Source organism: Phoca vitulina, unplaced genomic scaffold, assembly GCF_004348235.1.
Source record: "Phoca vitulina isolate PV1807 unplaced genomic scaffold, GSC_HSeal_1.0 scaffold18, whole genome shotgun sequence".
NCBI classification, from domain to species: domain Eukaryota; kingdom Metazoa; phylum Chordata; class Mammalia; order Carnivora; family Phocidae; genus Phoca; species Phoca vitulina.
In genome coordinates this window covers 1292454-1435910 of record NW_022589721.1, presented here as the reverse complement: position 1 = coordinate 1435910, position 143457 = coordinate 1292454, and the positions used below count along the sequence as shown (strand labels likewise).

The following is a 143457-nucleotide window of genomic DNA, read 5'->3' as shown; positions in this document are numbered from 1 at the left end:
GTGCCGGGAGAATCCCAAGGGAGAACTGTCCATGCCTAAATCCAAGAAAGGGCCATCTCGTGGCGCCCCGCCCTCTGCTGTATTTCTCCAGACCTTGGGCAGTCTCTAGCTTCCCCTAATTTTGGCCAGGAAAGACCTTCCAATAAACACTGGTTACCTTCATAGAGTTTCCTCGAACATGATGGGGATTCAAAGGAAGAAGAGTGCACAGCATTTCAAGGACACTTTCCCCTTGGATTTAATGCCCAAACCCTAGGATTAAGTGTGGCTTCTCTAGGACTCTGGTCACAAGGCTGAAGATAAAAAACACAAAATCCTAGGATATTACAGTCAAAAGGCTTTTAACTGCTGGTCTTTCAGATTCCAGCCCCCTCCCTGCCTCTTGACGTGGCTGCTTCACCAAGTTATTGAATGTCTCTCAGCCTCAGTTTCCTCAGCTGTCAAATGGGAACAACGCTGCTTGGTGGTGACAGGGTCAGGTGCTCAGGACGAATCTCCAACTTTCACAGACTCTCATGAGTCCTTTAGGCAACATCGTTGTTTGTCAGGAAATTCTTCCTACAGTTCTAAATCGTCCCCAGGCTCAAGGCTATATTTCTGCTTCTCAGTCAGTCCCAGGGAAGGTTGGCTGGTTACCCTTTTGTTAATCCACATCATTTCCCTGGCAGCGGGGAGGCCACTGCCAGGTTCGTCAGCCTGACCTTCCTAACACAGGGCCTCAGATATGGCTTCAAGGTCTTCCCCAAAGCCGTGGATTAGGGAGGTGGGGGTGGACAGACCAGGGAGTTGTGAAGCCCAGATTTGGAGATTTTCCCTAAATTTGTGAAAGGAGTTACTAGCAAAACAGGAGGAAGGGAATGTTTACTGAAAACTGTCCCCACGCTGAGGTGACTTATGTGAAAACCGTCACAGGGGCAGGAATCCTCACCTCCATTTTGCCGGTAAGAAAGAGGACCGTAGGCCAGGTCCCCAGTCTGTCCTTAGCTGGGCCCTCCGCCACTTCTGAGGGCCCGCGGTGCAGGAGCCGGCGCCACCTCCACTGAGGCCCCCACCGGGCATGTGGAGTCCATGGGAAATGCCTGCAGTTCCCACTGGCTCCTGTTCTCCTGCCGGTGGGGCTCAGGGTGGCCATCACTGGCTTGGAAGGCCAGATGGCTCTTGGGAAGCAAACAGAAGCCTCACCCTCCCTTCCTGTTGGAAACTTTGGCCTCCGCTACAGAGTAGATGCCTGGGAAACACATTTCAGCTCCAGCCTCAGGGAGTCCAACTGCTCCTGGAGATCTGCCAAAGCCGTTCTCAGGGTTTGTTGGAGTTGGGAAGTCTGAAGGCCAGGAGGCCCCACTCTGAGTGTGGGCCTGACCTGGACGCGCCCAGTGGTGACTTCTGCATCCGTGCTTCTCATCCCTGCCTGCCCAGTGAAAGAATGGCTAATGCCTGGGCTCCACCCCAGACCCGGGAAGTCAAATTTCAGGGAGGGGGCCCGTGCATCAACATTTTTGTTTTCTAAAGCACCCCCAGGTAATTCTACCGTGCTGCTGGGGTTGAGAAACCCTGAGGGAGATCAGTACAAATACCTAATGATCAAAGGACAGAGAAGGAAAGTATTTGAAATCGGAACAAAAGAGGATTTGCATTAGACACCAACTAATAAAAGCCATCCAAGGCAGGGAGGCTCCAGCAGCTGTGACCGAGCAGGACTACGGGAATTCTTGGAAGGAATCCATCTGTCTGGGAACCGGCATGACGCAGTGCCCTGGGGCAGAGGGCGGAACCCTGTGGCTCCAGGTCCCTCTGGGCCACTGTGCCTGCTTCTGAGATCTACATCTGTCTGCTAGGCCAAGCTGCTGATGCTCTTGTGAGCCTCAGCTCTTCCGGTCCAGCTGGATTGCTTGCCATTCCCAGAACTCACCCCACTCTTTCCCGCCTCTAGGTTTTGGTTCCAGGCATTTGTTTCTGTCTGGAATGTCCTTTCTCCATCTGTTCAAGTCATTCCTCTTCAAGGTCCCTACCTTAATGCCAGCTCCACTAGGAAGCCTTGTTACCCCTGGGTCCCCCCAATTCTGCTCAAGGTGTGCCCACAGTTGCTTCCCTGGCCAGCTTGTATCTGCAGGGTGAGGACCAATAGACTCTTCTGTGCCTCTTCCTCCCCCACCTGTCATTGGGGATGGGGAGCACCTTGCATAGAAGTCTTTCTTGAATGCTACAGAATTTGTCCCAGTTCCAGGACAGGGTGGACAGTCACCCAGAGAAATTCTCTCTGCTCATGCGGTTTCCTGAAGCTCTCTGGTCCCTCTGTTCTATTTCCTGAGAGCACAGGGCCTTGTGGTTAGCCAGCAGGGACAGGAAAGCGCCGGGCCCAGGCCCTGACCCAGCACGTGGTGGCTACAGCACCAGGGTAGGTGCCCCTGGAGAGGGGCGGGGTACAAGGAGGGACACCGGGAATGCACACGTCCAGGCCCTGGAAGCTGGTGCGGTCTCTTCCCAGACACACCGAAAGTCTCAAAGGGAGGGGGAAGAGCGCCGCGACCTCGGGCGCCACCGAGGCCAGTGCTGGTGTCTCTCCCGATAGCTGGGCGTGTGGGCGTGTGCGACACGCGGCGGGGGAGCCTCCCGCGGCCCTCACCCCCCCACCCCGGCGGGGGCCCCGCGAGGCACAGCAAGACCGCGGAAGGGGGGCGGGTAGGCCCCAGGCGCGGCGCGCCGGCTGCCGGGGGGGCGGGGACTGGTCCCCTCTCCGGTCGCCTACCGCCGACCCCGCGCTTCAGGTGACCCCGGCAGCTGCCAGCCGGCCCCAGCGCCCCCTCCGCGGCCGCCGCCTTGGGGTTTTCCGGCTCCGCGCGCCCGGGCCTCTCCCCTCCCCCAACCCCCCCCCCGCCCCCCCCCCGCCGGCGCGCCGCCCCTCCCCCCGGGCCGCGCGGCGGGCTTTCTGATGAGTCAGCGGGAGCCCGGGAGCCTCCGGCCGCCCCGGGCATCTGCTCCGGTGACGCACTGTGACTCACGGGCGCCCGGGCCGCCGCAGCCGCCGAGCGCGCCGCACAGCCCCCCCGCCGCGGCCGGGCGGCCCCCGGGCCCTGCCCCGCGCCCCGCGCCTCCCTTCCCCCAGCGCTCCCGCCCCCTCTCCCCTTGGCCCCGCTCCAAGCTGACATCAGACGCTGGACGCCCGGCCACCCTCTGAGTCAACAGTTTCCGAAGCGGAGCCCGCTGCCAGGGGAGGAGAAAGCGCTGCCTCCGGGGGGAGGCGGAGGGGGGCCGGCCCCGGTCTGGCAGCCGCGGGAGGGCGGAGGTGGGTGGGGACGGGCGAAGCTTTTTACAAGAAGTCACGGGGGGTAGGGGCGAAAGAGGGTGAAAACCACCCTGCGGTGCTGCCGCGGCGGGGAGGAAACCTGCCGCCCCAGGGCCACGTGCTGAAGCCGGCGCTGGGTGGGTGGCTGGCCCCGCCCCGGAGTGGCTCGGGGAAGGGGGGGGCTTGCTGGGAAAGGCTGCAGGCCAACTTCCCGGGGGAGGAAGAGAACCCCGGGTGGACACCCTCGGCCCCGGGGCACCAGGGAACAAGGGTGTCTGGAGTAGGAGGTCCAGTTCCCTTCGATGGGAGCAGCTCTGGCCGAGCCGGAAGAAATGTACCGGCCTAACCTAACTTCCTCCCCTGACCCTGGTGGGATGGGGTGGAGGCTGGAGACTTCCCCCCCACCTCACAGCCTTCAAAGAGGATGCATGTCCCAGGGTTTCCAGAACCTCAGTAAATAGAGGGTGGGTGGCGGTTTAGTGAAGGGGGTGGTGGTAGGAAGATGGAAGGAAGCTGCATAAAAAGAGGAAAGAATTTTAAGAACATGTGAAGAACAGCACTGGACTCCTTGCGCAGGTGAGTTTCTTACTGCCTGAGAATTTAGGCCGAAGCCTCCTGAAGACAGAAGATGGGCTACTTGCAGGCAGTAATGAGACACATGGTGAAGGAGTCTGGGCTTCTTCCTCCGGGTAACAAGGCTGGAGGGGCTCAGGGCACTATGGTCCTCCACTGAGGCCGTGTTCAGGAACACTTTGAGAGGCTGCATCCTGTGGTTCTAGGATGCTCAAGGAGGGTAAAAGCACCCTTTAAAAAGCACCCACCTGCAGTGGCCTAAGAGGCACCCGGAAGCTGCTTTAACCCGGATAGGTTTCCCCCGCCCCTGGCGGACAGGAAGGAAGACAGAGGAGCCAGGAGGACAGAAAGGCAGCCGAGCTCCACAGGCGCTTGGGTTTCTTCCACTCTCTCTCCATCCCACCTCACCCCACCATCCTGGGACCTGTGTGGTGGTCCTTCCAGGAAGCTGGTGGGCAGCATCAGCGGGAGTTATCCTGGGAGCTAAGGCCAGGTGCCGGAGGGGGGCTGTGGCTGCCAGGATGAGCAAGACACAACTGTCCTTGGTGGGCCTCCAGCTGGATTTCATTCTCGGGCTCTTTCCGGGATTTAACTCGCTGTTCTTTCCAAAGCCACAGCTCAACAAGTGATGCCAACCCGGGGAGGGGGGGTGTCCGTGTCTCATCTTGCAGGCAGAAGTAGCACAACAGCTGGGTGAACAAAACCCGCCCGGATCTGTCCAGAGCTGTTTGTCAGCACAGCCTCGACAGGGACCCTGAGAGCTGCTTCTTGCCCCATATGACCCTCGTTCCAACTCACATAGAGCAGGAGCTCTGGGCCCCCTTCTCCTTGGGCAGCCTTTTCCCGAGTGTGCGGGTGGGCGGCTCATTTCTGCCAATCCAGTCCAACTCAAAATAGCACTGAACCAGACTTCTGGGAAAGCTCTGTGCTACAGGCCTCTGCAGAAAAGAGTTAAAAATGACAGCTCTGGGGAAATCAAGGGGTGTAATTTGCTGAGATGGGTCAAGATGCCGAGGCCTGTGACATCAGAGGGCAGAAATAGTGGCCAGGGATTGGTATGGAAAGTGTTAGTGGTGGAAGGTCCTGGGCCCTGTGTGGTTGCCCCTTGGGGAAGCTGGTGGGCTGGACCAGTGGAGATTATCTTGGGAGCTAAGGCCAGGTGCAGGAGGGGGGCGGTGACCGGATATTTAAGCCACAAACGCTGCCACACCCAACTTCCACTTTTTTTTTTTTTTTCCCCCCCCCCCCCGCAGGCTGAGAACTCCCTTGGTAGGGGTTACCTCCTCCAGCATTTCACATTCTGATTTCTCATGGTTCTGGTTTGGGCCCAGTTCAGTTGCCATCTTCTCTGGGAAGCTCCTTTCTTCTGCCCCATCCATGGTCTGAGTGCACCTGGCTCATGCATCCAGGTAACTCTTACTTTGCTTTGTTTGGCCTCAGAGGTTTTGCTGAATTCAACTTCCCGCTCCACCCAGACAGAGGCCCACTGGGAGGCCCAGAGTTTCATCTTTACCGTTCCCCCTTGATGGAATTCCTGAGGAAATGAATTAGCTGTCAACTTTGCCCTCCTCTGCCCAATGCTTGGCCTCATAGGCTTCCTTTGTGTCTCACTGGGCTTCCTTCTTGCTGTGTCTGCTTCCATGAGAGCCTCATCTCGGGTTTTGACCCAGCCTGCTCTTTGCTTGATGGTTTAGCCCAGCCTCTGGGCCCCTGGTTCATCATCCTCATTGATTCCAGCAGCCATTCAGCAGAAGTCTTTGCTCCTTCCCTTAGCAATTGGAACGAGGGCAGAGGGTCAATGGAATTTAAGTGCAACTCACTAAAGCTAGCCCATTGTGTGTACATCCATACTCAAGAATACAGATGGACTTCATTAAAGCTAACACGTCATGTGTAAATACATTCATACAAAAAATATTAGGGGCTATTTCCCCCTTCACGCTTTTTTTTTTTTCCCCTTGAGGGGCTAAGTCTCTTCACAAAACTTTTTCAAAGACCATTAAATGTAAGATTCCTCATATGCATTTAGAGGGCTTACTTTTTTTTTTTTTTTTGCAACTTTTGGGGAAAAGATACATTGAAAGTGAGGTATAAAATCAAGAGATGAATTAGCAGAGATTAGACTATTTTCAGGGATCATGTAACAAAATTCTATATTACTGCAGATGCCAGAAAATTTGGCATGAAACTGAGCTAAATTCGGAATATCTGCCTCCAAAAGTTTGGCATAACTCCTCAAAACATCTGGCACCCCCGGGTAGCATTTATCACTCCACTGAGAATCGAACCTCCTCTAAGCCATCCTTGGCCACGTAATAGAGCAGAGAGCCCAGGACACTGTTAGAAAATCTTGGCCTCTACCTCTGGCTTTGCCATGGCTCTGCTATCTTGGGCCACCTGCTGATCTGCCTGAGCCTTGGTTTTACTTACCTGTAAAATAGAGATCATTCCATCCACATTTTAGGGCCCTTGTGAGGACCAGAAGAAGTAAGAGACACTCAGTAAGGGCTACTCAAGAAAGAGTAGCTTCAAGTGTTTCAGACTTTCTAACTGTAGAGGTAAAAACTTCCTGATATAATTTTCTTCCTCTGTATAATTTTCTCCATTTGGGATTCTTTAGGTCCAGGTTCTGTCCAGGGTCAAGAAGGTCAACTTGAGAGAGAAATGAGCTCTTTTTCAGAATCCACTGGAGAAAAGACCAACGTTTCTAGGAGAAGTAAAGAATGTAATAGCAGTACAATCTACCAACCAATCATGGGTTAAGGGTCTGAGAGAAACCTGATCATGAACCAGTCTGAGGCCTATCAGTGACAAAAATGACCTTTGCCCAGACACTAGGCATGTCTGAGCCGCTGAACAAGGTTTTAATCCAGGAGGTGTTGAAAGAGCCTAATAAATACTTATTCCATTGAGTTAAATCCAAGAGTTTGAAGAAAAATGCGAAGTTTGTTTTCTGTGCCCCTCTACCATGTGAGATGTGACTGAGGGAAAATGGTAAGCCAGACCCTCTAATAGACGCGCTGATGGATGATGGGCCCCAGAGTCCCGTGCTGGGCCCTAGACTATTGTTCCTGTGCACAGAAGTGGGAAATGCTCCCAGGAAGGACAGATTAACTGGCTGCGCTGAACACCCTTCGGAAAGGGAGCAAGAACTGTCCTTTGCACCTCGGCCATTTCTGCCCCAGCTGACACCAATCCAGGGAATATATATATATTCATGTCCTAGGAATGCATAACCAAGCACCACAGAAATTTATTTGCTCAGAGTTCTGGAGGCTAGAGATCCGAAATCAAGGTGTCAGCAGGGTCATCCTCCCTCTGAGACTCTGGGTAGAAGCCTTCCTTGTCGCTTCCTAGCTTCAGGTGGTATTCCTTGGCATGCAGCTGCATCATTCCAATCTCTGCCTCTGTGAGCACATGATGTTCTCCCTGTGTGTCTGTGTCTTCACATGGCATTCTCCTCTTAATGAAGACATCCATCATATTGGACAAAGGCCCACCCTAATTACCTCCTCTTAACTTGGTTATACCTGCAAAGACTGTTTCCAAATAAGGTCACAGGTACGGGGGGTTAGGACTCCACAGTATCTTTTTAGGGAAAATAATTCAACCCATAACATAAGGTAAGAGTGATATCTTTGCTATCAGGGTGCAGCACAGGCCGAGGGGGTGGTCAACCCAGGGGCATTCTACTCTACGCTGGCGAGGGGGCAAATTGGAACAGCAAGTCGGCAGTCTCTTTATCAGAAGCCTTAAAAACATTCATATCCTTTAATCCAGTGGTCCACTTCTAGGAATCCAGCTATTGAAGTCAGCAAAAATGTTGATAAAGCTTTATGCATAGAGATAGCCAACGCAATATTGTTTATAATACTTAATTATCAGGAACAACTTCAACACCTAACACTTAGGGATGGTTATTAAGATAAGTTACATCCACACGAGGGGGATATTATATAGCCTTAGAAATGATATATTCAGAAAAGAAATAGTAATATGGGGGAAGTGAAATAACATGATATATTCAGTATGTTGTCAGCTTTATAAAAATTATACAGAGAAGAAAAACAACATAATGTTAATCCCTTACGGAGGGATTATGAGTGACTGTTATTGTTTTATTATGGCATTATATAAGTTGTCTGCAATAGCTTTATTTATTTATTTATTTAAGAGAGAAAGAGAGAGAGTGAGCCCAAGCAGGAGGCAGAGGGAGAAGCAGGCTTCCCGCCAAGCAGGGAGCCCGATGTGGGGCTCGATCCCAGGACCCTGAGATCATGACCTGAGCTGAACGCAGATGCTTAACCGACTGAGCCACCCAGGTGCCCCTCTGCAATAGCTCTATAACCAAGGAGAAAAAAATCATGTTATTTAAAAAATAGATATATAAATAGTTTCCTGGAATATACATTCCAGGAAAGTTCTGGCTGGGAGAAGAGCAGCAGCTGCTGGGTGTCCGGCTGATTTCTACGCTTATAAGCCACAGCCATAACCCCTCTGGAATTTTTCAGCATGTAGTTGGGTGGCTACTTGCATCAGAATCACCCATGATGCTTATTTAAAAATGCAGAATTCTAGGGGCGCCTGGGTGGCTCAGTCGTTAAGCGTCTGCCTTTGGCTCAGGTGGTGATCCCAGGGTCCTGGGATCAAGCCCCGCATCGGGCTCCCTGCTCGGTGGGAAGCCTGCTTCTCCCTCTCCCACTCCCCCTGCTTGTGTTCCTACTCTCGCTGTCTCGCTCTCCGTCAAATAAATAAATAAATAAATCTTAAAAAAAATAAATGCACAATTCTAGGCCCCACCCAGACCTACTAAATCAGGATGTCTGGGCGCAGGGCCCAGGAATTGGCATTCTCACAGGCTCTGCACATTTGAGCTGAATCCCACCCCCCTCCCGCCCCCCACCACTGCCTTAGAGGCCGTGGACAACCTGCTCATCAGTAATCCAATGTGGTTTGTGACACCAGTCAGTTATGCCCTCTCGGCCTACTGCACTTTGAAGAATCAAGACAAATGAACAGAGGAGTTATTTACTTATTTATTTATTTTTAGAGTCCGCTCTTGGTTGTCCCTAAGACGAGAAGCTGTAAAACACGATATTCAAAAGAATAGAAAAATTCACATTTTTATTTTATTTTGGAATCCAGTAGCAGCAGATTGTGTTTCTTAAATTATGCTAGGCTAATAATTAAAATGAATTAACATTCTCAGACTCTGCCCTAATTTGGAATTAGGAAGGGTGTAGTGCAGGAGGACGGCAACCCACAATGAAAGGTTTGCCCCATTAAAAAGCGGTTAATTTGTGTGCAGTTAGTTGAGAATCGTAATTACAGGCCTGATTGCTTTTAACTCACAACCTTGAGGCTTCCTTTATTGCTGGTTTACTGGAGCGGTATTGGAGGACGGTAGAAAGTTCTCCACTTTAAGGTGTGTCTTGGCTTGGGGCAGGGGTTGGCCAAGAGGGCCCTTCGACCCTGCGGTGCTGTGACTTGTCAAGAGCAGGGGAGTCGTAGCATGCTCGGCGAGGGCCCCACAGCTGAGCCACTAGCCTTCTCATCAGGTGAAATTCCACACCTCAAAGAGGCAATAATTCAAGGTATTAGTCCACACTTGTTGCTTCCGGAGTTGGTCATCACCTCTTAAGAGAAAAGGTGAGCCATCTCAGGAATGAACTATCTGCCTACAGCTGGGAGCAATCGGAAAAAAGAACGAAGAACAGCAACTGCGAGAAACTCTACATCAAACCTCCTGGCAGGGGTCCTGTTGCCTTTCTGCGCCTTCACTCACATGGCTTCAGGATGCCCTCCTCACACTGCCCTCCACTCGGCGCCCCTGTTGGTGGGGGGAGGTGCAAAAGGAGATAGACTGCGGAGGGGCCGAGGGCCGGGCCCCGAAATAACACCTTCCACCTGCGCTTGGTCATGATCACCGGCACCCAGGATCTCCCGGCAGCGGAGCAGGGCACCTGGCTGGGTAGGGCTGTCCCTGAGGGGTCAGCAGCCGGGAGCCGGGCTCCGAGGGGTGCAGGGCCGGAGGGCAGGCCTGCTCCTCCTCCCTGCGCGCCCCGCTTTCCTGCAGCACGCGGAAGAGGCAGAGGCAGGAGGCCGAAAGGGTTAGGACCCATCAAGGAGAAGAAAAAATGTAAAAGGAAGCCCTGTATCTTTCACACAACATGTAATTAACTCCCCGCAGAAGATGCCATGGATTCATAATGGGAGCCGACAGCGGGGGAGGAAGGCTCTGACAAGCATGAGATTTCTTGTGGGGTTTTTTAATTTAATTTTTTAAAGGAACATGAACAGTTGCCATTATAATCTGGACCTGCAGTGATGGTGTCTCCCCAGCAGCAAACCAGATGATGCCGTATCTCACTCCTATCCAGGCAGGACCAACGGGCTTTCTCCTCCACCCCTGCGGCTGGCTGTTTCTTGTCCCTGGCTCCCCAGGGTGGGCCTGTCAGCAGCCCCTGCTCTGTCAGCCTGCCCCAGCGTGAGGGCAGCAGTCCTTGGAGTCACCCTGGCCTCTAGCCAGGGGCTCCCAGGGTCGTGCTTCTGGCAAAGCCCAGGCCTCCTCCCGAGTGTTCTGCCCTCAGTAAGGTGGTGGCTGCACTGTGGGAGGAAGGGAGGCCCAGCTGGAGAGGAAAGGTGGGGAGCTCCGGGGTGGGGCGGGGTGGCTGCAGGGGGGCAGGGCCTGGCAGTAGGCCAGAACAAACCGGGACCAATCCTCTCCGGGGCACAAAGGGCTCTCTGGGAGGGACACGCCCAGCCCCTACGAAATCCGAAATCCGGCAGGGAGGCCCATTCCCAGACAGGCCTGGGTGTGGCCTGCAGGCTGAACCCTGCTGGGCCCTGTGGACTTCTGGTGACCCATCTGGGTGACTTTAGTCCTCATTATGATCTGGTCTGCAAATGAAGATGGAGAGAGGCCTGGGCAGGCCGCTTAACGTCACAGAACACGGGGCAGTTGCCTCTTCTCCCTCTGGGAAAGGGCCTTCCTAGGTCGGCATCCCCCCACCCCACCACTTTTTCTCATACAGATACACTCCTATGCACTCACTCATACACTCATACACTGGAGAGGTCTCCAGTCATAGTTAAACTAGTCAGCTATGCTGTGCAGATCTTTGCCCCCATCCCCAAGCCATTGTCACAGAGGAATTAGCCTAGGTCCAAAGAAATCAGAAGAAATCAGGCTAGGAAATGTGCAACAAGAACCACTGTACTGGCCGCAGGCATAATTATCACTTTTCTTCAGAACTCAGAGTCTCTCCCTGCCACTAAGTACCTTCTCATTATGACCCTGCTATGCATGAAAAAAGAAAAGAAATGAAAAGAAGGAGGGAAGGGAGGAAGGAAGGAAGGGAGGGAGGAAGGAAACTTTGGGGTAAGCAAAATAGCATGGAAGACATATTGAAAGGTCCGTGCTGCTGTATGTTTTAGCTGAGCTTGAGATTTACCTGGGTGGCTGTGCCATGCCATGGAAAGGCATGGGTCAGGAAGTCACTTATAGCCTCCACGGGCCTTGTGGGTTTGAAAACTGCAAGTGTTCAAGTACGATTTCTAAGGTCTCTTCGGTAAAGCCCCAAGGCCATGAGGCCCCCCACCGGACCTCCTGCCCACACAGGGCCTGAGGGGGCTGTGCAGACGTCTGGCAGGCGTGTTCCCTCCCCAGCCACAGCCGAGCTGGATGGTAATGGAGGAGAGCGCCATCTGTGACTGGAGGCCCTTTCTCTGTCCTGTATGCCCTGTGCGGTCTACTATGAAGAAGACATTTATTGAACATAGATTTCTTTGGCACCGTCTATGTGCTGGTAAATAAAACAGATGAAATTACCTGTTCCCAGGAGTTTCCACTTGACAGAGAAGCATTGGAACTTGCCCTCTGTATTCATTCTCTAGGGCTGCTGTACCACAAACTGGGGGGCTTCAACAACAGAAGTGTATTTTCCCACAGTTCTGGAAGCTAGAAATCTGAGATCAAGGTCTCGGCAGGGTGGTTCCTCCTGGCGGTTCGCTGGCTGTCTTTGGCCTTCCTTGGCTTACAGATGCAGCCCTCCATCTCTGCCTCCACCTTCACATGGCGTTCTCCCTGTGTGCATGTTTCTGGGTCCAAATTCCCCCCTTTTCATAAGGACGTCAGTCATATTGGATTAGAGCGCACCCTATTGATCTCATTAACTTGATTATCTCTGAAAAGATTCCAATTCCAAAAAAGGTCACATTCTGAGGTATGGAGGGTTAGGATTCTAACATACCTTTGGGGGGGGGGGGTGGCCACAGTTCAGTTTATAACATCCTCTATAGAAAAGCATAGGAAAGCATGGAGGAGAGTCCTCTGTCCTTGAGGTGCCTGAAGTCTCCTGCATCCTCAAGGTCTCATGTGAAGACATCTGATTGGTGGAGCCTGTCTCCACTGCAAGGGAGGCTGGGAGATCAAGTTTCTGCCTTCTACCTGGGGGAGGCATGGCCCTCTACTGTGGGATTTTCCCCAAACACAGGTAGAGCATTCCAAGGATTCATGCAAAGGTGGCCACAAAGCACAACAGAAATCTACCACGAAGGTGCTCTCAGGTTTTCTCCAAGGGGACACAGAACCGAGAATGAAGACCACAGCTTTCCTTTCGTATGCCTTCCCTTCAGTGCCTAGCATTGCGTGCGCACCGCTCACCCTGTTGATGACTATGGAGGACACCTGGCAAATCTCGATAATGGCCAGTAATATTTAGTAAACATTCACTACGTGCCAGGCATTTTTCTAAGCTCTTTATATGCATTGCCTCATTTAATCCTTACGACAGCTTTATGAGATAGGGATCATGATTAGCCCCCTTTCGCAGATGAGGAAACTGAGGCATAGAGAGGTTAAGTGATCTAACCCAGAAGGTGGGAAAGCCGGAATTTGAACCCAGCAATTTCAGCCTGAGACCGAGAGCTTAACCGCAGTGCTTCCTAATAGGGGGCAGGAGATGAGAGGTAGGAGAAATGCCTCCCCAGCCAGCGCTCCGGGAAGGCAGGTGCGTGCCGTGAACTTGACAGAACTACCCCTGAGTGGCATGTATATTGTCTCTCACATGCTCTGAGTCAGGATGGGTGTGATGTTGGTGTGAGGCACACTGACAAAGTCCTCGGGAATCCTAGGAGGGAGGCATGGGAAGAGGCGGGAGGGGGGAGGAGGAGGGAACGTGCAGCTGGAGGCCTGAGGGTTCAACCCGGGAGGCTCTGCCTGGTGCGGCTGAGGAAGGCCTGCGTCACAGGCCTGGCTTCTGAGCTTCTGGACTCAGCGGGGCTGGGCAGCTGGAAGCCGGGTTCCCCTGCCAGCATAGGGAGGGACCAAGCTGGTCCCCTGCCAGGGTGCTGCCCAGAGAGGGCCAGCATATTTCCAAGAATTCTTCCCCAGTGACCTAGAGCTGGACCTCGGAGGGGCCCAGTGGCTGCCAGGTCAGGCCCTCCAAGCTGAGGTGCGTTGGAACACCTCGCACGTGGCAAATGTGGCTCACGTAGCTGCCACGTGCCCAGAGGCTGAGACCAGAGAGCTCTGTGCCTGTCCTGGAGGAGCCCTAGCCACTCCTTACTGCTGTGATCGCGAACATCGGGACATTGCTATTTCGATGACCTTTTTGCAGAAGGAGGCAAAAATAGAAGGGATACATTCTTATATCCCCAAGCATGCCCAACGGGAGACTCCCCTGTGGCCCTGGCCAATTGGATTGGGCCTCGGATCTCACATACTCCAAGTCCAGAGCACAGTTTCAAGAATGTGCGCGTACCAGGAGTGTTTGCCATTCACCAGTGAGCACCCCTTCGAGAAAGCTGGGACCCACCTGGTAGCTTCCCTTTCCAAACGGAAACAGGGTACACAGTGGCTGGGCTTTTCTTAAAAAGAACTGAAGAGGGGCACCTGGTTGGCACAGTGGGTTAACATCCGACTTTTGGTCTTAGCTCAGGTCGTGGTCTCAGGGTTGTGAGATTGAGCCCCGCCTTAGGGGTTCTGCGCTCAGTGTGGAGTCTGCTTGGGTTTCTCTCTCTCTCTCCCTCTGCCCACACCCCCCACCCTTACTCTCCCTCTCTCAAATAAATAAATAAATCTAAAAAAAAAGAGAACAGAAGAAAGGTAAAAGAATATTTTCCTTTAAAAGCATTGATATTAAGGTAAGAATAATGTGGTTTCTTATACACTAGTAGGGCATTTCCAAAACACATACGGGTAACAAAAATAAGAAGAAAAGCAAGGGAAAAGAAATTATCTACTGGAGGTTTTTATTACAATAAATGACTACAAAATATGTAGTTAATAAAAAGTTCAGTTTAAGAAATGTTTGCAAACATCAGTAGAGTTCCAGAGTTTTAAAACCAGATTAATATTTGTAATAACATGAAAAACACTAATGCCTTGCACGTACCCTACTGTCCAGTTGTCTCCCCACAGATAAGATGCAGAGAAGGACATTCTTAGAATTTAAAGAATGAGGTGGGGCCAGGGTTACAAGATAAAATACAAGATGGCCTATTAAACTGGAAAGCCAGATAAAACAACAAATATTTTGTTAGGAGAAGTATGTTCCAAATATCGCATGGTACATATCTATACTACAATAATTATTCGTTGTTTCTCTGAAATTCAAATTTAACTATTCATTGTGTATTTTTATTTGCTCCATCTGGCAACCTCGGGTAGACCTCATAGGGGAAGCGAGATGGGGGAGTTGTGGGAGAGAGGCTGGTAGGACTCTGCCAGGTCACGGGGACTCCAGAGCGGCCAGGCCTCTAGCTCCAGGGCGGCCACAGAGGGGCCCTGGGAAAAAGCTCTGGGCCTCTTCTCGGAGCTCTGCGTCCCTGGAGGGAAGAGGCAGGGCCCAACAGCTGCAGAAGGAAGCCTTGAAGTCAACCTGAAAACTCTTCCAGCTTCTCTGGGTAGCTGCCAGTGGAGGAGAAGACAGACTCAGGGTGGCAACATGGGGAATGTATAAGTGCAGCAGGCTGGCTTGAGGGGTCACCCTGACTCCCAGGGGTATGGACACACGGCCCCACGCCTCAGCTGACCCTGTAAATTGCCTAGCCTGCCCTGACCTCCCCTTCAGGTCTGGCTGTGTCAGCCCCACCTCACACTGAATTCCCCCACATTCTCCGGGGCTGAGATCACTGAATATCCCCAGGCCTTTCCTGCAAGGTTGGAGTGCAAATCCGGGGCATTAGCCGGGTGAGTTATTTGTGTACTGCCCAAAGGTACCCTGGGAAGGGGAAGTGTGGGCGCCTGTGCCCAGGAGCCCCGGAGAAACCACTGGGTGAGAGTCCCATAGTCTCTTCCGGGGGCCAGTGGAGCTCGCCGGCCTGAGAGCCGCAACCGCCCCCCCCCCCAGCCCCCCCTGCTAGGCTAGCTGTGATGAAGTGTGGGCCCTCCTCAGGGTCTTCCTCCCAGGGCTGTGTGGGAGCTGCTCTGGTGTCCTTTCCCAGTGAACAGGGCGGGAGAGGGAGGGAGAAGGGGCAGGCCTGCCCTGGGAAGTTTCAGTTTGTATGTTGGACCAGAACATTCACTGGAGGGCCGAGAAAGGAAGGAAAGACAGCCTATGAGCAGAATATCTCTCTGATAATCTTGTGAGGTGCTTTTAATCCCATTGTTACAGAAGACGAAACAGGCCCAGAGAGGTTATGGAACTTTCCTTAGGTCACACAATGAATAAGTGGTGGGGTCAGAAATCCTACCCAGGCCACTCTGGCTCTAAAATTTGGGCCCATTCTATTCCACTTTGCTGCCCAGGAAAATTCTAGCTCAGGAGGAAATATCTACCAGCAACTCTGTTACTCTGCTCTTGTCAGCTTCCTGCCTTCCCTGTGACCCCCAACACTTGGCTGTGATTGAAATTTGCACTAGAAAATAATGCTAAATGGAAACAGCTGTGCTTCTGTGCGTGCACACCAGGAGCTCCCTCTCCTGGGCTCTCAGCCCTCCTCCCCCAGAGCCCAGTGGGTGCTCAGGGCTAGGCTGTGGTGGTTTTAGCACAGACCAGAATTGTCCCCAGTCCCTGCCCTTGCACACCTTACCTAATAATCCCTGAGATGGAAAACCACGTTCCCTGGTGATCAAAGTAAATCTAGCCTGTGTGGTTGGTTGAGTTCGGTCAAACTGTGGGACATAGGCCCCCATGATGTCCTCGCCACCCCCAAGGGATGCTAGGTGCTGTCCCTGCCACCTCAGCTCTTCTCAGATCTCTCCCCACACAGGAGGTCAAGCCTTCCTTGTCTTCCCCTTAGGGCTTTGGGTGTTTCTCGTGTTCTCTGACATCCTGCCACCTTGCATCGCTATCCCTCCCACTCAACACCTCACAGCAGTAAGATGGCAGAGACTTTCAGTTCCGAGTGTGGTGAGGAGAGAGTGGGGGAGGCTTGAGGAGGGTGAGCTGGGATTCTCCCAATCATGAACCTCACTCGTGCATTCATTTATTTGCCCCTGCATGTACGTTGGCTGGGTGGGGAAACACGGCAGGAGTTGGAGTCTGGGCGTGAAAAAACCAGCCAGGGCCCACACAGCCCAGCTTTTGCTCACGGTCTGCTCAAAGAGGCTCACCATCCGTCAACGAAAAGTCATGAAAATGGGCTTCCAAGCTCTCTCTATGCCTCCTCCCCTGAGGTTCAACTCTTCTTTCACATTTGTAGCTCCTCCAAGTTTCTAGAAACATCCAGCCTACACCATGTCTTCTCTTGGTTGCAGTGTTGATTTTGGAGCCAGACTGCCTGAGTTCTAATTCTGGCTCCGAAACTTCTCAGACTTGGGCACATTACTTAATCCCTCTCAGCTTCAGATCCCTTGTTTCTGACGTGGTTGACTGCTGAGGCTTGTTGTGAGGATTATTATGTTAACAGTTGTCAAAGACTGGAAGTCGCCTTGGCCCATGGCCGACACCACGTAAGAGTTAGTAGCTATCATTATTGTTACTATTATGAATATTCTCTCTCCCTTTCCCTTTCGTCCCACACCCCTAGTCTGATCTTTATCAACCCACTGTCCTCCTGAGGCCTTGGCAGGCTGGCTGAGCACGAGCCCTCCTCAGAGGTTTGGGGCGGGGGGGGGGGGGGGGTGGGAGAGCTGCAGACGTTCACAGGGCAATGAACCTGCACCAGATGTTTGAGAAGGTGTGGGGACCCTGCAGATGATCCTGAGGTGGAAAGAAGCACCGGCCTCCACTACGCTGGAATGGACGAGGGGCCTGGTGCTTGCACGGGAGGTGTGTCTCCTGGCCGTGAGAGAGAACTTCTACTTTAGGTCCAGTCTAGTTTAGAGGAAAACTCATCAGGCAGAAGCCTGCTGAGTGTGACCAGATGAAGGGGGCAATCAAGCCACTCATGCAACTGGACTTGCATGGGTTGACTGGTGGCTTCCCGAAAGGTATGTCCAAGTCCTAATCCCCCAAACCTGTGAACACGACCTTATTTTGAAAAAGGGTCTTTGAGGTTGTAATTAGGAATCCTGAGATGAGAGCATCTTGGATTACCCGGGGGTGTACTAAGTCCAATGACAAACGTCCTTTGAGCAGAAGAGAAGGATTCATAGACACAGACGAGAAGACCGTGTAGAGGCGGGGATAGAGATTGGAGGGATGCAGCTGCAAGCCAAAGAAAGCCTGGAGCCACCAGAAGCTGGGAGAGGCCGGGAAGGAAAACTCTGGAGAGGGTGCAGCCCTACTGACACCCTGACTTTGAATTTCTGTGAGAGAATACATTTCTGTTGTTTTAAGCCACCCTGTTTTCGGTAATTTGTTACTACAGCTCTAGGACACTAATACAGAGGCCAACAGCAAAACACCTCCAGAAGGGAAAAGATAAGAGGCCATGGTCTGAAGTGGGAAAGACAGAGAGAAGTGAAACTCAAAAGATCAATGAAGGACTTTCATCAAGGTGGTTCAGGTTGTACACTGCACAACAGTGGGGGTGCCATTTACAGCATGGTTGTAGTTTGAATATTTATTGCTCTCTTGTTCTTGCAAAGGTCAGTGAGATGTCTTGAGGAAGGGGTACCTTTTTCTAAAACACACAAAGGCGAGAAAATCTAGAAGGCTCTATATATCTGCACCATCCAATACAGTAGCCAGTAGTTACACGTGGTTCTTGGGCACTTAGAATGTGGCTTGTGCAACTGAGGAGCTGAATTTTAAAATCTATTTAATTTTAATCAATGTGAATTTAACTGGCCACATGTCGCTGACAGCTACCACGTTGGACACACAGCTCTAGGACAGGAAACTGGAAACTCAGCACTGCTTGATGCAGAATTTGGTCACCAAAAACATGGCTGCTATCTACTGGTAGTGTTCAGAGGTCCCTCCACAATCGCATTCCTTGTTGAGTAGGGGTGAGGGTGTCAAACGGGGACCAAGGTGCTGGTGGAGGGGATGGAAGGCATCAAGGCGTGCTGGAGAGCATGAGAAATGCCCAACCCTGGATGCGTGCAAGGACCGAGCAGCAGCAGGAGGGAGAGAGAAAGGGTTGCCTGAGGAGGTAAGAGTCTCCTCTCCAATTTGCTGATTCCCCGTATCCCTTAGTAACCATTTATGAATCTGTCAGTCCTGAAGTAAGCTAAGTTCTTGAACCCATTTTTGTTTTCAACCCTCAATTTAGGATAATGGACTTTTAAAGAAAGTTTTTATTTACTTAAGTCATCTCTACACCCAGTGTGGGCCTCGAACTTACAACCCCGAGATCAAGAGTCACATGCTCTTCTGACTGAGCCAAGCAGGGGCCCGGGGGACTGATGAACTTTTTTTTTTTTTTTTTTAAAGATTTTATTTATTTATTTGACAGAGAGAGAGAGAGACAGTGAGAGAGAGAACACAAGCAGGGGGAGTGGGAGAGGGAGAAGCAGGCTTCCCGTGGAGCAGGGAGCCCGATGCGGGGCTCGATCCCAGGACCCTGGGATCATGACCTGAGCCGAAGGCAGACGCTTAACGACTGAGCCACCCAGGCGCCCCCTGATGAACTTTTATATGGGGATAATCGTAGAGATGGACAAGGGGACGCCAGGTTAGGGGTTCCTGGGCCTCAGGGTCATTCCTTTTTTGAAAGCAGGCTCTTTGGAAGCAGGTCTGTTTTAGCTCCCAGTTAAGTCTGCTGTGGGAAGGTTGGGAGCCCAATCCTGTCCACGCCACCTGGTCGTTACCCAAGTGCGGTAGGATGTGGTGTCAAAACTTGTGTTTTAACTGCCGCAGAGAAGGACCTTTACCCAGCTGTGGCTTCATCCCTAGGAGGGATGTGAAGACTTCTCAGAGGTGGGAAGAGAGGTCTAATATGTCCCTTGGTGATCATCACATTTTGCCTGCATGCATGTCAGTAAGCAAAGAGGATGGACTTACCAGACTTTTAGGGCTCAGTCTCAGCCAGACAGTGGGGACCTGGCTATTCTGGCAGCCTCGGCATTGCCTGGGAGCTTGTTAAAAAGGCAGACTCTCAGTCCCGGCCCCAGACCTGTGGAATCAAGATTTGGTTGTAAGGATCCCCAAGTGATTGGAGGGCACAGCAAAGCTAGAGAAGCATTGAGCTAGAACAAGGCCCATTTCCTGGCCTTGATTTAATGGACTTGTCTTAAATTAGCTCAGAGCTGAACTGACCTTGTTGTTTCAGAATTTTGTTGGCTTCACCACCCTGGAGAAACTTCCTCTGAAACATAAATCTACCAAAATGGCTTCCAAGCTTGATTATCCCAAATGGACTCCCTTCTAAAGCAGATGTTCTGAAAGCTGAGGGTCAAATGTGTTCCATGTCCCTGATCTTTGGGTGGGTGACCCTTGGAGAGGGGTAGAGAGCGAGAACATCCTCTCGGGGCCAGCTCCAAAGCTTGGCTCTGCCTCTGTGGCCACTTTTCCGGCCTCACCTGGGAGGACCTGTGCTCTGCCCCATGGAGACCGGTTGTGCCAACTCCACCCTCACCTGTGGCTTCCCCACACCAAAGCCTGGAGAAGAGGTGATCCCTCTCAGGATTTTTGAAGAGAGCCAGCAGCCCATGGCTGATATCAAAAAAAGCATATGAGGGGTGCCTGGGTGGCTCAGTCGGTTAGGCGTCTGCCTTCGGCTCAGGTCATGATCCTGGGGTCCTGGGATCAAGCCCGGAGTTGGGCTCCCTGCTCAACGGGGAGTCTGCTTCCCCCCCTCCCCATGCCCCTCCGCAAGGCTTGTGCTCTCTTTCTTTCTCAAATAAATGAATAAAATCTTAAAAAAGAAAAAGCATATGAGCCTACTCTCAATAGACTTAAAGAGACATAACATCACACAATTAGAATGGTATTAGTGAGCCTACAACATCCATACAGTAAGAGATGCAGCTGTTTAAAATGATGATTTTCTTAAGATATTGTTAATTTAACAAAAGGTACAGTGCAAATTAGAATTATAGTGTCTTCTCATTTTAAAAATAAAGCTATATTTATACGCATAGGAAAATGATATCTGGAAGGATATATTCCAAATCTCCCATTTCAGTGCTCTTTAGCTGAAAGCCACTGGGAATGCATGTGCAGTTGGGTTTATCTGCTTGTTGCAATGAGGGAGAATGCACAGCATGGGCAACACTTTGGTATCTCAGTACGAGGATGCAAAGAGCGAATTAGTACCAGGCTTGCACTTGTGGTTGGTACTTTGGGGAGATGGTTCAAGCAAGCAGGGCTTTGAGAAGAGACGTAGTTTTATGATTAGATATCTTAATAATTCTTGTCAATGGAGCGATAGGAATGAAGAAAGAAATGGAACTAGGCTATAATTGGTAAAAATAAAAACAACAGTCATCCATTAGCCAGGATGGGGGATGTTTGGTTATTTTTGTGGTTTGTACAATGCTCTTGTTTTTGTCTCCTTCAGACATGATTGCAGAATGGTCTTGTTTTTGTCTTGACCTTCACAATCCAGTAGCTTGGCTGATGTTCTGTGAAGCTGGTCAGGCTTGGCAGGAGCAGACCGAGACTCGGCTGTGAGTGCCAGGCAAGCTCCCGGCTGGCAGGGGCTTTGCTCTCTCTCCATGGGGGCACCTCCAGGAGTTGGAATCAAGGGTGATTTTCACTTTCTACTTCATATTCTGGAAAAAAAAGATTTCTATTACAACAATCAGGTACTATATTAGTTTTAAGAAAAAGAGCTATTTCCTTTCTGGGAAAAACAAATCACCTATATAAGAAAATGCTTAACTGGATGAACCGTAGGCCAGTGCATTTGGTGGGCAGCGCACACAGCCCAGCATGCTGAGCCCCCCACCTCCTGGGGAACAAGAGTCCGAAACAGCTGTCCCCAGGGTGTGCCAGGGTGAGCGTTTAGATTGGATAGAAACTGGTGTTGCTCAAGACCTCAGTCCAGGGTCCAGACGGTGAGAAGCATGGCTGGCTGTCAACAATGGGCGGTGGCCACCTGGACACCTTGGACCCCTGCTTGGTGGGGCTCCCAAGGCCAGAGACTGTGGCATGGCCCGGAGCTCTGGCTGTCGGCTTGGCCTGCCATTAGAATCACCTGGGCGGCTTTGACACCCACCCCACCCCCCTCCCGTGCCACGTTCAGCAACCTGGACCAATCAAATCAGGATCCCTGGGGGTGGGGCCCAGGTACCAGCATTTCTTGGCTCCTCAGGTGATTCCTCCAACTTTCCCCTGCTGGGCCTTAACCCTGCTCTGGCCCGTGTTCATTCTCCTTCTGTGATCTCTACCCTCTTCTTTCCATTCCCATCACCTCTAGTCCGGGTCAGGCCCTCACTTCTCCCCGCTGAATCATCTCTGTCCTCCACACTGCCTGACTGATCCTTGTAAATAAAAATCCAGGTCAGTGGTTCTCCGCCCCGGCAGCATATTAGAATCACCAGAGGAGATTGAAAAAGGGCCCCACCCTCTGAGTTTCTGATTCCATTGGTCTGGGGTGGAGTCCAGGCACTGGTTTTTGGTTTTTTTTAGTTTCCCAGGGGATGCTACTGGGCAGCCAGGGCTGAGAACTGTAGCTTCCCATGCTTTTATTCCCTAGCCCAGCAAGGGCGAAATAAAGAGCTAACCTTATAAACTGAGGCACAGGAGTCCTTGAGGGCTCCTCTAGGGGAGTGTGTCACAAAGGGAAAGGGACCTCCTCCCCCATTTTGCTAGGAAAAAACCACATAGCTCTGTTCCTGTGCAGGCAGCCAGGTGGTGTGCTAGGGGAGGAATTCAGCAGCTCCAGGGGTAGTAGGGTGATGACAGGGGAGGCGTGAGGAGGGGGAAGATGGGAACTATGTTCTAGGTGATGTCCTGAAACACTCGAAGGAAACTGCTGAGGGCTGGCTCTCTAACGGCGTGCGGCTCTATGAACACTTCGTTGCAAAGAGCTCTGAGCCCAGGAGGCTGGCAGTGGATGTCGTGGGGCCCTGCCCAGACCCGCCTTCAGAACCCAGGCACCCCACCCCCTGTCTCTCCCCAGGAAGTGCCCCCAGTTGAAGCGAGCTGTCACGTTCAAGCCTGTGCCCCCTCCTGGAGCGCAGCCTGAATCCAATGACTGACAGGTGGATGAGGGGTGCAAAGAGCCGGCCCCTTGCCTTATTTAGGACCTCCCAGCTTCAGAGCTTTCTGTGCGATGGGCTCAGGTGTCTGTTGCAAATGCATCCCAGCTCAGCTTCTGCCTCTACCCAACCTTGCTTCCTTTACTCCCCTGTAGGCATTACTCTACCCTTCTCCCCCGTGGGCCACCCCACATACAAACCGCTCCCTCAGAGTCTCTGTTTCCAGGGCACCTGACCATGAGAAAGCCTCTTAATATATGTGTGAGTGAAGAATGAACAGGGTCCGTGGGGTGTGAAGAGGGAATTGCGTCACAGCTGCTTTTGGGGCCTCATGGAACATCCTTAGTTTCAAGGACATGCAAACTGCAAATCTGATTGTGTAACTCCCCTCTTAAAATTCCTCAGTGACTCCCTACTGCCTATGGGGTCACGTCCGAGCTCCTCGCTCAGGTGAGAGAGCTCTTCTGTAGTCTGGCCGGACCACCACTGCAGGGTCCCCTTCCTCTCCCTTGCTCTCCAGGCAACCCAAACTGTCAGCTGTTTTCCAAACCGCCAAGCTGTCTCCCACCCCTGCCTCCATGCAAGCTGCTCACTGTTTCTGGAAACCCTTTCTCCACCTGGGTCATTTGCATTCCCTCGGCATTGAAATCATCTGTCTCCTTGCTCCCCTTCTGGCCTGAATATTCTGTGAGGCTCAGGCCAGGACTTAGTTGTCTGCCTCTCCGGGGTCCAGCGCTATAATACCATGGCCGTGGCTGATTCCTTCCTTCCTTCATTTTTGTTTATTGTGGTAAAACACACATAACATAAAATTTACCATCGTAACCATTTTAAAGGGTACAATTCAGTGACATTTGGTATATTCACAATGTTGTACAAACATCACTACTAACTCCAGAACATTTTCATCCCTCCCAAAGGGAACCTCCCCCGCCATCCCTACGTAGTCAGTCGTCATTACCCTCTCCTCCCAGCTGCTGGAAACCATTGTTCTATGGATTTGCCTATTCTGGATATTTCACGTACACGGAATCATACAACGTGTGGCCCTTCTTTTTTTTTTTTTTAAAGATTTATTTATTTATTTATTTGAGAGCAAGAGAATGGGGGGAGGGGCAGAGTGAGAGAATCCCAAGCAGACTCCTGGCTGAGTGCAGAGCCCAAGTTGGGGCTCGATCTCAAGACCCTGAGATCATGACCTGCACCGAAACCAACCTGTGTTGGACGCTCAACCAACTGAGCCACCCAGGCGCTCCTGAGTCTGGCTTCTTTAGCCTCTAATGTTCAGCCATGTGTTAGCATGTATCAGTACTTCATCCCTTTTTGTGACTGAGTAATATTCCATTGTATGGATAGGTCACATTTTGTTTCTCTATTCATCACTGGATGGACATTTGGGTTGTTGCTACCTTTTGGCTCTTGTGAATAGTGTTATGAACATCTGTGCGTAAGTTTTTGTTTGAACACCTGCATTCAATTCTCTAGGACGTGTGCCTACGAGTGGAATTGCTAGGTTATACCGTAACTCTATGTTTAACTTTTTGAGGAACTGCTAGACTGTTCTTGGCAGTGGCCGCCCCAGTTTGCATCCCATCAGCAATGTACGAGGGCTCCAGTTTCTCCACACCCTTGCCAACACTTGTTAGTTTCCATGTTTTAATTGGAGCCATCCCAGTGGGTGTGAAGTGTATCTCCTTGTGGTTTTGATTTGCTGGTGCGTATTTTCGAGCCCCCTCCTGTGCGCCAGACACCGTGCTAGGCTCTGGGGGCACGCCAGAGAGCAAACCAGACACGGGTTCTGCTTTGGTAAAGTTCCATCCTAGTGGGGAGACGACACAGGACAATGCCGTCAGGAGACGGAGCTCCACGAGGCGGCGGGGCCATCACTATCACTTGGTTGCAGCTCAGGAAGGAGCTCTTTGGGCTTCCTCTACCCCTGTCCAGCTGGCAGGATGGAGCAGAGGCTGCGGCCAGAGGAGAGAGACAGAAGGTGAGTGCACAAGCGTCTGTGTGTGTATTGGGGGGGGTGCTAAGGTGAACTGGGGGGCACTAGCCCTGCCTCGAAGGGCAGAGGCTGCTTAGCACTGGGGTTTGGTTTTTTTTTTTTTACTGCCAAGTGGTAATGTAGACCTGGGCCTGGCCTCGTGCAAGATGCAGATGAGGTTTTTTTACACAAAAGCTTCCAATTTGTACCTGATGGCACAGTCATTTTTGAAAGCATTGTCTGGGGGCAGGTTTGGGTGAACTGTCTACCAGTATGTGATTTGGACACGGACATGTTTCTCAAATGCGGAGCATCATTCACAGGGTCAGAAGGTCTGGGGGTGGACCTGGGACTCTGCCTTCTTCACAAGCCTCCTCTCTGCGGCCCCCCCCACCCCCCCAGGGTGGTCTGATGCGCAGTGGAGTCTGAGAGCCACAGAACCGGAGTCGCGAGGGAGGCAGCTTCCCACGTAGGGGCGGGCCAGGTGGGCAGGATCCCGTTCCCTGTTTGCACCAGCCTGAGTGTCCGTGGCCTGGCCCCAGCTTCTCAGGGCCCACGGTGTCCAGAGCACATACTTGTGTGTGCCAGCAGCAGGGGGAGGCGGAGAGGGGCCCTGCAGGGAGAGGACGTCCCTGCTCCCTCCCAGCCTCCCTCTGGCTCTCCACAGCCCCACATGGTCCAATGCCAGTCCCGGTGGCTTTTAGCCTAGTGGGCAGTGTGACCGCCAGCCTGATGCCTGTTGCTTTCCGGGGAACTTTGTCTGGATGGGAACTCTTTGTGGGGAGACGGCCCAAATAGAGATGTCAAGTTCTGGGAGAAGGCGGGTGCCGGCCTCCGGACTGGCTGGGCGCTGACGGGTGGGTGTGAAGCAATGTGTTTGTAGGCCTCTTGCTTAATTGTCACAAGCGCAGTTAAAATTGGCAGTTCTCGGGCTGGGTTGTCTGCTCTGAAAATCCACGGGCTCCTCTTTAGCAGCTGGGAACGGCCTGGCCTCTGTAGGTGTTTATTCTGAAGCCACTAGAACGCTTTACAGGGTTCACCTGGTGACTCGGATGTTCTGTGGGATTAGTGTTCCAGCCCAATATTTACAGGTCCCTGTAGTTCAAGAACTCTGGAAAGTATCCTTCCCTCTCCATGTCCCCTGTCAGCTCTCTAGGACAGGGTACACGGGAGGAGCAAATATGTTTGTTGGTAGAGCAACATGAAAGACAATATCAATCTGGGGTTTGTCTCTCCAGGGATAATTATCAGAGGGATCCATTCCGTTCACCCCACCAGCCTGCGAAGGCTCATTTCCATATTACAGCTGAAGAAGAAACTTTGATTTCCCCAACAGAAAATAACAAGAAACAGGGGCGCCTGGGTGGCTCAGTCGTTAAGCGTCTACCTTCGGCTCGGGTCATGGTCCCAGGGTCCTGGGATCTAGCGTCGCGTCGGGCTCCCTGCTCGGTGGGAAGCCTGCTTCTCCCTCTCCCATTCCTTCTGCTTGTGTTCCCTCTCTTGCTGTGTCTCTCTGTCAAATAAATAAAATCTTTAAAAGAAAAAAAAAATAACAAGAAACAAATTAATGAGACATGTTTCTATGTACATTTCTATCCCTAAAGGGTCTGCTTTGAGTCTTCTGCCTAGATTACTCTCAGCAAATATTTTTAGTTGTTAAGAACCATAATCAACATAAAATATAGCTGCTCTAAGGCTGTATAGTGGTTTTAATATCCGTAATAAAATAGCAAACTTAGTGGAGACTACGAGCTGTAACAAGAGCTAACATTTGCTGAGCACTTTCTATGGGCCAGGCTCAGAACTAAGTGCTTTACTTGGGTTATTTCATTTAGTCTTTACAAGTCCGTGAGATTTAATCCTCAAAACCATTCAACCGGGGAAGTCATACCACCATTTTACAGATGGGGAACGTGAATCTTAGAGGCTGAATGTGCTAGATGCTTTACATGGTTTATATTATGTGATCCTCAGGTCAATCCTGTATGATTCCCCTCCCAACAGCCCTATAGGAAGGCATTATTGCCTTTTTAGGGTTGAAGGAACTGAAGTGTCAGTGTTCATAAAGGGGAAAAACCTGGGAAACACCTATATGTCCATCCGTAGAAACTGTGAGAGATAACAAATGAATACCTTTGTTTTAGTTTTGGGGTGATTTGTCATTCAGGAAAAAGTCTAATACAAGCTGGGAGGGAGGGTGGGGACTAATTTCCAGCAGGCATCCTGACGGTCCCTGGAGACCGTCCTTATAGAAGAAAGAGCAGAACAAGGATCCCTGTTGCCTCCTCACCCTTGACCTAGGAATCCAAGAGTATTTGTCCTTCATACTCGTTGCCTCCCAGCCTGTCTCAAGGACAGCTGTCCATCATGCCAGCATCCATTCTTGACTTCTTCCCTTCTCTGATTACCCTCATTTCCTTTCAGAGAAACTGAGTCCTCTTATTTCCTCTCTGTCCCCACCCTGCTGCCCAGTCAGCCCCAGGGGATCCTGGCCCATTGTGTTATGTGGGCCTGGATTCAGAGAGTTTTCCCACTCATCAGTTGTACCCACAGGGCACTTGGGTCCAAAAATGTCTCTACCCCCTTCTTCTTGGAACTGGCCCCTGCCATAGGTCTGACCAAGAATTAGAACGGAAACTCCCATCTTCTTACAGATCCCCCACTCCTTGCTCTCTGTCGACTGGCCAGTCAGAGCCCTTGTCTGGAAGTTTCCAACTTGGGAGCACAGAGAGAGGGCAGTTTGTTTCTCTTTGGGGGCTGAATGGAGCTCTGGAGCTGCCAGAAGCCAGGTTCCCCTTTATGGGTGGAGGAAATCAAGCTGCAGTAGATGAAAATCAGTCTAGCCTACAGGAAAACAAGAACTAAAGACTGAGAAGGGGAGTCCCGAGGCACGCTTGTTCCTGTCACCTGTCTTCCAAGCCCCACCTGCATCCTGCTTCTGTGGGATCAGGGGACATGCGCTCACACAAACCTTTCTCTTCCTGTTCAATCTCAAGAGGCAGGAAAGGGTAGGGGTGAGGAACAACGTCTGTGAGTTTTAATCCTGGCTTGCCATGTTGTGTGATCTTGAGCAGGTTCCTCAGTGACTTTGTGTAAAATGGGGAGAAGAATAGAACTGTTGAGAGGGATAGCAGTTAAGGTATAGAGGACTTAGATAAAGCTTGATGCACGGTAAATGCTATGCAACATTACCTATTATTACTTGTACTTGAGTTGAATTTTCTGTCACTTCAGCTGGAAGAGTCTTGATCAACACAAAACCTTCCCTTACTTGCCTCTGGGTTAAAATGTTCCCAAGCACCCATATGTCTCAGGAGCAGGAAATTACCAAGCCACTCAGGTGTGCCAGGAAATGCCAGTCAGAAGTGTTTTCTCCCTGCCGTGCTGGGCCCCGGCACCCACCATCTGTGGCTGAACTGTCCTGTTCCCACACCTGGAAAGGGTAGAGTCAACACGGTCCTTCTCCCTGCCCTCTGGCCTACTCGGGCTGTTTACAGACTTCTGCCCTCTGATTTGGAAACCAGACCCCCTGCTTCCGGGGAGTTCACCTGGGCTGCAGCCCAGCCCTGCCTGGGTCTCTGTGCCTACAGGAAACCGGATGTGAAGCTGGCTTACGGAGGAGCAAGCAGAAAATACAATCTCTCAGGATGTTTGTTCCAGTTCCTTTCTAACTCTGTCAGCTTATTTAGTTACTTAGCCTCTATTAAGTATTTGTGTTCACCACCATCCAGGGAACTGAATTAGAGGGATGAGGGGACTTCTGGGAAGACAAAAAATGAAGGGAAACTCAAGCCGGTAGGGATTTGCTGGGAACCTGCCGTGTGCACATCACTGCATGGGAGACTTGGACCCACAGAGGCCCTAGTAGAGGGTAAAGGCAGTGACTAACAACTCCCTGCAGGATGACCTCCCTCTGCTCCCAGCCTCCCCTCTGCTGCCACCTCTGACCTCCAGCAGGGCTGGGGGTACTCTGCTGGGCGTGGGGCATGCTGGGAGGCAAGGTGGGGGAGCAAGCAAAACTGAGGGGTGAACGCCGAGGCCGAAGTAGCAATCTCAGGAGAAGTGCTGGACAGTTGGCGCTCAAATCCAAATTGTGGCCCGGGAGCTCCGGGTCAGTTCCAGGAGTCAATCGGATTTGAAAGAGCACAATGGGGCCTGAGCTTCTGGTGCGTGGCAGAGAGATGGTATGAGGGCTAATGGGCTAACGTAGGAGCCAGCCTGGGAGAGCAGGAGCCTGAGGGAACCCAGCAGAAAAGGCTGTCCGGGCAGCCTGGCCTCTCCTTGAAATATTCTGGAATGCCTAAAATACAGAGGGGGGACTCTGCTCTCTAGGGACAGTAGCCCTTGGGACTACAGTGTCAGAGTCAATCTTTCTAAACCCTCTTAGCCAGTGGGTAAAGAGAGGGACTCATGTTCTGCTTTGCTGTTTCAACGATGCCCAGGGAGGGGTAGGGCAGTCTACAGGGGTCTGAATGTTCTTGGGGGCTGCCGGGCAGGGCAGGGGCTAGGGTGAGGTTTGGCATTTAGCAGATCCCTAAATTTGGCTCATAACCAAATGGAGGGGAACAGCATTCCTTATTTCTCAAGGAGGCTGAGGTGAGTGAAGTCCACTTCACTTCGCTGGTCTTCAATTAAATATTTGGGTGGGGCCAGTCCCTAAGCTCCCATGTTTAAGGCACTGTGCGAGGCATCATACTTTCCTTTGGAAGAGCCTTGCGTGCATCCTGGATCATCTCATCTCTCAGTTCAGTTCTGTAAGGCAGGGATTTAATTCTACTTTGACAGTCTATGGGTCTATGTGATCATTTATTCAAAACAGGCCCACTACGTGCTAGGCACTGTGCTAGGTGCTGGGAACAGGACCAAGTCCCTGCTCCCATGGTGCTCGCTCACTGGGCAGAGATGCGATTAGCAGGGGACAAATACCCAAAGGAGGTCAGTTCATGTAGTATTAAGTGCTCTGAAGAAAGGGGATGATGTACTAGGGGGTGGGGTGAGTAGTGGTTGATGGCACCCATGTCTCCCGGATCTCTACCTGTCTTTCTGGTTAAGTAAGGAGGAGGCTAGGATACCCGGGCCTCTGCTAAGTGGAACTTTCAGGCGAGTCAAAGTGTGAACTGGGCCAGGAGATGCGAGAACCCACTTGTACCGCTCAGCCAAGGTGGTGACAGGTTATTATTTATCACAATAAATCCCCAAAGCATGAAGCGCTTGGCTGGTTCTGGAGGCTGGCAGGTGTCACAAGGGCTTGTGCTACAAAAAGCACTTATTGTGGGTCGATTTGAGGTCATAACACCTTCTGAATATATTTGGGTAACTTTTTAAAAAACATGTTTTATTTTTTAAAGGGCAAGATACACACAGAATGCTAGATTTGAAAGATATAAAGATGGTATATATTACAAAGTCAGTCTTCCTCCAACCCTGACCCACGCCTGCCCTCGCCTTTCCTTCAGGCCACCATGCTGTCCAGGCTCACGTAAACTTGAGGGGTCTGCGTGGCTCCCATGAGGGCCCATGGGCTTCTTACACATTTGTGTTTGGATTGATATTCATCAAACTTTACAACACTTGTCCTTCTTCTCTGCTAAAAACTATGCCTGCTACCTGAAGAGAAAGCCCAGGGGAGAATCCCAGAGTCTACTCGAGGCTTTTAGTGGGAGGAATAGAAGCAGGTCCTGTCTCAGTGGGGGCAGATCCTGGAATAACTAAGAGCGTGAGTTTGGAGTCAGCAGACTTGGGCACAAATCTTGACTCTACCTCTTTCCACTCACTTGGGTGAGTGAAGGAATCTCCCCAAGCCCAGTCTCCTCCTTTGTAAGCTGGGAATAATCGTTACTCCTCTGAGGCCACGAGGATTACATGAGCCACTGCAGGTAGGGCTTGGCCCTGTCCTTGGCACAGAGCTGAGCTGCTGTAATCATCATGGAGGGGGTTCCAGGCGCCCCTTGAGTCTACATTTGTGTGCAAATGTACTTGGGTCAAAGGCATTCTCATTAGGGTGTGGAAGTCACAGAGGGTCATCTGCAGCCTGTGTGTGTAGGTGTGTTGGGGCTGGAGGTTGAAGGCCAGCGCTACTGGTGTTCCTTTGGTAGGTCCCAGGTTCTAACCCTAGTTTTGCCACCTACTCTCTGATTTTGAGCATGTCCTTCAGCACCTCTGGGCCCCAGTCTCCTCATCTATTAGATGACAGGGTCGGTCTTAGTCATCTCCAGGCGCGTCCTGCTCTCATACACCAGGATTCCTTACTCAGGAGGGTGAGCTGGGGATGTGCCCTCATGCTCTGGCCTTCAGGCTCCAAGCTGAGGCCGCTCCTGCCCACCCGCCTGAGGAATGGAGGGCTCTGAGCCCCTGCTCCATGTTCTCTTTTCTCCTGTGTTTTCTGTAACCCTTCTCACCCCGGACTGAGTTCCCGGGACCAGGTCTGCCTGCCCTAGGCCTCTGCTTCGTCTGATCGGCCAAACTCGGACTCCCACGGGATGGGGACAGACACGCCCAGCTGACATCTCTGGGCCAAGGGGACCACAGTCACGGTGGCAGATCCCTGCCGTCCCTGTCCCCTGGAGCTGGGCTCCAGGCCGCCGGCGTCAGGAGCAGAGAGGGTTGCTATGAAAATAAAGGGGGTGCAGCAGGCAGCTGTGTGGCGCTGGCCCGGAAGAGGAGCACCGTGGCGGACCCCCTATTTCAGCCCGCCTGACAGGAAGCCGCGGGAGAAAAAGCGCTTGATAGCGACCGCTCCCGCAGGTTAAGATTCGCTGGGGGTCTGGGGACGTGCTCTGTGAGCGCAACGGGCTGAAGGGTCGTCCCGGACTTCCCACGGACAAGCGAGAGTTCCCAACGCCAGGCGCCACTCCGCGGTGTCCGACCTGCCGCGGTCAGTCTGTGCTCCCGCCCTGTTTCCTCAGGTAGACCGGAAGCCGGAAGCCGGAAGCCGCCGGGGCCAGGAAGCCAAAGGGACGCCGCGCTCGCCCCGCAGCCCCACTGCCTCACTCCTAGTCTTGGGGCCTGCGGTAAAACACTGTGTACAGTGTTAGTTGTCAGGGACAACGGGGAGGAGGAGAAGCCGTAGCGTGCCCCACGGCTGTGCAGAAGGCTGAGCGGCTTCAGAGGCCGGGGCCCGTCTCTGCCCCCACTCTGTCCCCGGGTGACCTGACCATGCTGACCATATGTCCTCCCAGGCCACTGTAGCCCAGGCCCCAAACCCTGAGGAAGACGCAGTGGAGCCTCTCCTACAGGCCTTCTGCACCCCCTCTTCCTCCGGACCCCATCACGAAGCCGCTGAAATCTGAGGGACCCTGTGTGACGGACGGAAAGCCCTGGACGTCTAGATGTCTTCAGAGCTTCTACTTAAGTCTTATTGTTTTGGGACTGTTGTCCGTCTGTTCGTTTTCTTCTGGAAAAGCAAGGCTCCCCTGGAAAGGCCCCTCAAAGCTGGCTGTGCAGAGTCAGGGGCCGGGGCGCTCTTGGGAGACCGGCTTCTTTGCCCTTCGGGGCTCCCTCCCCTTTTCTCCTCAGGGCCGGGAGCCCAGCTGGCCCCACCAGCCAGGTGCAGGAGTGAGTTAGGGAAGGACGTGGGCCTTCAGTAAAGGACCTCAGCCGCCTCCTTATCCGCCTGACGGACTCATGTACCTAGGGCCCTCCTCTACCTTTTCCAGGGGTAGGATCTTTTTATAACATCCTGGTAGTCTGAATATTGGCCCCTCGAAGACAACGATGTCCAGATCTTTGGAACCTGGGAATATGTAATCTTACAAGGTGAAGCCGATTTTGCAGATCTGATTCAGTCAGGGATTTTGAGATGGGAAGGTTTTCCTGGATTACCTGGCAGGCCCAATGTAATCACAAAGGTTCTTATAAGGGGGAGGCAGGAGGTCAGAGAGGACAGAAGATGCTATGCTCTTGGCTTTGAAAACGGAAGAACAGGCCGAGAGCCAAGGAATGCAGATGACCTCTGGAAGCTGGCAAAGTCGAGGAAATAGATTCTCCCCTAGAGCTACGAGGAGGAATGCAGCCGTGTCGATTCTAGACCTCTGACTTCCAGAACTGTAAAAGAGTAAAGGTATGCTGTTTAGAGCCACTAAACTTGTAATTTGTTACAACAGCAACTGCGAGCGAATACAAACATGAGCAAATTCCACGGCCCCTCCTGTGATTGGTTTTTAGCATGTATCGATGAACCGAACACGTAAGGACAAAAGGCCACCTCGAATTCAGTAATGCACTAATAGTATGTTAACTACACAGCAGCTGCAAACATTCGAGAAGCAATATAACTCACACCCAGCAAGGCGATGGATTCATTCATTCACTCATTCATTCATTCATTCATTCATCCTGAACATGACCTCTGACCCAGACTGTGGGGGTTCAGATCTCAGCCTCAGCATCCTCACCTGTAAATGGGAATAATTACAACACCTGCCTTATATTGTTGGGAGGATTAAATAACTCAGTATCATTTGGGAAACATGCTTGGCATATTGTAAGTGCTGTGAAAGTAATGACTGTGATTTTATTAAAACACAGGATAGCTGTGAGAGACATGTTATTTATTCTTCCAATAGATAATGCACGAGTGATTTTTCATCCTGCTTTACTTCACTGTACTTTTGTTTTTTAATATGTCCCGAGAATGCATACCTCGCAGAGAAGAAAATACAAAAGCTCCCCTCAAATCAGTACAAACACAACTGATTCTCTTTCTGATGGGTTCTCAGCCTGATCGTGAAGCCCGGTCTTTAGACCTTCATTTCTACCATCAGTCAGACTTGGAAGACAAACCCCACTCCAGTCCAACTTGTCTTATTAGGGACGCTCCAAACCAGACTGGGGTCTCCCAAGCTCTGGGTAACAGAAACTATAGATGCCAGCACAATGGCCATTTCCCTCTTTGTTCAAGCATGAGGCAGCAATATGCCCAACCCTGGGGGAGGTGGGGGGGCATGAATCCTGCCTGGGTTAAGCCTGTTACGGTAATCCCATTTATCTTTGCCAATGGACTTGGGTCTGTGACTAGCTCTAGACAATCGGATGTCAGTAGAAGTCTGATGGTGGATTTCTAGGGAAGTTCTTCTTCCCTGAAAAAAGAAAATGTTTAGTATATGGTTCAGCCGGGAAGACAGACACCACTCTAGGTATTTCAGCAGGAGGGACTTTAATACATGGAATTAAGTGGTTACACGACTGCTGAAAAGGCTGGAGGAGAAAAAGTAAAGACAAACCAGCCCAAGCTGTCAGGCCGGCTGCTGGCAGAGACTGTGGAGATGGCAATAATGATCACAGGTCTCTGCAGACCACAGCAGGTGATTTTCAGGCACATTTCTAGAGGCCACTACAAATTCTCATGTTCACTCTTCTCTTCCTCCTTTCAAATCTTGCACAGGCACCTCTAATGACTACATTCGAACCCAGATCCCTGCTAGTGAAGGATTCTGGGATCTGTAATTTTCAGGCTCTCAGCCTCCATGGCAGAGGGGATGCCTAGGAGGTAGGGAATGGTGAAGATGCTCTGGGACAAAGAGAGGAACTTTCTCTTCCTTCTTTTTCACTTTTCTTTAAAATCAGGACACGGAACGGATATAGCTCGATCTAACTCATCTTGTGACTAGAAGGTGAAGGATTAATTCACTCATTCATGCATTCACTTGTTCAACAGACACATGTAGGGGATCATCCTAGGTAGAAGCTCTGGCCTTTCACTCTCATTGGTCATTTGACTGCCACACTGCTGTACGAATGAGAACAACACAACAGCAAGTGGACTTTTTCGAACACTTTTTTTTTCTGGATAATTTACTAAGCGTTTGATATACATCATCTTATTTCATCCTCATCCGTACCAAGTGATCATACACATCCACATTCCACCCTGGGAGCATACTAGGAACACTAAGAGGACGTGTACTGTGTATTCATTTTGTTCTAGGCACTGTTGTGAACTCTCTATACATTTCTAACTCATTTAATTCTTCCCACAACCCTGGACGTGGGTCCTGTTCTCATCACCCTCCTCATGTGTTGAGACTAAGGCAGAGGTGTTAAACTGCTGGCCCAAGCTGACCAGCTTGCCAGTGGTTGGGCGGAGACTGAAATCCAGGCAAAATGTGTATATTCAGTCACTATGTGCTAGTATCAAAGGCAGGGGCTGCCTTTTCCAGGAGGGGGGCACTGCGGGCCAAACTGGGTTGGAGTTATTTTACTGCATATCCCTCTGTATGGCTTGACTTTTTCATAGAGGTTCCTAAAGATAAGTTAAGGCATTTCCCAGCAGTGGAGGGTTTAACTGCCAAGTTCCTATTTATCCTTCAAAACCCAGCTCATTTAGGAAGACTTCCTTGATCCTTCTCCCAGATCTTTGTTCTTCTCTTTATCTCTGTGTCTACACCTCCTACCTGGTGTATACTTGGTTCCCAGGACATGTTTGCTAAATAACATCCTCTAAAAGCCACCTCTGTATCTCACGGCTTCCTGTCTCTCCTGTCTGGCATTGACAATGTTTCTTAGAAGGCCACCATCTCAGTGTTATTCCTTGGCTGAAAAGCCTCCACAGATCCCTCTTTCCTAACCCCATCAGGTCTGAATTCGGCCTGAGTTTTTAGGTTGTCCTCAGGTGGGCCTCACTCCACCTCATTAAGCTTGCTCACAGTGCTTCGAATCCTACCCACCCATCGATACTCAGCCTTCAGGAGGCTACACATGATCACTCCAAGCCTCAGCAAGAGCTTTCTCCTCTGGCTCCTGTCCACAGGGTCTGTACCACCATGATTAGCATGTGATCTGTCTGGGATTGCCTGTCACTATCCCCTGCACAAGAAATGAGCAGGCAACATGGTGGCTGTCTTTTTTCCCTCCTGTCCCCCTTCTCCTTCGGACAGCATGATAAACTCAGCTAGCCTCTAGGAGTGTGACAACAAAGATGGGCAATCATATGGGTAGTCACCATTTACAGATCATCACTGGTGGGTCAGCTTCTGGATTTCCTTCCTTCCCCTAACAGCCCTTACTTGTTGGCACCTGTATTTTTGGCTGCTTCATGAGGAGTTTGAGTCTCCCTGCTCTATCCCATGGCAGTTAATGGTCCCTTTTCTATTTCATATCTATTGTCTTTTTGGCCTGCCCCCCTTTACCTTCCCTCGGGAAAGAGCCTATGCTGACCTCCAGGCCTGAGCATCTGACTGCTGATTGGGAAGCCTGATGGGCCCCAAAGTGAACTCCCTAACCCACCCCCTGCCAGCCTGTTTCTCCTCTGATTCACCCTGTCATGATAGGGAGACAGCACTTCCATCCCCCCCAGAAACCTGGAAATAAGCCTTAACCCCTCCCTCTCTTACTCCTCATGCTCTGTCTCTTCTTCCAAACTCGGATTCTGGAAATTTCCACCTAGCTACTCCTCTACTTGGCTACTAACTACTCTGATATCTCCCAAACTGTATTTATCACTACAATAAGCATCTTTTCTCTTGAAACTGGCTTAAAAGACCAACTTTCCGACTTTCAGTGGCATGATGAGCAGGCTCACTTGTGACGCAGCCTTCCCTTTCCCCTCCAGCTGGCCACTGCATCTTGTTGATTTTTCCTTGCCCTCCTTGTGGGAGGCGGGTTATATTGAAAGCAGTATAGACTTTGGTTTTTCAAACTTGGGCTCAGTCACTAGCTCACTGTGCAACTTCAAACTAGTTACTTAATCTCTTTGAGATTCTGTTTCTTATCTGTGAAATGGAGATAAAATACACAAAATTTTAGTGTATGAAAAAGTTGGTATTTGAAACCAAATGAGAAAAATGGACAGTTCACTTGATGCTCTTAGGACAACTAGATAGCCATTTGACTAAATAAACTTTTATTCCTACCTCATTCCAAGCATCACATAAATTACAAATGAATCAAAGTTTAAATGTGAATTATGAAACTATTAAAGTATTAGAAGAAACTCTGCATGAGCATTGTTATTATTTTGAAGTGATCAATAAATATGTTTCCCTGAAGAGTTAAATTCCTAAGCAATAAAGAAAAAAAGACACACACATGGGAGGGGGGAGCAACAAATTGGGAAAAATATCAGTAATATATTTGACAGTCAAAGGTGCTAATTTTTACATGAGAAGGGCTTGTAGAATTTGATAAAAAAGAATACTGCTATATAGAAAAGTGGATAAAAATATGCATGGATAATTTGCAAAAGAAAAAAACAAATGCCCAATAAACAAATGAAAAGACAGTCAGCCTGACTGACAGTCAAAGGAATACAGATTAGAAGAACAATGAAAAAAAAAAAAAAGAACAATGAAATATCACAGTGACAAGGATTTTAGGAAGTTATTGATATCCAGTCTTGGTAAGAACACAGGTCTTTTCATAAGCCATTGTTGGGACTGCAAATCAGTACATTCTTTTTGGAGCAGAATTAGGCAATATCTATTATACCAAAAATATCCATACCTTTTGACTGTTACTAGAAATATATCTTGCATATTTTCTTGCTCATATAATCAAATACCTTTGTTCTAGGATGCTTATTAAGGCATAATTTGTAACAGGAAAAATTGGAAATAATACAAATATTCACTGAGGCATAAGTAGATAAATTAGGGAAAAATCCACTGGACTATATTATGCAGCTAAAGGTCAGTTATTAGGGGATTGAAGGACAAGGATGGGAACAGGCTTTGTACTGAATGCTTTTTAAATATTTTTTTATTTTTAACCATGAGCCTGCATTTTCTATTAAAATTTAAATGAAAAGTGCTTCTGGGCTCTCTCCTCCCCTGTATCCCCACCACCATTGCCCTAGATCCCTATCAATTCTTGCCTAAACTATGAAAAGAGCCCCCCTGGCTGTTTGCTCTGCTTCTGTGCGTTCAGGCCCCTTTAAGTGGACCTGGTTGGGGGGGGTTGTTCCTGCAGGTTCTCTCTGTGATGGAGAGCCTGTGGAAGTCCACACTAACTCCAAAATTGTTTCTGCTCACTTCATATTCGCCAGCTCTGCCATTCCTTGCCTTGGGCTTTGCCCTTCCTTCCAACCTCTACTCCCCTTCCAGCTTCCCCTTTGGGCCTCCGCTCCTGGTCAACCCACTCCCATCAGCCCTTTGGACTGAGGACCCAGTTTGGAAGCTGGGTGGTTGACACCTCTGGCTGTTGAGACCATTCACCCCCTGTACTTACATTAGCTCTGGCATTCCCTTCCTGCCCGCCCACCAGGGGAGGAAGCCCGGTCACCAGACTCCCCAATGCTGTTCACATCTCCACATCACCACCGTGTGCTGTTCATCAAACACAGCTCCCACCCTGGCTCTCCATGTCCCCCCACATCTAAGAATGGAGTCCACACTGTTGAACCGCACATGCGAGGCTCATCTCAGGTCCTCACCTGGCCTCCGGCCGCTGGCTGTCATGTACCCTGCATGCCAACCCTGCAGGACTAAATTCTCCCAAACTCTGGAGTGCTTTCCTCCTCCCTCTTTGCTCTCCCCCCGGAATGCCTTTCTTCCTCTACCAGGCTTCATCTGTGTTTCCAGGACTTCTGTACATGAATGTATGTATATGACTCGTAAGGATTTACCTGCATATTTATGTGCTCACTTAGGGGAGCAACTACATATGGGATAAGTATATTCACCTTCAATTCTAGCTATGTTTGTAATGGTCTCTCTTGCTTTTTAAGCACCCCGAGGGCAGGAACTGTGCATTAGCTAGGACCCTCAGTTTACACAATCACAAGGACTAGAAACGCAATTCAAACTCACTTAGGGACCTACTAGGGTCCCTCCCTAAGTCTCCTCCCTAAGTCTCCTCCCTAAGTCTCATTCACGATTCATTCCAACTCTTTTCTTTGTAATTCCGGGCCCTCCTCTTCTCTGCGCAGCGTGTCTGTTGTTTAGCCTGCCCAGCCAGCTGTTTGCCTGCCTTGCTTTTCTGCCGAATGGCCCCTCCTCTTTTCCTTTAAGGAACTAGTCCCTTCCACCTGAGCTGCCAATCACAGGCCACGCCTCCTGGGGGGTGGGTTCCTAGCCCAAGGTAAGCCAACCAGTTCTCTCTGAAAATTCGAGTCCGGGTCCCCAGGGAGAGAGCCAAGCTGCCACCTCCAGAGTGCCCACCCTGCTCCCCAGAGTGTCTGGTCCTATCCTTCCTGAGTGCAGCCATTCCTTCTTGTTTGTGAACTTCCTTCAGGATGTGGTTCTGGATCCCCCAACCAGATGTGGCCCATTCCTGCCTTCTAGCATTTTCTTCAGACGTTCTTTTAGTATACGTCGCTTTCCGACTTGCCTATCGACTTGCCTATCGTTATTTGACATTTCGTCTCCATTGATTCAACCTTTATTCACACACTGATTATAAGTGCCCAATAAATTCGTCTGTTAGCCCAAGTTAGAATTATATTTTATTGTTTGGAACCCAAACCCCCTGAGCTGATAAAGCCACCCTACACCCAACGAGCGGGGAGGCGGTCTGGTGCTGCCCCAGGTGTGGCCACGCACCGCTCCTCCCTCCCAGCAAAGCTGGGTTACGGAGAGCCGGTACTGGGGCCCTGCACCGCTCAGCCCCGCCCCTGCTTGTTGTCTTGCCCCTCAGCTCCAGTGTGAGCCGTGGAGTGCAGGCACCATGGCGTTTCCTCACAGCACGGGGTGGGGGGGTGGGGGGGGGGACTGGCCCCATGCCTTGCAATCCATTAATATGGGTGGAACAGTTTCCTTCAGCCTGACTCTGTTTCTCGAGGTGGGCTACCATGACCTTTCCACCCAGAGAATCCTCTACTTTTGTTGGGTAGGACAGAGGGACAGATAGCTGACTGGGATCATTCCTGCCCAGAAGCCAACGCTGAATTCCTGTTGCCTGGCAAGGTCCACATCCCCAGCTGGCCCGTGGAGGGCCTCCCAAGCTGTATTCGTTTTCTGGGGGCCGCCACAACGAAGTACCACAAACTGGGTGGTTTAAACAACTGGAATTTATTCTCCCGGTTAGAGACTAGAAGTCTGAGATCAAGGTGTGGACAGGGTGGTTCGTTCTAGGAGCTCTGAGGGAGAATCTGTTCCATGCCTTTTATTTTCTTTCTTTAAAAGATTTTATTTATTTATTTGAGAGAGATTGAGCACCTGCAACCTGCTCCAGAGCAGGGTGAGGGGCAGAGCGGGAGGAAGGGAGAATCTGGAGCAGAGTCTACACTGAGTGCAGAGCCTACGACTGGGAGATGGTGACCCGAGAGGAAACCAAGAGTCCGATGCTCAACTGACCGAGCCACCCAGGCGCCTGGTGTTCCCTGCCTTTTCACCTAGCTTCTGGTGGTTTGCTGGCAACCGTTGGTGTTCCTTGGCTTGCAGACACAATACAATCATTCCAATCTCTACCTTCGTCTTCACATGTTATTTTTTCTGGGTGCAGGTCTCTCCCCACAGCGCCCCAGCATGCTGTTACGTTCCCCTAATCCATAGCTGTTAGCACACCTGGCATTTAAGCTCCGAGGCCTATGCTCTTCCCATGGCTGACTTCCTCCCACACTCCTCCCTATGCTTCGTGCTAAAACCCAGCCAGGCCCAAGGTTCAAACCAGATGCCACCTCCTCTTTCCTCAGAGAAGCTTTCCTGATTCCCCACCCAGGTGTGACCACTTCGTGCTCCAAACTTCTTGTTTTATTGTTGTTGTCCAGATGCTTCTTCTGGTATTTGCCATAGTCTCTCCATGTATTGTTACTTGCCTATTTATCTTTATTCATTCATTCAACATTTTACTCAATATTAGTCAACATTTCTTATGCTCTTTGTACCAGGCACCCTGCCAGGCCCTGGGCAATATACAGAGATCAAATGAAACACTTACCCTGGAGAAGTTCCTACATAGAGCAAGAGTCATGAGCAGTAGTTACACTGGAATGAGGTATGGACAATAAGGGAACTCTGTTTTGTTTTGTTTTGTTTTAAAGATTTTATTTATTTGCTAGAGAAAGACACAGAGAGGGAACACAAGCAGGGGGACTGGGAGAGGGAGAAGCAGGCTTCCCGCTGAGCAGGGAGCCCGATGCGGGGCTCGATCCCAGGACCCTGGGATCACGACCTGAGCCGAAGGCAGACGCTTAACGACTGAGCCACCCAGGCGCCCCTGAGGGAATTCTGTTTTTGAGTCCGTTGATTAATTGCATCTTGGGGTGCAGTGAGTCTTTCACTTCCTGGGGACGTTAGAGACTGTTTGGTCTTGACACACGTATGGAGTCAAGCAGCCCCGGTCCTGACCCCAGTTTTGGCGCTGAGTTTCCTGTGAGTAGGTGTGCCAGTTTCAATTCCTTTGTCTTCAGGATGGGTGCTCATAGGGCCAACCGCACGCGGCTGCTCTCAGCACTCAAGGAGCAGTGATACAAAACGTGTAGCAGAGTGTGGTACTTAGTAAGTCCTCAAGAAACGTGAATTCTTTGTGCCGCTTCATCCTGCAGGTTGGATGCCTTCGGAGGTGGGGGCAGAGAGGGAAGAAGAGCCTCTCCGCAGCAGGAATAGCATGTGCCGAGACATCAGGGCAGGGGGCAGTGCAGCCTCCTTGGGGGGGGGGGGGGGGCGCGGAGTACAGAGGAGAAGATGGGAAGAGGGCAAGGGAAGGTAGAGAGCCTGGTCTTGGTGCGGAGGTGGAGTGTTTCTCACTCTGTATCCTTCCCTGAGCAAGCTCATAATCCTAATCCCTCAATCAGTGTTTTTTTTTGTTTCGTTTTGTTTTTTTAAAGATTTTATTTATTTATTTGACGGAGAGAGAGATAGCGAGAGCAGGAACACAAGCAAGGGGAGTGGGAGAGGGAGAAGCAGGCTTCCTGCTGAGCAGGGAGCCCGATGCAGGCTTGATGCGGGGCTCGATCCCGGGATCATGACCTGAGCCGAAGGCAGATGCTTAACGACTGAGCCACCCAGGCGCCCCTCAATCAGTGTTTATTAAAGTGAGTTCAATGGTGGGATTCAGTTTCCTCCAGGGACATACTCTTATGCTGGGAAATATGAACCAGCAAAAAAAAAAAAAAAATCTTCAACAAACTTAAGCCAGAGAGATGTGGTACAGGGCATCTCAGGGCTCGTGAGGCCCTAAAACCTTCCAGAAGTGGGCAAGGCTTCAGCCCGTCATCTGGGCCCCCTGGTGGCCTAGACCCTCCTCCTGCCCTCAGGCCCCTATCTTCCTCTCCTGCTCTCGGGGCACGCAAGCAGCTATGCCCAGGATTAGGGCTGCTTTAGGGGCCACCTGTGCTACTGTACCTCTGCTGGCCTTCAGAGCAGCTCTGGCTGGCTCAGCCGAGGACACGCGGTGGCCCGTGCCATCTCCCTGCACTGTCCCAGGGAGGAGAGGCTTCGGGAACTGCCTCTGATATCCTGGGAATCGGTCTCCCGCGTTTCCAGTTCTGCCCTCTTTTCCTTTCTCTCAGGCTTCTTAATTCCATTTGACCAAGACAGGGGAGTCAGAAAGTCCCCAGGACTTGTGGCGAGCAGGGGGTATCGCCCGAGTCATGCGCTGCCCAACACCTGGCCCACCCACCTGTCTCACCCTGGCAAACCCAAACCCAGGCTGCTTTCCAACCACACCCCTTCCAACAGGACAGACTCGACTTGCCAAGGTCACAGGACTTGCCAAAGGTCAGAGAACACATTCCCTGTCAGGCAGGAAGGCACTGAGATCATGCTGCTGGGGCCTTGCTCTTTTTTTTTTTTTCAATTTTTTATTGAAATTCAGTTAGCCAACATACAGTACGTCATTAAGGGGCCCTGCTCTTGGTGGCCCGATGATGACGGCTAGAGAGGGTTGTTTCGAAACTGACAGTTCTCCAATTCAATCTTGATTTCAAAAAAGACTTTTTTCCCCACCATGATTTGAACTTGCCAGATAGCATTTCTTGATTTTTCATTCGGAAAGGCACACAGCACTTTTGTGCAACATAATAATCATAACCCACACTTTCGTAAACACTTGCATATCGGCATTTTTCTAAGTGCTCTATGCCCTTAAAGGACAGCTCTGTCCCTGACCGGGCTAAGCCGGGTGGCCTGCTCTGTCACCAATTATGGTTTAGCAATGCCAGATGGTCCAACTCTCATTCAGGAATGAGGCAGAAAAAAAAGTGCTGGTCTTAGAGATTGAAGAGCTGGATTCAAGTCCCCCTGGGCCAGTTAATTAGCTCAGTGACCTCGGGCAAATCGCTTAGCTTCTCAGAGCTTCAGTTCCATCCACTGTGAAGTGGACTTGATCATTCCTTCAGGCTCACCTCCTGGTGCAGGTGTGAAGACCAAATGGGATAACGCGTGGGAAAACTCTGTAGACGCCTGGAGCTGTGCAAATGGAGCTTTGTCATAAATAGCAAGAACTCTCACTGGTCTCCCTGGCTGAGGAGGGGAGTGTGCCTCTCACAGGAGTGTGGACTGGGGGAATAAGGAAGCCAGGGCCGTCCCAGCCAGGGTGCATCCCAAATGGGTGGGCTTTTGTGTGTTGGGTAGAGAAAGCTGGGTTTTGAAGTCAGATCTGAATTCCCATCACACCTCTATCCCTTAGCAGTGACAACTCTAGAGTGATCTAACTGTTGAGTCCCTTAATGTCCCAGCAGCTCGGTTTGTCACCTGTAGCGTGGGCCTAAGGATACCTTGTGGGGCAGTGGGCAGCGGGCTGCACATGGTAGGGGCTTGAGAAATGTTAGTTTTCTCCTCCTTCCCCTTTAGTGGTAGGTCGGGTCCACAGTGGTTCCCAACATGTATCTTAGAGCTGCCTGGGGGGACTTTTAATAAATTCTGCCCACTGAGGCGCCTGGGTGGCTCAGTCGGTTGAGTGTCTGCCTTTGGCTCAGGTCATGATCCCGGACTCCTGGGATCGAGCCCTGCATCGGGCTCCCTGCTCAGCAGGAAGTCTGCTTCTCCCTCTGTCCCTCACACCACTCGTGCGCTCTCTCTCAAAATAATAAATAAAATCTTAAAAACAAAATAAATTCTGCCCAGGACCCCTCCCAGACCAATGAACGCAGAATGTCTGCGGGTAGGGCCCAAGCTGCAGGTGTTTTCAAAATTCCCCAGGTGATTGCTGAGGGCAGTCAGCTTGGGGAGAGGCCTAGGGCTGCAGGGTAGAATGCATCTGCGCCACAGCTGGGTCTGGCACCCGGGCTGGCCTCCTCCCTCCCTCCCATTTCCTCACCGTGCTTCCCTTGAATGCAGCCCGCATCAGAGCTGAGCAGGGCAAGAGTAAGTAAGCCCACCGTCGAGGCCACACGCACAGTTTCTCCCACCCAGCCTGGTGGTGGCCAAAGAATGGTCCCCTTAGCGATGGGGTTCCTGTCTCGGTCACCTCTGCTTTCCTCTCCTCCCCTCCCCACCTGCACCCACACCCTCTCTTCTGTCATTCATGGCACATCTATCCAGGCACAGGCCCCAGGACAGGCATCAGGAGTTTCAGACCCAGGTGAGAGACCAGGATCCCCGCCACAAAGGCACTCACCTCCACGCCAGTGCAGGCGGCGTGGGGAGGGGTGGGGGGGGCACGAGCAAGTGCCCTGCAGTCAGGCAGAACTGGCTCCAGGTCTGGATCTACTGCGTAGCTTTGTCCACATAATTGAACCTGAGCTATTCCATCTACGAATGGGGTTAATCATACTCCCAGTTTGTTGTGAAAGTCAAAGTCAATGATGGGAGTAAAGCATGTGCGTATAGTAGGTCCTCAGTTATAAGAAAGGCCAGTCAGTGGTGACCGAAGCCTGAGCAAAGCTCTGTGGGCTCCCTCCTTCCTCTCACTTGATCTCATCTCATTGCCACCGCATCTCTTCCTCCTCCTTCCTTTTTCTCTCCTGGGAGTCTCTCCTCTCTTTCCTTTAACCAGGTGGGAAAGGACCGCTGCCTCTATCCTGTAGCCCTTGGCCATGCAATTGACAAACCTTTACTGAATAGCTGTTCTATCCCTGCTTTCAATTTTAAAAGCACGTGACTAGAATGTATTACCCTCAACTAAGTTTCCCATGTGCACCTGCGGGCACGTGCTTGCGTGCTGGGCGTCTCCCCTCTCCCAGGGCTGCTGCCGGTGAGACATCATAGTTTCCTTTCCTGCGGGCCAAGCAGCCGCTGGGCAGACCGAGTTGGAGACTCTTCTGACCCTTTTGGCTGCTGGTCCCCTTGTGGGTGGTGTCAGACTGAGAGTTTCCTTGAGTGAAGGAGTCAGATAGGCCTGGTACTGGCTCCCATCTGAGGGCCCCCCACCAGCCCCTTCTTCCTGACCACAGGGGAGCTGGTCCTCAGGGCTGAAGGTTGGGGCCTGCTTCCAATGACTCTATGGAGTATAGACTGTTCCTTGGAGTGCTCCCAAGTGGGCCTCACTCTGTGTCACTCCCATAGCTGCTGTCCCCTCACTAGCCACCTGACCGCTCCCTCCTGGCCTCACTGAAACCACCCACACCCCACGTGCCTAACTAAAGGCCTACTTCCATGCCTACTTCTTCCCTCTCCCCACCCGAGGCTCAGATTTCTGTGGAAGAGAAAAGTGGCACCACTGCCCGCCAGGAAACCACAAGGGGAGCCTTACCTGCAGCCCCCCGGCTCCCCATAACTATCCAGAATGGGCAGAAGCTGATCTCTGTACAGGGATTCAAACTCAAAGGCTGGGCTGACAATTGTACTGTAGTAACTTTGTATAGTGACAGAGGGTAACTGCACCTATGGAGGTGAGCATTTCGTAAAGCATAAAAATACTGAATCGCGGTGTTGTACACCTGAGAATAATATAGTGTATGTCAATTATAATTCAATTTAAAAATTGTCATGCACAAGAAGTCCCCCATAGCTGGCAGCTCGCTCCTGAACTGCTGACTGGTCAGACAGAGTTTTGCTCGTGGAACATTTAAACTGCTAATTCTTCCATAAAATATACCATTACCTTATTTACTCCCTTGTTAAATTGGAGAACTGCAAAAGCAAATACAGTAACTCTGGGAAGTGACAATGTGCAGGCCTCAGGACTTAGCTTATCAGTGGGAGGCTCCCAGACAAATCCATCTCTGAATGATAAAGCAGATCAGTTTCCAGAAACTTCTAAGACCTGCTGTGCTGCATGAAGAGGCACAAAGAGAAAGGGGTCCAGCTCACAGTTCTGATTTAGCCTCTTGGCAAGTGGGCCCTGAGTTGTTCGATCATAAAAAACATACCTTTTTAGTAAGAACATAATGGAGTCTTTTTGTTAATAGCTAAAGTCAGAGCTCTTTCTTTTTAAAACACGTTTTGAAAATAATCATCTTGGAGTAAAACCAAAGAGTTGTGAGGAAGTCCATGTGTCAGATTTTTAGGACACAGGACACAGATTCTTAGGACTGCTCTGGGCATAGTCATGGCATGCGTGGTCAGAGTGGGTCATATTAAACATGCAGATAGCCTCCTTGTGTTGGCAAGACTCTAGCCAATTCCTTCTTGATCTCCCCAAACTCCCAGAGGTCCAGGGCCCATCCCAGTTCCAGAGCTAGCTCCATATCCCCTGTGTCAAACTTGCTAGTGACTTTGGCCAGGCAATCTTTTCCTTCCTTCCTTTCATCTCTCTGGCATTATGTATCAGCTGCATGATTCTCTCTCTGGCTAAGACTTCCCCACACAGGCTGCAAGCTTCAGGAGGGCAGGTGCCAGTTGGCTTGCTTACCTCTGTACCTCTCGTGCGGAGCTCAGAGCCTGGCAAACAGTCGGTGCTCCATGGCTGGCTGCTGGATGAATGAGCTGAATGGTAGCAGCTCTGTGTCCCAGCTCTAGATTTTTGGGATGTTCTGCTTCCCCAGCCACCCCAATTCCAGTTGCTTTAGATGTGGCTATTCATTAAGGAGAGGGCGGAATTCAGGGAGAAGCTAGCAAATGGGTAAGCAGCAGTCCCTCCCCGTCTCAAAGGGCGATCGTGAGGATTCCATGTGGTTGTATCTGGCATATTAGTACTGAAAGGACTTTAGAAGATTGTATCTGTTTGTTACTTCTGCACATCTCTCCGACCTTAAATCTCTGCAACAGCCTTACTTACTGTGAGGACAGGATGCTCCAAGAATTTCCTAAGACACCAGGTGCAGAATGGGTGCAGTCGGAGGCCCACTGGGATCTGTTGTCACTTCCCCTCTCAGTAGTAGGATCCAGGCAAATACAGCGGCTTGGATAAGACAAGAGTTTATTTGCCTGCAGGTCAGTGGTCCAGAGTTTTTAGGGGAGACCCTACCATTCTCCTTGCATCGACCTCTGGCTCCAAAGTTGCTTTAGTTCTTGTGATCTCCCAGAGCTGACAGAAGGGGGAAAGAGAGACAGGGGAGCACTCACCTAATCAGGACAACAGAAATCACTTCTGCCTTTATCCTGTGGGCCAGCACTCGGTCACATGACCACATCTTGCTTCAAGGGAGGCTGGGAAAGATAGTCCTTAGCTGGGCAACCACATTCCCCCCCAAAACTCTATTATTATGGAAGAAAGGGAGAGTGGCTACTGGAGGGCAACTAGCGGGTTCTGCCACCACTGCATTATGACATCTGGTGAGATCAGAACATCCGTGAGCTGGGCACTGCCCTGCTCGATACATTTCAGGGTTTCCTCATTACCCTCAGGATAAAGCCCACATTCTTTAAAGCCTCCCCTGTGTACAGCTCTCCAGCGGTCCATCATTCTGGAACTCTCTTACCCACCCTAACCTGTCCCCGCTGCATGGAACAACTTTTGGTTTCCCAAGTGTGTCTTGCTTTATCTCAGCCGAGCTGGATGTGAACATGCCAGCCCTTCTGCCTGTCTTTCCCCCCAGAGTCTCCCCTTTCTCTTGAGCCTCACAGCCCAGATGTTTGCACCCATGTGCTCACTTAGGCCTGTTCCCCACGTGGTCTCCTGAGCGCCACTCTTGTATGTATCTGTCTCCTGGATTGCCTCCACTTGAGGCCCCACAGGCACCTTACACTCAGGTCCCAAATGAGATCATCATTTCCCTTCTGTCCAAGCCTGCTCTCCTCTTGGATCCCTGAGAATAACCCCACCATCCATCTACCCAGAAGCCCAAGACAGAAGTCTGGGAGTTCTCTTCTGTCCTTGATCCCGCATCCTCTCATCCATGTTGGTTCACCTGCACTTCCTGGTCCTACCCTCATTGCCTTCACCTTGGTTCCAGCCACCGCCACCTGGCACCCAGATTCCTGCAGCAGGCTCCTAATTCTGATTCCAGTCTTGTCCTCCCATCCATTGTTCCTACTGCAGCCAGAGGTTGGTTCCAAAATAATGGTTCAGTCAGGTTTCCTCCTTTGTAAAACCCTTCAGTGGTTTCCCATTGACCTGGTTCCTACTCTTCCTCACTGCATCTCTTACTGGCTTGCTCACTGAATTCCTTGCACATCTTTAAAGTGATGCCAACCTCCCTCTAATAACCTTCTTGCATCATTCTGTGCTTTACCCCAGGGTACTTCCCACGTTTGTCTGGCTGAGCCCTTGGACTTGGCTCAGATGCTACCTCCTTCGAGAAGCCCTCCCTGAGCATCCAGGGGTGGCAGGTCCCCCTCGCATGCAGTCCCACGTGCTCTCTGGACTGTGGGGAGCGGATGGATTTCATGTTTCCTTGGCTGCAGGTCAGGGAGCCAGGCAGCCCATTCTGCGTGAGTCAGCTTGCCCACCTCCCCTGAGCCTTCACCCGTTTCTCAGGATTCATGGCTGCCACACCACGTCCTGACCTTCACTCAGTGATTAGGGTGGCCATGGAGAGGACACTGTGTGCCCAGCGCTCTCCTCGGTGTCCCTTTATAACAGAGTCCATCTGACCTCCGTCATCCAGTGCTGCTGGGATGGTGACTGTCCTTCATAGGTGAAGAAACACGCTTCCACACACCTGGGACATGCCGGGTCTGTCTGACCCCACTGTGCAGCGCTGCCGATGGGTGCTTCTCTAGCCCCACCCTTCCCCCAGGAATTGGGGCCTCTCACAAAGTCTGGAACCATCTCGTTCCTTGCCTCCTGGAACTCCACAGGCCATTCTCTGTGGCCTTTTGCCAGGGCAAAGGTCCTGTCCAGCTTGTCCTGGGCCAGGGCAAGGATGGACAGACTGGCCAGCCCTGGTTGAAGCCCAGGCCGAGGCTACCAGCTCTGACTCTGTCATCATCCCATGGCTCAACATGGCTACCGTATGGTGTCCCCTTCTACCCCAGGACACAGAGCAGTTTCCCTGGAGATTCCAACCTTGCCTTTTTCTGTGAAGCCCATACATTGACCCAGAAGAGCAGGAATGTCTAAAGTGAAGGCTGGTCCTCCTTTTTCCCAGGGAAGAAAGGGGCACTTCATGCTTCGCTCCTGTCCTTATTATTAAGAGGAGGCTTCAACTCTTACTAGTTCACTGGCTCTGTGTCCCCGGACAGGCGCCTCAACCTCTCTGAGCCTCAGTTTGCAGACTTGTAAAGTGAAGTAAATACTGGTGAGGGTTAAAAGGGGCCACTTGTGGAAAGCACCGGAACAGTCCTGACGGTAGGGTAGCTCTCGCCATTATGACTGTTGACTCCGTTCCCTCCGCCCACCTCCTGAGAGCTCTGTGCGCTGGGCAGAGGCCTCGGCTCTCTCCTCGGCCTCTCTCTCCCTTCCCTTTTTAAGGGCATTTCTGCTGCTCCAGCTGCTGCGTCAGCTCCAGTTCAGACCTTCTCGGAGTCCTGAGGTCCTGCCAGCAATCACAGCCCCAGCCAACCGGAGTCCTCCACTCACATTCCTGCTAACTGTGGTCAGGGATCTGCCGAGGTCTGTCCGGGTGTGTCTGCGCCTGCCGGGGAGGGGGGGGCCCGAGGGGGGGGAGCGACAACTGCTCTTTTGTCAACCAGTCCCAGCGGGTGAGGCCAGGGCACAGCCTGTCCCGGCCAAGAACAGGAAACAGGTGGACTTTGCAGAGGCCCAGGTGGGGGTGGGATGTGAGGAGGCCCATGTCTGGGCATGAGAGGGTGCTTGGCGGAACAAGAAGGACTCGCTTGTGTGTTCCCAGGCCGGGGAGTCTAGAGGCCCTCAGCTGGCTTTCAGGTTGCTTTGGGACAAGGCAAGCAACTGACTCATGCAGCCGTGTACTGAAGATTGCTTAGTCACCGTCCACCTCTGTCTTAGGGTACAGGGTAAGTTGCTATAACAAAAAGTCCCCCAAAGACGAACGTGTCGATGAGGCAGGACTTTCACTCTGTCTCACGGAACAGCCAGGCCGCTCCCCCTCGACAGGGTGGCTCTGCCTCATGCAGTCATTCCTGAATGTGGTTTTTTTCCCTGGCTCGTGGTTCTGCCATCCCCAAAGACTGATATTCTAAACCTGGGCTCTAAACAGGGTTGGCCAGAATTCACTGGCTCTCTGAACTTGCATGGGAAAACATCACACCTTGATATCCACCAGGGTCTACCTAGAAGTTGGCATTTCCTTCCATTACGACAGCAGGCCACAAACATAGGAGTATTGGCAATACCTGTGACCTCATCTCTGACAGAAATCACAGAGATTTTCATATCCCATTTAGTTGTTGCAGATATTGTGAAATACCACTTATCCTCATTAGCACTACTTTGAAAATAGGGTAGTTATTAATATGAGCTAGGCGATTGTAATCTTTAATATTTCTGTAATATTTCAATATAGTTGTTTTCCTTTGTGATCTTACGATTTTTATTCCGTGAATTTGAGAACATTATTCTGACAAGCATCCATTGGCTCCTCCAGACAGCCCAAGGTGTCCAAGGCCCAAAATCCAAGCAGCCCTGCCTCACGTGTTTCTCCCTCCACTGCTTGAAACTGGGCCCCTGCATGTCAGCATTCCAGAAAGGGAGAAGGGTACGGGTGCGGGGCGAACAAATTCCTTCTATGCAAGTGATATGGAACTTGCACACTTCACTTCTGTCACTCTCCACCACCATAACTGAGTCACATGGCTACGCCTAGCTGCAAGGGAGGCTGAGAAATATGCCTTTTCCCTGGGCAGGAGTGTGCACAGTAGGACTCTGTAGTTACGGAAGAGGGGGAAAATGGATTGGGGGCCAACCAGGGGTCTTCCACAATCTCCAGTGATTCTGCTGCCCTCCCAGGACCCAGACCCTCTGAAGCCATCCCCTTCTCACCGTGCCTGCTGCCTGCCTCATGGCCACACCTCACACTCAGCCCTCTTCAGTTACTTCCTACACTCCAACTCCTAGTCCTCCCTCACTTGGTATAAGGGTCAACGGTCCCATCCGTCTTTGCTGCCAGTCTGGGTGCTCCGCTCCGAGGCTCATGCTCACCTCAATCCCTACCCTCCACCTGTTGAAGTCCATCCCTCCTGCACTCTCTGTTCCTCTCCTGTGTCATCTCTTCCCTACTGCATTGTTCCCAGTGACAGGGAAACACACCCTTATTTCCCCATCCTCAGGAAACTTCTCTTGACCCCTCTTCCCCCACCAGCTTTTGTCCCTTTCCTTGTTCACCTTCATAGCAAAACTCCTCAGGACAGTGGTCTGTACTTGCTCTCCACACCTCCTCTCTCTGCTTTTCTCTCAGACCACCCCAGTCAGCCTTCCTTCCCCACCACTCTGTGGAAACTTCTACTGACTGGGTCACCAAAATCTTCATGTCGTTAATCTGGTGATCGTTCCTCTCATCTACCAGACTCAGCAGCAGCACTGGGCCCAGATGATCACTCCCTCCTACTAGAAACACTGTCTTTCCTTGGCTTCTGTGACACCACGCTCTCTGGTTTTCTCTCTGATCTTGGGGTGGCTCCTTCTCCCTGACCTAGTACTGGCAAGCCCCAGAAGTCAGACCATGGCCATCTTCTCTGTCTACAGTCCCTTGGTGATCTCATTCAGTCTCATGGCCTTGAATACCAACCATATGTGGATGACTCCCAGTTTTATTTCTTCTCCTGGACATATCCCCTGATGACAGTCTTGTGCACACAGTTGCCCTCTTGACTTCAAGAAACATCTCAAGCTTCACATGTCCAAACCTCAAATCGTAATCTTATCCCCAAATGCCTCTTCTCCCCTAGACTTCCCCATCTTTCCAGTGACTCAGGCCAGAGATCTCAGAGTCATCTTTATTCTATCCTTTCCCTCACATCCTACTTCCTGATGTCTTTGTCTTCAAAATCACCTGGAAACAGGCCACCTCTTCTCACCCCTCCACAGCCACCAACCCAATCCTCATTGCAACCATCTCCCACCTGAATTCTTGAAATAATCTCTTACTGGTCTCCCTGGTTCAAGTCTGGCTTCCTACAGTTTAATCTCAAGGTGGCAGATGGAGGGATCCTTCTAAGGTAAAAGTCAGGCTCCCATCTCTCTCTGAGTAGAACCCAAATTCTTCATGATTGCCCACAGTACCTCTCTCATCTGGCCCCTGTCCCTTTCCTGATCCCTCTCACATATTTTCCCCTCACTCACAATAGGCCTTGTTACTATTCCTCTCACTCATCAGGCATGCTCCTACCTCGGGGCCTTTGCACTGGCAGTTCCTTCTGCTGGGAAGGCCCTTCCCCAGATAGCCACATGACTCACTCACTCCCTCTTCTTCAGGGCTTTCTCATATGTCACTTTTTGCATGAGACCCTCCTACACACCCCACTTCCCCTAGCAAACCTGATCTCCTTTCCTGCCTTATTTTTCTCCATAGCACTTATCAGCGTCTGTCAGGCTATGATATTATTTATTTTGCTACAGTCTATTTTCCCTCAGTAGCATGCAGACTTCTTGGAAGCAGGGATATTTATTTAGAATGGTACCTAATAAACAGTTGTCGAAGGTAGAAATTGATTATCTTCTTCTACAGCCCTGTTAGACCCTATAGGAAGGTTCCTTTCTCCCCTCCCTACCCCCGTCATGCTCCCTAAAAACTATCCAAAACATTAAGGGAAGACTAGGAACCCATGAGCATGAAACAGTTTAGTTGGTGGAGACCAAGGGCACAAAACAGACAAGGTGGAGTGTGTGTATTTATTCAACATGCCTTTATTGAGTGCCTTCTATGGCCATCCCCCCCACACACCCCCACCACCCCCACAAATGCTGACATTATGGTGGAGAGGAGACAGCTGGGCAACTGGTGTTTACAGCACCCTATCTTCACAGGATGAGCCCTGTAATGGAGGGATGAGCCTGATGACAGTCTCTACCCATCAGGGACAGCCGGGAATGCCAATGTAATACAATGGCCGAGGGCACAATCTTAGGCAAATGACTTCTCTCCGAGTCTCGCTGTCTATGGATGTGGAGATACTTATGGGAACAATACTTACCACTTCACTTGACTACTAGGGGGTTTACAGGAGACCAGAGATGGGTTTACCATGAATCTGACAAAGCTTAAGCATCAAGGCCCTCACTTGCCCAGGCTCTTTCCAAGGCCCTACCTATGTGTTCACAAGTTTTTTGTTTTATAAACTTTATAAAACCTTTTTGTTTTATAAACTTTATAAAATCAGGTAGTTTTTCATTCTTTTTTAAAAGAAAGCCTCCTAAACTGTTTAAGTGTCAGGCCCCACAAAACCTGAATCTGTCTCTGCAGGAGACCTATGCAGAGTGCTCAGCATAGATCCTAGCTTAAAGCCGTCACTTAATAATGTAAAAATAATAGGCATGAAATAAATAAATGTATTTATAAAGAGGCATGAAAAGGGGCGCCTTGGTGGCTCAGTCGGTTAAGCGGCCAACTCTTGATTTTAGCTCAGGGCATGATCTCAGGGTTGTGAGATCGAGCCCCACATCAGACTCTGTGCTCAGTGGTGAGTCTGTTCGAGGTTCTCTCTCTCCTTCTCCCTCTGCCCCTTTCCCTGCTCAGTTGGGCTGTCCCTCTCTAAAATAAATAAATAAGTCTTAAAAAAAAAATTGAGCATGAAAAAAGGACCTCACAGAGGAGGGGTCATTTGAACTGGTCGTTATGGACACACAGAGGTTTAGCAGGTTCCAAACAGGGAAGCGGGAGCACAGGTGACTGCAGGTGTTGTGCAGGGCTATCCCCATGGGCCCGTTAGAGACTGTAGGGGGTGCTTCTGCTCGGATCATAAGAGCCACCATTTGTTGGCACTTGGCACGTACCGCTGTGGTGTACTAAGACATCTATTTGCTCTCTGTCCTCGGTACCTAGTACAGAGTTCCTAAAACTCTTTTGCTATCCCAAGTGGTGGGAGTGCTAGAGGCATCTTTTGTTGTAATATTTGGTCTTTGACTCCAGTTCCCGACACGAAGCTCCTAAATCTCTTGTCGTTTCCTGAGTGACAGGGGTTATAGGAGCGTTTGACCCCGAGCTCCGAATCCCTTGGGATTTTCCGGGTTACGGGAATGTCTTTTGCTCTCATGAGGCAACTCTCGGTGGGCTTGTGGGTGGGGGCTGGTCACCAGCAAGACCAAGCAAGAATAAAGCTGGGAACTTTCAGTCCCATCCTCCATCCTCTGGGGAGTGGACAGGGGCTGGAGATGGAATGCATAATGATCAAGCCTACGTGATGAAGCCTCCATAAAAATCCCTATGGTACGAGGTTTGGAGAGCATCTGGGCGGGTGAACACATGGGGTGCTGGCAAGGTGGTACACCCTGAGAGGGTCTGGAAGCTCCATGCCCCTTCTCTCATACCTCGCCCTATGCACCTCTTCATCTGGCTGTTCATCTGGATCCTTTATTACATAATAAACTGGTAAATGTAAATAAAAAGGTATTTCCCTGAGTTTTGTGCGCCAATATAACAGATCATCCAACCCGAGGATGGGTTGTGGGAGCCCCCGTTTCTAGGCAGTTGGTCAGAGTCCGGGTGACAACCTGGGACGTATGACTGGCTTCAGAGGTGGGGGTCAGTCTTGTGGGACTGCGGCCTCAGCACTAACTCTGAGCAGTTAGGGAATAGGATTAGAGGACACCTAGTTGGTGTCCGAACAGTTGGAAAATCTCCACACGTTTGATGTCAGAAGTATTCCATGAGTTTAGGGGTTTTGTTTTGTTTTGTTTTTCTCTTTTAGCCACTCTAAATGCTTTCTCTGTATTAATTTGTTAATCTTCACAGTAAAGCATGAGGCAGATAGATGCTCAGACGTACTGAGAGATTTAAGTATCTGCTCAAGTTCTAGCTACCCAAGGGCATAGCTGGGACTCACACCTAGCAGTCTGCCTTCAGAACATGGGCAGAGTCTTCACTGGGTCTGCCTCCTGTGGGTGGCTCCTGGCTTCCCTCTGTGCCTCCAGGATGGATTGATCCTGCCTCCCTAGGGCCCTAATTCATCCTCATTCGCCTGCCTGCCGTGTCCCAGGCAGCCCCGCAGCTGATTGCAGGAAAGGAGGCAGACATTGGCCACCACCCCCAGCCTGAGCGCCTGCCACAGCCCAGCTCCCAGAGGGCGGGGGCGAGGCAATTACCCGGAAAATGCAGGCAAAACTCCCACGGAGCCACAGGGCCTTTTTTTTTTTTCTTTTTTTTTTTTTTAAAAAGCTCTGATGTGACAGTGTGGTGGCAGGAATCTTATCCAGCCTCATTTCCCAGCTCCCATAACAGCCCAGCCCCTGAGAACCTGCTGCTGAGCAGCTCAGAGCATCCCTTTGCTCTATGTGAAAATGAGAGTGAGACCCCCGGGAGCCAGCCGAACACAGTGTGTGCAAGATGAAGGCCGCCAGCATCCCGGAAGCCTGCAGCTCCTCTCTTTTCCCCTCTTAAATCTACAAAAACACCCAGATTCCAGTGCTGCCAGAAAAAACTGAGGTAACTGCCCAATCCCTAGACCCTTCCAGAGTGACTGTTGTTTGAATGAATCAGGCAGTTGCCTTGCCTCGCATTGGTAGGCTCTTGCTTTAGGCATTTAACAGATATTGTCCGTTATGCTACATTTGGGGACAAACATGGCTTCCCTTATTTCTTACATGCTTACCTCACAGGGACCCAGCTGACTAGAGCAGAGAACAAAAAGAAACCAGAACTCCTTGCGTGTGGACAGCATCCTGTAACATGGAATGTGCCATTGACCCATTAGACCGTTTTGTAGATGAGAGCTTGTAGGGGCTGAAAGAGAGTCACGATTTCTCAAGGTCACCAAGCTGATAAGTGGCAGAGCTAAGACTGAAACTCAGGGCTCCTGGTTCCCATCCAACTCCCTTGGTTGAGAAATTTACATGGAAACAGAGCTCTGACACTGTCAGCCCCTGGGCTAATGGGGGTAGGGAGGGAAGCAGAACCTATGAGGTGGCATAGTTGACAATTGCTGGTTTGAATGTGGTAACTTACTGTGGATTGGGGCTACTGCCTAGCCCACTTTTAGACCAGAGCTATGGGTTACGTAGGATCCAACAGGCCTCTTATGGAGGACTGTAGACCTGGAGGGTGATGCCCAGGACCCACAAAGAACCACATCCAGCAGAGATCCAAAATCCAGGGTCTCCACTATGCATCTGGCCAACAGCTGTGTTCTATTTGGCCCCCAAAGTATCCTTTAAAATGTGAATATTTTTGCTAACATTTAAAAATTTGGAGAACTCACATAAAAATTGGTGTTTGCTGTGGTATTTCTTAAAAATGTGAAGATGGGCAATACTAGGAGCTGAGCAGTATTGCTCGCCCTAGAAGGAGTGTGTGCTCTCCTGGGCACCAAGTCCACGGCCATTCCCTACTGCTTTGTGATGCCACCTGTCTGGCCCCTGCAAGCACTTTTGCTACAGAACAGAAACTCTCAACGTTTTGAAGGTTATGGACAGAATTCAAGGGAGTCCAAGAAGTTGTGTGGGTAAAAATTGTATCTTTATTTTCACCAACCTCTACCTAAAACTGAACATTTCCTTCCATTATGGCTGTAGGCAGTGACCACAGTAGTAATGGGATCTGTGACTTTGTGACCAGAAGAAATCACAGACATTTTCCTATCACATTAGAGGGTTTTTTTTCGCAGATGTCTCCAAATGTCATTTGTGTTTATCACTACTCTTACGTCAGGGCCTATCACTAGATCTTGTTTTTTAATGCATTTGATAAAGAAGAACCAAAATTGTGGTATTAGAAGTTTGGTTTTCTTTCTTCTTTTGAATTTTATTTGTTTGACAGAGAGAGAGCACAAGCAGGGGGAGTGGCAGGCAGAGGGAGAGGGAGAAGCAGGCTCCCTGCTGAGCAGGGAGCCCGATGCGGGGCTCAATCCCAGGATCCTGGGATCACAACCTGAGCCAAAGGCAGGCGCCTAACCGACCGAGCCATTCAGGCGCCCCAGAAGTTTGGTTTTCAAAATACAGTGTGATTTTCAATATAATTGGTTTCATTTGTAATCCCATGTGTTTTATTTTATGCATTTTGAGTATTTTATAATTGAAGTATAATTAACATACAGTGTTATATTAGTTTCAGGTGTACAGTATAATTCAATTCTATGTAGTACTCAGTGCTCACCATGATAAGTACGCTCTTAATCCCCTTTATCTATTTCACCCATCCCCCCACCCACTTCCCCTCTGGCAACCACTGGTTTGTTCTCTGTATTTAAGAGTCTGTGTTTTTGTTCATCTGTTTTTTCTTTGTTCGTTTGTTTCTTAAATTCCAGTGAGATCATATGGTATTTGTGTTTCTCTGTCTGCTTTATTTCACTTAGCATTATACCTTCCTAGGTTCATCCTTCTTGTTGTCAATGGCAAAATCTCTCTTTTTTGTGGCTGAGTAATACTCCAGTATATTCCATTATGTGTGTGTATATATATATATATATATAATGTAATATAATATATATAACATATTGTAATAATATATATAATATTCCATTATATATATAGATATCTCATATCTTTATCCATTCATCTATCAATGGACACTTGGGTTGCTTCTATATCTTGGCTATTGTAAATAATGCTGCAGTAAACATAGGGGTGCATATATCTTTTCAAATTAGAGTTTTCATTTTCTTGGGGTAGATAGCCAGAATTGGAATTATTAGCATATGGTAATTCTATTTTTAACTTTTTGAGAGAACTCCATACTGTTTTCCGCAGTGGTTGCACTGATTTGCATTCCCACCAACAGTGCTCTCAACAACAGTTGGTGAGGTGGATATCCTCACCAACATTTGCCATTTCTTATCTTTTTGATTCTAGCCATTCTGACAGATGTAAGGTGATACTCATTGTGGTTTTGATTTGTATTTCCTTGATGATTAGTGATATCGAGCATCTTTTCATGTGTCTGTTGCCCATTTGTATGTCTTCTTTGGAAAAATGTCTATTCAGGCCCTCAGCCCATTTTCAATAAGATTATTTGTTTTTTTGGTTTTGAGTTGTATCATTTCTTTATACATTTTGGAAATTAACCCCTTATGGGATATATCATTTGCATATATCTTCTTCCATTCAACTGGTTGCCTTGTCATTTTGCTGATGGTTTTCCTTGCTGTGCAAAAGCTTTTTATTTTGGTGTAGTCCCAATAGTTTATTTTGCTTGTGTTTCCCTTGCCTGAGGAGCCATATCTAGAAAAATGTTTCTAGGGCCAATGTCAAAGAAATTGCTGCCTGTGTTTTCTTCTAGGATTTTTATGGTTTTAGGTCTCACATTTAGGTCTTTAATCCATTTTGAGTTTATTTTTGTATATGGCATAAGAAAGTGGTCCAGTTTCATTCTTTTGCATGTAGCTGTCCAGTTTTCCCAACACCATTTACTGAAGAGATTACTTTTCCCCATTGTATAGTCTTGCCTCCTTTGTGTTGGATTAATTGACCATACAAGCATGGGTTTATTTCTGGGCTCTCTATTCTGTTCCATTGATCTCTGTGTCTATTTTTGTGCCAGTGCCATACTGTTTTGATTACCATAGTTTTGTAGTATATCTTAAAATCTAGGATTGTGATGCCACCAGCTTTGTTCTTTCTCAGGATTGCTTTGGCTATTCAAGGTCTTTCGTGGTTCCATCCACATTTTAGATTTGTTCTAGTTCTGTGAAAAAGGTTGTTGGTATTTTGATATATTTTATGCATTTATTCTGAGAAAACGTCCATAGGCTTCCCCAACCTGCCAAAGGAATGCCAAGCACAAAACTGGACTCATATCTTCAAAATATGGTTGTCAGATCCCTTGGTGGGGAAGGCAGTTCTAGAACCTTTTGGAGAAGTGGGGCAGGAGAGGCACTCCACACTCCCATCCAGTCTCTCCCACCCCAGGCCATGGGGCCCTTCAAGGTCTCCTAGAGCCTGGGGAGCAGTTGGCCTCTGGGCAGGAGGCTGTGCTGTGCTTCTGCGTTCAGTGGCCTGAGCCCCGGGTCTCAGGTGGGGTGGGGTGGGGGAGGGTCCTCTCCAAAGCAATCTGAGCGCTCCTTTGAAAGGAGAAAGCTTAGCCCCCCTGCCCCAGGCGCGATGCCCGCGGGAGCTGGGCAGGAGCCCCGAGCTGGTCTGCGGTGCCCGGGCGTCTCCCACCTCACTGACTGCGCTCCGTGGCTGCTGACTCATGCTCGGACTCTCCCTGTCCAGCCGGGTGCACGCCCACGACGTGCCCTCCTTCTGGTTCCTCCACCGCTTCCTCCCAGGCTCTTCCAGGCGCCTGCCAGCCCACACGCGCTCCGGGCCCGCCGCCCCTCCTAGCAACCACCCTGCGCCCCCCCCCCCGCCCCCCCGCCAGATCCGGAAACGGGCGGGCTGGTCTGCAGCCTCCCGGGCCCTGGAAGCCTCCGCCTCGTCCTCCAACTCCTCGGCACGCTGCTGAAACCACCCTGCGGAAGGTCGACAGAGCCGGCCTTCCCAGCAAGGACAGGTGGCCCTGGGCCTCCCACTCCCGCTCCCGCCCTGCGCCGATGCTCCGACAGCCGCCTCTTCCCGGATGGACCTGCTCGCTTCCCTGGTTTCCATGACACTGCACTTTCCCACGCCGCCTCCGAGTTTCTGACAGCTCGTTTCCTCGCTGCCATCGCCCCCTCCCAGCCTCTCCCCGTGGGCCTGCCCGAGGCGCTGCCCTTGGCTCTCTCTGCCTCCCGCGTGCCCCCCCGGCCCCCCTGGAGCGCTCCTCCGCCCCTGCCTCTCGCTGCCTCCCACCACTGCCGCCTCTCCAGCCTCTGCCATCCACTGTCCCCAGTCCCGCGTAGCTGGGGTTTACAGTACTCTCCCCCCACCCCCACCCCACGTCCGAAATCACTGGATGTCAGACTGGTGCCCCTGCAGGTGTTCAGGCGCCGTCTGGCCAGCCCCCCACATAACCCAGTGGGACGTCCCGGAGCTTAAACAGTAGGGGCTCAGTGCGCCTGAGCACGTCAGGTCTGCGAGAGGCAATCCAGTGTAAGGCTTAGAGCCTGGGATTCTGTAAACCCACTGCCCGCGTGGAAATCCTGCCTCTGCTACTTGCCCCAGGCAAGGTCCTTTATTTGTTCATCCATTTATTTAGCAAATGTTAATTGCGCCTCTACCCTGTGCCAGGCTCTGTTGAAAACACAAATGGAAAAACGAAGTGGCTCCCCACACTCCTGAAGTTTAGAGGCAGGGCATTAATCAAATAATGTCCAAACAGATGCTCAACTGTGACTGTGACAAGCCGTGTGAGGGACAGACACAGGCTGCTGTGAGACCCCACACCCAGAAGGTCTTATCTGGTTGGTCAGGGACGGCTTCCTTGAGGACATGATCTCTAAGCTCAGATGTGAAGAATGAGTGTGTGGTTATGAGGTGTGACAGGCTGAATAATGCCCCCCCCCAAAGATGTCTACGTACTAATCCCCAGAACCTAGGAATAGGTTACCTTGGTGGAAGACAGCTGTGATTCGGCTAAGGATTTGAGATGTGAGAGTCTCCCGTATTGTCTGGGTGGCACAATGTAATCACAGGAGTCCTTATAAGAGGAAGGCAGGAGGGTCAGAGTCAGAGAAGATGGGAAGATGGAAGCAAAGGTCGAGTGAAGACTTTGCTGGAAGGGGGCCATGTGCCAGGGAAGCTTCTAGAAGCTGGAAAAGGCAAGGAAATGGATTCTTCCCTGGAGTCTCCAAAAAGAACGAAGGCCAGCTAGCCCATTTTAGACTTCTGATCCCAGAAGTATAAGATAATAAATGTGTGGTGCTTTAAGCCACTGTTTGTGATCATTTGTTACAGCAACAATAAGGGACTAACACACCAGTTGAAGAGTAGAAAAGCATGTGCCAAGGCCAGGGATGCGGGATGGGTACCCTGATTTAAAGAGAAAAGGTATGGTTGGGTGTTTGTGTGTGTATGGGTGTGTGTGTGTGTGTATGGGTGTGTGTGTGTGTGTGTGTATGGGTGTGTGTGTGTGTGTGTGTGTGTGTGTGTGGGTGTGTGTGAGGGGGTGTGAGCGAGGAGGCTGCACAGCTGGACAGGTGCCAGACTATGATCGGCAAACAGCCATTTCAAGCAGCTGTTGATTGATTGATGTTATTAACCCCTTTGAGGCTCAGATTCCTCATAAAATGATGACTTCATAGGGTCATCGAGAAAATTAAATGAGCTAGCATGCATAATGAGCATAGCTGTTAGTAAGTGCTCATTTAATGTTAAGTCCTATTATGACCCCATAGTGTTCCTACTGGGAATTCTGTGAAGCTCCTCTGGGGCTGTTGAGAACAGGAATGGAAAGGAGGACTGGGCTGGGGGAAGTTGTGCCCTCAACCAGAGTAGCTGAGCTTGCACCGGTTTGCACATTGGATTGGCTTCTGCTTAAGATCATATTTTAATAAAAGGTTCCTCAGCTAAAAGGGTTTGAAACCCACTGCTTAGTCTGTCTCTGCTTCTTCCCGTAAAGAGACCCTGGTGTGGAGGTGCCACCATGAGTAGTATTGCTTCAGAGTCAGCTGGAGAACCGAGGTCCCCGACCTTAATGCCTGGATCCTTTGTGGTCCAGTGGCCTGGGCTTTGGGGTCAGACTGGGGGCTTCATCACGTGGAGTCCATTTTCCTTCATGGCACTTCCTGTGTTATGTTTTCTTGCATCTTTCTTCTACGTCCGGCTCCCTCACAGGACTCTAAGGTCCATGGGGGCAGGAATCTCATGTTTTGTTAACCACAGTATCTCCAGGGCCTGACTCTGTGTCTGACGATGATAATAACAGGAAACACTCGGAAAATGCTCGCTCCGTCCCAGGCGCTGTTCTGTGTCCTCTACACACATTCATGTACTTCATGCTTAACCCTAACTCATATAGACCGTGTTGAAGGTTTGTGCTGACTGAATGGCTTCACATCACCCAGGCACCTGGGCGAGCTGCTTGGGCTCTTTGGCCCGCAGTGGCCTCGTCTGTGAAGTGGGGAATGACACCATGGGTGGAGGCGGTGGTGAGGGTGAAATGACGTCATGACGCCTGCACACCTCCCAGGCTGCGGGTCTGGCCACAGCAGGCACTCAGGAGAGGGTTGCCGTCACTGTGACTTCCTTCTGCGGGGTGCCCAATGCTCTGGGTCTGGCCACACGGTCCGGACAGGGCTACTGTTGTCATCTCGTGCCCTGAGCCACAGGGGAACCCTTCCCTCTGTTGGCCCAGTCACTTCCTGCAAAGTTTCTCCTCCTCACTCCTCCTCCTCTTTCTCCCCTGGGCCCAGACCAGCACACCTGCCTTTCTGGGCTCCAGCTCCCCCCCCACCCCCCCGATTCCAATGAACCCTGCCGACAGCTGCTTCCCCCTGTGCTCCGTTTCCACTCCCTCCTTCCCTCTCAGGACCCCAGAAAGGCCCCTATAGCCCAGACCATCAGGTGTGACCCAGCTGGGATCCCAAGGGCCAGGGGAAGACCACTCCGTGCCCAGTGGCTCCCAGGCCACCACTCTCACCTCCCTCTGGCAGGAGCCTCAACCTGTGACCTGGGCCGGGCTGGCAGCCTTTGGTGAGCCCTCCCTGTGCCCTCCCTCCGCCATGTCTATCTCCATCACTGGGAATACAATAGGGAATGTTGCCTGTTTGTCCCTCCTTGCCTGTCAGTTCTTTAAGGGCAGGGCCCCTGTCCCCATCACCCAGGAGCCTAAGCGAGCTTCTGGAGTAGTATGTACCAGGCATTGTGCTTGGCTCCCGGGTGATGGGGACAGGGGCCCTGCCCTTAAAGAACTGACAGGCAAGTAGGGACAAACAGGCAACATTCCCTATTGTATTCCCTACAATAAAGCAGGAAGGGTATGGGGTCTGTAGGTTTACAGAGGAGGTCATGGGGCCAAGGCTACAGGTAGCCAGAGAGCCCTTTCCCAGGATGGTGTGCATCTCAGCTGAGATCTGGGTTTGAGCAGGAATTAGCCAGCGGGTAGGGGAGGGCTGGACGGGAGAAGAAAGGGAGAGTCTTGAGCAGCAGGAAGAACATTTCAATCATCTGGAAAGTTCAGTCCATTCAAGCCACTACAAGTCAATTCAGTGTGTCTCCATCCAATTAGATGGGAGGGAGTGAAACTGGTCATGAGGGCTCTGTCTGAGGCCAGTGGAGACTCTAAAAGGGAGGGCCACAAACTCATTTGTGCCTTCAAAGGATCACCCTAATGCCCAATGCGAGGGGACAAGGCCAGAGGGGACAAGGCCAGAGGAGACAGGCCATGATATTTTGTGATCATCCGGGTGAGGGACTGGGGCCTCAACTAGGGCGGGGGTGGGCATGGTGACAAGGGGACACACTCCAGAATCCCTTAAGAGCAAAAGTGATGGCAGTTCTTTCTGCCCACAGGTCCTGTTCCTGTGCTTTAATAAAAACCACCTTTTCTGCACTGAAGAAAAAAAAAAAAGAAAAGAAAAGAAAAAAAAGTGACAGGAGCAAATCCTTGTCCCCGGGATTCTCACACTTCCACCACACTTGCATCAGGCATGGGAACGACAGACACAGAGCCAAGCACAATGCCTGGTACATACTAGGGGTTTAGTAAACATCCGTCCAGTTGAACTGAACTACTCCAGAAGCTCGCTTAGGCTCCCCAATCTCTATCCCTCTCCAGATCCCACCCACTCTTCCTTATAACAAAAGCAGTGGCTGGTATTTATTGAGTGCTTATTGTGTGCCTGGCACCGTGTTAAGCGCCTTATGCATATTGTTTACTCCTCAACAACCCCATGAGGTAGGAACTATTTTATAAAAGCTAAGTCTTAAGAGAGGTGACATAACTAGCTTAAGGTCACACAGCTAGACAGGGTAGAGCTGGATTGGAACCCAGCTAGTTGACTTCCTTCTCAACCTCAAGGCGATACTGTCCTCCATGCTCACTTGTTCCCCACGTTCTTCACAAAGCTCTCTCCTTCCTCTGGCCTCCAGGGTCTCTGTCTCGCTAGATCCTGCTGGCCACTTCTACGCTACTGCTTCCTGATGGCACACTGCCCTGAGCACCTCTGCAGTGCAGAGGTATTTGCACTGTTAATCTCTCTCACTGTGACAAACTCCCCAAGGGCAAGGACCAAGATCTGTTTATCTAGAACCTCCAGGATACCCAGCACGGTGCCAGACACATGGTTGGTGCCCAGTTAATATCCCCCAGTTCACCAGTAAAACAAAGGCTATGATCTCCAGGCTCCTGTCCACCTAAGGAGGTGGCTTGGGTGGTTCTGATCTCTCGTCTACTCCCAGTTCCATTTAAATAATGAGGAGAAGTGTCAGAGCTCAAGGGCATTCATGGATGGAGAACTCTGCCATCTTTCTAACCTTGATGTTTCTGAAAATGATGAATTGCAGGGACCCAGAGAATTTGGGGGAAGGGAGTACCAAGGTTCATTGATGCCAAATTTGTGAGCAGCATCTCTGACTTCATTTTTCTGTCCAGGGAGTCCCATTTTTAACCATAATATGTTCCTGGAAACCATGTCATAAATCAGATGATCAAAAAGGAGGTGATATTTAGTCAGCAAAAATTTCATGCCCTGAGCACTTACTCTATGCCAGGCAGTGAGCAAAGTGATGGGAATAAAGTTAAATATGACATGACCTCAGGTGTCTCACTGTCTGGCGAGAGTCATAGAGCAAGTCCTCACAGTAAAAGGCACCTAAGCTTTGCATATTCTTGCTCCCATCTGCTTCTGCAAGTTCGCTCCAAGTGTTTCTAGAAGTTTCCACCTGGGCTCATGCCTAAGTCTGGGCATTGCCGCTAACACATAATTTCCATGACTGCTTTCCCCTCTTCCCTGCTCGGTTCCGGTGCCCTGTGTACCACACCCCTGCTGGGCTGCTACAGCTGATGAAGCAGGTCCTAGACCTGGGGTGATGTCACAGAGCACAGCTCTCTCCTGCCAGTGTCATACTCTGCCAGGGAGTTGTAAAGCTGGGCTGTCCGAGCCCCAGTGTCTTACAGCGCTTTTAGGGAAACAGCTCTGCGGTGTCTGACATCGATGCCCAGGAGTTCCCCCCCCCCCACCCACCCCCCGACTGAGATCGATTCCATGGGTTCTGAGCTCAGAGCTGAGCTAGGTTATATCCAGAGGCACTCGTTTAATAATGAAGGCTTACTCACTGAGACAAAGGCATCTGCCTGACCTTCTCTCCCCATGGGATGAGCGCTCACCTAGAAGGTTCCTCACTCCTTCTTATCATCAGCCCCTGGCAGCTGCCCCACCATTTCCCTACACAAGCCCAGACACTCCCAGTTTGGCCACAGACACAGCTCTCTACTCCCACCTGTTCCTCTTACATATGCACTGCTGATTTATGCTCGGATTGAGAAAAAAGACAAGAAGGAAATATTCTAAGAGGTTTTGATCCCGGGAAATTTTACTTTCTTTTTTATACTCTGCTGTCTTTTCCAAAATTTAAAAAATAAGCATGGATCACACTTATAACCCCCCTCCCCCATAAAAGCTTTTAGTTGTGCTAGATGTTGTTAAAATACAAAATTAACAACACAAACTGTAGAAGCAAAGAAGAAGAAAAGATAAACTTTAAGGTGTCAAGGAGAAGGAGAAAAGCTTCCAAAAGGAATAATGTTACAATTGCAGGTTCCTGAACAAATAAATGAATCATAGATAGAGCCAAGAATATACCATAAAACCAATGCCATAGTAACTACAAATCTCCACAATTATTCAAAAAAGTAAAACTATTTTCCAGGCCCTACAAAATATACATATCACATTGATTATCTAAAGACCTGCAATGAACTTTTAAGTGTACGCATCACATACTAAACAACACACACGACTTCACAACTTTTCGAACATCCCGAGGCGTGGTAGGTCAGCTACAGTAAACAGTACACATTTAATGGACAATAGTTTTGTTCACTTTCCACTTTCAAAGTGGGGCACTGCTTCATCTCATGCCTTCCCTTTCTCTGAAGCAAGGAGGGATGTTCAAGATCACTCCTTGAAGCTCAGTGCTGAGCATGAGGGGTGTGATTTAAGTGTCTGCTTTTGATAATGATGCTGCCTCTTTGACTGAAAGTTATTTTATTTTATTTTATTAGTTTTTGAAAGTCATTTTAAATATCTGGAAGGGCTGACCTGGCCTGCTCTCCTTTCTCTCTGTCTGTGTATTGAGAGCCACAAGGCAGGGATCAGCATCAGGGTTAACCCAGGCTCCAGGAAGGCTGCGGCAGGCCTTCCTGCCCTCCCCTTCCTGCGGACCGCCCAGCAGCCTTAAGTAACTAAGTGACGCACTCGGTGCACAGAGCACGCTGCTCCTGGGTGGCTCTCTTCATCTGGGATGGTGGTGAGAAAGGGATGGCTGGGAAATGAGGGGCAGGAAAAGATCTTTGCTATGAGCTGCTCCAAATTCCAAGAGCCACCACCACGGACATGGAGGGCACACTCTGTGCCTGGAATTACTGCAGAGATGGATTAATTGTATGTAATTGTTGCATCTGTGAGAGGTAATATCATGCCCATTCTGTAGACCAGAAAGCAGAGAATCAGGATCAGTGAGCCTCCGAAACCTAACAGTGTATTAGTTTGCTAGGGCCGCCATAACGAAGTGTCGCAAACTCGGTGCCTTAACCAGTTGATTGCCTCATGATTCTGGGGGCTGGAGATCTGAGAATAAGGTGTCCACAAAGTTGGTGCTGGGGGCTGTGGGGGGGATCTGTTCCACGCATGCCTTTCTCCTAGATTTTGATGTTTGCCAACACCACCCCAATCTCTCCCTTCATCTTTGATGGCATTCTCCCTGGGTGTGTGCCTCTGTGTCCAAATTTCCCCTTTTCATAAGGACAGTAGTCATATCAGATTAGGGCCCCCTCTAATAACCTCATTTTAACTCTATTTCATCTGTAAAGACCCTATTTCCAAGTAAGACTACATTCTCTGGTACTGGGGGTTAAGACCTCTCTTGGGGCGGGGGAGGTGGACAGGAAAATCTCACCTCTGAAGAGTTACGGAGCCAATATTCAAAACCTAGACAATCTGACACCACTCTTAGCCAAACCCTACGCTGCCTGCTACCTGGCTCTGCCTGGCCACTAGGCTGTCTCCTGTGGGCCACATCTATCACATGGAGATCAGCAACTAGAGAAGATGGAGCCCACTTACCACTTCTGTGGATTTCCTAAGTATAATCTCGCATTTTCTGTGCTTTCCCCTCGAGGAACATGCTGAGAGCGCAAGTCTTTTTTTCCATGTAGACACTGATGGACGTTTGCTCTAATAAAGGACTATCCCCCTTCCCACCATCCACCTCTGCAGGAAGCACAGTTCCCGCTGGTGCCCCTCCGACCCATCCAGCCCTTCCTCTGGAGAAGAGAAAGGGCACTGCTGTTTGCATGCTAATGAGCCCGACACACCGCATTTTCCAGTTCTCACAATGACAGCCTACACCTGTCACTCTGTGTGCCAAGCAGGGAAGGCTGCGGATGCCACAGACACAGGGGAGGAGGTGCAGGAGGAAGGAAGGTAGGCAAAGTGCTCAACAATTCATCATGATTTGAGTACCTGCACCTTCCTGCTATTTTTTTTTCATTTTAATTTAAAGAGCACCATTAGTATAACTCTCAATTAGACTTTGTCTTGGTTCTCTCACCAGAAGATCATCAACTCTGAACAGCAGTGTGTCAAACCTGACTTGGGTAATATTGGGATCCAGTTCACCCTTTTCCGGGGTCTCGACCCCTCAAGGTGGATGAAGCTGTCACTAGCAGAAACAGCAAGTGCAAAGGCCCTGAGGCAGGAGCTTGCTGTCTGTGTTGAAGGACAAGCAAGGAGGCTGGTATAACAGTGAGAACAGTGAGACGTGAAGTCAGAGATCGTGTGTGGGGGGATAATGGGACTGCAGGTATGGAGGGCCTTCTGGGCCACCGTGGGGATTTTGGCTTTGACTCTGAGTGAGACATGAGCCATTGGAAGGCTCTGAGCAGAGGAGAGACGTGATCAAAGAAAACAGCTTAAAGAACCACTCTGACTGCTCTGTGGAGAATGACCAGGGAGGGTGAAGGCAGAGCAAGAGACCCTTTAGATGGGGATCTCAGTGAATCCAGGTGGGAGGCAGAGGTGGCTCAGCCACGGGCTGTGGTATAGGTGGTCACACTCTGGAGATGTTTGGAAGGGAGAGCCAATGGGATTTGTTGTTGATCCTTCCAGGGAAGCCAGATGTGTGGCAGGCAGGGTCGCTCGTGTGGGCCCAGCCAGCAGCATCTCTCAATGTGACAAGCACAGTGTCGTGGCTTTGGGACGGACACGCCTGTGTGTGGCTCCTCACTCCATCCACACTAATAGCTCGTCTTGAGTGGGTCACATTGACTCTCTAAGTCTCCCATTTTTTCATCGGCAAACTGGGGAATCCTTATATCGCAGGATTATTGTGAAGATTAAGTGAGATACTGTAACATGGAAAGGGCAGCCACAAGGGTAATATGATTATTTAAAATAATTCAGCTTCCCCTGCGCCCTGGAAATTGAGCAGAGGCCCATGGATGGGAAAGCGGACTGTGAGGGCGGAGGGAACGCGCAGGAGGGGCTTGGGCAGAGCCGGGGGAGGTGGGGGGCAGCCCAGACAGCGCTGAGCGCCTGGCTGGGGGGCGAGCAGGTATCCAGAGCACACACTTGCCTTCCCAACTGAGGAGTCCAGAGCCTGGGCAATTTGGGGCGGGGGCGGCTTTTAGAGAAAAGATGGCTAGAGGGAACTCCTTGGATGAAGGTGGAGCAGTGGAAAATGGGAACACCCCCAAATTCTGGAGAGGATGAGGTCATCCAGCTGAAGCCAATCAAAACTCTCCCCTGGGCAGGCAAAAAAGGGTTTTACTAGGCCAAAAACTGTGGAGATGCCTAGCAGCTGCCAAGAAAGGAGGCGAGGCGAGTTCTGGGCCCAAGGCCATGAGCCCCAGAGGCCCCACCCTGGCTAGAAAAAGAGACTAGGGGAGTGTTGGGGGGCAGCCTAGAAGCCAGGGGAGGGAGGCCTGTCTGAATTGTCTGGTGATGATGGGGTATTCTCCTGGAAAAACCGTTAGCTCCTGGTCAGAGGCTGACAGAGCTCTGTGCACCAGGGCTCTGCAATTTTTTTTCCTTAGGAAAGACAAAAAACAAGATTAGCGTTCTTTCCATCAGAGATGTTCTACTGATTTATACATATGTTTTTTTCCCAGTAAACCAGGACATAGCCAGAGGTTAAACTGGAGATCCCTGCACATCCCTCCTAATTAGAGAAAGCCTTGGTGTTGAGCAGAATGTGGGTTCAGATCCTGGTGTGGCCGTTGACCTTGGGCAGAATGCCTGACCTCTGAGACTTGTGAAATGGAGATCACAGTTACTGGTGGGTGTTTGCTGGCGAATCTTCTCCCGTCCCCCACCCCAGAGGTGAGGAGAATGCAAAGAGACCTAATGAATATGAAGGTAGATGCTCTCAAGTGTACATACAGCTAGGTCTTTCCTGTGTCATGAAAGCCATGGGGGCTGGTTTCTAGGGGCCAGAGTGAAGAGGTGGGGTCTGGGACCTCAGTGAGCTGGGTGCACCCCCCCAGTGTCTCTGGAGCAGCACCCCAGTCCCAGGGTGGGGATGTCCTTATTCGATGTCCCCCAGCTCAGATGCCTACTCCCTACACATCACCATCTGTTCCCACTTCCGCAGGGCCCCAGAGAAATGGGACAGAGCACTTGGGAGAGGGACATCCTTTTCCCAGTCGTCCTTTGAGGTAGAAATCCCTCAAACCCAACATCTTCCAGGGGCATTGACGTCAGCCAGAAGCAGGGCTGTGGAGCTTTTCTGGTAATCTCCTTCTCGAAGCGTCCACCTCCGGGAAGGACACTGCTGGGATGAGGCCAAGTCCCACAGCTGTTCAGCACCTGCCTGGCCTGGGGAGGCTTCCTGTGTGCCCACTCTGAATGTCACAGTCCTGGGGCCCTGGGGGCAGGTGTGGTGGCTGGCCAATCCCCTCCCTGTCGCCACCCTCTGCAAGAAGCCAAATCAGCCCACCACCAGCCGACTCCTAGAGTCTCTTTCTTCGGGCACGAATGGAAACAGAAGGATCTGTCCTTCCCACTCCCCGTCCCTTGCCTGCCTTCCGCCCCACCCCCATCCCCTTTAACGCTTCTTTCTTTGGTCATGTCACAGGCTTTGAAAGCCATTTGAATCTTGTGTAACTTGGTAGAAGATGGAAACTTTGACCCCTGGTCCCCAACCAGAGTTTTTCAGGCCAATGTGTCCCAGGATTTTAGTACAGACACAAGGATCTCCCCAACCAGCCCAGAGCCCTTTTAATGAGTGGTTTCTGTGTGCCGGGCACTGCGCCCAGTGCTTCATGGGCATTATTTACTTCTGACAACAATTTTGTGAGGGAGACACAAGGAGCTCTAGTTTACAGATGTGAAAATGGACATAAGCACTTGCCTAAGGTCACACGCAGCACGGCCTGTGCTGGGAGCCAGGTCTTATGACTTCAAAGCTGAGCTCTCTGCCACCACGTTACACTTCTCAAAGCATGTTCCATGAATCATTCATTCCCCTAGGTCTGCCAGGAATGAAAGAGACCTGGGTCAAGCCTCCTAGGGAGATGCTAGCATCTCCACTTCTGGGAGAGTCTCAGACCGTGTTGACAGATGAAAGGCTCTGAGCAGTCCTGCAGGGAGTAAATCTGTTTAACTCTCTCTAACCTAATGTGTCCCGAACTTATTTGCACTTGGATCCCACCCCCTTTTTAAAAGGGACACTGTTACCATCCCAGAGAATGCTTTGGGAAATGCCATACAAGATCATGTTACCTGTCGTGTTTAGATATTGCCTGGTACATATTGGAGCTCGAAAAATATTGGTTGGCTAAAACGAACATGTTTCTCCCATTTTCAGTCATCCTAAACAAATCCCCACTATTCCTTGCCCTGAAAAGTCCCTCAGCTGTGGAAGATACCAGCCCTACAGATAACCCACTCCTGATGTCACTCCTTGGTGGCTCTTCCAGGGCTGTGTTGGTCATATGGGAAGAAAATCCCATTCAGGCAGCTCCTGAGGCCTGCCCTACCTAGTTCAGCGCCTCGGAGCTCTCTGCTCTGAGGATGAAGGGAAAGGCCAGAGACAATTCTATTCAGTTTTGGCCACAGGAATATGGGTGTGGAAGAGGGTGTGGAACCTCTCCCAGCCCTCCTAGCCCTCCAAGCAGGACAATTCTGACCTTGAGGTGTCCTCCCCACCCCACCCCCACCCCCGCTAGCACTCACACCTCCATTTCCACCTTCCTTCACTCCCTTCCTTCACTCCCTTCCTCTGCCTTGTACACCTCTTACTCCCTACCCTCCCGGACTCAGCCTGCACTCCGTGCTGGATTGGAATCAGAGGCCCCCATCGGGGACCGCGACTAAGCAGAGCTGCACCCCAGTTCCGGAGACTCTGGTGTAATTGCTGTGGGCTGGAGCTCAGCCCTCCCGTGCCTTCAAAGCACCACCGACTCTCACCAATAGCCACGGCCCTTTCCCTCACCCTTTGGCGGCACCCCCTTGGCAAGCCTCCTACCCTGGTTGGGGGGCCAGTGCGCCCTCTCCTCCCCTCCCCGGGCTCTTGAGCGCTGCTGGAGAAACACAACCCCCACAGCGTTGGCATCACTACAAACTCAGACTCCCAACTCAGCCTCACCTGGCAGCCTGGGGAGCAGCCCTGAGGCTCCTTGACTTCAAGCTGCTCCTGTGCCGGCCCGAGCTCCCTCCCGACCCCAGGCATAACACTTAGCTCCTTGTCTGCGACCGCAAAACAAAATTGAGGCCACTGGGAACACATGATCGCCATCAAATTCTTGCCCCCTACCGAGTCTGCTACCACCATCCCTCCTGCTTTCCTGTTAATTTTAGAAGCAGGCCAAAATCCAGGTCAGATCCCCCCAGCCTATGAAGTCAGGTCGCCAGGGTCCAAATCCCATTTATATCACTTCCTGGCTGTGTGATCTTGACTAGGTCTCCTCATCTCCTCGGTGCCTCAGCTTCCCCATCAGTGACATGGGATAGTACTTGCCTTTACCTCATAGAGCTGATGGAAGGATTCAGTGAGATAAACCCCACAGATGGCTCGGCACAGTGTTGGCCCGGAGCAAATGCTAATAACAAGGGCTAGCTCTTGGTCCTTCCCCCTCGGCGCCCTCCAGACCTTGTTCCGTCATTATGAGCCTCTCCCCGCTTCTAGCTCATTGCTCTTGGCCTGTGAAGATGCACAGCTCCCTCCATCCTAGAAACCCCTTCTTGATCCTATGTTCCAGATTTCTCTTGTTTCTTCTCATCCAAACTTCTCAGAAGCTTGCTTTATTGGCTCACTCATTTCTTTATCTCCCGTTTGTTCCTCAGTCCACCCCGATGTGGCGTCTGGCCCTACCATGATTCTGACATTTATCGCCATCACCAAGGACCTGGCCGAGGTCAGTGGGCACTTCTCAGTCCCTGACTTCTGCCTACTGCACTTGACTTTGTTGATCCTTTCCTCTTTTGTGGAATAGCTTTACTTCAGTGCCTCCTTAGCATACACTTGCTTCTCCTCGTACTTCCTCTACCTTCCCTGCTCCGTCCCCTCGGGGGTCCCTCATCCTCTGCTGGCCCCAGGAGTGCTATGGGTACCCTGAGTTTGTCCTTAGTTTATGAGTCTCCTCTGCGCTCTCACGCTACCTTCAAGTGATCTTGGCAGTTCTTAGGGTCCCTGCTTCTGCTTGGTGATTGATACCTTTCATGGACTGAATTGTGTGCCCCCCAAATTCATATGTCGAAGCCCAACCTCCAGTGTGACTGTATATGGAGGTGGGGCTGCTAGGAGGTAATTAAGGGGGAGTACGGTTATGCGTGCAGGGCCCTAATCTGATAGGACTGATGTCCTTGTAAGAAGAGGGAGAGTAACCAGAGATCTCTGTCCTTTTTGTGGGCTTGCACAGAGTAAACAGCATGTGAAGACACAGCAAGTCAGGAACACAGGTCTCACCACAAACCAACTCTGCTGGTACCTTGCTCTTGGACTTCTAGCATATTGAGCCATGAGAAAACAAATTTTGGTTGTTTAAGCCACCCAGCCTGGGGCATCTTGTTACAGCAGCTGAAACTCCTGTAATATCTAAGTGTATCAGTTAGCTTTCCCTGTATAACAAGCAATTCCAAAATGTAGTGGCTGAAGATAACAACCATTTACTTAGCTTACCTTTCTGCAGGTCCGCAGCTTGCTCTGGGCTCGGCTGGGTGGTTCTTCCGGTGTGGGCCAGGTCCACTCACGTGTCGATGGCCGGCTGCTAGCTTGGCTGGACGCTGTTGGGTTAGGGTGGCCTCTGCTGGGCTGCCTCTTCCCTGCTCCATGCATTCTTGTCCCCCAGCACGCGGGGCTGAACTCGTTTTTACGGCAATGCAGCAAGGTTCCAAGAAAGCGAGCAGAAGAGAGGTTTGGAAGGAAAAGCCTCAAACTAGAGGCAGAGATCTGGGTCTTTCCATTCACAACTGGTACCCTGGTCATTGATTTCTCAATATCAAGACACGTTGGACAATGAACTAGGAATATAGAATAATAATTAAATAAGTAAATTCTGGGAAAGCACAGAGCACTTTAAAATGTAGGGGACAGGACTTGATAGGCATAGCATGAGGAAGCATGAGGAAAAAAGGCCTCCTCCTGGGCAGATGGTTTGGCGGACTGGATCGAGGGTGGAAACAATTTGCTGAGCACTTTTTTTTTTTTAAAAGATTTTATTTATTTATTTGAGAGAGAGAGCACAAGTGTATAGAGGGGGAGGGCAGAGGGAGAGGGAGTAACAGGCTCCCCGCTGAGCAGGGAGCCCGATGCGGGGCTCCATCCCAGGACCCTGGGATCATGACCTGAGCCAAAGGCAGATGCCTAACTGACTGAGCCACCCAGGTGCCCCTTTCTGGGCACTTATTATATACTGGATACTGTGCTAAGCACTTTACACACAGAGAACATTGAGGTGCTTGAGAAAATGTCTCTGAACCAGACTTGCTGCATTTGAAACCCAATTCTGTCACTGACCTGGAGAAAGTTACTTAACCTTTCTGTACCTCAGGCTCCTCATCTGTGAAGGAGGCACCATAAGGACACTTACCCCAGTGCCTGGCTGCCTCAGTTGGTAGAGCATGTGACTCTTGATCTTGGGGTCATGAGTTCAAACCCCACATGGGCCTGGAGCTTATAATAATAAATAATGGCACTTACCTCACTAGGCTGTTGTGCAGATTCAATGAAATAATACATGGGAGCTACACAGAAGTGCCCAGCTCATGTGGTGCCCCCATAAATATCTGCCATTGGCATTACTGTCTCATTGAATCCGCACAACCAACTTATGAGGTAGATGCCTTTATCTCCATTTTACAGGTAAGGAAACCGAGGCCTGGAAAGGTTAAATAATGGCTCTCGCATCATGGCTGGGATGTGGCTTTGGACCCAGGCAGCCATAACTCTAGAACCTATGCTCTTAACCACCCCTTCCTCCATGCTCCCCCATTTACCATTCATCAACAGCAAGAGAACATGTGTGAGGTTGAAGATAATGAATTTGGTTTGAGATGTCGATGCAGAGTTTCCTCGAGGACATCTAGGTAGAGACTTCTGGTCCACAGTTGGGTTTGTACATGGAATATAGGAATCAAGACACTGTAGACAGATGGGGATTGAGTCGTGGGTGATAAGGTCACACAGGAAGATGGGGTAGCATGACAACAGAGGAGGGTCCGGGACACATTTAAAGAGTAGATGGAGGAAAAGGAGTCTGAGGACAGGCCGCCAAGAGAAGGGAAAGGGAGGTCTTGGAAGGAGGGAGACCATATGTCTGAGTTTGCCTGGGAGATTCTTGGTTTATGACAGTTAGCCTGGCATAATAATTCATTAGTGCCCTTTGTCACTTTAAGCAATGGCCCAGTTTGGAAGACAAATGATATATTCACCCTCCTTAGAGGGTCAAGGAGGTGAAAGTATCGGGGAGGAGGAAATGCAGGTGTAAAATATCGCAGAAAGAACAAATAACATGTTTGCTAAGTGGTACATTGGAGTTGGATTTGGCAAACTGATGACCTTGAGAGAGGTTTCTGAGGAAAGAGGTGGTGAATAGATTCATGCTGACATCTGAAGAAGCAGTAAGTAGAGATAACACATATGCACAGGTCACTACTTTTGACCAGGGAGTCAGAGGTAACAAATAGACAACTCTGTCCTGATGGAATTTATTGTGTATGTGTGTGGTTTTGGAAGAATAAAGCAGAGTGACATGATAGAATCACTGGAATTTATTTGAGGCACATGGTGGGGAGGTGGGAACCCTCTCAGAAGCTGTAATACTTGACCTAAGAATTCTGTGAAAAGAGCAAGCCTGCCTGTGAAGCTTGAGGGATGGAAACTTCCAGAGAGAGGCAAGAGTTCATGCAAAGGCACTGAGGTCGGAGTTTGAAAACAGAAAGAAGGCCATTGAGGGTGGCAGTGGGCACCAGAGGGGAGAAGATGGATTCCAGAGCTAGGAGGAGTGAATTGACAGCCCTTGGTGACAGACTGGATATGAGGGAGAAAACAGAGGATGGTCTAGGAAGGCTTCCCATGTCAACTTTGGAAATGTGGGTACCTGCTCCTCCCTACCCTCAGACAGAGCCAGCAGAAGAAACTGGTTTTGATGGAATGCAATGAATTATGTAGTGAGTTGAATAGTGGGTTATCCACTTGGACATATCCTTTGTCCAACCATAACCTGTGAACCTGTGAATGTAAACTTACTTGGAAGAAGCGTCTTTGCAGATGTAATTAAGGATCTTGAGATAAGATTATCCTAGATTTAGAATGGGCCTTAAATCCAATGGCAGGTGTTCTTATAAGAGAAAGGCAGAGGGAAATCTGAGACATACAGGGGAGGAGAGAAGGCCATGTGAAGATGGAAGCAGAGATTGGATTCCTTATAGTCACAAGCCAAGGAATGCCCGGAGCTACCAGAAGCTGGAAGAGGCAAGGAAGGATCCTCCCCTAGAGCCTTCAGAGTGAGCATGGCCTAGCTGACACCTTGACTTCAGACTTCTGGCCTCCACAGCTGTGAGAGACTAAATTCCTTTGTTTTAAGCCACTAGGTATGCGCTAATCTGTTATAACAGCCACAGGATACTAATACAAACTATTCCATGTCGAGGGTGGGGAGCTAGACAGAGGTGTTGGCTGGGCGAGTGGCTACATGGAGCACCCCTCAGGAGAGAAGCCCGGCCTGGAGATAAAGCTTTCAAAGGCGGTTGAGCAGGTGGTAGTTTAAATCAGTGTTTTTTTTTTTTTTTTTTCTTAAGTAGGCTCCATGCTCAGTGTGGAGCCCAACACGGGGCTTGAACTCATGACCCTGAGATCAAGACTTGAGCTGAGGTCAAGAGTCAGACGCTTAACCAACGGAGCCACCCAGGTGTCCCTAAACCAGCGTTGTTTTTGAGGGGAAGCTGGAACACGGCTCCAGAAGCTCTTTCTCAGAAGCACAAAACAAAAAGCTTCCCAGATTTTTAAAACCAGACTTCCCTCAGCAATATAACCAAACACCCACACTATATATATCAATGAAATGTAATGTTCATATCAAAGAATCTGTTTGTATGCATTTTAACATCTCCCAATAAATGAAAGAATATTTTTGTCAGATTATTTTAAGTCAGGAATGCTCGCATTTCCTTGAACTTCTGGGTCTGCTGTGAGACTAGCCCATTTTACAGCAGGCACTACTGAGAACATGTAAGGAGAAGGCTTTATAGGTTAGAAGGAAGCACCAGAAACAGTAGTTATTAGCTGGTGAAACTGCAGAGCATAAATTCCTCCCGATGCCCCCCGAGGGGTCAGACCAAGTGTTTCCGGGCACATACTGCATTTGTACATCCTCTTTATTGCTCCCCTCAAAACGCTTCCCCTCACAGAGACTGCAGAAGGGACATTCCACTCTCAGTCCCTGGTGTACCTTTAACGTTTGCAGGGCTTGGGCCAAGAGTACAAATGGAGGCCCAGATTGTGCATATGCAAGAATCTACCAACTATTAAACCCATAAACCATTCATTAGTGTATAGTTTGTCTCTCTACACTGACAATTCACTTTCCAGTGGAAAGTCCCGGATTGAAGTCAGAATGCTCAGGTTTTTTGGCGTTTGCACTGGAGTGTGGAACGTGGGCAGGGCTCCCTCCTGGCCCCTTCTCCTCCCACAACCTGCTCAGCAGCACACCTGGAGGGGCCTTTCAGGATAGAGACTGACACCAGGGCACAGGGCCAAGCTTCGGCCACATGCACCTGCAATCAGTGCCCCAGGTCACCCTCAGGCCTGAGCACTGCAGTGGCTCCAGAGGACTGGCCCAGAAAAGAGGCCCTGCATAGGCCCTAGAGTTGGTTTGGGCCATTTGGAGCAGGAAATTCTGGGATCTGGGGGAAGGGCATGGACTCTGGATAGGTTTGGTCCCTTGGCCCTGTGGATTCCTTGGCCAGTGAGAAGGGGCACAGAGAACAGGACCCAGGACAGGGGCTCCTCTTGCCTGGGTAGATCTAAGGGTTCTGGTCAGTAGTCACCCTAGCAAGAGACTCAGAGAAGTAGACCAAGACCTGGCCATGGTCATGCGTGGACTTTCTTGTGTACTTTTTAGGTTAAGAAATGAAATACCATAGCTATTTTGAGCCCTGATTAATAAGCACTATTATCATACCAATATTTCCTTGAGTTTTAGAAATCAAAGGTCAAATCCCTAAAAAGTTTTGAATATAGTAAAATAAGACCTTAATGAAGCAGTATCTTGGGTGGCAGTGCTTTCCAGAAGTTTTTTCCCACTTCTTTCTTTCTTCCTGCCTTCCTCCCCTCCCTCCTTTCAATTGCTCTCCCTTTTTCCAAAGCAGGAAGAGCCAAAATGAAAATCATAGGCTTCGATGGAGTCAACTAGGGAAAGTGCAGCTAAAGTACAAAACGAGAGGGCCATGGCAGAATTCCAGGAAATGTCAATATCCAATAATCAAGCCAAGGAAGAGCTTCTACCAAGGAGAGTTCTGGAGTGGGATGGGAGGGAGAGGAGAGACTAGGTCTGCATAGACTGGGGAGGAAAGAGTTCCACAGGAGGGAGTTGTCCAGAAGAGCAAATGCCTCCAGGGGCCGCCATCTTCCTGAGACCAAGTGAAGCAAGCCTGGTCCATGCCTCTTCCGCCACAGTCCCTCAGCCTCTCTGGAGAGCACCAGATTTTCCTCATCCCGCATCTGGGCCTGCTCTAGTCCTGCCCTTTCTTTTCTCACCCTACGTTTCCCTGTTTTATCAAGGCTGTCCACATCGTTCACTTCCCAACCTCCATCTCCCTGCTTGGTCTCTTCCTTGAACCTCCAGCAGAACAATGGATCCCAGGCATGTGCTTTGCTCAGGGGAGATGCTCACCTGATAATGATTCGGTGAAGTTGTCCAAAATGGAAATTTTCACTGGTATTCCTGATTCCCAAAGCAAGGACAATCTTTTTCATCTCTGGAGAGAGAAGTGTGCACACTCAGCCCTTTACCCTGTGGTCTTCCTGTCCCCTCAACACTGGAATAGTCTTGTCCTTTTCCCTGCTCCCCAGAAATGCTCTTTCCTTGGCCTAGAATGTTCTCCCCACATCCTATTCTCCCAGATCAAATGTCACCTCTTGGTGACTCCTCAGGCAGGAAGACTTTTCCCAATATTGTGTGTGTGTTAACCTCTTATATTTTTCATTTTATATTTTCATTGTGTCCTCTCCCCCACCAAACTGTAAGGCTGGTAGGGAAAGTTTACTTTACCTAGTTTTATAAACCAAATCTAAGTGCCCCAAATTTGTAGAACATAGTACTACTCTCTCATAGAAGTTTATTTAAAAGGTCAAATTTAATGAAGCAATCAGAGAAGATTTTGTTCAAGAATTCCCCAATCTTTGTTAATCTGCTTTTTTTTTTTTTTAAATCCCCAGTCTTCCAGGGGTCAGCCGCACTGGATAGATCCAGGTTTTAAAAGGGCAACCTACTATTTCCTACTCTGGATGGAATATGAGCCTACATATCTGTTGTACATATTTTGACTTCATTATAGGAGATAAGCTCTCGGATGTTCTGCAAGTACCTGGAATTTAAAATTTTTTAAACTGAGCCCCTTCCTCAATGTCTGTGGGCTTGTTCCCTCATCTCTAAACTTCATTCAAATGTTACCTTCTCAGGAAAGCCTTCCTTAGTCATTCTATTGAAATCTGCAGCCACCTCCTCCCTGGTCATGTCATAACCACTTTTCTCCATAGCACATCTCACTGCCTGATATATTACATATTTATTAATATTCTGTTAATTACCTATCAGCCCCCAATAAAAGATAAGTTCCATGAGGGTGGGGCTTGTTCACTGCTGCAGATATTGCCTAGAGCACTATCTAGCACATAGTAGGTCTTTATTTATTGAATGACAAATGAGTGGCTTATCGGATACCTACTCTCGGCTCCCACCTCAAACTCACCCTTTCTAGAAACAAATTCTGACACCTTTTTATACCAACACCCAGGTTAAAAAAATTGGCATCATTTTTCTTCCGCCTTTCTTCAGTCTCAGCTACCAGTTTCCCAAGTCCTGGCAGCTCTTGTGTTATGTCTCTCGCTGATGCTCTGCGCTTAATAGATGCTCAATAGAATGCTGTAGCAAGATTACTTCTGGCAGTTGGCATGGAGGAAAGAGAGGAAGATTTATTTTTCCTCCTTACCCTCTGAACTATTTGGTATTTTAAAAAATCAGGAGAGTTGTAGTAGACAGCGTTGGCTTCCTATCACCCATTTCCACCCCCACTTCCTTACTTCAGGTGTCCATCAGCCTCCATGGCCCACTACATGTGCAGGAGATGCTGACTCAAACTGTTCAACTTAGCTGTCAGAGAAAGGATGGGTTCTGATTAGTTTAAGCCATTGTCTGCATGTGTATCATCACCCCCCACTGGGAGCACAGGACCCACTTACATGTTTTCTCTATCCTCATAGATGTGGACAAGATAATGCTGACTGACTCTGGCAGCCATCTTGTGACCACAAAGGGAACCAGCCAAGGACAAAGCTGTCATTGAGCATGGCAGGGCTGAGAGATAGTTTGGGTCTTTGCTGCTCGTGGGAACCCACCCTCTGTCTGCACTGCTGGTCCATTCATCCCCTTATTCTACAAATACTGACTGAGTATCTACTATGTAGCAAGCACTGTTTTACATGCTGGGGAGACAGCTGTAAATCAAAACAGACAAAAATCCCTATGTCATGGAGCTTCCATTCCTGGGTGGAGGGGAGACAGTAGTGACAGATCATAAAAATAACTACAATACACAAGTAAATAATATATTAGAAAGTTGTAAGTGCTATGTTAAATAAAAAAAAACCCAGAGCAATTTGCTAGAATAGATTCTCCAACACTGAACTCCTGTATGTGTTGTGTGTTCTTTTCAGTAATAAATCAAAACACCCCTTTTGGAAGTTGACAGGTTTTTTTAGTTTGCAATATGTAAGAATACATCATTGTGCACTGGAGTTGGGATTCTGATCTGATTTTTGTCTAATCCAATTGAACCCATTGTGCATCAGTGGTTGAAGACAGGTGGAAATTATGAAGGACATGGGAGCATTCCTGGGTATTGGGATTTAAAAAGGCATTTGTCTTTGGGCAAGGGTAATTACCACATGAATAAATCTCAGAACTGCCTATTAGTGTTGCAAAGGTATCAGATGCAAACAAGGCAAATGACAACAAAACAATAAAATACATACAAATGTGGTGGTTATTATTTGAAATCTGGATTACCGATGGACTGGCAATGAAAGTGAACCGATGCCATCATGCATCACATATTTTAGAGATGCTCCTAAATTCTGGCATAAACTTACCCAACATCAGGCATCATTTTGAAATGTACATAGAATACCATCTTAAAAACTGTCGAAGTAACTTAATGTTATGACTAGAACACAGTGTATCAGGAGATAAAATTGTAAACTCTGTGGAAGCCAAATGTGTAGGATTGTATTTAATTGCAATGCCTAGAACTGCTAAGTTTATTGACAAATTTTCAGTCCTGACACCAAAAAAAAAAAAAAAAAGAGTAGAGAATGATGATCAAAGAAAACATAATGATTGACAAGATATCTCTGTCCCACAGAGTAAATTACAGAATGGCAGCCTATAGAAGGCAGCCATTTTTATTAGCACAACCAAGTGAAATGAGTCATTGCAAACTGGCAAACCCACTGATATTCTGAATCCTAATGTTCTTTTAGGGTTGTCGGTATGACAACCTATGAACTAGGTAAAGAAGCCCATGAAAATATTTCTAGGCTGCCAACCTTAGCCGACTTGCACAGACAACTGATGAATGCCTCGTGATATAGCCCAGAAGTGAGAATCTGGGATAGGCACGCACAGGCTGAAGGTCTGGTTGGCAACACCAGAAGACCATCTCCACCTTCACGCTGTTACAAAGAAACAGTTGCCCTTCAGAATATGTATGAAGACTTAAGACAGGTACTTAATGAAGCTAATAAAATTGTCAACCACGTCCCAAGCAGGCCGTTAAATAAATACCTGGCCTTTTTTCGTGGCTGTATGAAGAGACGGGTCATGACTGCAAAGCACCATTTCAAACGAAAGCTCATTGTCTTTTGATTAGAAAAGTTTTTGTTCTTTCAAGTTGTAAAAGGAACTTTATTTTTTTCATTGAAAACTCCCTGGGGGAGATATTGTGCATGGATGGGCCTGGCTTTACAAGTTAATATCCGCGCTCATGTCAACTCCGGTGCGTGCTGTTACCAGGCAAGTGTAGGAGTGAGTGGTCCACCATGGAGACCCAGGAGTCGCAGCGCTGGAAACCTGGCCCCATCTGGCAGAGGCCTTGGTCTGGGGAGTTGTGATTTTTTCCCTTGCCTGAAAGATCTGGTTAGTAACTCACCTGAAAATAGGAAGAGACACTTAGACGACTTAATAAAAGGGCTCTGTAAGTCAAACTGGAAGTGGCTTGGTGGACAAGGAAACTCTTACGGCACCACTTTAGGACATCACCAAATAACTTTGGACCTTTTTAAGAAGAGCGGGTTCTAGAGATAGCTTCAGATGGTTTCTTGAAACCGCTTTTTTTTGGTTCGTTTGGGGCTTTTTTGTTTTTGAATACAGTCATTTATATCATTTTGTTCCACTTACGTCATTTTAAGTGGGAATTATTTCTCAGCATCTGATCCAGTCAGAGAAGATCATTAAACAGAGGAGTAGTCAACATTTACGAGCACTTTCCTTGTGCAAGGTGCCGTTGGAAGTGCACATACTCCTTTAATCCTCTCGATGACACTGGGAGGCAGATATTATCCCGTAAATAAGCGACTGTTACTATCTCTGTTTTATAGATGATGAAACAGGCACAAAAGGTTAAGCATCTTGGGGCGCCTGGGTGGCTCAGTCATTAAGCGTCTGCCTTTGGCTCAGGTCATGATCCCAGAGTCCTGGGATCGAGCCCCGCATCGGGCTCCCTGCTCAGTGGGAAGCCTGCTTCTCCCTCTCCCACTCCCCCTGCTTGTGTTCCTGCTCTCCCTCCCTCTCTCTCTCTCTCTCTCTCTGTCAAAAAAAAAAAAAAGTTAAGCATCTTGCCCTGGGTTGCACAGGCAGAGAAGCCAGGATTAAAACCCAGACAATTCTGGCTTCTCAAGCCAAACTTTCAACCATTATGTTATATATTTTAAATATACAAATATGTGTGTGTATATATTTAAAATAAGTGATACTTTATTGCTGCTGGAACAAATGACCACAAGCCTATTGGCTCAAAACAACATGATTTTATTACCTTCGCATCATGGAGGTCAGTAGTCTGAAGTGGGTCTCACTGAGCTAAAATCGAGGTGTATTCAGGGCTGCGTTCCTTCTGGAGGCTCTAGGGAAAATCTGTGTCCTTGCTTTTTTCATCTTCTAGAGGTTACCTGCATTTCTTGGCTCTTAGCCCCCTTCTTCCGTTTTCAAAGACAGAAGCCTCAAACCTTCAGTTCTCTCTCTCTGACTCTGACAATGGTTCTCTTGTCTCCCTCTTTGGCTCTAAGGACGCTTGTGATTACATCTGGATAATCCAGGATAATCTCTTTATTTTAAGGTCATTGACTAGCAACCCTAATTCCATCTGCAACCCTAATTACTCCTTTCGACATAACACAACATATTCACAGGTTCCAGGGATTGGGACGTGGACGTCTTAGCAAGGTCATCATTCTGCCTACCACAACTTTCTTATTTCAAAATTCAAAACTTAAAACACAAAAAGGTGTACAGTGGAAAATCTCCCTTCTGTGTCTGCGCCCTGGTCACAGATAGGAAGCTCCCTTCTCCAGAAGCAACTGATGTTATCCTGTGTCCTAGATTTATTTTATGCATATAAAGGCAAATATGTATATTTGGGTTTTTAAAAAATTTTTACCTTCACTATAAACACTGTCCTACATATTGCTTTTTTTTTTCCATTTAAAAAATATGTCCTGGAGTTCATTCAGGTTGATATATAAAGATCTGTGTCATTCTTTTTGTGTCTGCATAGTCTTTGATTACATGGGATGGATCTCATGTTGTACTGATTTTTACTTATCCCCCAGGACATTTAGGAGTCTCCAGTCTTTGAGTTGTTTTGGATCTTTTGTGATGCAAACAATGCTGTAACAGCTTTGTACTGTTACCTGGCAAGTGTTTCGTGTGTCTATAAGATTAACCCCTAGAAGGAGAATGACAGGGTCAAGGAGTATGTGCATTTGCCATTTCAATAGCTAGTGCTAACTGCTTTCTTTTACCCTTTCCGGGTAGGAATTAAAAAAAAAGACACAAAACAAAACCAACAACACATAAAGAACTTATGTTTATCTAATAAATGTAATATATATCTCTTGACGTCTAGGTATGTGTTTTAAATTTTTCAGTAGTTGTGTTATTTGGTCTTTTCTTTCTTTCTTTTTTTTTTTTTAAATAGGCTCCATGCCTGGCATGGAGCCCAATGTGGGGCTTGAACTCACGACCCTGAGATCAAGACCCGAGCTGAGATTAAGAGTTGGACACTTAACCCACTGAGCCACCCAGGTGCCCTGTATTATTTTCTTTTAATCCTTTTAACATTTCAAGTTTAACAAGCTATTTTATTTTTATTGTAATTTTAAAATTTCCTTCTTTATGGTGAGTGATTCTGGTTTTCTGTTTATACAGTACAATAAACTTCCATTTTTTTTAAAGGTTTTATTTATTTATTTGAGAAAGAGAGAGAGAAAGAGGGAGAGAGAGCATGAGCAGGGGGAGGGGCAGAGGGAGAAGCAGGCTCTCCGCTGAGCAGGGAGCCAGAGGTGGGGCTCGATCCCAGGACCCCGGGATCATGACCTGAGCCGAAGGCAGGCACCCAACCGACCGAGCCACCCAGGTGCCCCGAAACTTCCATTTAAATATATTTCTTTATATTAAAAAGGTGAGATGATTTAAAGTATGTTGATACTAATACAGATGGTACCCTGATATGGCCAAAAATTATGGGGGAGGTGTCCTAATGACTGTTCTCTCCCACCAAATCATTAGCACCTGTTTAGTTTTTGTTGATTTTTTTCCACCATAGAGAATTGTAGTCAATAGCAAGATCCATAATAGAAAGAGTGGGGTGAGTGGCAGAGCAGTCTTTGTGATATTCTCAAATGTTTTTAGCTCATATCTCATGGATGGAAGCCAGAAACTCAGGCACCCCACAGAGAGAAAGTCAAAACCAAATAGATAAATTGAAATAATTAAAACCAGACAGTCCTAGAACATTAGGCTTCCTGCTACTAGTAAGGCGACAGCTTTTAGGGAAGTTGAGCCTTGATTCATGTGCTATAAACATGCTCATCTTTTTCATCCTTTGCTATGAAAACTCAGCCTGTCTCTCTCACCCACTTTGTAGATGGCAGGTGGCAAACTTTAATCAAGGCTCTCTCCAAGGGCCTACCCTTCTTGTGACTGAGCATATCACATTCCTTAGTTGAGAAATGAGGGGATGCAAACTCTCTTTAATATTTGCTCTGCCAACATTCCCCAAGGGTGACCTACAGAAAATAGTTTTGGAGGACTTCAATGAGTATTACTTGGAAAAGGAATTCTGTGATAAGATGTTTGGGCAACTTTGAGTTAAAAGCTTCCTTTAGTGCAGGCCGGCTCAGGGCATTTATTCTCTCTGGCGAGAACCATGAACTCAGATTATCTCAAAGGACCAACGTTCCATGGTGTTTGATGGTACTAGCCCAGACAAAACATAATTAGGAAAGTGAAACCTTACCTGAATCAGATAATGCACTCCCAAGGCTGAGTTTGGGATAATTGGGATTATCTGCTTTTTTGGATTATCCACATGGTGAGACTTCCCAGGGACCAAGCACTTATTTTGTGTCAGCTACTGTGCTGGCATCTCAAAGAATCTTAAAACAACCCTGCAAAAGTCTTCTTTAATCTCTACTTACAAAAATAAACTAAGGATCTTTCTAGATCCTTATCTAGATCCTAGATCTAGTCTTTCTAGACTAACTTGGTTCATTCATTTAACACATTTTTATTATGAAGCTCCTGCTAAATACTGGGCCTATTGGCTCCCCAGCTCTGATGACCTGCAGGTTGGGCCCTGTAATCAAGAGCGGACATTCTTCCAGGCAAACAGGCAAACCTCACAGAGCTTCCTGCATATGTTTGGGAGATACTGTGATGCGGTGGCTTGGAGCAAGGGCCCTAGATTCTAAGTCTGTTGGAATCTCAGCTTTTCCATCTGAAAAATGTGTCTCGAAAGAATACCTTACATCAGAAGGAGGTTGTGGGGATCCAGTAAAGTCATACATGGGATATATTTTGCACGCAGCAGTTACACGGACGTGCTCAACAAATGTCAACTTGATCTGTGGGGCAAGATGTGAGGAACTTGAGTATTCAGACTTTCTGTGAACACACTCCTTGTCTCCTCTATCCAAAATCACCAAGAGAGGGAGGAAGGGAGTGGAAAAGGAAAGAAATGGAAATAAAAAATGTTGATTTTTCTGGTTGAATCAATTTGGGATTGGTAGTGGAGTTCTAGAATTGGCTTCTGTGTAAAGTAAAACTCTCCACCCGGAGATCTCAGCTCACCAGGAGATGAACAGAGAGCACGGGAGGTTAGAGTAGCTCTCCTGGAGGGAAGCATTTCTGGATAAGAGGGCAGAGTCTTCAGAACGGCACACAGAATGATAAAGCAAAAGAAATCTGATGCTAGACTTGAAAAATCACCACTAACGGGAACTGAGCTGATCTCTTTTAAAGCCTCTGGTAAGTCTAGTTGAGTGGGCAGCTCCTAATTGAAGAACAGACCTGGACATGATGGGGACTTTGTGATGGGTGGATCAGGCCAAACTTCCCTGAAGTCCCTGACCAATCTGAATCCCACTAAGGTTGAGTCTACCAGGCATTATGGACCTCTAGAGATCACATCATAGGAAGATCCCAGAACTGCCTATGAAGAATTCTTGCAAAAAGGTAAAAATAAAAAATTGAGCCTGACTCCAATCAAGTCTCTAGACTTGATTTGATAGGAAACCCAGGGGAAAGAGAACATGTAAAATGACACCATAAAGATGCAACCAGCCAACCCAGAGTCAGGGAAACTATAGGACAAATGAACAAATAAATTTTGTTCAAATAAATGGTTTTTCAACAAATAAAAGGCATAAAACGGGGGTAGGGTGGGGAGGGAATTGTTAGAGATTTGATGGGATTTAAGAAATGCAAAGTGTGGAGCTTATTTGGAGTCCATTCAAAGAAACCAACTGCAAAATGGCATTTTTGGAGACAACTGGGGAAAATTGAGCCAATTGGACAATAATTGAATCCCAGGATATTGTTATGATATCTTAGCAGCAGGGTATTAGATGATGTTGAAAAGTTCTTGGTAATGTTAGGTGTGATAACAGGATCATGTTATGTTTTTTTTAAAGTACTTAGTGGTTAGAGATAATTCCTGACGTATTTACAAGTGAAACGATATGTCGTCTGGAACTCACTTTGAAATATTTCAGCAAAAGAGAACAGACAAGTCAACGAAATCGTTTGTTTGTGGAAGACTGGATGAATCAGCAGGACGAAGCTTGAGGCTGGGTGTTGAGTACAGGGGGCCTTATTACCCTTCTTGCCGCATTTGTGTATGTTTTTAAAATTCCATAAAAAGTGAAATGAATGAACGCGATTAATTTTTTAAAATCTTGAGAGCTGCACTGAAGTGTTTTCCAGGCTCAAATCAAAGGGAAAACAGGTCCGTGGTGAGATTCCAGGAGGTGGCAGGCCTGGAGAGCCCCACTGGGTGGCAGCTGCTCGGCAGCACGAGGCGGCTGCTCCCCACGGATGTGGAGGAGGAAGGCTCCCCACGCAGCCATGGTAAAACTGTCTATTTGACATGCTGCCCTGACTTCCATAATGTCTAACTATCTACGGAGCTAATTAAATTATTAGATTCAGAGCTGTGAGATGGCCCAGTTTACATGCAAAGAATACCTCTTCCAACGCTGTAACCACTGGGCGAATTCCCCTTGAAGTCATAATTAGTCATCCGGAGTGGTTCCCAATCAAGTTGTGTCTCTGATAAAGAATTCCCAAATTGCTCCTAACACTTCCCTAGTGGTGAAGTCGTTTATTGGATTTCAGCCCGAACAGCTGGAGGCAGGGCGGACCAGGACAAAGCCTTCTCGGTCTGGCCTGGAAGGGCCAGTTCTTTTTTTTTTTTTTAAAGATTTTATTTATTTATTTGAGAAAGAATGAGAGCACGAGAGGGAAGAGGGTCAGAGGAAGAAGCAGACTCCCTGTTGAGCAGGAAGCCCGATGTGGGACTCGATCCAGGGACTCCAGGATCATGACCTGAGCCGAAGGCAGTCGCCTAACCAACTGAGCCACCCAGGCGCCCCATGGAAGGGCCAGTTCTTGAGTTAGGCTGCCCAGTTAGCGGGGCCTCTATTGAACTACCAGGGACTGAGTTTACTGCTCTTCAAAGGCTCAGACAAGGCCTGCTGACGGTGGGTCAGAAACACGAGTGTCTGTGATGAGAGCACTGTGCCCCAGTCTTCTCCGCCAGCATTTGTCAAGGCCAGAGGAGGGGCCTAACCCCCTTGAAGAGAAGCGACATGGATGCGCAGCGTGGTGGGTGAAAGAGCCGCGGGCTCAGGGCAAGTCCCCACACTCCCCTCAGGTCGCAGGGTCCTCATCGTAAGATGGGGGCTGAACAAAGAGATTTCAAAGATTCCTTTCCAGCCACAAAATGAGTTTAAGTGGCTGGAGTTCTTTTGAGAAGTGGCCCACAACCTCAGCGTGAGAGGTTTGCAGTTCGCAGCGTCAGCAGACATGTAGTATAGCTTAGTGGTCAGGAAGGGACTCTGAAGCCGGAGCGCCCTGGTTCTGGTGCTGCTCCCATACTCACCAGCGCTGTGGCCGTGGGCGTGTCACTTAACCTCTTGAGCCTCGGTTTCCCCTCTGGCAAATGAGGGTAAGAGCAGGACCTTCCTCATAGTTTTTATGAAGGAAATGAACCCACATGAGACATGCAGAACTTAAGAATAAGCACCATCTAACTATTGCCGTATGCTTATCAAGAAAAGTAACACTTCACACACCTGTAAGCCCTAGGAATCAGGCAGGATGCTGTTGATGTTTCGTGATTTGGTTAGACCCTCTGCACTGATTTTAGAGTCTGGAAGCCTTGGCCTTGACAATGGTAACTATTATGATAGGAAGTAGCGTTTATTGCGCACTCTATTTCCTGAACTTGCTTTTTAAGTCAGCAGGTTGGAAGACCATGAGGTTGGAAAGGATCCCTAGGGTTTTCCAGTTTAAGCCTCAATCAGAAGTTCAAGTCCCTGGGGTCGCCTGGGTGGCTCAGTCAGTTAAGCAGCTGCCTTCGGCTCAGGTGATGATCTCAGGGTCCTGGATCTCAGAGCCCCGCATCCCGCATCCCGCATCCCGCATCCCGCATCCCGCATCCCGCATCCCGCATCCTGCATCCTGCATCGGGTTCCCTGCTCAGTGGGGAGCCTGCTTCTCCTTCTGCCCCTCCCCACTGCTCACTCGCGCTCTCTCAAATAAATAAATAATCTTTAAAAATAGAAAAAGTTCAAGTCCCTGTACAGCATCACTGCTGAGTGTCCCTTCATGTTCTGCTTGAATTCCTCCAGGGACATGGGACTCTCTCCCCTCTCACAGAGCTGTTGTTTGAACCTTGCCCCCAGGAGAAAATGTTAAAAGAACTGAGGATCTTTAAGCTGGAAAAGAGTTTAGTGGAAACGTAACTGACTTTAAATATTTGAAGAACTGTTATCAATCTTACAAAGATGACCGTGAAGCACGGTCATTAATACGATGTCATGATGGTGATCAGTTATTCACCTTGCACCATAGGTCACATATTGCACAAAATGCTTTGCACACCTTCTAATTTAATCCTTCAACAACCCCCTAAGACAGTATTGTCCTTCTGATTTTACAGTTGAGGAAACTGAGGTAGAGTACCGTTAGGTCAAACTCTGCCCGAGGATGTACAGTCCGTGAGGGGCAGAAACAGGACTCAGGTCTCGACTGGCCTGACTTCGGGAGGTAGATTTAGAGAACAGTTGTGTGGAAGTTACTGCGACCCCAAGATACCGACTGTCTGGGAAGCAGGTTTGGCATCAACATGATGAGAACTTTCACATGAGACAAAACTCATTTCAGGCAATGAAGTGTTGCAGGGCTTTTGTGAAATACACACACACACACACACACACACACAACCTGATCAGCCTGGAACAGCTTCCTGAAGAGGCAGTGGGTCGACGGGAAGGGCTGGGACCTGGGGAGGCCAGACGGGGGAATCAGGCTGGTCATGGGGGTTGCCCCGGCCGGTCTCACTGCTGGAGAGAGCAGCCAGGCGGCATGCCGGGCATGTCTGCACATGCGTGGCCTCCAGTGCGGTTGGGCCTCCCCAGGGGACCCCACCCTGGACCAGTCTCCCTGAGCAGACGCCGCTCTGCCTACTCCACGGGCAAAGTGGAGGTCGCAGGGCATGACTGACCTCAACTCTCAGCCTCTGTGCGGGTGAACAGGCTGCACTCCCTTCAGTCCCTCCTTCCCTGCCCCAGGAACGGGGCTCCTGGCTTCCACACTCTCCACCCTCTTTCCTGAGCCTTTATCTGCCCTGCGCTGGCTTCTTTCCATCTGCCTGTCACCTCGTCAAAAACTCAGGGAACAATAACTCTCGTGATCCTGCATCCAGCTCCCAGCAAGTGTCCTGGCCCCCTTTGCAAAGCAAAGGCCCTCACTCTCTCCAGTGCTTTGTGTGTCTGCGTCAGCCCATTCCGTCTGGTTTCCCGCCACATCAGTGTAGGGACTGAGGACACCACTGGCCTCCCAGTTTCTACCAGCCAGCAGACACTCGTGGCTGTTGGCTTACCAGCCCTGTTACTCACTCCCTCTTTATTAAACTCCCATCTCTCCTGATTGCTATAAAACTCTTTCTTGGTTTGCCCCTCACCTCTCTGGCTTTTTCTGGACCCTCTTTCTCTCGGGCCTCTTATTTGCTTACCAGGGGCCATCTGAGCCCCGGTGCCCAGTCTAGACCCACCCAGGACCATTCACGCCCAGATGGCTTTCCCACCATCTCCACGCTGCCCACCCTCCCTAGACAGGTCTCGGCTCCTACAGACAGCTGCCCGTGAAGCGGGCTCTGGACCCTCCTTCCAGAAAATCAAAAATTGCACCCCCCCCACACACAAATCTGCCGGCAGCTTTAAGGGATTCTTGCGAGATGCTGAACTATACCCACCACCCTACACGATCATAAGTTTTAGGGCTTCCGATGGCCCCAGGCTAGAGAAAAGGCCAGTGGGATCCTCTGACCCAATTCCCTCTGCTCTCCTCTAACCTCAGGGACTCATCCTAAGACGCCCTGGCTTTGACATTGGCTCGGGCCTCCAAGGCTGAACTGGGGCCACGTGATCTTTCCTCCACTGTTGGCTTCACTTTGGTCCCTTCTCTCAACCCCCTGTTTTCCCACTTCCCCAACACCAGCATTCCCACACATTACGTTTTCTGTTCCAGCCCTCTTCCCTTTCCTCTCATACGCTATTTATAGAGGCCAAACAAATGACTGCGTGTCAGTGGTCTTTGCAGCTCACTTACATGTTTGGGGAGAATAGAAACAGCTCATACAGGAACAGTGACACGTGCTATGTCAAAGTCGTGGATGAAGACCACACCCAGGGGCTTCTCAGCCCTCTGCTTGGGCTCCAGACCATGGAGAGGCCGCATCTGCTGGGCCTCAAAGCACAGGCTGTCTGGAGAAGAAAAGAGTGGCCTTTCCCAAGGAGGGCTCCCAGGGGACACAAAGCACCCCGGATCTCCTAAAAACAAGAGGTGACCTGGCATCGGGACAGTGCTGAGGGTGGGTGAGAGGCAGGACAGGAGGAAGAACATGCTGGCTGGGAGGCCGGCAGACATTCTGCTGTGGATCTGCAGCCCCCGGGCATCTCAACCAGACCTCCCTCGGCCTCCTCTGTGCTCCTTGACCTTTTCCTTCACCAGAACCAGTGCTCTTTCTTTGTCAGGAGCAGTTCTCATACTGCGGATTCTCTCCTTTTTCTCCCTCTGAGGCCAGAATCCGTGTGTGCCCCATCTCTGCCCTTTTCATTGGGTCCTGCACTGGGCTGGCCCTTGGTGGGGGTGGGAGGTCATATCTTCCTCCTTCTCCCTTCCCTCATTCTTCTCTCTGGCCTCCGTCCTCCCTCTTACCTCCCTCCTCCCACCTCCATCAGCGTGGACTCAACCCCTCATTCCTGCCCCACCAACTCTGCTTTCTGTGCTTGGTGCATTCCCACCACGGAGCAGCAGACCTGACCATCCCATAGCAGGATGCACAGGAAGGGCGTGGCTATGAATTCAGGAACAGGTGGTCCCTAGAAATCGGGTAGGCTGGCAGTTGGCATCAGGTTTCAGGATTTTTTCATACAGGTCAGTATTTGCTTGACAACAATGCCAATTTACTTCCTCTCAAGTCTTTTACACAAAGTACATTCTTAGTATGTCTGTTAAAGGTCATGGTTTGAAAACTCTGAGTGGCAGAAAAATGCTCATGACAATGAAAAGAGCAGGCTAAAAAACTGTATGAACACCGTTGGGGCATCTACAGTGGCCAGAGACATGATGGAACGAAGGTAGTGGCATTGTGGGTGCTGCTTTCTCCTCTTTCTAAATTTCCTAAAATGTAACTTCCAACACACCTGTGCAATTTAGAAAGTAAAATGTCAGATGGTGTCCCCAGACATGGGTTCCCCACCCCACGAAACCCCCTCTCCAGGTCGCGTCACCAGAACAGTAGTGACCTCACGCCATACAAGTACAACCTGGACTCCCTGAATTACCACCTAGATCCACAGTTGGACCTCAGACAATGTCATCCGTATGGCCGGTGCTGTTTCTAAATTGCACTTAATACATTCAGATGATGAAGTTTATTAAAACTCAAAAATGACTACATTCTTTTTAAGAAAAAATGGTTTATTCTTCTGCGGCCTGATCCCATTTGTGAATCTGAAACCAACAAGTGCCTCGGACGGCCCTGGAAGCTCCTGCACAGCTCCAGGGATCCCACCTCTTCTGAGGCCGCCTGATCCAGGCGGAACCCTCCCCCGCAGTCACGTGTGTGCGGTAGGCCCCGCCCCTAACCTGAGCTGGGCCAATTAGGTTCTCTTTCTCAAAATTAGGAATTTTGAAGCAAGAGAGCCAGCCCTTGTACTGTTACATAAGCGGCAGTTCTCTAAAAATAATGAATGCCTGCTACTTGGATCCCCAATTTCTGTTCCTTCTGAAATGTAGTTGGTCAATTTTGCCTGGAATTCTCCCCTACGAAAAATAATGAGTGTATTAGTTAGTTTGTTTGTTTCAGCTGGCTCTAATCGAATCTTGCTTCTTGCAGCTAAAAGAATCTTAACTCCTAGGTGTCATACTTGAGATTCCTTTATTATTCACACAAATATCAGGCCATAAGTATTCTGATCCTCTTCCCAGTGGTGACCTCTTTTATGGTCACATCTTAAGAGCAGGAATATTGGCGTCAGTCAGACTGATTTCCTTCTCAGCTCTGCCTCTTGAAGTCCTGAGTTTCTGTATAGGGGTAAGTGGACACTTACTGCTGTTGCAGGGGATGGAGGGCTTTAAATGAGGGGCGTGCACAGGGCTGTTTCAGCACACACCACCCCCTTTCCTCCTTGCATTCTGTCTCAAGCCAGAAAATACTGATTCTCCTTTATTAACTCATGGTCCCAAAAACCTAAATCCCATTTTGCAAAATATATTTCTCTAAGCACTTCTCACATTTTCTTTCTCTCCCCAAATCCCAACACTTGATTTGAAGCATGTCTTCAAGGCCTTCGGTTTCCTATCCAGGATTTCCTGGACCTTAGAGATGTGTGTTAGGTTTCTTCTGACATAGAATTTGTGTCTCACATGAGTCCCTAACAATAAGTAGTGGTTAATGGGCTTGGAACATCTTTGGAGGTGCTTTACCAGCATCCCATACATTTGATCCGGAAATAGTAAAAATTACTGAGTGCTTACTATGTGCTTTGCTTGAGTTATCTCATTTAATCCTCATGCAACTCTATGAGGTAGGTGACGCCATTCTGCCCATTTTACAGAAGAAGAAATCAAGGCTCAGAGTGGTTAAATAATCTGCCTGATGTCACATAACTAGTAACTAGTAGAGCTGAGTCCAGACCATGTGTGCTTAACTGCTAAGTGTGCTAAATTTACTGCCTTTACATTACTTAGTGTGCTAAATTTACTGCCTTTACATTCTGCCCATTTTACAGAAGAAGAAATCAAGGCTCAGAGTGGTTAAATAATCTGCCCGCTGTCACATAACTAGTAACTAGTAGAGCTGAGTCCAGACCATGTGTGCTTAACTGCTAAGTGTGCTAAATTTACTGCCTTTACATTACTTAGGACTTCCTGGCCTGCCCCCAGTGAAGGATGAGTCCAGCGCCATGACGCTCCTGTTCATCGTGGGCCCAGAGCAAAGTTCTCCTTATCCAGAGGCCTGAGGGTCCTTACTTCCAGTGCCTGGGAGCACACGATGCTTCTCCTCCCCAGGAAGTCCCGCCTTGTGCTGCCCCACCCTTTCAGTTAGAGTTCCTGCTCCTTCTTCTCCTTCTCTCGTCATCTACATGCCATCTACACCCTCAGCTTCTTTCACTTCTGTTTATTGAGCACTTGCTGTGGACCGCGTGAATATGCGGAACATCATTCACAACACATAGCAGCTCTTACTTTCCTTATTAGGATTCACTCACACGGGGCTCCCAACAGCCCGCACGGCACTGTGTGATCCAGCCGAGCCGCCGTAACCCCCTCCTACCCCCGCCTCCCTCCCTCACAGGTTCCAGCCCCACTCCTTTCCTTGCTGCTGTGGGAATACTCTCGAGCATGCCCCTGCATCAGACGCTTTGCATTTACCATTCCTTCTGCCTGGCTTGCTTACCCACTTGCCTCAGTTCTCCACTCAAATAGTCCTCAAAAACTGTGCTATGCTCTCTTCCATAAATGATCTCCTTTCATCGTCAGCAACCCTATGAGGTAGGGACCATATTGGGTTAAGCCCATATGAAATCACCAGTATTTGACCTTTTGACTTACAGGAAAGCAATTTCATGTTGTTCAACCTAATATCTTATTTTCCCTATTTTACAGAGGAAGGAATTGGAGCTTAAATAATTTGGCAAAGGTCACACTGTTACCAAGTGGCAGAGCCAGGATTCAGTCTTAACCCTCTCCGTATCCTAAAGTCCACATTCTTAATGTCTAACCATTTGCCTCCCAGACCTTCCCTGTTTCCTTCTTGGATTTTTGTCCTTTCCTGTTGTCCAGGAGCATGACACACCCTCTGTTAAGCTGGGGTGCCAAGAAACTGGAACACTAAGATTCCTACTTTAAAAGCCCTGAGCCTTTCAGTCAACACAGAGGTTGCCCGCCTGGGCGTCTCATGTCTCTGCTACCAGCCCGCTCCAAGCCCCTGGTAAGGGAGCCCGGGCAACCAAGGATGTGCCCTACAGACCAGATGTGTGCTTCCTGAAAAGTGCGGAGGAACCAACCACAAGCCATGAGGCACTGGGCACCTTGCCTGAAAAGAGAAAAATGGCTCAGAAAATGCGGAAGAGCAAAGAAACCTGAGAACTCACGAACACTAAGAAGGCAGAGAACTGTAACTCTCTTCTGCTATGAAGCCTCCCTAGGTAGTCAGCCCACAGCCAGGGGCCTGGGGAAGTGTGGGAGTCAACGTCAGGGGAGTGTGCAGTGTTAATAAGCACAAGTGGAGGGCCTTTGGGGAGTACCAGCTACCATCACCCCTCGCCCCCGGTGCACAGGCAATCCGAAGGCCAGATCTGGCCCAGGCTTGGTTTTGTTGATGCCATTTTGAGTATCATTGCCAGATGCTAGTGTGTGTTACAGACTTTGCCAATTACAGCAAATCTCCTCAGAAGAAAAGTGACTCCCACCCTCTGTTTAGTGCTCTGGCTTTCCAGTTTTACCCAGATTTGGGCCTACCTCACAACTCATTATCCCACCAGGGTCTTTGATACTTTGAGGATTCTTAGAGAATGTACCATGGAGGGTCATTCCAGAGCCTAGCTCACTCCGTCACCGAACATGGAAGTCCATTAAATGTTCGTAAGCAGAGGAGTCACATAGTATCAGGCCTTTTGCTTTGTTGTTTTTCAAAGATGACTGACAGCTGTGTGAAGGATGGTTGAACTGGGGGTAGAATCTGAACAACGGAGACCATTTCAGAGGCCATTGCGTTAGTCCCGGTAAGAGATGGTGTTCACTTGGCCTGGCCTGGAGAGGCGGCAGTGGAGGGAGATGGAAAAGAGCCAATTCAACAGGTATTGTTGAGGTATCTGTACCTGCTGGCAAGCTGCCCCTGTGGGTGAGCTGAGCAGGTACTCGAGAGGTCTATCCTATAATCTCAACCACATAGCCAGTGGACCAAATCACCCCAAAATTCTTCCCAACTTGATGATTCTCTGGCTTGATGTGGAATAACGATGACATGGCTATGGATAGCAATATGCAGCTTTAGTAGGTGTGACCTGTTCCCATGTACACGCTCTGATTTGATCTTCACAGCAACCCTGGGAGGTACATGTTATTTTTCCTATTTTAAAAATTAGAAAATCCAGGCTCAGAGAGTTTAAATGATGGATTCAAATACTAATCAAATCCAATGGCTTTTGGGTTCAAATGCAAGTCTTCTAACTCCAGAACCTACCTGTTTCTTCTATCATAAGAGTAGATAAATCTTCTGAGCAAAAGTGCCAAGGAGCCTATAAAGTTGAGACTAATAAAATCAATGCTTTACTTACCAATGTAAGGAAATATCCATGTTATTAAATTGATACAAGTATAATGATAACAACATCCCACATCTGAGTGCTTGCTATGTGTTAAGAACTGATTGAAACACCAAGTATATAGGGTGCCTGGGTGGCTCAGTCATTTAAGCGTCTGCCTTCGGCTCGGGTCATGATCCCAGGGTCCTGGGATCATGGGAGTCCACTTCTCCCTCTGACCCTCCCCCCTCTCATGCTCTCTCTCTGTAATAAATAAATAAAATCTTAAAAAAAAAAAAAAGAAACACCAAGTATATAATCATAATTTGGTCCTCACAAGAACCCAGAGAGATAGGTACAAATATGATCTCCATATTATATATGGAGAAACTGTAGCACAGTTGTTAAATATATCACCCAAGTTCACATAGCTAGTCAGCTGTGGAATTGGGATTAAAACCCAGGTTACTTAGATACCTGAGTCCTTTGGGGTAGATGGACTCCCAAGAGAGCATATATACACAGATGCTATTCTATGCATAGGAAGCTTCTGAAACTCCCTGTAGGAAGGAAGACCAGAAGCTAGAATGGGAGGGGAGGATACTAATTCTCACTGTCTGCATTTTCCTGTCACTTGAATTTTTTACACTTTAGCTGGCCACCAATACCCATTCTCCCCTCTTCCTTTAATTATAGAAATCCTGAGTGTTAGCTGGGCATATGGGAGCCCACCTAGAGAGTATACTTCCCAGCCTCCTCGGTAATAGGTATGACCGTGTGACTAAGTTCTAGCCAGCAGAATGAGGGCAGAAAGGATATGTGCAAATTCTGGGCCATGTCCTTAAAAAGAATGGATAAAGTTTACCCTAACACTTTTCCCTCTGGATTGCTGGGATGTAGACATGATGGCAGGAGCTCAAGCAGCCACATTGGACCTAGAGACAAAAGCAATATATTGAGGATAAGAGAGTTATCTTATCAAATCTGGGGAGCCTATTTCTCAACCTTTACCTGAGGAAAAAAATCAAGTTTCTATCTTATTTATTTATTTATTTTTAAAGATTTTATTTATTTATTTGACAGAGAAAGAGAGAGCACAAGCAAGGGGAGTGGCAGACAGAGGGAAAGGGAGAAGCAGGCTCCCTGCTGAGCAGGGAGCCAGATGCAGGACCCGATCCCAGGACCTTGGGATCATGACCTGAGCCGAAGGCAGATGCTAAAGTGACTGAGCCACTCAGGCACCCCAAATTTCTATCATATTTAAACCACTATACTGGTAGATCTATTTTTAACAAGCTTCTACTGTATCTAACACACATGAATATATTGCCTTCTTCAATGAGAAAACCAATTTAAAAAATCATGACATAGGGAACATACCACAGTTACATATTTGAGACAAGTATTCAGTGAAATAGTAGTAAATGTTTGTTTATTTTAGAGAGAGAGAGAGTGAGAGCTGGGGGAGGGGCCGACAGAGAAGGAGAGAGAGAAACCCAAGCAGACTCCTCACTGAGCACAGAGCCCTACTCAGGGCTCACTCTCACACCCCAAGATCATGACCTGAGCCAAAACCAAGAGTTGGACACTTAACTGACTGAGCCACCCAGGCACCCCAGTAGTAAATGTTTAAAAAAGAGCTCTCCCGGGGAGGGGGGGAGCCCTAATTTGTAGAATTTTCCAATTTTCCTTGTGTAAATACTCCTCCAGAGCTGATTTCAAGCTACCAATGTAAGGTCACTGGGCACAAAGTTGAGAAGAGATGGTACAGAGTTGGCTCCCAAGAGTTAATATGAGCTACCTCTAGCATAGCACTGCAATTATCCCTGTAGCCTTTGGAGACAATGCTTTAAATACTAATTGCAACAAACTCTGGACATGATCAAATAGGATTCTCAGGAGCCTCTAGTATAGATTAATTAGAAAGATTTTTTTTAAAAAAGATATTTCCTGGGCGCCTGGGTGGCTCAGTTGGTTAAGCAACTGCCTTCGGCTCAGGTCATGATCCTGGAGTCCCGGGATCGAGTCCCACATTGGGCTCCCTGCTCAGCAGGGGGTCTGCTTCTCCCTCTGCCCTCTTCCCTCTCGTGCTCTCTGTCTCTCATTCTCTCTCTCTCAAATAAATAAATAAAATCTTTAAAAAATAAAATAAAATAAAATAAAAAAATAAAATAAAAAAGATATTTCCTTAACTGTAAGACATTGCTTAAGTCAGAAAACTTTACAAAACATGAAAGATAATTTTACTTATCAAACTGTGGGTTTGAACTCTCTAAAAGTTTCAGACTTACTGTAACAGTAGTATAAAAAAATGAAAGCTAGAAATGATATTGGGAACACATAGTCCTTTAACAAACGTTTATCATACTGGCTAGAATGGGAGGGCAAGTGGGAAATCAAATATGGCCCCTGCCCTTGAAACACTGGTGGCTTTTTTTTTTTTTAAGATTTATTTATTCATTTTAGAGAGGGGGTACAGAGGGAGAGAGAGAATTCTGAAGCAGACTCCCCCTGAGTGCGGAGAATGACACAGGGTTCAATCCCAGGACCCCGAGATCATGACCGGAGCCTAAATCAAGAGTTTGCTGCTCAACTGACTGAGCCACACAGGTGCCCCTGAATCATTGGTGGCTTTAACATGCAGTGTCTAGAAATGAAGCTCCATTTATCAGTTGGTAAGATTTCTGATGGTTATACCAAAGAAGAGTATTTCTCTCTGTCCAAAAACACAAATTAAAATGAAATCTTCCTTATTGGTATTTTAATTTAATTTTACATAAACTTCCCCTCATCATAAGGAAGCAGTGGCAAGTTCTACCAAGAGCATACTCCACAGGAGGAAGTAGAAAGTGGGTACCTTTGGGGCGCCTGGGTGGCTCAGTCGGCTGGGTGTCTGACTCTTGGTTTCGGCTCATATCATGATCTCAGGGTCGTGAGATCGAGCCCCGTGTTGGGCTCTGTGCTGGGCGTGAAGTCGGCTTAAGATTCTCTCTCTCCCTCTCCCTAAGCCCCTCCCCTCCCACTCGAGCTCCCTCTCTGTCTCGATCTCTCTCAAATAAATAAATCTTTTAAAAAGAAAGTGGGTACCTTTGGGAAAGGCTGACCACACAAAACAATCACCACAGTTACAGCATTTTTAAATCTGAAGGACAGTGAGATAAATGAGATAACAAATGCTGGAAACTTACGGGGTTTCAAAAGTTTCCCTAAGGAAATGGTGGAAGCCCTCTTGCCTCACCAAGTCTCACAGATCAATTTCAAAGAGTCTGAGCTCATAAACATCAGCTTATCAAATTTCCACAGATCCTTTTCCCATGAACCAGTGTTAAAACAAAAGATATACCTAGGTGAAAATAGCTAAAGAAAGGTTATCTCATGGTCTGAATTCTTCTTTAATTAAAATAATCCTCTGCCCCTAGAACTTGCTTTATTTAATCTAGAATCAAGTGTTTTATTCCATGGCTCTGACTACAATGTCTGATTGGGATGGGATTCAAACATCAACTGAGATCCACATGAATAAATGTCCTTGGGGCTACTGCTGCATTTGAAAGGGTAGGAGCCATCTCTACTCTCTAGGAGTTGCATAGAAAGGAAAGGAGAAGCATGTTGGATCCCAGGCTGTCTTGCTACTGGCGTCTGGTGTCACTGCAGAGGTCACCAGTGGCCCAGAGTCAGTCCAGCTGGCAGATGGTTGGATAGCCTACCGGGCTACCCTGGGCTTATCTTCTTGGCTGCGAGCCTCTGAGCTGTGGGGCCGTGTCTGAGCTGCCAGGTTCCACGCAAGCAGAGACTGTACTCCCCTGGTGACATCCAGCCAGTCAGCAATGAGCTTCTGGGCAATTCTTTCAAAAGACTGGATGGATACCTGGAGCCGGACTTTAGCAGGCTTACTGAAGTTTGACCCTTATAAACAGTTGAGTTTTCCAGAGTTTTCTGGCTTGCATGTGGTTGAAAGTGGGACCGTGCCAAGTTCTGAGTCCAGCTTTGAAATGTTTATCTTCCACCACCTGCTCCAGAACACGAGGTAAGTGGCCAAGGCTCATGGGCTGGGTATGTGCAGGGCTGCCCGACACGCCAGGTCACATGTCCATACAGATGGCCACCAGCCATGCTTCTGGGATTTTAGCTCCTGACAGTTTCCATTTTGGCTCCTCTGACAGGCTGTGGTTCAGGATGACATGGGGGACTATGTTTTCTTGTGCCCACTCCCATCAGGAAAACTGCATACTTTTTGCTTATAAACACTGTTCTTTCAGGCCGCCTGCGTGGCTCAGTCGTTAAGCATCTGCCTTCGGCTCAGGTCATGATCCCAGGGTCCTGGGATCGAGCCCCGCATCGGGCTCCCAGCTCCGCGGGAAGCCTGCTTCTCCCTCTCCCACTCCCCCTGCTTGTGTTCCTGCTCTCGCTGTCTCTCCCTCTGTCAAATAAATAAATAAACTCTTAAAAAAAAAAAAAAAAAAAACACTGTTCTTTAGAGTTCCCTGGGGCTCAAGTGCAATGATAGTGATAAAACCAACTTGAAGGACAAATAGTTTACCTGAACCTTAGTCGACAAAAAATTACTAGTGCCTTCTAAATACAAGGTACTCTCAGGGCACCTGGGTGCCTCAGTCAGTTAAGCGCCTGCCTTCAGCTCACATCATGATCTGAGGGTCCTGGGATCGAGCCCCGCATTGGGCTCCCTGCTCAGTGGGAAGCCTGCTTCTCCCTCTGCCTCTGCCTGCCGCTCCCTCTGTTTGTGTTCTCTCTCTCTCTGTCAAATAAATTTTAAAAATTTAAATACATACATACATACATACATACAAGGTACTCTCCTGGGAAGTATGATGTAGGGGGAGACACTACAAAGAAGTAAAATTGGGTACAAATACAAACTAAAAAATTTGGTCCTTGCTTTTATGCAACAGAGGAGGCAAGATCTGAAATAAGTACTTCCTGTGTCTCTCCTCCTTGGTGAAGTCTGATCACCACCCCCAGCTCAGTCCAAAGTATTTAGGTTAAACCACACTTGTGGATGCACCATACAAAATTGCTGTTTTCCCAGGCAAAAAGGTAGAATGTCAGCAACTTCATTTGGTTCAACCTAATAATCAGTTCTCCCAAAGCACTTTGCTTATTCCTGTGTGTGTGTGCGCGCGTGTGTGTGTTCCAAGCAGTGTGCGTGTGCTGGTGCTGCAGATGAAAGGCTAAATCAACAAGGTCGATGTCCACGGTGAGCTTGAGTCTCGGTGAGACACACAGAGAAAATTTCACACCATCAAGCAGGGTTCAAGAGTGGTACTATTGGCATTTTCGATCAGGTAATTCCTTGTTGTGGGGCTGGCGGAGCTGTGCCTCGCATGATGCGCGGGCAGCATCCCTGGCCTCTACCCAGTAGATGCCATTGGTATACTGTCCGCCCTTGACCCAGTTGTGACAATCAAAAATGTCTCTAGACATTGTCAAGTGTCCCCTCAGGAACAAAATCACCCTTGATTGAGAACCACTGTGATAGATGTGCTAAGGTGGCAGGATACCAACTGGTGATTCAGAGGAACTTCCTGGAAAGGATGACACCTGGGGTAGGTCTTGAATGACATGTAAGAACTAGCAAGGTGAAGCAAGACAGGCCACTGCACAAGCAAAGACATGACATCTTACCTGCACTTAACCTTCACTCGGCACAGGTGTGACGCACACGTGAGTGAAAGCCAGCTTTCAAAAGTGAACTCAAAAGAGAATATTAGCCCACATATGCACTCTTTAAAAAGTAGATCTCGCCAAGTCTTGGTTTCTGATATAAACTTCTTTCCACAGATTCCTCTACCTTCAACAATGCTTGACTCAAACATAGGACCTTGATGAATTAAGTGAGGTCATTCTGAACGGTTTTAATGCTCGTGCAGAAGCAACGTCAAGATTTATAATAATACTGTCTTCTTTTGGCAAGGTGCTTTACAGGACTTTTTTCTCTCTACTATTTTCTTTTTGCATTAATGTTTTAAGTACTTAATGAGATGTTGAATACATACAAAAAATATTTTTTTGATTTTTATTTTAATTCCAGTATAGTTAACATACATACAGTGTTATATTAGTTTCAGGTGTACAATATAGTGATTCAACAATTCTATACATTATTCAGTGCTCATCACAAGGGCAATCCTTAGTCCCCATCACCTATTTAACTCATCCCTCCCCTACCTCCCCTCTGGTCACCATCAATTTGTTCTCTATAGTTAAGAGTCTTTTTCTTGGTTTGTTTCTCTCTCTCTTTTATTTTGTCCTTTGTTCATTTGTTTTGTTTCTTAAATTCCACATATGAGTGAAAGCATATGGTATTTGTCTTTCTCTGACTGACTTATTTCAATTAGCATAATACCCTCTAGCTCCATCCATGTTGTTGCAAATGGCGAGATTTCATTCTTTTTTATGGCTGAGTAAGAGTCCATGGTGTGTGTGAGTTTGTGTGTGTGTGTGTATCACTTCTTCTTTACCCATTCATCTATTGATGGACACCTGGGCTGCTTCCGTAATTTGGCTATTATAAATAATGCAGCAATAAACATAGGGGTGCCCGTATCCTTTCAAATTAATGTTTTTGTATTCTTTGGGTAAATACCCAGTAGTGTGATTACAGATCATAGGTTAGATCTATTAATTTTTTGATGAAACTCCATATTACCTTCTATAGTGGCTGCATCAGTTTGCACTCCCACCAACAGTGCACAAGGGTTCCTTTTTCGCCAGATCCTCGCCAAAACTTGGTTCTTGTGTTTTTGATTTTAGCTATTCTGACAGATGTGAGGTGATATCTCATTGTAGTTTTGATTTGTATTTCCCTGAGGATGAGTGATGTTGAGCATCTTTTCATGTGTCTGTTGGCCATCTGGGTATCTTCTTTGGAGAAATGTCCATGTCTTCTGCCCATTTTTAAATTAGATTATTTGTTTTTTAGGTGTTGTGTAAGTTCTTTATATATTTTGGATACTAACCCTTTATCAGATATGTCATTTGCAAATATCTTCTCCCATTTAGTAGGTTGGCTTTTGGTTTTGTTGATTGTTTCCTTTGCTGTGCAGAAGCTTTTTATTTTGATGTAGTCTCAAAAGTTTATTTTTACTTTTGTTTCCCTCACCTCTGGAGACATATCTAGAAAAATATTGCTATAGCAATATGTCAGAGAAATTACTGCCTCTGCTCTCTTCAAGGATTTTTATGGTTTCAGGTCTCACATTTAGGTCTTTAGTCCATTTTGAGTTTAATTTTGCATACAAAAGAATGTTTAACATGCAAACACACAGAGTACTAATGAAGCATGTAACTTCCAGATAGCCATAGACATAGAATGTCACCTCCACCTTTGAAGTCTCCGTGTGCTCCTTCCTGATCCCATTCCTCCCTCTACCTCCGGGGGAGAAAGATTTTTTGTTCACAGACATTTTCCTGAACACCACACTAGCTATGGGTCAGGCTCTGTGCTCTAAAGCCGTGGAAAAAACAAAGCCTTCCCCTCCCTAACTTAGAACACTTTCATGTCAGCCATTTCAATTTGACGTCATGGTCTTAATATTCCAATGAGATACATATAAGCAACTAATAATTACTCTTTCCCTGGCCTGAGGCTCAAACTATTGACTTGTCCCAGGTCATGTGGTTTCCAAGTGGCAGAACTGGAGCAAGAAGGCAAGTAGTTGCGCCCTTCCCGCCCACCTCCTTCCATTGCACCACGTCTTTCCTCCTCCTCTCCTGGCTTCACCTGATAGCACCCTGGGGGCTCTACCGCTGCCAAATGCCAAGCTTGGCAGCTAATGTGAGGCAACTGCAGAGCAGGGAGATAGGCGGGGTCCGGAGACCCCTAACAGCTGTGCTGGATTCAAGACAAACCAGCCTGCATGTTGGGAGGAGAGAGTCCTCTGCAGTGAAACAGCCCTGAGCGGGGCCACACTTGTGCCCAGGCACTTGAGTCCATATCCAACCTCCATCTTAAAGTAGCACCACATCTTACTCACAAAGCCATCTTTTTGCCTTTTCCAGTTGACTTGGGGGGGGGGGGGGAAATGGTTTCTCTGTGTCCATTTATTGGTCACTTAAGTTGGATGAACTTGGGGCCATTTATGTACAACTCAATTTCTGCTTCACTTGTCGGTGTTCTTTGGTGAAGACCTCCCAGTAAACAAAACAACTAAAGACTTGGATGGCCCAGATGACAGGAAAACAGCTCTTGGAGGCTGCCCAAGGGTGAAGGATGGCTTCTATCTAGTGTAGGAACTCTGAACCATAGACAGTAACTACCTGGGGTGTTTGTTGTCCTGAGAAGGTTTGAGGGCCATAATAGATTAGCAATCATGGGCTCTGGAGAATTGAGTGGGGGGGGGCGGGGCTCTTATATCACATATTTATCAACCCTGATGTGGCCTGTGATTAGTCAAGATTAACCAAGCACCAACAAAGACCTCAGACCAGAGAAGACTGCGGCGCCCAGTAATTGGCTTGTCTCTCTGTGTGTGAATCACATACTCAAAGGGAGGCAAAGATCTGGTTCCTGGTTCCAGACCCTTTCAAAAGAGGACATAGCATGATAAGAAAGTCCCAGCTCTAGAACCAGATTTGACCTCTTGTGACATAATAAAAAATATATATATTTGGCCTCTGTCTGCAATTCCTGACACAGAGCTCCCAAAATCCTTATAATCTCCTGAGTGATAAAGATGCTAGGACATCTTTTGTTCTAATATTTGGTCTTTGACCCTAGTTCCTGACAGAGCTCCTAAATCTCTAGGAGTTTCCTGGGTGACAGGGGCATCTTTTGTTCTAATGAGGCGATTGTTGGTGAGCTTCTAGATAGCTTCAGGACAGGGGCTGGTGACCAGAAAGACCACACCATGATTAGAAGCATGGAACTTTTAGCCCCACCCCAATCCTCTAGGGAGGAGAAAGGGACTGGAGATGAGTTAATAATCCAGCATGCCTATGTCGTGATGAGCCTCCATAAAAATCCCTCAACTATGGGGTTTGGAGAGCTTCTGCGTTGGTGAACACTTCCATGTGCTGGCCACCCTATGGAGGTGCCCCAACTCCATAGGAGTAGAGTGTCCTGCACTAGGGATCCTTCCAGACTTTGCCCTATGTACTTCTTCATCTGGCTGTTCATCTATATTCTTTATATCCTTCACAATAAACCAATTAATGTAAGTGCTTCCCTGAGTTCTGTGAGAAAGTCTCAAACCTGAGGAGAGGGTCATGGGAACCCCTGATTTATGGCCAGCAGGTCAGATATACAAGTGACAACCTGGGACTTTTGATTGGTCTCCAAAGGGAGTAGAGGAAGACAAGAGTTTTCCTTTAGCTCTGTTCGACTCATTAACTCAGTCCACAAATATTCATTACATGCTCTTCTGTGCCAGGTCCTCCACTGGACACTGGGGATCCAAAGATGACCAAATCAGAGACCCTGTCCGCAGGGTGCTTGCTTACTGTCAAGTGGGTAAGACAGATATCAAATAAATAGTCACATTGCAGTATAGTGAGGGCTATGATAGGGGATCATATGTAGGACCCTATCAGAACCTGGTCACGTGGGTGGTCGGGAAAGGATGGCCGCCCTCGACACTGGTGGCAGAGAAAACTGTACACTTGTACAAAGAATCCCGATCCTTCCGTGAAGCATGTTGGTGAGGTTGTTTTGTGACCGGTCTGTGCTTGATGATACTAGGAAAGCAGTTAGAGGCTGAACTCTGCACTAAAGGGCGGAATAGGTACCGAGGACCACTGTCAGCAGTCATGCAGGTTGTGGCTTCATAGGGGAACCGGCTAAAGGGAAAAACAGGAGGAAGGAAAGGGTGACTTTTACGAATTCTCCCCAAAGAGGTCACCTTCTTCTAACCTGCCCAAAGTCCTATATTTGCCAGCAGAGAACCTAGGGGAACTATATTTTTCAATTGCCCTATAATCCTGGAAGGTAGGACTGATTGGATTACCTCTTAGCAGCTTTCATGGTGTCTACACATCTTAATATCCTTTGGATGTCAGTGGACATTTACACACTTCTTTGGATCTACATGGAAGACTAATTCCCAAGTGCTTCTTGACTGGTCAGTCAGGGTTCATTCAGAGAAGCAGAAGCTGTGGGTTCTGGTATAAGGGAATTATGACAGGCATTAGCTTCACTCAACAGAAGGAGAAGCTGGAGAGGTGAAGGCTCCGGAGGGCCTGAGGGTCAGAGAAGGAGCCACCAAACAGTCAATCAGACAAACGAAGTCGACCTACCACTGTGGAGGGAACACACGGAGAAGCCTGGGGGAGGTCTTTGGGGGGCTGTGCCTTGTGTGGGTCCCTCCTCTGTGGCTCTGTCGCCAAGCATCCGAGGAAGTGTCTAGGGCTTCTGTCAGTTCTAGAGTCAGCAGTCAGTAAGAGAAGCCGGCTGTGGAGTGGAGGAGAGTGAGGACAAGTGAGAACCTGGCACCTTGGTGTCTGCCTGTCATCACATCTAACCCTGGTGACCTTCCAAGAGTAATGGCCACTGCTTCCGTTTCACCTTCCAGATCCTGTGCAAATTCCTCCATCAGCCATCTCTAACTCAGAACCGTATGGGCAAGGGGGTCTGGGAAACGTAGTTCCATTGTAGCCAAGTTGCCAGAGTACAAACCACCACGCTTGAAGGAAAGGCCGTGGGTGAGGGCAGCTCCCAGCCTGCTTCAATAAAGAAACAATTTAATAAATTTAATAAAGATCCTAGCTTTAATACGCTGCAGAAGTTCCTACTTCAAAGCACCGGAGGTTCTGAGACTCACGTGTGGAGCTGAATAGCTTGGGGAGCTGTTAAAAAAGACCAATTCCCAAGCCTTATCACTCTGGATTCCAAGGTGCAGCTGGGCGCCATAGGTGATCCTGATGGGCACGAATGCTTGAAAACCACCATCCTCAATCTTACAAGAAAATAAATCGGTTATTAATCAATTCAACTCCAATGGCCCGCTGTTGGAAGCCCTCAATCAATAACCTGACATTTAGGGACACTGGGATGGTGATCCAGATGTCAACACTACCCGAAATTCCCTCCTGAGCTGGACTTGACGGGTCTTCCATCTCCCTGCTTGAACCCTTTCAAAATCAGAGTCAAGATTCACTCCGGAATTCTTCTTGGAGGAAGTTGGGTGTGGCCGGACAGCAAGAGGAATCTCACGCTGATACTGCCAAGGGGCTAATGGATTGGGAAAGCCAAAGGTATGCCCCACCCTGCAAACTGGGTTTACTGGTAATCACACAATTGACTTATTTCATTCAGGTGATCACCATTAAACAGTATGCATCTGGGTGCGCCTGGGTGGCTCAGTCGGTTAAGCATCTGCCTTTGGCTCAGGTCATGATCCCAGGGTCCTGGGATCGAGCCCCACATCAGGCTCCCTGCTCAGCGGGGAGTCTGCTTCTCCCTCTCCCTCCGTCTCTGCCCCCCACTTGTGTGCTCTCGCTCTCTCTGTCTCCCTCTCAAATAAATAAATAAAATCTTAAAAAAGAGAAAAACAGTATGCATCTGATACCTTGAAGTACATGGGCATCCCTGCAGGGTACTATGTGAAGCAAGTAAAAATGATAGGTACCTGCCTTGGAGGTCAGGGATGACCAGACTTACAGACCCTCCCACGTTCCTTGTTGGCCCTGTGGCTCTCAGATCCTCACCCAGGCACACACCTACCCAACTTGCTGCTACCCAGCACCACTGAAACTTTTGACCCAGCTTCCAAAGCTACTGGCTGTGCCAGGCTCTCGCTCCTTAGGGAGGTAAGGGAGGCAACTCGAGAATCTCAAAGGAGGGTGGGGCAGGGCCTGGAGTGGCGCAGCCAAGGTGCAAGACAGAGCTGAGAGAAGATCTTCCCGTTGAGTTCCACAGGGCCAGAGTCAAGGCCAGCATGCACCCCTCAGATTGCCCCCTTCCCATGCCCTTTGCAAACAGAATCGCAGAGGAATGGAAGCACATTAGAATGCCCTTCTCCCCCTGTCTTCTCCTACTCTTGGTCAGTTTCAGCATTGCTGACTGAACAAATTGGCGAGGGGGCTCAGATCCTCACCCCGTAAAGTGCCTTGACCCCCCAGGGAGCTTGTCAGTGATGCAGATTCCTGAGTTCCACCCTCGATGGGTGAGCCTGGGAAGCTGCATTTTAAATAGACGTCACCAGGGATTCCCGCTGAGGTGGTCAGGGACAAGATTTTGGAGAACATTGTCCTGGGCAGACTGCCTTTGGAGGTGGGGTGAGCAGAGGAGGACGGGGCAGAATATGACTTCAGTCGAGGCGGGAAGGCAGGTGGCACACAAATGTAAAAGACTTAAGGATGGCAACACGCACAGCCTCACAGAGAGCCTGGGAAGGGAGCGTTCACCTGGATCCATTCATCTCGGTCTGCTTTGCTCACGGCTATATCTCCAGCAGCTAGTAGGGTCCAGACAAGGGGGAGGCAAGCGAGGCACCCAGGGCACAACAGTTAGGGAGGCTCTCAACCCAGTTCCCCGCCCTGCGCTTGTGCAGCCCCAGAGAGGGCACCTGCTAAATGTTGCCCCTGGCGTAGCCGCGGCCCCTGCAGCCCTGCCTGGCACGTAGTAGGCACTCTGTAAATATGTGTTGAGTGAGTGACTGAATTCATTTAACAGACATTTACTGAGCGCAAGCCTTTACACTAGGTGTGGGCAGTTGGGGGTGGGGTGGGTCCAGGAGAAAATGACAGCCTCAAAATGAATAGGACACAGATCTAGCTCTGAAAGAAGTTTATGATCTGGTAAGTTTGGCAGGCCCGGAAATGAAAAATGAAGGGAACAAAGGCTGGTGGAAATGGAAGTCTGGGGGCAGCAGAGAGGGGGTCTAATAGATCTCGGCCAGCCAGCGCGCTCCATGAGAGCAGGGTCCCTGCCTCCTCTGACAGTCTCTGCTCCTGGCACATTTGTCAAGTGACTGAATGCTAAGCGCCAGCCCCAAAGTTCTGGAGATATACCGTGGTGTGCTATGTAGCTTTATAACTGGATCTAAGTCCAGAAAAGCAGGTGCCTGGAATTAGGTGAGGCTCCTAACAAAGGCCCCACTAACAGTCCAGCCTAGTGGTTGCCACACTTGGCTGATCATCCAAAACGCCTGAGGGGTGTTTGGAAAATACTGATTCCCAGGCCCCACCCTAGAGCGACCAAATCAGGATCTTTAGGGCCAGAACTCAGGAGTCTGTGTTTGAACTCGCTAGGTGCAGCTCATGAGCACCCAGGCTGGAACGATGGCCCTAATGGCTCTCATCAGGACTAAAAACTCCAGCTTTTACTATTTTTTAAAAATATTTTATTTATTTATTTGACAGAGAGCACAAGTAGGCAGAGCGGTAGACAGAGGGAGAGGGTGAAGCAGGCTCCCCGCTGAGCAGAGAGCCTGACACAGGGCTCCATCATGACCTGAGCCGAAGGCAGACCCCTAACCGACTGAGCCACCCAGGTGCCCCGAAACTCCAGCTTTTAGAGAGCACTGGACCCCAGCCTCCAGGAGGGGCCACAGCCCTCATATGAGCCCAGGCCAGGTGGGGAAGCAGAGGCAGACAAGGCATGGAAGACAGCCTGCCTGGGCTCAAACCCACTGACCAGCTGGATGACTCATTTTGGTCTTTAAAATTATTTATTTAATAGAAATTAGATCAAAGTATTAGTGATTAGATTATTAATGATTATTTAGCATTAATATAGTAACTATTAATATATAATAGTAGACAATATTATTAAATAGATTAGCATGGATCACAGTATTGGCAATTATATTATCTATACTTACTGGTTATTAATATATTAATTGTTATTGATGTATATATTAGATAATTAATGTAATTAGATTATTTGTAGTTATTAGATTATTAATGTATGCCAGAATGCATTTAATGGTATGCTTTTTTTCCTTCTTCCCCCCAATCTTTTACTGTGATAGAATACACATAAAAGTTACCATCTTAACCATTTTTAGGTGTACAGTCGGTAGCTTTAAGGACATTCACATTTTTGTGCAGCCGTCACCACCGTCTAGTTCCAGAACTCTTTTTATCCTGCAAAACTGAAACTCTCCACCCATTAAACAATGATTCCTCGTGCCTCCCCTTCCCCAGCCCCTGGCAACCACCATTCTACTCTCTGCCTCTATGAGTTTGACTACTCTAGGTACCTCATTGTTTCAGTCTGGTCAGGCTGCTCTAACAAAATACCATAGATTGGGATGCCTGGGTGGCTCAGTCTTTAAGCGGCTGCCTTTGGCTCAGGTCATGATCCCAGGGTCCTGGGATCGAACCCCGCATCGGGCTCCCTGCTCCGCAGGAAGCCTGCTTCTCCCTCTCCCACTCTCCCTGCTTGTGTTCCCTCTCTCGCTGTCTCTCTCTGTCAAATAAATAAATACAATCTTAAAAAAAAAAACCCACCAAAATACCATAGATTGAGTGGCTGAAATAGCAAATGTTTATTTTTCACAATTCTGGAGACTGGAAAGTCCAAAACCATGAAGCTGGCAGATTAGGAGTCTGGTGTGCACCAGCCTTCGGTTAACAGACGGCCATCTTTCCACTCTGTCCTCATGAGCAGCCCTCTAGGGTCTCTCTTGGAAGGGCACTGATCTCATTCAGTAGGGCTCCACCCTCATGACCTAATCACCTCCCAAAGATTCTACCTCCACATACCATCACCTTGGGTGTTAGGTTCCCAAACACATGGATTTTGGAGGGACATATTCAGTCCATACCATTCGTATAATTGGAATCATACAGTATTTGTCTTCAAGTTCCATCCATGATGTAGCATGTATCAGAATTTTCTTCCTTTTTAAGACTGAATAATATTCCATTGTATGTGTAAACCACATTTTGCTTATCCATTCACCTGTTGTCGGACACTTGGGTTGCTTCCACATTTTAGCTACTATGAATAACGTTGCTATGAACACAGGTGTACAAATATCTCTTAGAGACCCCACTTTCAATTCTTTTCGGTACATCCCCAGAAGTGGAATTGTTGGACCATGTGATGAATCTTTTTAGTTTTTTTGAGGACCCACCATACTGTTTTCCACAGGAGCTGCGCCATTTTACTTTCCCATCAATGGTGTGCAAGCATTCCCATTTCTCCACATCTTTACCACACTTACTTTCTGTTTTTGTTTTTTTTGTTTTTTGTTTTGTTTTATTTTAATTATAGCCATCCTAATGGATGTGAGGTGGTATCTCGTTGTGGTTTTGATTTGCATTTCCCTAATGATTAGTGCCGTTGAGCATCTTTTCATGTGCTTATTGGCCTTTCGTGGATCCTTGTTAGAGAAATGTCTGTTTGAGTACTTTGTCTATTTTTTAATCAGGGTTTTTGGTTGTTGCTGAGATTTAGGAGCTCTCTATATATTCTAGACATTAATCCCGTATCGGATATATGACTTGCAGATGTTTTCTCCCGTTCTGTGGGCTGCCTTTTCACTCTGTTGACCTTGTCCTTTGACGCACAAAAGTTTTTAATTTCATGAAGCCCAACTTGTCTATTTTTGTTGTTGTTGCCTGTGTCTTTGGCTTCATATCTAAGGAATCGTTGCCAAATCCAATGTGCATGAATTGCTTTTAAATTTTTTTCCACATGTCTCAGTTCCTTCTGCTGCACAAAGAGAGGATACAGGTAGTTTGAACGAAGCTAAGGGAGATAATCTTCATAAAGATTTAGCTCAGAGTCCAGTGCAGTAACATGTGGTCATTGCCATATGTGCCTTTTTCTAGCCACACACCCAGCTTCTCAGGTGCCTTTTCTCTTCTCTACCAAAGCCAGAAGTAGCATCAAAGGACTGGGTGCCTATGGGAGAACTTCACTGACGCTCAGGAGCGTGTTGGGGGGGTTCCATCTGGGACCCAACAGGGGGTTCGGAAACCTGATTTTAGAGCAAAGCTCGTCTTACTAATGTTTTCTTTCAAATGCAGTTGCACCCGTGCACACTCTTCTCCCCTCCGGCTCTTTTCTGAATCCTCTTCCAGCACCCCTGCTCTTCCTGCCCTGCACACCACCTCTGGGGTACCTGGGTATAGAGGGGATGAGACACGTGCCTTTGGGAATAGCCGAAGCTGTGGGAACACGAGGCAACCTCAGCGGGCTTTGGTTCCCCTCACAAGGAGAGGAGGGAGCCATCCTTCATGTTGCTTTCTTGGGCCAGTTTCTCCCCCCAGGTACATGATGAAGAAACGGGGGCAAAGGAAAGGTTTGGGGGCGCTCCCAAACCTGGAAGCATCCTTCAACTTAAAAAACAAGAAAGCCAGAAGATTACCTTCTCCCTTCTACGCGCTGTCCACCAGCCTCTCCCGTCTTTGTCCAGGGAAATGAAATTGCCAGGAGGCTGCTTCTTGCACTGTAACGAGCTCCTTCTATTTCTAAAAGGGAAGAACCAGCCAGATGGTAGCTACCAAAACTCAAGTGCCATCTCTTAGAGAACCTCTGCTTTAGAAAGAGGTCAGGTGTCAAAACAAACGACGAATTCAGAAGCACAGCCCCTGGAAGATCTCAAGCTGTAAGCAGTGTAGGAGGGATGCCTGGGTCAGGCCCTGGAAGTGGATTAACAACCTTGGGACCTTTCTTTACTTCACTCCTATTAGTAGTTTTAGACCCTTTTACATAGTTGTCTGGGGGCCAGGGGCAGGGGTGGGGGGAGACACCCTTTGTTTTGGAGGATTATGCAAACATTTTTACAAGTGATTTGTTGGCCTTTGTTTAACCTTTGCTTAATTGGTCCTAATTCACCTTTACTAACTGATGCCCAATGCCAAGAAAAGCTCCAGTTCTAAGTTTACAGCCTACTGAAAAAGTGATTAAGATGTGTAAACACAGCAGGAAGATTCTCACCACAGTCCAGGTGATAAGGGACTTCAAATATATGAAGGGCATCCCCACAGAAAAGGAGTTTTATTTGTATGGGGGAGGAAGCCCACAATGGCAGAACTGAGATTAGTGAGGATAGGAGCTACAGGAAGGAAGATACCCACTTGGTACAAGGAAAAACTTTTGAACAATTATCATTATTATAAAATAAAAATAAAAACAAAGTGCTGTGGGAGGTGGTGAGCATCTGAGCACAGAAGTTTTGAATCAGGGGGTGGAAAGATCACCTGGCAGGATGCTGGGAGGGGGTTGAGCTGAGGTCAGAAGAGGTCCAACCCAGGTCTAGGATTCTGTGATAAAGGTGTGGGTTAGAAAGCTATATATCTTATCTGGACAGAGTTATCGTCTATCTAGGGCCATGGAAATGGTTTTCAGACTGGACAAAGGAGAAGGGATTTCTACCTCTGAAGACCTGTTATAGAACACTCCCAGTTATTTCAACAGGTAGTTACCAAAATAGAGCATGCATGTGAACTTGTTTACAAAACGGAGATGGTATTATGCACCTCAGTCACTGGGCTGCTATAAATACCAAATGAGAAAATACGGGATTGTGCTTGGAAGGAAGCCTTGGTTCAATACGCGTTAGAGATTATTATTAGCATTATTATAATGCATAAAAACTAGCTGGTCAGTTTCTTTCTCAGGACACCGTTATTAGATAGCTAGAGAAACTATTGGAAAGAGGGATGCCTGGCTGGCTCAGTTGGTAGAGCATGGGACTCTTGATCTTGAGATGGTGAGTTCAAGCCCCACATTGGGTATAGAGCCTACTTAGGATAAAACAAAAGAAATTCTAGTAATCTATGAAAATTGCCAGTGGCAGAGTAGAGAGAGGTAGGTTTTTGAGTTTAGAAATGAAAACTTACAATAATTTACGTTATATAGCATTTACTATACAATGTACATTTACCTCTTTTGTGTATATACGGGGACATATGGGATAAGTATTTATATGTACATTTATATTTACTCAAGTGTTCATTATCCAATTCCTTGAAGTTGGGAAGTTGAGTAGTGAAAATATACTTTAATAAACAAATCACTTATAAAATTGGTCCCTACTAAAACATTTCTCAGCTAATACTCCTATCCTACCAATAAGGTGTATGTGAATCAGTCTCTTGCTATTTAAAAAATTTAGCCAATATAGTACAGTAAAACTGCCAAACTTGCAAAAGATGAAGGATTTCATGAAGTCAACAAAAATAATATTGGAGACTTGCTTGCATCTCAAGTAAAGACGTTGGCAAATAAAGAATTGACATTTTTAAACCAGTTTACAATTGAAAAACAGAGCCCTTCAGAAGAAAATGATTTAAATATCAAAGGATAAAAGAAGCTTTAGGAAAAATTGATAAACTCTTAAATATTTTGCCAAAGCAACAAACAAAACTCCAAAACCTGACCTCTTCTATGACAGGGCTTTAAAAGTCAAAGTGAAAGTTGCTACAGTATATAATTTTGTCAGAAAATGTATGCTGAGAAAAGTAACTAATACCTAATTCATTCTTTAAGAATCAGTGCAATAAACTGAGGGTTGCTGAAGGGGAGAGGGGTGGGGGGATAGGGTAATTGGGTGATGACGTTAAGGAGGATATGTGATGTAATGAACACTGGGTATTATATAAGACTGATGAATCACTGGACTCTACCTCTGAAACTAATAATACACTACATGTTAATTAATTGAATTTAAATTTAGAAAATAAAATTTTAAAAATGCAAAAAAAAAAGAATCAGTGCACATTTGCAATCATAACCTGGATTTGTTAAACTTAAGAAAACATGTTTTAGTATCATTTAGTATCATTTTTCAATATGAATTTTCAATCAAGCTCCTCGCCGCCCCCCCCCCCCCCCCCCCCCCCCCCGCCTATTACCAAACTGTGATTCTCTTTTTAAGTGGATTCATATTAAATGTCCTTGGCTGGCAGCAATTATCCCCAGATGTGGGAAGAGAAAGGGAGGGAGTGCGAGCAAGCACTAGCGACCTTTCTCAACAGTTGCCTAATTTTTCAGCTAAGCAGCAATGTGAGACAAACAGACCCACTGTCCTTCCTTTAAAGTCTTGTGAAATGGAGGGAGAAAAACATTTACTAGAGAAAGTCCTAGAAAGTTACCTGGGTTCTTTTAGCAGACTTTTGCTGGAAGAGTCTGTAGGGTGAGTCTGAAGTAGATAGTAACATTCAAATCAGATCCTTAAAGACATTTCAGAGTTTGAACCTCAACTTGACTTTCAATTGCTATTTGACTGTATTCTTAGAACTTCAGATCTAGAAAAACATTTTACAGAATGACCCCTGAGGGTCAAAATTGTGTTGCTTTTGGTAAAATACATTTGGAAGCAATCCCTTCATTTCATAGGTAGAAAACTAAAGAGAAAGTGAATATGTGACTTCCCCCAGACCACACTGGCTGTTAATGGCTTGATTAGAACCAAGTCTCCTGAATCAGAGCTGCGGTCCTCAACCTTGATTGCACACTGGAATCACCTGACAGCTTTTAAAACTGATGTTTAGGTCTCATCCCCAGAGGTGCTGGCTTAATTCATCTTGAGTACAGCTGAACTGGGGGTTTTTAAGTGCTCCCAGGTGATTCTAACATGTAACCAAGGTTCAGATCCTGATCTTTCCTAATTTTTGCTCTTGCAAAAGGACCTATATCACTTTCCACTATAGTCCTTCGTATGCTTCCACTCTTCCCTCCCAATTAATCCTATTTCTTCTCTAGTGCTGTCATATCGTAATAATTATTAAAGTCCAATGCTCGAAAAGGAGAGTTCTGGGACTACAGAGCAGCGGGCACCTAGTCGCCTCACCTGCTTAACACGGGACAGATGGCGAATTTCAAAGCCGAATGTAGCACAGAACCAATACCACTCTAGCAGCAGCCGTATACCCAAATTTAAGCTTAAATATTCTGCATATGCTCGGGTTTTGGATTCTCTCCTGGAGCTAGCAATGACTTTTGGAGCTAAAAACTGCAGACTGCTGTGGCAACGGGAGCATGAAGCCAGGCCCTGGACCAACCCATTTCACCACCTAATTGCTCTTCCCTCAGCTGTGAGACCGTCTTTTCATTCCACTTAGTAGGGTGTGTAAAAATGAGTGTTGGATCCCTGTACAAGAAGAGCAGTGGTGAAAAAGCAAACTTAAAAATTAATCTGAAACAAATAATACATTATATGTTAAAAAAAAAGAAGAAGATAGTAGGAAGAGAAAAATGAAGGGGGGAAATCGGAGGGGGAGATGAACCATGAGAGACTATGGACTCTGAGAAACAAACTGAGGGTTTTAGAGGGGGAGGGGTCAGCCTGGTAATGGGTATTAAAAAAGGCACGTATTGAATGGAACACTGGGTGTTATATGCAAACAATGAATCATGGAACACTACACCAAAAACTAATGATGTAATGTATGGTGATTAACATAATAAAATTTAAAAAAAAGTAATACTAAAAAAAATTAATCTCTCTTTTTGAGAAAAGGATCAGTACAATGAGACACAGCCCATCACAGAAGTCCAAGACTTTGCAGTGCCGGGTGCCATGCTTTGAGTCCACACTGCTCACAAGCATAAGCAACCTCTCCACCCCACTTCCGAGAGCACCGGGGCCAGGCTCTCCAATCTCGCGAGAAGCTCTGACCACGCCTCCTGGAGACTGAGCCAATCAGAACAGGCTTGCTGTAGTCGGCTCTAGCCTGGCGGATTCCCATGATGCTCTATCACAGTGACCTCCTCCGGAGGGGGGTTCCGATGGCTGCTTCCTGTTCCCGCCACTCCGAAAGTGGAAGTGCAGGCCTTCCGGTAAACAACGAATCAGACAAATAACCGATCTGCTGGCCCTGTGCGCTCCAGATCTGACTGTACAGAAGGTAGCTTCCATTTTTCTGAAAGACGTGAGGGCGCACTGATGAATACCCACTCTTTCCCTGCGTGGGCTTTCACCGGCAGTTTCAAGCGATTCGGATTTCCATCCAAAACCATGGGATTCCAAGAGTTCACCTTAATGGTATTCAGACTCCCTTTTTAGTTTTATCCAGTCATTTCTGGAGCATTCATTCCATAGATTCTTGCAGGATAGGAAAGTAGAGATGGTACTTTAATGCCTCAGGACACAAGAACTTGAGCAACACTCTCCTCATATATTAATTTTGTGGCGTGTTCTAGGACCATAATACAAAGCATAATACAAACTACTATCAATTACAGTTTTGAATTAGCTGTGTAAGCTAATTAGAGGCCAGATTGCTCCACCTTTTGGTTTAGGGGTTCACGGAAGCCATTTCTCAAAGCTTATTAGAGAGGTGCTCCTTAAGTGATTAATTCTGGACAGTGGACACAAAGTTCCGACCCTCCCTGAGTTTACAGCCTAATGGAAAACAGAGATCCTTGAATTATAGATAACTATGCTGTGTGGTATGTCCTGCGGGAGAAAGCTGCACTATTAAATGACTTCCTAAGGTTCTCTGTCAAATCAGTGGTGTCACCCAAAGCTCAGGAAAGCAAACCCCCTGACTTAACATATCCTAACACATCTTGGGCTAAAGTTGGCCACATTGCATAGGGGCCTAGCCCCTGTCTGCTTGGGACCAATTGAAGGTGAATGTTGCAAGAGGCCATGATGAAAGGAAGCTGACTGCAGCCAAAAAGATGTCAAAGAGGGGATGCTGTGATGATGTTGTGATCTATTGTGAGGTAACTATGAAGAAGATGGCACCTGAAATGGGGAGTTGATTTTGGGTTAGGTCATGTGGGGTTGCATTGTAAAGCCTTTATACATGTGGTAGAGGAGAGTTTTAGGGGGTTTTGTTTGCTTTTATCTTTTTGTTTTTTACCCCAGGTGAAGAAATTTTAGTTAAAAACTCAGCTTTTAAGCAATTCCTCATTAACCTATGCAAGATTCTTCTCTTATTTTACTTTTTCTTTTTACTTCCAAACCCTGATTTTGTTTTCTTTTGCCCCCATAGCACCCACTCACCTTCTTGCAAAGGTATATCATTTTTATGCCAGTGTGTCTTTACAGAAATGATAATGTGCTCTAAATCCCATCTGTTTCCTGTAATTTCCCCTTAATGCTAGGTTTTTAAGATCCATCAAAGTTGCTATGTACATCTGGTTGACATTTCTGTTACTTAGTTTTCAACATTGCACATCTGCCATATTTTACTCACCCCTTTCTCCAGCGATAAGCATCTAAACTGCTTCCAACATTCAGCTACCCCAAGAAATTCCATGATAAACATCTTTACGGGCCTGTGGGAGAATTTCCTAGGAATACATATTCCACAGTTTTTCCACAGATCATAAGGCATGTGCATGCTTCATCTCAACAGCTGCCAGATTACTTTCCCGAGTGGGGGCACCAGTTGGCCCTCCCTCCAGCAGTGCCCCCGAGTTCCATCTTCTACATTCTCAGCTGCACCATTATCTCCCTTCTGACATTGCCCATTCTTAGACATTTAAGGCAGAGGTCAGAGTAGATGCAATAGGTCATAGAGAACTATCTAAAGCTCTTCACCTGTGAGTGCCATGAGAAAGGGGATGCTTTGGAAAAATTGTGCAGGAATGAACTGACTTGCAAAACCAAAAGATGCAACATATACATATTCTCTGGGAAGTATGGGTGATATTTAGCATGACAAATAAAAAATATTTTCTACATATACTTCTTTTTTTTGGTACAAATATCCTATTCAATATTTGCTCCCACTTCCCATGTTTGGTTAGTTTGTATGACTTGGTTTGAAACATGATTTGACTTGGCCATGGCCAGTCTTCACTATGGCTGGTAGTGGGAGGCAGGGAAGGGGAGGCGGATCTAGGAGACCAGAGTGTCCTGCTGGGCAGAAGCCTGACCTCACTTGATGAGCTGTGCCTCCCTCCCTATCTTTAGCTGTTATTCTCTTGGTGTCAGAGGACTGGGTAGAATAGTACAGTGACAATAAATAGATTTAACAATGAACATTTGTAGAGTACTTGCTGCTCAAAATGTGGCCCTCAGACTGGCAGCTTAGGCATGACCTGGGACACTGTTAGAAATTCGGAATCTTGGATCGCACTCCAGGCCCACTGAATCAGAATCGGCCTTTAGCAAGATCCCCAAGGGACTTTATGCATAGCACTGCTTCAGTCTTCGCCAAACATTTTCACATAGATTGACTTGTTTAAGCTCTTCCCAACACCCCGGATTTCTTTGGGTATAGCTATTATGTACTTCTCATGTTACAGTTGAAGAAACTGAGGCTTGGCAGGTTAAAATGACTGGCCCAGGAGTACCAGAAGAGCCCAGAGCAAACAGATTTTCAAACCCTGCAACTGCTTTCAAGGTCATACTTTGTTTATATCCCCTTCTCCCCATGCCCATTTTCTCTCATTCCAAAAGGAAAACACCCAGGAAGAGCTCATTTGAGAGCCAAACAAAAGTGGAGTGGAGGTGAAGCCTCCCAGTCTCCCCAGGGATGTAAACTGCCACTGAGACAGGAAGCAATCACTGCTCTTCAGCCTTCCTCCTCCTCCTGCTGCATTGCAACCTTGGGTTAAGAGGGGTAGCCAGATCTTCTCGGAGTGTCGAGTAGGTGGAGATATTAGTGGGTCCCTCCCTTGAGTGAAGGTTCCACTTTTCCTTCTTAAAAGCAGGCCAAGCAGGGGTGCTTACTCTGGGATTCCCCAGATCCCCAAGGCATTTGGGTAGAATTGAGGAGTCTGGGAACAGCCTTTTCTGCACCATAACTAAAGGAAACAAACCCACAGCAGCTGCAGCAGGACCTGCGACTTTGTAACTAATAGAAATCACAGATATTCCCATACTGAGTTGGAACTGTTGCACATCTCCAAATCTCGTTTATGCTCATCATGACTTCGGTACTCTAGGTATTAGACCCACACTAGATCCTGTTACTGAATGTGTTCAAGAAAGGGCACTATATTGCTAAGTGGCAACTTTGTTTTTTGATATTTTGATAATAGTGTATCAATATAATGGTTTTCTTGGTAATCTTACAAATTTCATCTCTGAGCTTAAAAACATTATTCTGAGAAGGAGCTCATAGGCTTCATTAAACCATAAAAGGACCATGTCAGATTTTGGAAACTATCATATCCCCCAGTCTGTTTTTGGTTGGTTTGGGTCACCCCCCCCCATATTTGTTTTATATCTTTTTTTGGTAGCAACATAGCACCTAAAGCCAAAAGGTCCTATGTGCTTCTTTTCCTGAGAGGACTGTACTCCATTGCACAGCCAGGCTTGGTGGGAGTGAGGGCTGAAGAACTTCAAGGGAGAACATTTATGACTATTCTGTTATTCTAGAAGATCCTCTCAACGTTCAGAAGATTTCAATTAAAAATGTCATGCCACTTGCCGGACAGAGGGACCATTAGCCATAGCTTTCTTTGGTCACTTACCCTTCTGCAGGTCTGTGTTATGGTCTCGATTATAATTGACAAAGAAGCTGGAAGATGTTTGGCTTTTGAAAAGGAACACCCTCCTTTTGTACCCATGACCTTAACCAACATTACCAGGATTCTAAAGTCTGAAAAGGTAAGTTAGTAACTGGCACTATCCAGAGAAAATGCAAGCTCAGACTTTTAAGGAAGCTGTAAGAATTCTACCTTGATAATTATCAATGTGTGGAGAGATGTCCATGATAGATTAAGCTTTTTTTTTTTAAAGCAGGTTAGAAAATAGCACATTTTATTCTATAGAGAGAGGGGAAAGTGAGAGAGCCGGGCAGAGGAAAAGAGTCTGAAAAAGTAAATATCAAAATATTAATTGTTAATTCTGGGTAGTGGAGTTACAGGAGATTTTCATCTTTTATTCCTTTTTGTATTTTTTTATGATCAGCATGTATTACTTTTGTTAAAAAAAAAAGAACAAGGCAGTGAGGCTATTTTCACTTTGTAAAAGTCAAAATGTTTAACAACTCTATTTTACTGCTAGTCGGAACCTTGCAGAGCCACTTAGCCACTTAACTAGCTTCATACCTCTTGGGGAAATAAAAAAGAGCAGAATGGAAAGTGGAAAAAATTTAATTCTGTACAAAAAAAATTCTAACATAAAGTGCTGTAATATACCATGGGCTTTGTATCGTGGGTCGAATTAGGTCCCCCATACTGTTAATGCACCAGGCGGCCACGGGTACACAGCAGGCCCTCCATCAAAGTGAGCACCCGTCCTTCTTCCTATTACTCATTTATTCCCATCACAGAGCGCCCAGTAGAGTGCTTGGAAGGGGCGGGGGGGGGGGGGGGAGATGTATATTTTTCTTCCAGATCTACACACTTTCCATTTTTCCAAGTCATTTCTCACTCCAATTTTCTTCCTTTCCTACTTCATCAGTTTTTCTAGTCCTCCTTCCTGGGGCTTTCTCCCAGTTGTTTTACTTTTTTTTTTTTTTTTAAGTATTCTTCTAAGATGAGTATTTTGAACACTGTGGCTGCCACTCCAGAGCTGATACAATCACACACCCACTGTTTCAATTACTTCTTGTGGCGCAGCAAACCACCCCAAAACCCAGGGACACTCCTACACGCAGAAGCGGGGGTGGGCAGCTGGTGCCTCCCTGGTGGAGGAGAGGCAGGAAATGCTGCGTGGGTTGCCCTTCCATATATCATTCATGATTCTTCGGGTCAGGAAGTCAAGTAGAGCTCATCTCTGCTCCAGGATGTGTCAGGTGGGCCTGCTTGGCTGGTGCTGGAGGGTCCCCGGTGGTCCTGCTCATGCATCTGGAGTCCTGCGCCTGGCTGTCAGTTGGGGTGCCTTGGTCTCGATATGGCCATTCTCCGTTCAAATGTTCTTATTCAGTAGTTCAGCCTCTGCCTAGTGGCTGGTTTCCTTGAGGGTGAAAATGGAAACTCCAAAGGCTTCTTAAGACCTAGGAGTGAAGTCCCACAGCACCACCCCCCTGATTCTGTTGGCCAAAGCGAATCACAGGGCCAGCCCCCATTCATGGGGTTGGGGAAACAGATTTCACCTCTTAATGCAGGAGTAGCAAAGTCACCTTGGAAAAGGTTATGCGGAGTGAAAGGGGTTGTTGTGGCCATCTTTAGAAACAATCTACTCAACATAAAAAGTTTAAGATTTTATTATTATCATTTTTATTTATTTATTATTTTTTAAAATTAAGCTGTACACCCAGTGTGGGGCTTGAACTCACAGTCCCAAGATCAAGAGTTGCATGCTCTACCTACTGAGCCAGGCACCCCTGAGAGTTCAAGATTTAAAAAAAAAAAAAAATTTAATGAGCTTAAAAACCACGGTAATTAGTATAATGAAAATAATAAATAATATTCACTAGTCAGAGAGGATGTTTTTCCTAATCTGTGTGACACTTTCACTTTATGAATCAGCCCTTGCTTGCCTCTCATCTCTACTTTATGTCATAGTAGGCCAAGAAATCATAAGTTCTGGGTATGGAAGAGAAGTCCTTGCCTGTCACCCTTCGCCAACATTTCACCACACAGCTGTTCCCTCTCAGCCTCCCTCCTGAGCATGTAGTTCTCCAGAGACCCACCCTCAGTTCTCTTATCTCTTGTTTACTCTTCCTAGGGGATTGCAGCCACTCTGGCTTCAGCTGCCACCTATACCCTGATTACTCCCAGATTTTAATCTCTGGCCCAGATCTTTCTCTCCTGGGCTCCAGACCTGAAATTCCAACTGCCTCCTGGGCATCTCTATTTGGATGTCCCGCAGGTAATCTTATCTTTATATGTCCTAAATCAGATTTGACATTTATTCCTCTCCACCAAAACCTACCTCCCTATGGCCTGTTCGTTGGGCAACAGGGTTCTGTTTCATCCAGTGAATCAAGCCAGAACCTGGCAATCCTCCACATCTCCCTCTTTCTCATGCCCCCTTCCAGTGAATTGCCAAATTCTGTTGTTTCCTGCTATTTCTATTCTGTTCTTTCCATGCCTGCCACTGTTTCCTTTGTTTAGGCCAGCATCATCTTTGCTGTCTACATTATTGCAAAAGCCTTCTCACTGGTGTTAGACCTCCACCCTTCTGGTCCATGCTCCACACTGAGCCAAAATGGGCTTTCTATACCATCATTCCTTGCTAAAATCTGTCAGTAGGTCCCCATTGTCCTCAGGATAGAAGTTCTACTTCCACATTCCTTAGCATGTCATGCTAAGGGCTGCTTCCCTTAACACCCTAAGCTCCTCATCCTACCTCTCAAATCTGTGATCCAGACAGTTCCAAGCGCCCTGAATCCCCAATGGTCTCTCTAGTCTCCACCTCTCCTCTCGCTTAGGGATCAGCTGAGCGAAGCCTTCCCTCATCCCTTCCTTGGCCCTCCTAGGACACTCTGTGCACACCCCTTTCCTAGCATTTACCACACTCTATAGTCATGGTGGCCTCATATATTTATTTCTCCTGCTATACTGGAAGCTCCTTCCGCATACTTTTATTGTTTTTCCTCAGTGTTCAGCTAGCGCCTGGCATATGGTAGGGCAATGGATGAATGGTGATGATACCCACAGACTCAAAGAAGCAATGGGAACATGCTGTCAGTCACACTGTTTTAATTCCATAACTCAACTGAAGGCTCTTTACATGTCAGCCGCACCGCCACTTCCTTCATTATTCTGATGGAAGGAGAAACCAGCACCATCAGCAGGAAGGGTCGGCGTCTATCTGAGATACTGCTTACTACTGCCCAGGACTTTTTTTTAGTCATGCCCAAGATGAAAGTTTTGCATGTGTGGTCCTGCAGTGATGCAAACTAGGGGTAAGAGATAGGAGGATCTATACTTCTGCCCTAGGTGTTTGTCCACATTCTGTCTGTAACTCCTTTGGGTCTTCAGAGACAACCTACAATTTTATTTCCTCCATTAAAAAAATCTTGAGTGCCTAACATAGAACAGACACTGGGCCAGAAAGATTGTGACATGGCTACCACCTTGAAGGAGCTCAGATCTGGGTGTAGTATAAGCAGGATTCAATATTGTAAAATACTTCTTGCAGTAAGATGTGATATGTGTGGGGTACCTGGGTGGCTCAGTCATTAAGCGGCTGCCTTCGGCTCAGGTCATGATCCCAGGGTCCTGGGATCAAGCCCCGCACTGGGCTCCCTGCTCAGCGGGAAGCCTGCTTCCCCTTCTCCCACTCCCCTCTGCTTGTGTTCCCTCTCTCACTGTGTCTCTCTCTGTCAAATAAATAAATAAAATCTTAAAAAAAAAAAAAAGATGTTATATGTGCTCCACACCCAGCATGGAGTATGGACAAAGTGCTGTGGGAGCAGAGAACAGTGGACTCATCTTGAAGTTATCAAGGAAGGCTTCAACAAGGTGGCAGTAGAACAAAGGAAGCCAAAGGAGCCTTTCAACGATAAAAATATATATTTCTTCCAAGACACCATGGCTCCTGTTACACTTTAAAGAAAATCTATATTTCACACTATGGCCTATAAATTCCTCAGTAATCTGGCTCCTCCTGCCTCACTCTCCAACCCTGCCCTCCCCCATCCCCTCCTTCCCCCAGCACCCTCTAAACCTCCAGCCACACTGCATCACAGAGCAAACTCCTTCCTGGTAGGACGCTGTCATAGCTGTTCCCTCTACTCAGGTACATTCTCCCTGAATCTGCCTATCCTCTCATTAGGTTTTCAGCTTAAGTCTCTTCCTCAAAGCAAGATTCTCTTATCTCCTAAATCAAACCACAATCATAGGCACAATCATATTATCCTGTCACCCATTGCAATTCTATGTGTTGTAGTTAACTTCACCTTCATAAGTGCTTTTATTATATACATAGAGAGAGAGAGAGAGAGAGAGAGAGAGGGAGAGAGAGACTTGTCTTTGCTTCCCGTCTAGGCTTTTTGAGAGCAGGGACTTGGACTGTTTTGTTCCTTGCAGTTGTCCGGGTACCTAGAACACATAGTACGTGTTCAATAAATATTTGTTGAACAGACTGGATAAATGAGCAACACAATGTTTACTGAATGAGGACATGGCTTAGAGATGTGGAATTGTACCATATGTTTGAGGAATAGCAAGTCATTTGCTATGGCTTTGGACAAGGGTATATCTGGGGAGGAGAGGAGCTTGGAAGGGGGGGAGAGGAGTTGGGGGCAGACTATACAGCTCTGAATGGAATAGTCTCTTATCTCCTAGGCAACAGGAGCCAAGGATCCTTTTTTAAGTAGGGAGTGTCATGATTGGATCATGACTTTCAAAAAACACCACTCCAGTGGAGTGTGGAGAGTTTGGGCACCACAAACCAGCTGGGGTGGGGCTGGAGTTTGGGTGGGGAGATTGCAGCTGATTTAATCCAGGGGAGAGTTGACACAGAGACTGACCTAGAGTAACAACTGAAGGACAGAAATGAAAAGTGAGGAAAAAGATATTTTAGAGGCAAAACTGTTGGAATCTGGAGACCAACTGGATCCAGGACTTTGAGGGAGAAGGTGAAGGCTGGATGGGAGGTGATGAATCCATACAGGAAGGAGCAGAAATGATTTTAGTTTTGGTAATGTTGAGTCTGAGGTGCCTGAGGAACTTCTTTCTCTGAATCTCTAGGAATTGTGCCACCACCACACTGTTCCTCCTACCCCTTTTCTCTTTTCTTTCCTGTTTTGAATCACTCCCACAAGCCATGAATGCTCCCTGCTTCTCAGCGTGCTGGGGCATCATGCCAGCAGGCCCCACATTCCTGAAGAAGGGACTGGGTCCAGACCTGGAGGGCTGGCTGGCTGTGGCCACCCGAGGGGGCGGCTCCCTGACAGGAAGGAAGGCTGGCCTGTGGAGGGGGCGGCTCCCTGACAGGAAGGAAGGCTGGCCTGGTGGTTGGGCACAGAGTGGAGCTTCCACTGCGGCAGCAGGTGCCCGGAGCCAGCTGCTCCAACCCCTCAGGCTCAGATCAACAGGATGGGACAGCCCAGGCGGAAGGAAGCCTATAGGAAGGGACACCCCTGCAGACAGAGTGGAGGCATGGGGTGGAGGGGAGATAGGAAGAGCTGCCTGGGCTGCTGAGCTGGCGCCCCTCCAGCTGATTCAGGAGAGGCAGTGACAGGAGGCCATTCAATCCCCAGCCCTGGTCAGCTGTATTATTACTGCTGTTGTTGGCTACCCTGGGCCTCAGATATCAGAAGGAATCACTGGAAGATGTTCATGGATTTGCCGGTTTCTAAAATAATTCCCTTTCTATGCTCATTCTGTGGTTATTGGGAAAGAAAGGTCACTTGCATTACCTTTCAGTTACACGGAGAGGTGAGACAGCTTGAGGGAGGGGCAGTGATTTTTTGCCACGTGTTCAGCCTGTCCAAAGGAGATAAAATCTCTAGTTTGCTTTAAGCCGGGTTATCACTGCCCAAGTCTCCCAACAACAGCTGCTGTGAACGGGCACGCAACGGCCAAAAGAGGGCAAATCGGGAACGAAAGCAGAGTCACCCGCTCCAAATCTGAGGCCCTGGCTCTCCTCGGACCAGCCCAGGGGGTCGGAGGTGGGGTTGTCGGGGAGAAGAGGGCGGGTGGCGCTTTAGAGGGGGCGGTGTGTCTTTGACCAGGTGGGCATCCCCGCAGCATCCCCATCCCCAGGCGCGCTGGGGCGGGCGCCCGGCGACCCCAAGAGACCCCTCCCCACAAGCAGCTTCCAGGCAGGGCGTTTCCGGAGGCCCGGGTGGGGGTGGGGCCCATCTTTGAAACAGCTTGTAAAGACTGCAATTTAAACTTTACATTGAGCTCAAAACTCGATTCCGCAACCAAGCGTCGGCGCCACAAAAGGATAAAAACTCGGGTTTACAGCCCGTCATCACCCCATTGGTCCAGTTCCCAAGGCTTCCTGCAGTCCCCACACCTTTCTCTCGGCTGCCTAGAGAAAGGATGGGCGGGGAGGGCAGGGGCGGGCACTGCTGCCTGCAACGCAGAAGGGGAGGGCGAGCCCGCGCCCGTGGCCCGGGCGTGGGCGGGGGGCGCAGGAGCAGGTGTCGGCTCAGTGACAGGGTTCCCTTCCCTGCCCTCCCCGCCTCGGTGCTCCCCACAGCTCAGCGAGGCAAAACCCAGCAAATGCTCGAGAAATGCAGCTCAGTCGGTCAGCGGGCTCTGCTTTCTTGCCAGACGCCTAAGAGGACGGCGCTTCCAAATGCAAATCTCTTGGCTCCGGCGCCTTGGCTAGCAGCCGCCGCCTCCCCCGCCCGGCTGCCCGGCGTCCCGCCCACCCCGCGGCGGGCCGAGATGGGGCCCAGAGCAGAGGGGACGGGGCGGAGCGGGCATCCCTCCCCACCTCCCACGTGGGGTCGGCCCTCCGCAGTGCCTGGGCGCGCCGCCGCCGCGCCTCCGGGCTAGGCCCCCGCCCGCGGCACCGCCCCCTAGGCCGGGGCGGAGGACGGCAGGGGAGGGTGGGCGAAGGGTGGAGGGTGGGCGAGGGGTGGGGGGTGTCACTGAGTCAGGTGGCGGCGGGAGTTCCCTCGGGCAGGGTCGAGGGAACACGCTGCCGGGGATTGTGTACACGCTCCACTGACACAAGCTTCACGCTGCCGGGCAGCCGCTGATCACGCGTGGCCCCGGGAACCCATTGGCCGGCGCCTCACACACCTTTGTCGCTGATTGGCCGGCCGCAGGCTCCGCCCCCACCCCCGCCCGCGGCGCGGGGCAGGCGGAGAGGCTACCTGAATGGGGAGGGGGCAGACGGCGCGGAGCGCGGCGGCGGCGGGAGCGGCGTCGAGTGTCTCCGGGCGTCCGTCTGTGGCCAAGCAGCCAAGCGGCATAGCAGCCAGTCAGCTCGCCGCCGGCGGCCAGGCAGCCAACCATGCTCAACTTCGGCGCTTCTCTCCAGCAGGCTGCGGTAAGTCACCTGGGGATGCCCCTGTCCTTCCCTTCCGCGCTGCGTCTGAGGGGCCAGCCGGGGCACCAACCCTGAGCCCTTGACATCAGCGGCGCCTGAGGACCGGGGCTGCAGCGGAGTCGTGGGGGAGGAAGGGGCTTTCTGCCTGCACACTGGGCATTGGTGAGGGCGTGTGTGTCATGGAGTGGGTCAGGACAGGCGGATTGGGATCTACAGACGAAGGGACAGGGGTCTTGCTCAAGGTGTAATGCGGAGGGGAAGGGGCAGCTCCGCTGGGACACTTGAGGCAGGTGAGGGGGAGGATGACTGTAGGGGCGCTTAGAGTGAGGAAGGGGCTGCTGCCCTGGCAGCGAGGACAGGGGAAGTGTGGAAGGGGAGTGTGTGTGTGTGTGGGGGGGGTGACAAGGGGACTACCCTGCACCTGGCACCCGGGAGAGATGCCGCCGTCTGGATCAGGAATGCGACCCCGGGCGGGAGGGAGCTGCTTACTGGTATTTGAGGGGCGGGGTGTCCACAGGACAGGAGAGGGGGCTGTCCCTCTCGGGGGTCTGAGCGGAGGCTTGTGGTACCGGGGCTGCTCAGCAGACAGCCGGGGGCTGGGGGAGGGGGCGCCCGGCGTGGGCGCGGGGGAGTGGCACGTGGGCCCCGGACCGCCCAGGGGGGACGAGGAGGTGCGCCCCCAGACGACGGCAGGGGACTTCCCACTCCCCGCGGGAGCAAGTGGCCGCTTTTTGAGGACCCCCTGGGAGGGGGGTAGGGAGCTGTCTTGGGGATGAGAAGGTGGAAAGCAGGAGCCAGCAGAGCGGGGCGGGGAATGTGGGCGGGGGGAGCCGGGGCCGCGAGACGCGGGGGCCGCGTGTCGAGGCGGGAGCCGCGGGCCGTGGGGCCGCGCGTCTGGAGCCGGAGCTTGTGGGGGCTGCACGTCTGGGAACCTGTGGAGACTCGGCGGGCGGAGATGGAGCTGCCGGAAACCGCGGGGAGGGGGCGCAGCGTCTGCGGGAAAGACGGGGTGGTCTGAGGTCCCGCGGGCGGCGTGGGCGGGAAGCGCCGAGGGCTCGGCCGGATCCCCGGGGGCTGCGGCCGGGAGGAGGGCGGGGGCCGGGTTTCCGCGGGGACCCGGCTCCTCCTCCGGCAGCTGAGGCGGAGGCCCGGGGGTGGGCCGGGAGCGGGTGCGCCCAGGGAGCTTCTCGTCCCCGAGTGACCCAGCCCCGGCCTCCGCCAGGGGCGGCAGCGAGGCCCAGCCCCGCTGTCGGTTCCTAAGGGAACGGCGGCTCTCCGGGAGTGGGGAGGGGCGGGCGCTCCCGGAGTCGGCGCCCGCGGCCCCGCCCCTCCCCGCGGGCTCGGGCGCGCACTGCCGGGCGGTTGGCGGCGGTGCCCGCGGCCCCTCCCCCGGGCCGGCGCGAGGGCGGGGGCCCGCGGGCTCAGGAAGTAGGTGAAAGGTGACGGCGCGGCAATTCCCAGTTCACGTTTCCTGCGCCGCCCGGAGCAGCCGCTGATCACGCTTTGTTCACATGCCTCGCCCCCTCCTCCCCCGCGCCCCCCGCCCTTCGCGGTCCAGCCAATCCGGGCCCGAGCCGCCGGGCAGGCTGGCCAATGGCGGGGGCAGGGGCGCGGGGACGTGCGAGCGGCGAGGAATGTTCCCAGTGACTCACCCGCGAGCCTCATTGAGGTTAGGGCGGCCCCATCCGTCTGTCCTCGCCAGCTAGGATCTCCCCCGCCGTCCGCCCCCGCCCCTCGTCTGCCTCCCCCGCCCGCGCCTCCACCCGCTCTTCCCTTTCCTGCCTCGCGCCCCACTCCCTTTCCTCCCCTCCCCGCTTCTCTTCCTGCCCTTCCCAGCTCACACTCCCCTTCCCTGCTTGCCCGCCTTTTCTCTTTTTTCTTTCTTTGCATTGGCGTCTTGAGGCTTTTACACATACAGGAGTTGTCCGTTGCAGCTTACATAAAGGGGCGCGCGATTATGCAATAGCGTTATTAGTGAAATTTATAAAGAGCAGGGGTTACTTTTCTAAGGATTTCAACACGAAGAGTGTATGCATTTTTTAAAACAAGCATTGGGAATAATACCTTGCAGCGTAAAGAATGCTTTTAGGTATTTTTACAGGATCTCTGTTTAGACCAAAAGAGTGGGATCACATTAATGAAAAATGGGAGGTCGTGGGTAGTACCATTTTTTTTTAAAGTGCAGTGTAAGGAACTTTAATATGAAGCATTAAACACTTGATGGAGCTGTACAAATAAATGCCAAGCATGTGCTGTCATTCTTGTCATCAGTTATTTTAAAAATTAAAATACGTTCGATTGGACTATTGCAGATTCATTACAGTCAGGTTTTTGCAAATTCTGGGTAGAAGATTAAATTTTATGATTGGCCATTTTTTAGTAGTGGTGCATTAGCTGGTCATAGTTGTGCATAGCAAACCACTGTGTTAAATAGATCTAGTGAAAAGGAACACAAACATGAAGAACCTGAAGTTTCAATAAAGCTTTGGGATTTTTTCACATATTTCACTTTATCTCTGTTTACCAGAGATAATCAAGCTATGAAAGATTTCAAGTAACCTAATGCAGTAATTTTAAAGAGACACTGAGGATTTCTATGCTGTTGATTTTATTCTAAAGCGAAAGTGACTTACCAAAGGTCAGACCCATATCATCAGGCCAGAGCTCTGTCCACTACACTTTGCCTTTTTAAGAAAATTGTGGGGTTTTTTTTTCCCTATTAGGAACTGGTATCTCAAAAGTCCTCATGCCACATCTGTAGTATTGAAAAAAGAACTTTTTTTTTTTTTTAAAGATTTTATTTATTTGACAGAGACACAGCGAGAGAGGGAACACAAGCAGGGGGAGCGAGAGAGGGAGAAGCAGGCCTCCTGCTGAGCAGGGAGCCCGATGCGGGGCTCAATCCCAGGACCCTGGGATCATGACCTGAGCGGAAGGCAGACGCTTAACGACTGAGCCACCCAGGTGCCCCGAAAAAAGAACTTTTGTGGAGCATTCCCTTAGCTATTTTGTCTGACCCCAGTTGCAAATGGCTATTCTGGAGAGAATATGAAATTTCTAAATCAAGTTCTTCTCTTTTTTGAATCATACATGCATTGTTTTCTTTTAGCTTTGGTCTCCTTAATGGTGATAAGGTGCTCCTTTCTCCCTTGCAAGGATATCAGTCTTCAACCCTAAGTGTGAAAGAATGAGGAGGATTTTATTGATTTTACCATTACCATTAGTTGGAGTGAGAGAAAAATTATTTCAGAAACTTGGAAAGTTGTGCGAATTGTAAAGAAAAAGTTGTGTGTTACTCTGTGTGTTATTTGTATGACAAAAATGTGCTTATAATCATTTGATTTTTTAGGAGGAAAGGATGGAAATGATTTCTGAAAGATCAAAAGAGAGTGTGTATTCATGGAACAAAACTGCAGAAAAGAGTGATTTTGAAGCTGTAGAAGCACTTATGTCAATGAGCTGCAGTTGGAAGTCTGATTTTAAGAAATATATTGAAAACAGACCTGTTACTCCAGTATCCGATATGTCCGAGGAAGAGAATCTACTCCCGGGTACACCCGATTTTCATACGATCCCAGCATTTGTAAGTATTATTGTTTTTAAGATGAGAATGCAGATGACAGAATTTTTTTAAATTTACATAATGAACTGAAGTTCTCATGCCCGTTTCCTGTATATTTTTCTTTTCTAGTGTTTGACTCCACCTTACAGTCCTTCTGACTTTGAACCCTCTCAAGTGTCAAATTTGATGGCATCAGCGCCATCTACTGGACACTTCAAATCATTCTCAGATACTGCCAAGCCTCACATCGTTGCCCCTTTCAAAGACGAAGATAAGAGCCCAGTACCTGGCCCCAAACTCCCCAAGGCGCAGGCCACAAGTGTGATCCGTCATACAGCTGATGCCCAGCTGTGTAACCACCGATCTTGCCCAGTGAAAGCAGCCAGCATTCTCAACTATCAGGACAATTCTTTCCGAAGAAGAACCCACGTAAATGTTGAGGCTGCAAGAAAAAACATACCCTGCGCAGCTGTGTCACCAAACAGATCCAAGTGTGAGAGAAACACAGCGGCAGATGTTGATGAGAAAGCAAGTCCTGCACTTTATGACTTTTCTGTGCCTTCCTCAGAAACCGTCATCTGTAGACCTCAGCCAGCCCCTGTGTCCCCACAGCAGAAGTCAGTGTTGGTCTCTCCACCTGCAGTATCAACAGGGGGAGTGCCACCTATGCCAGTCATCTGTCAGATGGTTCCCCTCCCTGCAAACAACCCTGTTGTGACAACCGTCGTTCCTAGCACTCCACCCAGTCAGCCACCAGCTGTCTGCCCGCCTGTTGTGTTCATGGGCACTCAGGTGCCCAAAGGCGCTGTCATGTTTGTCGTACCCCAGCCCGTTGTTCAGAACCCAAAGCCTCCAGTGGTGAGCCCAAATGGCACCAGACTCTCTCCTATTGCCCCTGCTCCAGGGTTTTCCCCTTCCGCAGCAAAAGTCACTCCTCAGATTGACTCCTCCAGGATAAGAAGTCACATCTGTAGCCATCCAGGATGTGGCAAGACATACTTTAAAAGCTCTCATCTGAAGGCCCACATGAGAACACACACAGGTACCAACCATTTATTTGTGTCTTAGAAGTTTAGATGAATATTTTTAGGCCATGATCACAAATACAAACCAAGCATGTTACAGAAGAACTTGCTCTATTAGCCAGTTCAGTGGCTGATATTACCAGTACAAGTTCCTGCAAAAGATTCATCAAGGTGTTTTTGTCTTAATTTCTCAAATGATTAAGTGTCTGAGTAGTTACTTTAGTAAAGTATCTCTAAAGCCTTTGTACCATAGTTGAAGTCAGAAAACCTTTTTGTTTTCGGCTTTTTATAAAAGGAAGATTCCTATAAATGCGACAGAGTGAAAGTTGAAAATAGAGCAGTATACGTATTCGCTTAACAGTTGATTCATTTAGTAGCTTTTATTTTGAAAAGATTCTCTTAAGATATTTTAACATGTATATCTTTAGATATAATTAGATATGTAATTTCCAGTGATTTGGTAAATGCATAGTAACGATGATCTGAATTTCTTTGTCTCAGGAGAAAAGCCTTTTAGCTGTAGCTGGAAAGGCTGTGAAAGGAGGTTTGCCCGTTCTGATGAACTGTCCAGACACCGGCGAACCCACACAGGGGAAAAGAAATTTGCTTGCCCCATGTGTGACCGACGATTCATGAGGAGTGACCATTTGACCAAGCATGCCCGGCGCCATCTGTCAGCCAAGAAGCTACCAAACTGGCAGATGGAAGTGAGCAAGTTAAACGACATTGCCTTACCTCCAACCCCTGCCCCCACACAGTGACCGCTCAGAAGGTGAGAATCAGAAGTAACTTTGGTCACAGCCAGGAGCCAGCGGTGATATAAAAATGCTTCCACTGCAAGTCTGTGGCCCTCCAGTGTGGGCCGAGAGCAGAAGCCCTGCAGCCTGAGGAGGAGGCTCAGCCTGAGTTAGAGGACAAGAAGTGCTGCGGCCACAGGCAGGTCACAGAGTGGCAGGATTCATTTCTTATCACATAAGAGAGATGAGAAAGCTTTTATTCCTTTAAATGTTTTTTGAAGGTTTCAGATGAGGTCAACACAGGTAGCACAGATTTTGAATTTGTGTGCACAATTTATTACTTCATTTTCACCATTTATACTTGAGACCAACTTTTCAGTGTGATTCTTCTAAAGCACTGGTTTCAAGAGTAGAGAGACTGGAAATAAACATTACGGTACAGAGATGGAGATGGAAAATCGATTTGTATTATTACGAATATTGGCATCTTTTCCTAGTTACCTTGTTTACTATTCCTAGTCTTTCCAGTCAACTTCGTGGATGTAGTTGTTAAATATATCTAGAACTAGCATTTTTATACTTGCTAACATTTGGAATTAAGCAGCTGTATATTGCTAAAGAGGACCCAAAGAATTGGAATCCTCAATAATTTAATTGCTTTGAAGTATAGCTACAGTTTTTTTGCATTTCTGTTTTGAAAGTTTAACAGATGACTATATCTAGGCATTTTATTATGCTTTGAACTTTAGTTTGCCTGCAATTTCTTGTGTAGATTTGAAAATTGTATACCAATGTGTTTTCTGTAGACTCTAAGATACATTGCACTTTGTTTAGAAAAGAAATTTGAAAATAAAAATATATATTGTAAAGAAGGGATACCAAGAATTTTAGATAACTCCTTGAAAAAGATGGCTTATGTCATCAGTAAAGTACCCTTATATTATGAGGATGTAATGTGTGCTTTATTGAATTAGAAAGTTAGTGACCTTTATTCACATGGACAGATGTTGTCCTGTTAATTTATAGGAGTTTTGGGGGGGGTTTGGGGGGGGAGGTGGAACTGGGTGAGTAGAAGTTGGTTAAAACATTCACTTTTGTTAACAGTATTTCTGTTACATTCTGTTGTATAGTGGATGATATACAGAGTGGTAAAACAAAAGTAAATGGTTTAAAATATATAGTGAAAAATGGCACTATCTTCCCATTTAACATTTTTCTCTTGGGTATTGATTTCTGACATCAAAACTTGGACCCTTGGAAAACAAGAATTTTCTTTTAATAAAAAAAACTTTGTGATTTACAATTTGCACAATATTTCTTTTGTTGTACTTTATATCTTGTTTACAATAAAGAATTTCCTTTGGTATATTTACTTGGTTGATTGCATTTGTTGAAAACCATCCTCAGTCTAACCATGACAGCGATCACTTACGGTACTATACAGAGACTTAGTGTCTGAATTTCTCTAGGAGCTTCATTCAAATTTAGAACTGTAAGAGTGTATTCTTAACAGGAATCAATTTATAGAGAGTATACAGAGTGAGACCTGGTATCCACATATTCATTGAGATAATTTGCAAGCCTGCCCAGTCTAAGAAACCAACACATTTTAAACATTCTTTTACATTTTGATGATTTGGAATTGAAGTATAGCTTTGGCTCTCAGCAAAACCTTAAGTAGCATTAAGTTAAAGGGCATACCACAGTGAATAATTACAAGCAATGAGACTGCTGCAGCAAATGAAAAGGAGCCTGACCTGTTAAATAGAGCGTAAATTACTCACCTCTAGAAGTTAGATTAGCTCAGGCCATTAAGTGAAACCTTAAATGCAATAAACATACTGGTACTTAAGCTGCATGAAAGGTAATACACCTGGGAGGAGAAACACTTGCTAGTCACTTGTCAGTGGAACTAGGAACTATAAATGCTACTTGGTGTATTGAGTATAATTCTGGAGATAGCTATTTTAGTTGGCTCTGAAACTACTGCTTGTCATGAGAGAACATCTGCAGTGTCCAACTTAACCATTGACCTGAACGAAGTCTGGCTTACTGTTGAACACCCATGGGAAGGGGCAATGTAATGTACTCACTTGGCACCAGTTATAAAACAAGCATCCCGGGTTATCTGTGCACCTGTTGCTATTTATTTCTTGGAAACTTACCACCACCCAAGTACAACACAGCTGCTGGGGAGGGGCCTTGCTGTTCTGCATCTTCTATGCTGGGAACCCGGGCCATCCTGACGCAGTTCCTCATGATGGTAGGTCTTCAGATGTGGGAGTACAGGAAGGTAGCTGACCGAGTACCCACCCCCTTGTAATGGCATGGCCAGCGGAAATGTGCCACCATTGCTGTATTCCCAGTCCTAGTTGGCATCGGAGACTTTTCCTTAGAAATTTTGTAAATCAAATTTTAACAGTAATATATTTGAGTTTTATGTTCATGCAGGCTCTGATCTTGATGCAAAAGTTCCCCCAAACGAGAACATTCGGAGCGTGTAATGATAATGTGTTAGTGTAGCTTTAGCACTAGTTTTGGTGGTTTCCTCCCTGACATAAGTTGGACTGTATGAAATTGCTGATATTCAAGCTGTTTTAACACTTAATTCTTTTTAGATAATTTTAGACTTAGAGCTGCAAAACTAGAGTTCCCATTTACCTTTTATCCAGCTTTCGCTTGTAACATCTTACCTGGTCATAGAACATTTATCAAAGCTAATAAGTTAACCTTGGTACAATACTATTAACTAAAGTATAGAACTTGTTTGGGTTTCACTAGTTTTTCTACCAATGTCTTTTTTTCTATTAGAGGACCTACCTAATCCAGGATCTCAAACGTTTACTTGTCCTATACAGTTTTCTCCAATCTGTGGTCATTCTGTCTTCTCTCGTCTCTCTTGAATAGTACTTGTCAGTTATTTTGTAGAATGACCCTTAGTTTGGGTTTGCGTGATGTTTTTTTTTTTGTGACTAGATTGAGATGATGTGTTAATTGGGAAGATACCACAGAGTGATGTCTTCAGTGCGTCATATCAAGAAATACATGGTATCTGTATGCTTGGTGATGCTAACCCTGATCACTTAGCTAAGTGATGTCCAAAGTTTTCCACTGTAACCTATTTTTCTCTTTATGATTATTAACTATTGGAGAGAGATACTTTAAGACGAATAACCTGTTTCCGCTTATACCTTTGCCCACTCAGTATGCTTAAATAGATCTTGCTTATGGCAGTTATTACTGTGATAGGCCAATAGCAATTTCCTATTTCCTTCATTATTTACTAATTGGAATTCTGGGGGAAAGAGTTGTTGCTTCTCCCCCATTTACTTATGTATTCAGTTATTTATGTCACTGTGGAATTAGGGATATTTATTTCATTCTTCGAGTTACAATACAATACTTATTTTGTGATCAATTGTTCCAACTTTGGCCTTTGCTAGTTCTCTCACTATTCAACCGTTTTTGATTGACAAAGATGGACATTTCACAGAGGTTCAACCTATCATTTCTCACTGGAATGAGAGCTGTTTGGTGTTAGTAATTTGACTTTTTGGAAGTTTTCTCTATCCACGTCGCTACCACTCATCTAATCCACCCTCTCTCACTTAAACAACCGCAAGTATCCCAAACTGGTCTCATCTTGTCTCCCACCATCCAGCCTCCTTGCGAGTCTTCCAAAAATGCAAACCTGACCGTGCCACTTCCCCATTTAAGACATTTCAAAACCTTCCCAATGCTCTTAGGATCAAGTCTAGGTCTCTTAACACGATCTAGAACAGTCCCGTCTAATAGCAATATAATGTGAGCCACATATGTAATTTGAAATTTTCTGGTAGGCACATCAGAAAATTTTTAAATTAATTTTAATATTTTTATTTGACCCAATATACCCAAAGTATTATCATTTCAACATAGAATCAATACAAACATATTAATGAGATACTATATCTTTTTTTGCACTCATCTTCAAAATCCAGTATCTATTACATGTGCACAGCACATTCGGTTGGAACTAACCCCATTTCAAGTGCTCAGTTGCTTAGGTGGCTCGCAGCTGCTGAAGGCACTGAGCAGAGCTGGAAGACCCCGCACCGCTACGCTTCTCCCGACCTCGCACCACTTTCCACCTTATTCAACACACCAGGTCCGAGATCTGAGCCTTCACATACGCTGTTTCTTCTGCTGGAAATGTTTCCCTGCCCTTTCACTTTGACATTTCTGCTCTAATAATTACACTTTGCCAAAACTGCTTAATATCTTTTTCCCCTTGACTGTAAAACTCCACAAAGACAAGGACCCTGTGAGTCTTGCTCACTGCTCTATCACCAGCATCTAACAGTGCCTGACACACAGCAGGGGCTCACTAAATTTTGTCAAACTGAAAACTGAACTGAGAGGAGGTCTGTGCAACTTTAGGGAGTGAGAACAATTAAGGAGTTGTTAAATGACATGCAGGGTACAGACAAAGGCGATGAAAAGCTGAACACTGCCTTTGCTTATTCCCATCAATCTCTGCTAGTGTTGGAGGGACCACTCACTACACCTTCTAAGCTCTCAAAGAGTTGCATGGAATTTAGGTTCTTGTCATTGTATTTTTAACTGGGCAGGGAAAAAGTCTGATCAAGATGTACATATGCAAGGGCGCCTGGGTGGCTCAGTTGGTTAAGCGACTGCCTTCGGCTCAGGTCATGATCCTGGAGTCCCGGGATCGAGTCCCACATCAGGCTCCCTGCTCAGCGGGGAGTCTGCTTCTCCCTCTGACCCTCCTCCCTCTCATGCTCTCTGTCTCTCATTCTCTCTCTCGCAAATAAATAAAATCTTAAAAAAAAAAAAAAAAAAAGATGCACATACGCAAGGTTCACCAAAGCCCTCTCTGTGAGTCTAATTCCTCAGCCTGGAAGGGCTCAGGTCTCACCCCACCCTTTCTCTTTGGAGGATACTCAGAATGAGGCAAGGTCATAAATGGGGACATTCATTGAGAGCACTGGACAGTCAGCAAAACCTTGGAGTTAAGAGAAATCTTTTGGGAAATGAAGTCAAGGGACACCTTAAGGGAAGCCTTTTTTCTAGAGATGTCCCACTGATTTTGTGTGTGTGCACACATTTGTGTGTGTGTGTGTGTGTGTGTGAATCCAGTTCTGGCACTTTTCTGACTAACTTAAGAACAGTTTGGGAAAAGGCTTAGAGTTGATTCTGAAATAGAAATGCCTCTAATTTTCTACACAGGTAGCTGTGCCCTAGAGAAGGTGTAGGGGAAGAGCACCGGTCAAATTTTAAGACCTCGTGTATTAGGGTTCTCCAGAGAAAGAGAACCAATAAGATTTATATGAACAGATTAATGATAAGGAGTTGCTTCATGCAGTTACGGAGGCTGGCAAGTCCCAAGATCTGCAGTGGGCAAGCTGGAGACCCAGGAGAGCTGATGGTATAGTTCCAGTCCAAATGGAGGCAGTCTCGAGACTCGGGAAGAGCTGATTGATGTTTCATTCTCAGTCTGAAGACTGGAAAAAACTAATGCCCCAGCTCGGAGATAGTCAGATAGCAAGTATTCCTCCTTACTCAGTCTTTTTTGTTGTAGTCAGGCCTTCAACTGATTGGAGGAGGCCAACGCACAGTAGGGAGGGCAATCTGCTTTACTCAGTCCATGGATTCAAATATTAATCTCATATAGAAACAACCAGAATAATGTTTGATCAAATATCTAGATGCTCTGTGGCCCCATCAAGATGACACACAAAATTAACCATCACACCTGAATTCTAGTTCAGGTTATACTGATAACTAGTTTATTCCTTGGAAAAATTGCTTTATCATTCTGGGTCTCAGCATCTACTTTTTTTTTTTTTTTTTTTTAAAGATTTTATTTATTTATTTGACAGAGAGAGACAGCGAGAGAGGGAACACAAGCAGGGGGAGTGGGAGAGGGAGAAGCAGGCTTCCCGCCGAGCAGGGAGCCCAATGTGGGGCTCGATCCCAGGACCCTGGGATCATGACCTGAGCCAAAGGCAGACGCTTAACGACTGAGCCACCCAGGCGCCCCATCAGCATCTACTTTTAAGAACAGGGCTGAACACACCTGTCTTATTCAGCTCACAGAGCCGCTGGCAAGCTCAAACAAGGTTATGTATACAAAAGCTCTGGGAAAGTATAATACATTTTGCACTTGCTAGCACTGTATAGCACTATGTCTGGGAACATAGGTACGGCAGTAAGTGGATGGGACTTCCCATGCAGGGTAACCACCCACAGCTGGGAAGATTAGAGAATTTTAATATCCAGGGTTTCCGTACTTCTACCTATGTATCTAATTATCTGGGTTATCCATTTACAGTAATTGTCATTAAATGAGGCCAGTTGAATGGGAAGGAAAACACGAAGAATTAAGGCCATGGCTATTTGCTGAGCATAGCTAAAGCACGGACACTTGTCATTTGATTATAAAGTACAAATTTGGACAGAGTTACCAGAGAACCATCCAGTATATGCACTAATTGCCTTTATGGAGTCCATCAGTTTATGGAGTTTCCTTTGTTCGTCTTTTTCTTTTCTTTCTTTCTTTTTTTTTTTTAAGATTTTATTTATTTATTCAACAGAGAGAGAGATAGCAAGAGCAGGAACACAAGCAGGGGGAGTGGGAGAGGGAGAAGCAGGCTTCCCCCCAAGCAGGGAGCCCGATGCGGGGCTCGATCCCAGGACCCTGGGATCATGAACTGAGCCGAAGGCAGATGCTTAACGACTGAGCCACCCAGGGGCCCCTACTTTGTTCTTCTTGTAGGTACCACACTGTCACAACTCAGATCAATCATGAAGACAGAAAAGGCTCCAAAGTTTCTAACATTAGTTAGAAATTGTGATGGTGTGGTCCCTCTTAGGAGGTCAAATTCCAAATGTCCACAAAAATGTTCACAGTTGGAGGCTAGAAGTCTGAGATCAAGGTCTCAGCAGGGCTGGTTTCTTTTGAGGCCTCTCCCCTTGGCTTATAGATGGCCCTCTTCTTGTATCTTCACATGGTCTTCCTTCTATATCTGCCTGTGTCCTAATCTCTTCTTTCAAGGACACCAGTCATATTGGATTAGGGCCCACTCCAATGACCTCATTAATTTTTTAAAGACCCCATTTCCAAGTACAATCACATTCTGAGGTGCTGAGGATCAGGACTTCAACATATGAATTTTGAGGTGACACAAAGCAACCCATTATATTGGTCAACCTATGTCAGTCTGTATTGCTCCGTCTTAATACCCAGAGAGCAGTATTTTCTAAACTGATTTTAAGTTCCTATTTCCAGTGTCTGGTAAATTTCCTATGAGAGCTAAGCATCCTCAACCCCCAACCCCATGTCACACAGTGACATCATGCCCAGCGCAATGTGTCATTCCTAGCCATCAGGGAGACATATTTTTCTGTGGTGCACTCAGGTATTTCTTAGTCATGGAATAGTTTTTATCCTCAACAAAGTTTTCCTTCACTACATACTTATAAACATTATTTGTAATGTAATTTGACAATCCCTTCTTTTCTCTTAATTATCTCAAAAGATAAACTTGTTCTGCCACGGATATAATTCAGATTCAGAATTCTCTGCCCAATCCCAACAATATCATGAATGGAATAGGCATTATCATGGTCTTTTGATACCCATGTTTGGATTTGCTCAATTTTATTTTTTTCTAAGAGATTAAATATGCTCTTCCCAAATTTAAATTTAGTTCAAAAAGGAGAATTCAGTCAAGGCTAAAGTCAGCCTTGCTCGTTGGAGATATAACCTAGCCCTGTTGCCTTCCAATCATTTATCACATCCATTCTATTCTTTGTCAGTGTGATTCTAATAGCAGTAATCTTCAAACAGAAATCAAAAAGATTATCTCAAACAGTAATCTTCAAACAGGCTGAGGTGGGTGGGGGGGCGCCTGGGTGGCTCAGTCGGTTGAGTGACTGACTCTTGGTTTCAGCTCAGGTCATGATCTCAGGGTCCTGAGATTGAGCCCTACGTTGGGCTCTGCACTCAGCGCAGATTCTGCTTGTCCCTCTCCCTCTGCTCCCCGCCCGCTCCCCCGCTTTTTCTCTCTGGAATGGATAAATAAAATCTTTAAAAAAGAAATAAAAAAGAAAGGAAGCCTGGGTCCCGATCCCTGTAGGGGTCATAATAGTGAGTTCATTAAATATTTCAGGCTTTCTGCTTTTCAGACACATGCTAGCATTGCACTTCTCCCTTGTGGCTGGACAGGGTCATGCATTCAGGCCTGGTCATGTCAGGTCTGTGAACGGAAATGCTATGTGTCACTTCTTGACCAGAGTATGTAACTGCCCATGTTAGGCCCTCCAGAGCTGTCTTTTCCTCTGTTACGGTGACCAGCCAAATTCCAGCTAGTCAACCTTAGCTCTGGAATGTATAGGACAAAGAGTGAGAACTACCCCTTTGTAGTTTTAAGACATTGTGATTGGGGGGATTATTGGTTGCCAAGGCATAACCTTAACTTACAAATGTATACTGATACAAGCCCTTTTGTCCCATGAGGCTGCTTTGCTCTAAGTGAATTTATTTACCTCTCTCCAGGGATCATTTCACCGTATCATGAGGTATTGAGGGGTATGACTTTAAAGGGAAAAAAGATCTGTTACCCTTCCCCCCCATGACATTGGGTGCCTTATATTTGTGTAACTAAATGGGGCCACGTCCCAGTTCATGGATCCTGAACAAGGAAGCTCCTCCTGTAAGGTGTTTGGTCACATCTAGCTAGTCTACCTAGAGAGAAAAGCAAGCAGCCTTAGTCCTCCCCCATCACACCTGGTGAAGACAAAGCAAAGGTTATAAACCACTGCTTGAATAGTACGAGGATACCATCCTAGATAATGCACAAGACATCCTGGAATTAATGCCTTAGTTTTGAGATTCACAAGTATTTAATGGGGACAGTCTATTCCTTTCCCCTGAAGCATCTTGTATGTAAGGAGGAAGGCTGGAGGGTGGAATCCTCTGGGAAGTGTGGAAGCTAACAGTGAAGGGTGAGCAGGTCTCTCCCAGCGTTTTGTTCTCAGCAGCTCTAAGGACTAGGAGAGAACGAGCATAGGGTGGACAACGCAGCTTTGTGTCTGGTTTTGATGGTGAGGATGTTACAGACGCTAAGTGGGTAAAATGCTGATCTTCTTCCCTAAATATTTTAAGAAGGCAGAGTATCCTGATGGCCCAAAGCGTGAGGTCTGGACAGTCCTTGACTTGCAAATCCTAGCTCTACCATGTAATGGCTATGTGACTTAGGGCAAGTTCAGATTAAGTATGAAGATGAAAGGAATTAGCATCTATAAAGCACCAAGAATGCCTGGCACCTAGTGAGCATAACCTTGAAGCGTTGATGAGAATGATGGTATTCTACACTTCAAATGCCCCAGCCACAGGGATCCTGTCCGGTACAAGATTCACCTATTTGAGATCTCTGCTTTCAGGGGAAAAACAAAGGGGGGGGAGGGTTCTAACGGAGAGCTTTATAGGCATTTGGACTAAGGGAAGGCTTTATAGGCATATAGTTTTTGCAGGACACGTGTGCTCTGTAGTTATAGATTCAGGTTAGGCCAGACAGCCGAGTGCCTGATTGTCCCCTACTTTGAGCTGAAGCTGGACCTGCAGGCCAGCCTCTTCTCCCCAGGCCTGTTGCTTGGGTGAAGAGGTGTTTAACCTTTCTCTCTGAATCTGAATGTTTTAGGGATTGTTCAGTTTTGTGTTCAGGCTTTCTTTGGCAGCCGTGAAGTAAACCCTTTTCAGCCGGGGTAAGTGTGGCTCTGCGCTAACCACCCTGCGTCTCTTGGCCAGTGTGCGGGCAGCCTGGGTGGCCTCGGCGCTAGCCACTGCTCACTGCAGGGGAGACTCGGAGCAAGGACCTGGCCCCGGCCTGGCTCCTCTGTTCTGCTTCTGCTGCCTCCACACTGCCTCTGCCCGGTGGCCCAGTCTGGGATGGGGAGAACAGGGAGGAAGACTTCAGGTTGGGCGGGTCCTAGAAGGTTCCGCCCAGCCCCAGGCTATACGCCCCCGGAGTGATCCCAGGCGGGCCGGGGGATCAGAGGGAGACTTAAGGCCCCAGTTCCACTCTCCTGTGCTTGGAAAGTTGAAAACATTGTGATCTTGGGTTCAGACCATGGTTTTCTCCCTTACCTAATCTTGGGCGTATTGTTCAACTTCTCTGAGCCACATTTTTCTCATGTGTCAAATGGACTGATATTAATACTTTACCTTGAACACATTTGTTTTAAGGACGGTTTGACACGGGAGGCCAGGGAGAAACTTCAGCTGGCCTTGTCACCTGCACTCCCGCCTCCCTCCCTGTTGCAAAAGCATCACATCGGTGCTCATTTCTGCTCACGTTACCTCTTTTGTCTCTTGTCTAGAAATCTCTCTCTCCTCTCCACTTTACATACGCAAGTCTCGTCCACTATGAAAGCCCATTTCTGAGCAGGAAAGGGAAGGGCCCATCCAGGAACCAGTTGGATCAAATCTGTATGAGTTTAACCAGGGCTGCCGTAACAAAGTACCACAGACCGGGGGTTGGAGGGGGGGTGGGCTTAAGCGACAGAAACTGATTGTCTCACAGTTCTGGAAGCCAGATGTCTGA

General features: G+C 48.2%; 1 protein-coding gene across 2 annotated transcripts; it reads left to right on the top strand.

Annotated features, from left to right (window-relative positions):
• The first annotated feature begins 54745 nt into the window (after positions 1 to 54745).
• On the top strand, positions 54746 to 134224 carry KLF10 (Kruppel like factor 10). Of its 2 annotated transcripts, none has more exons than XM_032416039.1 (4): positions 54746 to 54955; positions 130876 to 131109; positions 131218 to 132130; positions 132615 to 134224. In XM_032416039.1, the coding sequence occupies exons 2-4, from the start codon at positions 130885 to 130887 to the stop codon at positions 132872 to 132874; spliced, it is 1398 nt and encodes a 465-aa protein (XP_032271930.1). In that variant the 5' UTR covers positions 54746 to 54955; positions 130876 to 130884; the 3' UTR covers positions 132875 to 134224. The 2 variants fall into 2 exon arrangements, with proteins under 2 accessions (XP_032271930.1, XP_032271929.1); XM_032416038.1 differs by lacking the exon at positions 54746 to 54955 and adding an exon at positions 127310 to 127526.
• Positions 134225 to 143457: the final 9233 nt, after the last annotated feature.

What these genes read in the sequence shown, in the direction of transcription:
- KLF10 (XM_032416038.1), top strand. Translation starts at nt 127,491, where the DNA reads ATGCTCAACTTCGGCGCTTCTCTCCAGCAGGCTGCG. An exon ending in TTCATACGATCCCAGCATTT is followed by an intron (nt 131,110 to 131,217) that starts GTAAGTATTATT and finishes TTTCTTTTCTAG; the next exon opens with TGTTTGACTCCACCTTACAG. An exon ending in CCACATGAGAACACACACAG is followed by an intron (nt 132,131 to 132,614) that starts GTACCAACCATT and finishes TCTTTGTCTCAG; the next exon opens with GAGAAAAGCCTTTTAGCTGT.